The following is a 144,179-nucleotide window of genomic DNA, read 5'->3' on the forward strand; positions in this document are numbered from 1 at the left end:
GCCTGGTGGTGGTGAACATCTTTTCATGTATCTGTTGGCCATTTACGGATCTTCTTTGGAAAAACATCTATTCAGTTCCTCTGCTCATTTTTTTTCTGTTTTTTTATTTTTTTAATTTATTTTTGGGGTTTTTTTGGGGTCTTGTTTTTGTTTTTATTATGTTCAGTTAGCCAACATATAGTACATCATTGGTTTTTCATTTAGTGTTCAATGAGTCGTTAGTTGTGTATAATACCCAGTGCTCATCACCCCACATGCCCTCCTTAATACTCATCACCTAGTTACCCATCCCCCAACTCCCCTCCAGCAACCCTACTGGTTTCCTAGAGTTAAGAGTTTCTTATGGTTTATCTCCCTCTCTGATTTCGTCTTATTTCTCCTTCCCTTCCCCCATGTTCATCTGTTTTGTTTTTTAAATTCCACATATGAGTGAAATCATGTGAAACTTGTCTTTTTCTGACTGCCTTATTTCATGAATGCTTTCTTCTAAGATTTTTATAATATCAAGTCTTAAGTTTAAATCCTTGACCCACTTAGTTAAATTTTTGTGAGGGCTGTAAGGTAAGTGTCCAATTTCATTTTTCTGCATGTGGTATTCAGTTCTTCACCATCTGTTGAAAAGACTGCCTTTCCCCATGGAGTATTCTTGGTTTTCTTGTCAAATATTAGTTTACTGTAACTGTGAGGATTTATTTCTGGGCTCTTTATTCTGTTCTCCTGGTCTATGTATCTATTTTTATGCCAGTAGCCTACAGTTTTAATTACTATAACTTTGTAGTATAGTTTGCAGTCAGGAAGCTTGATGCCTCCAACTTTGTTTTTCTTTTTTATGATTGCTTGGCTATTCAGGGTCTTTTGTGGTTCCACACAAATTTTGGGATTGTTTCTTGTATTTCTGTGATAAGTGTCATTGGAGTGACGATAGTGATTTCATTAAATCTATAGATGGCCTTCGGTAGTGTGGACATTTTATTAACATTAATTCTTCTGATCCACGCGCACAGAATACAAATTTCCATTTGTTTCTTCCCCGGTTTCTTTTATGAAAGTTTTGTAGTTTTTTTGCATATCTCTTTCATTTCTTTGGTTAAATTTACTTTTAAATATTTTCTTGCTTTTGATGCTATTGTGAATGGGTTTATTTCTTTTTCAGATGTTTCACGGTTCATATAAATATCACTGATTTCTGTCTGTTGATTTTTGTATCTTGCAACTGTATTAAATCCATTGATTAGTTTTAACTAGTTAGTTTTTGGTTGAGTCTTTAGGATTTCCTGTATAGAAGATTATATCATCTGCAAACAATGACAGTTTTACTTCTTCCTCTCTGATTTGGTTGTGTCTTATTTCTTTGCAAGCCTAATTACTCTAGTTTGGACTTCTCATACTGTATTGAATAAGAGAGCTGAGAGAGGGAACTCTTGTTCCTGATCTTAGAGTAAAAGCTTTCCATTTTTGATGTTGAGAGTATTAGCTGTGGGTTCATTGTAACGGCCTTGATTATGTTGAGATATGTTCTTTTGTACCCAGTTTGTTGAGGGTTTTAATGATGAAGGAATGTTGTATTTTGTCAAATGCCTTTTTGGCATCTATTGAGACGATCACATGATTTTTATCTTTCATTCTATTAATGTGGTGTATTACATTTATTGATTTTTTTAAAGATTTTTTAAATTTATTTGACAGAAAGAGACAGCCAGCGAGAGAGGGAATACAAGCAGGGCGAGTGGGAGAGGAAGAAGCAGGCTCCCAGTGGAGCAGGGAGCCTGATGCAGGGCTTGATCCCAGGGTCCTGGGATCACACCCTGAGCTGAAGGCAGACGCTTAACGACTGAGCCACCCAGGCGCCCCTACATTTACTGATTTGCATATGATGAATCATCTTCATGTATCCCAGAAATAAATTTCCCTTAGTCCTGATGTATAATCCTTTTAGTGTGTATTTGAATTAGTTTGTTAATATTTTGTTGAGAATTTTTGCATCTATGTTCATCATGGTTATTGGCCTATAGTCTTGTAGTGTCCTTATCTGGCTTTGGTATCAGAGTAATGCTGGCCTCCTAATATGAATTGAGAAGACTTGAGAAGAATTGGCATTAATTCTTCTTTAAATGTTTGCTACAGTTAGCCAGGAAAGCTGTCTGGTCCTGGGGTTTTATTTGTTGCAGGGGGGGCGTTGATTAGTGATCCAATCTTTCTTGGTATTGTCTGTCTAGATTTCCTATTTCTTCATGATTCAGGTTGTATGTTTCTAGGAATTTATCCATTTCTTCTAGGTTATCCAGTTTTTTGAGACATAATTGTTCATAGTACACTTTTATGATCCTGTTGATTTCTGTAGTATCAGTTTTAATGTGTCTTCTTTAATTTCTTATTTTATTTTTGAACAAAGTTAAACAGGAGTGATGAGAGTGGACATCTTTCTCTTCTTTCCAGTCTTAGGAGAAGTGTCTAGTTTCTCATCATTAAATGTGTTGTGGCTATAGGTTTATGTAGACATTCTTTATCACATTGAAGAGGTTCCCCTCTATTCTTAGCTTGTTGATTTTAATCATGAATAAGTGTTGGATTTTTTAAATGATTTTTATGCATTTATATACATGCTTTGTGTGATTTTCCTTCTTTAGCCTGTCGATGGGATGAATTACAGTAGTTGATTTTCAAATGTTGTACCAGCCATGCATGCCTGGAATAAACCCCACATGTTCATGGTGTATAATTTTTAATACATTTTTGATTCATTTGCTAACATTTTGTTGAGGATTTTTACAACTATGTTCATGAAAGATGGTCTGTAGTTTACTTGTAAAGTCTTCATCTAGTTTTTGTATTAGGGTAATTCTGGCCTTGTAGAATAGTTAGCAAGAGTTCTCTCTGCTTCTATCTTCTGGAAGATATTGTAGAGAATTGGTATTATTTCATTCTCAGTTTTGTGGTAGAATATGCTGGTGAAAACATCTGTGCTTGGTGCTCTCTTTTTAGAAGGTTATTAATTATTATCTTAGTTTCTTTGATAGATAAGCCCTATTCAGATTATGGATTTCTCATTGTGTAAGTTTTGTGTCTTTCAGAGAATTTTATTGAATCTATTAAATTTGGGGGCATAGAATTGTTTGTAATATCTCTTTTTAATGTCTGTGGGATCAATCATGGTGATCCCTCTTTCATTTCTGATATTTGTGTATTTGTAATTTGTGATTTCTCTCTTTTTTTTTTCTTTGGTTAGCCCTGATAGAGTTATGTTAAAAAGCCAACGTTGGGTGTTCATTGATTTTTTTCTCTAGTGATTTTCTGTTTTCAAATTCATTCATTTCTGTTCTAATTTTTATTATTTCTTTTCTTCCATTTGCTTTGAGTTTATAGTGCTCATTTGTCCTGGTTTCCTAGGGTGGAAGCTTAGATTATTGATTTTAGAAACTTCTAATTTTCTAATATATGTATTAATTGCTATAAAATTCCCTATAAGCATTCTTTTACTGCATCCTACATATTTTAATATGTTGTATTTTCATTTTCATTTAATTAAAAATATTTTAAACCTCTCTTTTGGTTTCCTCTTTGAACCAAGTATTATTTAGAAGTGTGTTCTTTAGGGGCGCCTGGGTGGCTCACTGGTTAAGTGTCTGCTTTCAGCTCAGGGCATGATCCTGGCGTTCTGGGATCAAGCCCCACATCGGGCTCCTCTGCTGGGAGCCTGCTTCTTCCTCTCCCACTTCCCCTGCTTGTGCTCCCTCTCTCACTGGATGTCTCTCTCTCTCTCTGACAAATAAATAAATAAAATCTTTAAAAAAAAGTGTGTTCTTTAATCTCTAAATGTTTTGGTATTTTCCAGCTGTCTTTAGGTTATTGAGTTCCAGTTTAATTCTATTGTGATCTGAGAGTACACTTTGTATGATTTTCATTAAAAGAAAATTGTTGGTTCACCTGGGTGGCTCAGTGGGTTGGGTGTCTGACTCTTAATTTTGTCTCAGGTCATGATCTTAGAGTTGTGAGATCAAGCCCCACATCGGGCTCTGCACTGGGCATGGAGCCTGCTTAAGATTCTCTCTCTCCCTCTCCCTCTGCCCCTCCCCACTACCTCCACCCCACTAACGTGTGCACACTCTAAAAAAAAAATTGTTAAGTTGTTTTTATGACCCAGGATGTGGAATATCTTGATGAATGTTCCATGTGAGCTTGAGAAAAATGTGTATTCTGCTGTGGTTGGATTAAATATTCTATAGATGTCAATTCGATCCAATTGATTGATGGTGTTATCTAGTTAAACTCTATCCTTCCTGATTTTCTGCCAACTGGATGGGTCAGTTACTGATAAAGACATATTTTAAAGTTTCCAAACATAATAGTGAATTCGTCTATTTCTTTTTGCAGTTCTATCAGTTTTTGTCTCACATATTTTTTTTTAAGATTTTGTATTATTTATTTGACAGAGACAGCCAGCGAGAGAGGGAACACAGGCAAGGGGAGTGGGAGAGGAAGAAGCAGGCTCCTAGCACAGAAGCCTGATGTGGGGCTCGATCCCAGAACGCTGGGATCACGCCCTGAGCCGAAGGCAGACGCTTAACAACTGCACCACCCAGGCGCCCCTGTCTCACATATTTTGATGCCCTGTTGTTAAGTGCATACATATTAAGGATTATCATGTCTTCTTGGAGAATTGATTACTTTATCATGATGTAATATCTCTTTTTGTCTTATAACTTTTGTTTTGAAATTAGCTTTGTCTGAAATTAATATAGCTTCTCCATCTTTCTTTGATTAGAGTTAGCATGGTATATCTTTCTCCATCCCTTTACTATTAACCTATATGTGTCTTTGTATTTAAAGTGGGTTTCTTGTATACAGTATATAGTGAGTCTTTTCCTGTTTTAATCTACTCAGATGGTCTCTGTCTTTTAATTGGTGTATTTAGGCCACTCACAGTTAAGGTGATTGATTTAGTTGGATTAATATTTACCATGGTTATAAGTGTTTTTTATTGATTATATCTGTTCTTTAAAACAAAACACCTTCCTCTCTTTTTCTGCTTTCTCTGGTTTCAATTGAGCATTTTATATGATTCTGTTTTTTCACCTTTCTCAACATATTATACTTCTTTAAAATTTTTAATGGTTGCCCTAAAGTTTGCAACATACATTTTCAACTAATCTCCATCTACTTTCATCTAATACTAGACTACTTCACAGGTAGTGCAGCTACCTTATAAGAATATTCCCAATTCCATATCCTGTTCTTATGACATTTGTCATTCCTTTAACTTATCTATATATTATAATCTTATAATACATTATTACTTTCATTACTTTGAACAAACAGTAGTCCACCAGATTTTTTCAGTTAAGTTTTTTTAATCGAAATATAGTTGATATACAATGTTATTTTAGTTTCAGGTGTACAACATAGTGATTTGGCAGTTCTATACATTACACAATACTCACCACTCTAAATGTAGTTACAGTGTGTCACCATGCAGTATTACAATATTATTGACTATCTTCTCTATACTGTAATTTTCATCCCTGTGACTTATTTATTTAATAACTGGAAGTTTGTACTGCTTAATCTCCTTTACCTCTTTTGCTCATGTTCCACCCCCCTCTTCTCTGGGGGTTTTGCATTTATGGTTTATTTGGTTTTTAGATTCCAGATATATGTGAAATTATATGGTGTTTGTCTTTCTGATTTATTTCACTTAGCATAATACCCTCTAGGTCCACCCATGTTGTCATTAATCTCAAGGTCTCATTTTTTTATGGCTAAGTAATATTTGATTGTGTGTGTGTATATTCTACATATTGTATCCACTTATCTATCAGTGAACATTTAGGTTGGTTCCATATCTTGGCTATTTTAAGTAATGCTTCAATGTACATAGACATAGGTATATATTTTTGAACTACCGTTTTGTTTCTTTGGGGGTAAATACCCAGTAATGGAATTACTAGATTGTATGGCATTTCTATTTTTAATTTTTTGAGGAACCTTCATACTGTTTACCACAGTGGTTGCACCAATTTATATTCCCACTACAGTGCACAAAGGTTCCCTTTTCTCAACATCCTTGCCAGCACTTGTTATTTCTTCTCTTTTTGATACTTGCCATTCTGACAGGTGTAAGATGATACCTCATTGTGGTTTAGATTTGCATTTTCCTGATGGTTAATGATGCTGAACATCTTTTCATGTGTTAGTTGGCCATCTGTATGTCTTCTTTGGAAAAATGTCCATTCAGATTCTCTGCTCATTCTTTAATCTGATTATTTGTGGGCTTTTTTGGTGTTGTATAAATTCTTTATATATTTTGGGTATTAATCTCCTGTTTATATCATTGACAAATGTCTTCTCCCATTCAGTAAGTTGCCTTGTCATTTTATTTACAGTTTACTTCACTGTGCAAACATTTTTTTAGTTTGGTGTAGTCTCAATAGTTTAGTTTTGCTTTTGTTTCCCTTGCCTAAGAGACGTATCCAGAAAAATGTCGCCAAGGCTAATGTCAAAGAAATTATTTCTCTGTGTTTTCTTTTAGAACTTTTATGGTTTCAGGTCTCACATTTAGGTCTTTAATCCATTTTGAGTTTCATTGTTTGTATGGTATAAGAAAGTGGTCCAATTTCATTCTTTTGAATGTAGCTGTCCAGTTTTCCCAACACCATTTATTGAAGAGACTGTCTTCCCATTGTATATTCTTACCTCTTTCATCATAAATTAATTGACCATATAAGTATGGGTTTATTTCTGGGCTCTCTATTCTGTTCTGTTGATCTGTGTGTCTATATTTGTGCCAAGACCATACTGTTTTGATTACTATAGTTTTGTAGTGTAGTTTGAAATCTGAGGCTGTTGATACCTCCAGCTTTGTTCTTTCTCAAGACTGCTTTGGCTATTCAGGGTTCTTTGTGGGGCATTTTAGAATTATTTGTTCTAGTTACATGAAAAATATAATTGGAATTTTGATAGGGGTTGCATTGAATCCTCAGGTTGTTTGGGGATAGTGTGGACATTTTAACAATATTAATTCTTCCACGTGCATGGTATACCTTTGCATTTGTGCTGACTTCACTTTTTTCATTGATGCCTTATAGTTTTCAGAATATATGTCTTTTACCTTGGTTAAATTTATTCCTAGGTATTTTGTTCTTTTTGGTGCAGTCATAAATGGAATTGTTTTATTTCTCGTTCTGCTACTTCATTATTAGTGTACAGAAGTGCAACAGATTTCTGTATATTAATTTTGTATCTTCAGTGTTACTGAATTCATTTTTTGCTTCTAAGAGCTTTTTTGGTGCGGTATTTATGGTTTTCTATATATAGTATCAGCTGCAAATAGTGATAGTTTGACTTCTTCTTTACCAATTTGCATGCCTTTTATTTCTTCTTCTTGTCTGATTGCCATGGCTAGAACTTCCAGTCCTACACTGAATAAAAGTGGCACGAGTGGAATCCTTGTTCCTGATTTTAAAGAAAAAGCTTTCAGGTTTTCACCATTGAGTATGATGGTAGCTGTGAGTTTGTCATATATGACCCTTATTATGTTGAGGTATGTTCCCTCTACGCTCACTTTGTTGAGCATTTATATCATGAAAAGATGTTGAATTTCATCAAATGCTTTTTCTGGATTTATTTGATCACATGATTTTTATCCTTCCTTTTGTTAATTGGATATATCACATTGATTGATTTGCAGATATTGCAATCCATGAAATAATCTTTTCATGTATATTTGAATTCAGTTCACTAATATTTCCCTGATGACAAGTGATGTTGAGCATCTTTTCACATACCTGTTGGCCACCTGGATGTCTTCTCTGGAGAAATGTCTATTCTTATCTTCTGCCCACTTTTTAATTGGATTATTTGGTTTTTTGTGTGTGTTAAGTTTTTTATATATTTTGGATACTAACCCTTTATCTGATATGTCACTTGCAAATATCTTCTCCCATCTCACAGGTTGCCTTTTAGTTTGTTGATTGTTTCCTTCACTGTGCAGAAGATTTATTTTAATGGAGTCCCAATAGTTTATTTTTGCTTTTGCTTCCCTTGCTGTAGGAGACATACCCCGAAAAGTGTTGCTAGCACCAATATCAGAGAAATTACAGCCTGTGCTCTCTTCTAGGTTTTTTATGTTTCAGTTCTCACATTTAGAGCTTCAATTAATTTTGAGTTTATTTTTGTGTATGGTGTAAGAAAGTTACATTCTCTTGCGTATAGCTGTCCAGTTTCCCGACGCTATTTATTGGAGAGAATGTCTTTTTCCCATTGGATATTCTTTCCTCCTTTGTCAAAGATTAATTGACCACATAATTATGGGTTTATTTCTGGATTTTCTAGTCTGTTCCATTGATCTATGTATTATTTTTGTGACAAGAGGAGTTCTAACATAGGTAAAGACCAAGGATAAAATCTGTTCTGAGTGTCAGAGGAGAAACCTATCAATGAGGTTACAAAGAACACCTTTTCGTGGAGGTGCCTTATTAATTCTTTTTTGGCAAGAGTCTTCCTCTTCTCCATGAAAGCCATACTGGAACCACAGTAAAAGTCAAGAAAAAGAAGGCTTGAAATAGATACTTAGGCCTATATTTGGTCCAAGTCTTAAACTAGATCAGCAAGCAGTGGTTGGTATCTCATAAAAGCATATGTGAAAATATTTGGGGGAGGTTTGGTTGCCACATGGACCAACACAGAGGATGATATTGTTATCTCTTGCCAAGGAGTCAGAAATGCTAAATGTGTTTTCATGCACGGGATTGCCCTATGCAATGAAAAATAATTCATAATGAAGAAAAAAACATGCAGGAAAATGTTGAAGTTCACTAACTATCAAAAGCACTTAAAGGGAATTCATGAAGTACTATTTTGTAATTTTTTGTAGCAAAATTTATTTTTAGTTTGCAAAATAGATTTTAATGACAATATGCAGTATGCACAGTGATGCTCTGAAACTGTTATATTCCTGCCTGTATTGGTGATAATGTTGATAACACAATTCTTTTGAAAAGTCACTTGGCTGTATGTACCAATGGTCATAAATATTCATGTTCTTTCATGGAGTAATTACACTTCAAGGATTCTATCATAAGGGGAAGAATGCAAGTCAAGTAACAACAACAAAAAAGTTTGAATCTTCATTGAGGATTCTTTTTTTGCTTACATTTATTTCTCACAGTTTTTTAAAAGATTTTTACTTATCTGAGAGAGAGAGCACGAGAGTGGGGAGGGTCAAGAGAGAAGCAGACACCCTGCCGAGCAGGGAGCCCGACGCAGGACTCAATCCCGGGACTCCAGGATCATGACCTGTGCCAAAGGCAGTCACTCAACCAACTGAGACACCCAGATGCCCCATGTCTCGCAGGAGAGGCCAGGAAGTCCAAGATCATGGAACCAGACTATTTTGATCTGTGAAGGCCTACTTCCCTATAGATGACTGATTTTTTCACGGTGTCCTCACATGACCTCTCAGGGTGTTCTTTTGTAAGGCACTACTCTCATTCATGAGAACTTCCCCCTCATGACTTCATCACCTCCCAAAGGCCCCATGAAGATTTGATGTAATTCACTAAAAATTGAAAGTTTCAAGGGAATGGTTAATTAACTATAATTGGATTTGAATTCGTGTACATTTATGCAAACATGGCACAGGAGATGAATAAGTTCTAGGGATCTAATATTTAGTGGGGTGACCTTACTTAATAATACTGTATTGTATACTTGGAACTTGTTAAGAAATTAGATCCTAAGAGATCTCACCACACACACACACACACACACACACACGCACACGCACACACACACACAATGGTAACTATCTGAGTAATGGATGTGTTATTTAACTTGACTGTAGTAATCTTTCCAGTGTGTACATATATTAAATCATCATGTTGTGCACCCCAAATATATAGTTTTTTAAATTTCTCAATTATGCCTCAGTAAACCTGGAAAGAAAAAAAAAAAAAAAGAAAATGAATCTTAAACAGTATACTCATAATTACACAGAAATACCCACTTAAAGGGCACCTGGGTGGCTCAGTCAGTTAAGCCTCCGACTCTTGGTTTCAGCTCAGGTCATGATCCCATGGGTGGTGGGATTGAGCCCCATGTTGGGGAGTCTGCTGGAGATGCTCACTCTCCCTCTCCCACTGCCCGTCCACCCCCCACTCACGTACTCACACTCTCTCCAAAACAAATCCTTTTTTAAAAAAAGAAATACCCACTTAAAGTGACAACTTTTTTTTTATTATGTTCAGTTAGCCAACATATAGTACATCATAAGTTTTTGATGCAGTGTTCAAGGATTCATTAGTTGTATGTAACACCCAGTGCTCATCACAGCACTTGCCCTCCTTAATACCTATCACCCGGCTATGCCATCCCCTCACCCCCCTCCCTTCTGTAACCCTCAGTTTGTTTCCCAGAGTCCAGAGATTCTCATGGTTTGTCTCCCTCTCTGATTTCTTCCCATTCAGTTTTCCCTCCTTCCCCTGTGGTCTTCTGTGTGATTCCTTATGTTCCATATATAAGTGAAACCATATGATAATTGTCTTTCTCTGCTGGACTTACTTCACTTAGCATAACCCCCTCCAGTTCAATCTATGTGGATGCAAATGGTGGGTATTCATCCTTTCTGATGGCTGAGTAGTATTCCATCGTATATATGGACCACAGCTTCTTAATCCATTCGTCTGTTGAAGAGCATCTCAGCTCCTTCCACAATTTGGCTATTGCGAACAGTGCTACTATGAACATTGGGGTACCTGTGCCCCTTCTTTTCACTACATCTGTATCTTTAGGGCAAATACCTAGTAGTGCAATTGCTGGGTCATAGGGTAGCTCTATTTCTGACATCTTGAGGAACCTCCATACCGTTTTCCAGAGTGGCTGTACCAGCTTGCATTCCCAACAACAATGTAAGAGGGTTCCCCTTTCTCCACAACCTTGCCAACACTTGTTGTTTCCTGTCTTGTTAATTTTGGCCATTCTAACTGGTGTAAGGTGGCATCTCATTGTGGTTTTGATTTATATTTCCCTGATGGCTAGTGATGTTGAACATTTTTTCATGTATCTGTTAGCCATTTGTATGTCTTCTTAGGAAAAGTGTCTATTCATGTCTTCTGCCCATTTCTTAACTGGAATGATTTTTGAGTGTTGAGTTTGAGAAATTCTTTATAGATCTTGGATACCAGCCTTTTATCCAAATGTCATTTGCAAATATCTTCTCCCATTCTGTGGATTGCCTCTTAGTTTTGTTGACTGTTTCTTTGCTGTGCAAAAGCTTTTTATTTTGATGAAGTCCCAATAGTTTATTTTTGCTTTGGTTTCCCTTGCCTTTAGAGACATATCTTGAAAGAAGTTGCTGTGGCCAATGTCAAAGATGTTCTCCTCTAGGATTTTGATGGATTCCTGGCTCACATTGAGGTCTTTCATCCATTTTGAGTTTATCTTTGTGTATGGTGTAAGAGAATGATCTAGTTTCATTCTTCTGCATATGGTTGACCAGTTTACCAAGCACCATTAATTAAAGAGACTGTCTTTTTTCCATTGGATGTTCTTTCCCACTTTGTCAAAGATTGGTTGACCATGGAGTTGAGGGTCTGTTTTTGGGTTCTCTATTCTGTTCCATTGATTGATGTGTCTATTTTTGTGCCATACCATACTGTCTTGATGATTAGAGCTTTGTAATAGAGCTTGAAATGAGGCATTGTGATGCCTCCAGCTTTGATTTTCTATTTCAACATTCCCCTGGCAATTTGGGGTCTTTTCTGGTTCCATACAAATTTTAGGATTGTTTGTTCCAGCTCTGTAAAAAATGTCAATGGTATTTTGATAGGGATTGCATTGAAAGGGTAAATTTCTCTGGGCAGCATAGACATTTTAACAATGTTTATTCTTCCAGTCCATTAGGATGGAATGTTTTTCCATCTCTTTGTGTCTTCCTCAGTTTCTTTCATAAGTGTTCTGTAGTTTCTAGAGTATATAGATCCTTTACCTCTTTGGTTAGGTTCACTCCTAGGTATCTTTTGGTTTTTGGAGCTATTGTAAATGGAATTGATTCCTTAATTTCTCTTTCTTCAGTTACATTGTTAGTGTATAGAAATGCAACTGATTTCTGTGCATTGATTTTGTATCCTGCCACGTTGTTGAATTGCTGTATGAGTTCTAATAACTTGGGAGTGGAGTCTTTAGGGTTTTCCACATAAAGTATCATGTCATCTGTGAAGAGAGAGTTTGACTTCTTTTCCACTTTGGATGCCTTTTATTTCTTTTTGTTGTCTGATTGCTAAGGGTAGGACCTCTAGTACTATGTTGAACAATAATGGTGAGAGTGGGCATCCTTGTCATGTTCCTGACCTTAAGGGAAAAGCTCTCAGTTTTTCCCCATTGAGAATGATATTTGCTGTGGGCTTTTCATAGATGGCTTTTAGGATATTGAGGTATGTACCCTCTATCCCTGTACTTTGAAGAGTTTCAATCAGGAAGGGATGCTATATTTTGTCAAATGCTTTTTCTGCATCAATTGAGAGGATCGTATGGTTCTTGTCTTTTCCTTTATTCATTTGCTCTATCAACATTGATTGATTTGCAAATGTTGAACCACCCTTGCATCCCAGGAAGAAATCCCACCTGGTCATGGTGAATAATCCTTTTGAGTACTGTTGGATCCTATTGGCTAGAATCTTGTTGAGTATTTTGGCATCCATGTTCATCAGGGATATTGGTCTGTAATTCTCTTTTATGATGGGGACTTTGTCTGGTTTTGGGATCAGGGTAATGCTGGCCTCATAGAACCAGTTTGGACGTTTTCCTTCTATGTCTATTTTTTGATATAGCTACAGTAGAATAGGTATTATTTGTTCTTCAAATGTTTTGTGGAATTCCCCTGGGAAGCCATCTGGCCCTGGACTCTTGTTTTTTGGGAGGTTTTTCGTGACTGCTTCAATTTCCTTACTGATTATTGGTTTGTTCAGATTGTCTATTTCTTACTGTTTCGGTCTTGGTAGTTTATAAGTTTCCAGGAATGCATCCATTTCTTCTAGACTGCTTAATTTGTTGGCTTATAGTTGCTGGTAGTAATTTTTAATAATTGTTTCTATTTCCTTGGTGTTAGTCGTGATCTCTCCCCTTTCATTCATGATTTTAATAATTTGGGTCCTTTCCCTTTTCTTTTGGATAAGTCTGGCCAGAGGTTTATTGATCTTATTAATTCTTTCAGAGAACCAGCTTCTAGTTTTGTTGATCTGTTCTGTTTTTCTGGTTTCTATTTCATTGATTTCTGCTCTAATCTTAATTATTTATCTTCTCCTGCTTGGTTTAGGCCTTATTTGCTATTCTTTCTCCAGGTCCTTTAAGTATAACGTTAGCTTGTGCATTTGGGATTTTTCTAATTTTTTGAAAGAAGTTTGGATGGCTATGTAGTTCCCTCTTAGGACTGCCTTTGCAGTATCCTGTAAGTTTTGGACTGATGTATTTTCATTCTCATTAGTTTCCATGAATTAAGTTCTTCTTTAATTTCCTGGTTGACCCAATCATTCTTTAGCAAGATGCTCTTTAACTTCCAGGTGTTTGAGCTCCTTCTGAATTTCTTCTTGTTCCAGTTTCAAGGCATTGTGGTATGAAAATATGCAAGGAATAATCTCAGTCTTTTGGTATCTGTTGAGACCTGATTTGTGACCCACTATGTGGTCTATTCTGGAGGAAGTTCCATGTGCACTCAAGAAGAATGAGTATTCTGTTGTTTTAGGATGGGATGTTCTGTATATATCTATGAAGTCCATCTGGTCCAATGTGTCATTCAAAGCTCTTATTTCTTTGTTGATATTCTGCTTAGATGATCTGTCCATTGCTGTGAGTGGAGTGTTTAGGTCTCCTACTATTAATATATTGCTACCCATATGTTTCTTTATCTTGTTTATTAATTGGTTTATATAATTGGCTGCTCCCATGTTGGGGGTATAGATGTGTACAATTGTTAGATCTTCTTGTTGGATAGACCCTTTAAGTATGATATAGTGTCCCTTTATATCTCTTACTACAGACTTTGGCTTAAAATCTAATTTGTCTGATATGAGAATTGCTACCCCAGCTTTCTTTTGAGGTCCGTTGGTGTGGTAAATGGTTCTCTATCCCCTTTCCTTCAATTTGGAGGTGTCTTTAGGTTCAAAATGAGTCTCTTGTAGATAGCATATGGATGGGTCCTGCTTTTTTATCCAGTCTGAAATCCTGTGTCTCTTGATGGGAGCATTCAGCCCGTTCACATTGAAAGTAACTATTGAAAGATATGAATTTTGTGCCATTGTATTGCCTATAAGGTCTCTGTTTCTGTAGGTTTTCTGTTTCTTTCTGGTCTATATGACTTTTGGGGTTTCTCTTCGTTTACAGAATCCCCCCTAATATTTCTTGCAGGACTGGCTTGGTGGTCACATATTCTTTCAGTTTCTTCCTCTTCTGAAAGCTCTTTCTCTCTCCACCCATTCTGAATGACAGTCTTCCTGGGTTAATTATTCTTGGCTGCACGTTCTTTTCATTTAGTACCTTGAGTATGTCCTGCCAGCCCTTTCTGGCTTGCTAGGTCTCTGTGGACAGGTCTGATGTTATTCTGATGTTCCTCCCTTTGTAAGAAATCTCTTCCCCCTAGCTGCTCTCAGGATAGCTTCCTTGGCTCTAAGATTTGCAAGCTTTCCTATTACATGTTGGGATGTGGATCTATTTTTATTGATTTTGGAAGGGGTCTTCTCTGCTTCTTGGACTGGAATGCTTATTTCCTTCTCCAGATTAGGGAAGTTCTCAGCTATGATTTGTTCAAACATACCTTCAGGTCCTCTCCATCTCTCCACCCCCTCAGGTCCCATTAATTCTGACACTGGAGTGTTCCATGGCATCATCGATCTCTTTAATTCTAATCTCATGTGCCACTAGCTGCCTACGCCTATCTTCTTCAGCTTCCTTCCTTTCCATCAGCTTATCTTCTAGGTCATTATTTCATTCTTCAGCCTCATTTATCCTGGCTGTTAGAGTATCCAGTTTAGACTGCATCTCATTCATAGCATTTTAAAGTTCGGCCTGATTAGATCTCATTTCAGCCCTTAGAGATTCTATATTGTCACTAATGCTTTTTTCAAGCCTAGCTATTGATTTCGTGATTGATATCTGGAAGTCTGTCTCTGACATCTTGTTTATATCCATATGCATTTGTTCTGTGGCAGAAGACATTGTCTCTGGTTCTTTTCTTTGTTGGGAGTTCCTCCTTCTAGTCATTCTATTGATAGATGGTTAAACGAATGGACAGAGTCCAAAGTATCAAACATGACCCAAGCTAGAGGCACCATAGCAAAATCCAGAGTGGTCAGACACCACCACTTGCCAAAAGCAACTGCTTTTCTGCTTGTAGAGATCCAGATATATATTCTTACGTCTCAGGTTGATTTTGTGGGTGTTCAAAATGGTTTGATCGATATCCAACTAAATTCAGGGTACTGGTTTAAATGGGTCCCCTACTCCTCCACAATCTTGCCTTCCTCCTCCAAGAGACATATTTTAATTCAAAGTTAAAAACATGGTGAAGCTGGGTCGGTGGTGGTAGCAGCAGTGGCATCTCAGGGGTCCCAGGTGGGCACTGGGAGTTTCCTGGCTGAGTCTCATTGACAACTTTTAAATTGATGGCTGATAATTTTTATAATATTTCTATAATTTTTGTTTTTGGTAAAAAGAGTGTTTCAGAAGCTACTCATAGCTGGTAGTATAATGGCTGCACCTAACACTCCATGATCATTTCTCATTTGTATGCCCCCCCCCATTTTTCCCACTGAGACCCTATCCTCACTTCCTTTTCCTCTGTCATGGAAGCACCAACAAGGATGGGAGTGAACCACTCTATATATCCTCCTGAAAAATTCTCTGTTCCTGACCACCTCTCGACTTCCCTGTCATTGAGTATGGGGCAATGAAAGAGCTCTGGACTAAAATTCAAAATGCCTGGGTTCTAAGCAGAGCTTGGGGAGTTAGGAGCTGTGTGAGTAACCTTACATTTCTCATCCTCAGCAATCTCACCATCAAAGCTAAGAATAACTATATATTGCCTGGGTGCCTTTAAAGAAATTATCTTCTGATGAATATCAAGTGAGTGACAAGAATATAAAGAGGGTAGGGAGTAATACAAAATGAAATAAGGAGGATCCCTGCCCCTAACAATAATAGCAGCATTTTATTGAGCAAGAGTTTGTCTATGCCATATGCTTTTTTAAATTTTAAGTTCAATTAATTAATGTATAGTGTATTAGATTCAGAGGTAGAGTTCAGTGATTCATCACAAACACCACCCAGTGCTCATCCATCCAGTGCCCTCCTTAATGCCCATCACCCAGTTACCCCATCCCCCACCCCTCTCCCCTCCAGCAACCCTCAGTTTGTTTCCTATAGTTAAGAGTCTCTTATGGTTTGTCTCCCTCTCTGATTTCATCTTATTTTATTTTTCCCTCCTTTCCCCTATGATCCTCTGTTTTGTTTCTTAAATTACACATATGAGTGAAACCATATGATAATTGTCTTTCTAATTGACTTGTTTTGCTTAGCATAATACTTTCTAGTTCCATCCACATCGTTGCAAATGGTAACATTTCATTCTTTTTGATGACTGAGTAATATTCCATTCCAGATGTGGTATATATACCACATTCATCTGTTGATGGACATCTGGGCTCTTTCCACAGTTTGGCTATTGTGGACATTGCTGCTATAAACATTGGGGTGCAGGTGCCCCTTCAGATCACAGTGTTTGTATCCTTCAGGAAAATAACCAGTAGTAGAATTGCTGGGTCACAGGGTAGCTCTATTTTTAACTTTTTGAGGAACCTCCATACTGTTCTCCAGATTGGCTGCACCAGTTTGCATTCCTACCAACAGTGTAGGAGGGTTCCCCTTTCTCCACATCCTTGCCAACACTTGTTGTTTCCTGTCTTGTTAATTTTAGCCATTCAGTGTCTCATTGTGGTTTTGATCTGTATTTCCCTGATGCCCAGTGATGCTGAGCATTTTTTTCATGTGCCTGTTGACGATTTATATGTCTTCTTTGGAGAAGTGTCTGTTTATGTGTTCTGCCAATTTCTTGATTGGATTATTTGTCTTTTGGGTATTGAGTTTGACAAATTCTTTATAGATTTTGGATAGTAGCCCTTTATCCGATAAGTCAGTTGCAAATATCTTCTCCCATTCTGTAGGTTGTCTTTTAGTTTTGTCGACTGTTTCCTTTGCTGTGCCAAAGCTTTTTATCTTGATGAAGTCCCAGTAGTTCATTTTTGCTTTTGTTTCCCTTGCCTTTGGAGACATGTCTAGCAAGAAGTTGCTGCAGCCAAAGTCGAAGAGATTGCTGCCTGTGTTCTCTAGGATTTTGATGGATTCCTTTCTCACATTTAGGTCTTTCATCCATTTTGAATTTATTTTTTGTGTATGGTTTAAGAAAATGGTCCAGTTTCATTCTCCTACATGTGGCTGTCCAGTTTTCCCAATACCATTTTTTGAAGAGACTGTCCTTTTTCCATTGGATATTCTTTCCTGCTTTGTCAAAAATTGGTTGACCATGTAGTTGTGGGTCCATTTCTGGGGTCTCTATTCTGTTCCATTGTTCTATGTGTCTATTTTTGTGCTAGTACCATACTGTCTTGATGACTGCAACTTTGTAATAGAGCTTGAAGTCTGGAATCATGATACTTAGCTTTGCTTTCCTTTTTCAACATTACTTGGGCTATTCAGGGTCTTTTGTGGTTCCATATAAATTTTAGGATTGTTTAAGCTCTGTGAAAAATGCTGGCATGATTTTGATAGAGATTGCATTGAATGTGTAGATTGCTTTGCGTAGTATCAGCATTTTAACAATATTTATTCTTCCTACCCATGAGCATGAAATGTTTTTCCATTTCTTTGTGTATTCTTAAACTTCTTTCAGAAGCATTCTATAGTTTCCAGAGTACAGATCCTTTGGTTAGGTTTATTCCGAGGTATCTTATGGTTTTTGTGCAATTGTAAATGGGATCAATTCCTTGATTTCTCTTTCTTCTGCTTCATTGTTAGTGTATAGAAATGCAACTAACTTCTGTGCATTGATTTTTGTATCCTGCCACTTGCTGAATTCCTGTATCAGTTCTAGCAATTTTTAAAAATCTTTCAGGTTTTCTACAGAGTATCATGTTGTCTGCAAAAAGTGAAAGTTTGAGTTCTTTTCCAATTTGGACGCCTTTTATTTATTTTTGTTGTTTGATTTCTGAGGCTAGGCCTTCCAGTACTATGTTGTCCAACAGTGGTGAGAGTGTACATTCCTGCTGTGTTCCTGATCTTAGGGGAAAATTTCTGTTTTTCCCCATTGAGGATGGTATTCGGTGTGGGTCTTTCATATATGGCTTTTACAATATTGAGGTATATTCCTGTATCCCTACATGGTGGAGAGTTTTTATCAAGAAAGGATACTGTACTTTGTCAAATGCTTTTTCTGCATCTTTTGAGAGGAGCTTGTGGTTCTTGTCCTTTGTTTTATTAATGTAGTGTATTACACTGATTGATTTGTGAATGCTGAACCACCCTTGCAGCCCAGGAATAAATCCCACTTGATCGTGAGTAATTCTTTTAATGTACTATTGGATTTGATTTGCTAGTATCTTGTTGAGAATTTTTGCATCCATGTTCATCAGGGATATTTGTAATTCTCCTTTTTAGTGGAGTCTTTGTCTGGTTTTGGGATCAAAGTAATGCTGGTCTCATGGAATGAGTTTGGAAGTTTTCCTTCCTTTTCTGTTTTTTGCAACAATTTCAGAAGGATTGGTATTTTAACTCTTCTTTATATGTTTGGTAGAATTCCACTGGGAAGCCATCTGGCCCTGGACTCTTGTTTGTTGGGAGATTTTTGATTACTGATTCAGTTTCCTTGTTGTTATGGGTTTGTTCAAATTGTCTATTTCTTCCTGTTTGTTTTGGTAGTTGATACATTTCTAGGAATCTGTTTCTTCTAGATTGCCCAATTTGTTGGCATATAATTGGTTATAATATTCTCTTATGATTGTATTTCTTCACTGTTGGTTGTGATCTCTCCTCTTTCGTTTGTGATTTCATTTATTTGGGTCCTTTATGTTTTTTCTTTGATAAGTCTGGCTAGGGTCTTACCAATTTTGTTAATTCTTTCAAAGAACCAGCTCCTACTTTTGTCGATCTGTTTTTTTTTTTAATTTTTGTATCATTTATTTAGGCTCTTATCTTTATTTCCCTTCTTCTGCTAGCTTTGGACTTTATTGCTGTTCTTTTTCCATCTCCTTTAGGTGTAAGGGTAGGTTGTGTATTTGTGACTTTTCTAGCTTCTTGAGAAAGGCCTGTATTATTATATATTTGTTTTGTGACTGCCTTTGCTGCATCCCAAAGGTTTTGGACTGTTGTGTTTTCATTTTCATTTGCTTCCATGTATTTTTTTTCCTTCTTTAATTTCCTGGTTGACCCATTCATTCTTCAGTAGGATGTTCTTTAACCTCCATGTATTTGTGGTTTTTCCAAATTTTTTCTTGTGGTTGACTTCAAGTGTCATAGCATTGTGGTCTGAAAATATGCATGGTATGATCTGTCTTTTTGTACTGGTTGAGACCAGATCTGTGACCCAGTATGTGATCTAGTCTAAAGAATGTTCTATATGCACTTGAAAAGAATGCATATTCTGCTGCTCCCAGATGAAATGCTCTGAATATCTGTTAAGTCCATCTGGTCCAGTATGTCATTCAAAGCCATTGTTCCCTTGTTGATTTTCTGCTTAGATGATCTGTCCATTGCTGTGAGTGTGGTGTTAAAGTCCCCTACTATTACTATTAAGTTTGTCATTAATTGACATATATTCAGCTGTTCCCAAGTTGGAGGCATAAATATTTACAATTGTTAGATTTTCTTGTTGCATAGACCCCTTTATTATGATATAGTGTCCTCCGTCATCTCTTATGACAGTCTTCTTTTAAAATCTAGTTTGTCTGGTATAAATATGTCTATGGCTATTCCAGCTTTCTTTTGATGTCCATTAACATGATAAATGGTTCTTCTTCTCCTTTCAATCTGGATGGGTCTAAAATATGTCTCTTGTAAGCAGCATATTGATTGATCTTTTTTCTTTTAATCTATTTTGATACTCTGTCTTTTGATTGGAACATTTAGTCCATTTATATTTGGAGTAATTATTGATAAATGTGAATTTAGTGCCATTGTACTACCTATAAAGTTGCTGTTTCTGTAGATTGTCTCTGTTCCTTTTGGTCTCTTTCCCCCTCAAAGGATCCCCTTTAGTATTTCTTGCAGAGCTGGTTTAGTGGTCACAAACTCCTTTAGTTTTTGCTTATTTTGGAAACTCTTTATCTCTCCTTCTATCCTGAATGACACAGCCTTGCTGGATAGTGTTCTTGGCTGCATATTTTTCCCATTTAGCACATTAACATATCCTGCCACTTTCTTCTGGCCTGCCAAGTCTCTATGGACAGGTCTGCTGCTAACCTTATGTGTCTTCCCTTGTAGGTTAAGGACCTTTTGTCCCTAGCTGCTTTCAGAATTCTCTCTTTATCTTTGTATTGGACGTTTCACTATGATATGTCTTGGTGTTGACCTGTTTTTGTTGATTTTTGAAGGGAGTTCTCTGTGCTGCTTGGATTTGAACACCTGTTTCCTTCCCCAGATTGTGGAAGTTCTCATATATTTGTTCAAATAAATCCCCTTTTTCCTGATCATCTTTTTCTGGGACTTCTATGATACAGATGTTATTGCACTTTCTGGAATTGTTGAGTTCCCTAAGTCTATTTTTGTGATCTAATAGTTTTCTTTCCTTCTTTTCAACTTCATTATCTTACATAATTTTATCTTTGCTACCACCTATTCATTCCTCTGCTTCTTCCATCCTCATTGTGATTACATACAGTTGGTTTTGCATCTCAGTTACAGCATTTTTTATTTCGACTTGACTAGTTTTAGGTCTTTCGTCTCTGCAGCAAGGGTTTCTCTGGTGTCTTCTATGTTTCTTTCAAGCCCAGTTTGTATTCTTATGATTGTTGTTCAGAAATCTTGTCTGGGGGCACCTGGGTGGCTCAGTCAGTTTAGTGTCCAACTCTTGATTTCAGCTCAAGGTCATGAGATCGAGCCACACATCAGGCTCTGTGCTCAGCTCAGAGTCTGCTTGTCCCTCTCCTTCCCTCCATGTCTCTTCTGACTCATGCTTGCATCCCCTTTCTCTCTCAAAAAAAAATCTTTTAAAAATATAAAATAAATTATTGTTCAGATGTATTGTTTTCATATGTTTTGAGTAAATCCTTCACTGTCATTTATTCTTGATCTTTCTCTTGGGGGGAATTCCTCTGTCTTGTCATTTTGTATGTTTCTTGCTCCTGAGAGTAATGCTATATTAAGGGGCTGTACACCACCCAGGGTCTGGTGCTTCAGGAAGTGTTTCTGGTGCTTGCTGTGTGCACTCTGCTGGTGTCTTTTGACTGCTTTTTCCCACAGGTCAGTCCTCTGCAGAGTTCCTCCTTGCTTGCTGTGGAGAGTGTCTGAACCTTTAGGTGTGCTTTGATTTGTTAAATAAGCTTGCTTAAAAAAAAAAAAGCGTGATTCCAAAAAGAGAGAGAAAAGGAAAGGAAACAACAATAACAAAAACAAAGAGACAAACAACTATAATCCTGATTCCATAGAAAAAGAAAGGAAAAAAAGAAAAAGAAGCTGCCTGATTCAAAGAGAGAGAGAGAAGAAAACAAACAAAAAACTATAAGCCTGATTAAAAAGAAAAAAAGGAAAGGAGGGGGGGAAGAGAGAGAAAGCCTGGTGTTCTTTCCACGAGAACTGAAGCTGATGCTTTGGAGCCCTCCGTGATCAGTAGACTTTGTGCATGCAGGGTGCCTGTGCTGGTCTTCTGGGGCAGAGGCTCTCTGCACTGGCTCACAGACCTCCCCTAGTAAAGATGCACCTGCAAGGCACAGGGGGGTAGGGTTTGGTGTAAGCAGCTCCAGCCTCCACTGGGGTGCTGTATTGCTCACTGAACTCCACCCATGTTGGTGGCCAGGGAAAATAGTGCCTCCCCACTTTCTCGTCTCCAGACAGGGGATGTCATGCCTACTTCTCTTCAGGAAGCCCTTATAGAAAAGCAAACAATCTCTGCTCATGTGTCCCAGGCCTCTGTCAGGTTCTTGCCCTCACCCTGTCTGTACGCAGGGCCGTCAGCACCCCTGGTACCACAGCTCTCCTGCATTTTATCTCTGGCAATGCAGCTGGGATTCAGAACTCCCAAATCTTAAAGGACCTGGTATGTTGCAGACCCATTCCCCTCCTCTGGAGAAGAGCCTGGCCGTGCTGTGTCTGGTACTGTTTTGTCCCAGAAAAACAGTCACATGCTTGCACAGGTGCCCAGAGTCTATGGTGAAGCACAGTGAAAAGCAGCAACTGGGTTATCTGCCCTATGCGTGTGCCTCTGTCCCCTATTGATGAACGCCACTCAGTGTTGCCTGCCAGGTCTTTTGTCCTTGGAGAGGCAATATACCCTCTTCCAAATGTACTCCAGGAAGGGGAATGTTCTCTCCCACTGTGACCCAGGGGGTCCCTACACCACCCTGTCAGCTTCTGGGCCTCTGCCTGCCTTCTCCCCAGGAGCACATGCTTTCCCTCTAACCATGCAGATAATTCTCCCAATCTTCAGATAGATTTCCTAGGTGTTCCAAATGATTTGACATTAATCTAGCTGTTTGAGGGATGAGGCAAGCCCAGGGTCCCCCTACTACTCTACCATTTAACCCCAATTTTATATTAATAGAAACCCATAAGCCATTCTTTTGAATTTGGTGAAAATTTTAAAAGCAATTATGTGTTTTTTAAAAAGCTTTACGATGGGGACACCTGAGTGGTTCAGTCAGTTAAGCATCTGACTCTTGATTTTGGCTCAGGTCGTGATCTCAGGGTTGTGAGATCAGGCTGCATTGGGCTCCATGCTGGGCACAGAGCCTGCTGGGGACGGAGCCTACTTAAGAGTCTCTCTCTCTCTCCCACCCTCTCTGCCCCTCCCCCCTGTCACTTGCTCATTCTTTCTCTCTCTCTCTCAAAAAAAAAAGCTTTAAGATATAATTCATATACCATAAAATGAATTCATTTAAAATGTTAACTTCAGTGGCATTTTATATTTTCAGAGTTATTTGACTATGACCACAATCATCTTTAAAAATATTTTCACCACAGAAAGAAGCCCTAAACCAATTAGCAGAAACTCTCATCCCACTCACCATTCCCTGCCAGCCCTAGGTAGTCACTAATCTATTTCCTGTTTCTATAAATTTGTCTATTGGCATTTCATATAAATGGAATTATATAACACATGGTCTTTTTTCTTTTTTTCTCTTATTGTCTTTGCCAAGAATTTAACATGGGTTCACTGCAGGAATTATAATTTGTAATAGTAACATCTTACAAGCCAATAGGATATAAGAGAATGTCTCTTAATTAGCCTAATAATTAAAGAAATAACCTACTACAAACCAGTGATAAAGTATACTGTTGTCCAGGCAAAGGGTAGATGAAAGGAATAAAGTCCAAATTTAGTTGAGGTGTCCCTTTCTACAAGTTGGTTCTCTGTGGAGTCAGTCCTTCCAAGTAAAAGCTGGTTATCAGCTGCCACCTTGGGTCCTTGATGCTGGGGCGCGTAGCTAGCAGATGACGGCATGAGCGTTGACAGGAAAGGTGGGCTGCTCTGAAAGTTAGTGCTCCAGAGACCCTTACACGGCTTGCACCACTGCCCCTAAGGATAAGCCTTGCCATAGCAGGAACAGGTGCCCTTCTCCCCCTGAGACTGCTGTATGGCTTAACACCACTGCCCACTGGGAATGGCCTGGCCAACACAGCAACAAGTGTCTCAAGATCTCTTGAGAGCTATTTAGGTCAGCAAAGAGCAGCCTTTCCCAGATCAAACACTCTCAGTGAGTCCTCACAACTCTTGGTATTTATTTTTATTTTGTTTTATTTCAATCATTTTATTCATCATGATAAGTGTATTCTTTAACCCCCTCTCCTGTTTCACCCATCCTCCACCCACCTCCCCTCTGGTAACCATCAGTTTGTTCTCTATAGTTGAGTCTGTTGGTTTCTCTCTCTCTTTCATTGCTCATTTGTTTCTTAAATTCCACATATAGGTGAGATTATATGGTATTTGTCTTTCTCTGGCTACTTTATTTCTGCTAAATATGTCTGTTCCAGTGTGTCATTCAAAGCCGCTATTTGTGTTTTGTGTTTGGATGAATTGTTCATCAATGTAAATAAGGTGTTAAAGTCCCCTACTATTATTGTATTACTATCAATTAGTTTCTTTACATTTAACTTTTTACGTATTCGGGTGCTCCCATGTTGGGTGCATATATATTTACAATTGTTATATCCTCTTGTTGGATTTTGCCCTTTATTATTATGTAATGTTCTTTGTCTCTGGTTTCGTTCTTTTTTTAAAAAGTATTTTGTCTAAGTATTGCTTCCATGGATTTCTTTTGGCACCCATTTGCATGATAAATATTTCTCCATCCCCTCATTTGCAGTCTGCTGGTGTCTTTAGGTCTGAAATGAGTCTCTAATAGGCAGCATATAGATGGGTCTTGTTTTTTAATCCACTCTGTCACTGTGTCTTTTGATTAGAGTGTTGAGGCCATTTACATTCAATAGATATGTATTTATTACCATTTTGTTACTTGTTTTTGGTTGTTTCTATAGATTTTCTATGAGTCTTCTCTTGCTGTTTTTCATGGTTTATTGGCTTTCTTTAGATATACTTGGATCCTTTTCTCTTTATTCTTTGCATATCTGTTACTGGTTTTTTATTTATGGTTACGAGTTTGTATGTAACATCTTCTGCATAGAGAAGTCTATATTAAGTTGTTGGTCACTTAACTGTAAACACATTCTTCTCTCTCCCTCACATTCTAAGTATATGGTGTCATATTTTACATCCTTTTATTTTATAATCCCTTGACTGATTTTTATAGAAATATTTATTTTTACTGCCTTTGTGTTTTTTACTTTTCATACTGTCACTTATGGTCTTTCCTTTCCACTCAGAGTCCCCTTTAATATTTCTTGTAGGACTGATTTAGTGATCATGAACTCCTTTAACTTTTGTCTGAGAAACTCTGTAGCTCTCCTTCTATCCTGAATGATAACCTTGCTGGATAGAGTTTTCTTGGCTGCATATTTTTTCCTTTTAGCACTTTGAATATATCATGCCACTTTCTTCTGGCGTATAAAGTTTCTGCTGAAAAATCCAGTGATAGCCTTATGGGAGTTTCCCTTGTATGTAACAGTCTTTTGCTGCTTTTAAAATTCTTTATCACTACCTTTTGCCATTTTAATAACTTTGTGCCTTGGTGTAGACCTCCTGGGGTTGAGTTATTGGAGAGGGGGTTGATGTGGATCTCTGTGCCTCCTTGAACTGGATATCTGTTTCATTCCCCAAATTAGGAAACCTTTCAGCTATTATTTCTTCAAGTTTTCTGCCCCCTTTTCTTTTTTCAGAGATTCCTCTAATGTGAATGTTATTATGCTTGATGGAGTCACTGAGTTCCCTAAGACTATTTTCAATTTGCATATTTTTCCCCTCTCATTTGCTCAGCTTGATTACTTTCCATTGCTCTGTCTTCCAGGTCATTAATTCATTTATCTGCTTCTTCTAGCCTGCATTTATTCCATCCAGTGTCTTTTTAATTTCATTAATTGTGTTCATCTCACATTGGTTTTTAAAAATCTCTTTGCTAAGGGTCTCACTGATGTTCTCCACCCTTTTCTCAAGTCCAGTGAGTATGTTTATGATTATTATTTTAAATTCTCCATCAGGCATATTACTCACATGTTTCACTTTGGTCTCTTGCTGTGGTTTGGTCCTGTTCTTTCATTTGGGAGATGTTTCTCTGTCTCCTCATTTTGTCTGACTTTCTGTGTCTCTCTCTGGTAGGCAAGTCAGCTACTTCTCTTGCTCTTAATGGTAATAGCCTTACGAAGAAAGGTTCTGTAGTGTCCTAAAGTATAGTGTGCCCTGTTCTGCAGGGCCTGGTCTTCAGAGCGTCTCCTATGTGTGTTGCATGGGCTCTGCTATTGAGTCGTCTCTTTTTTGTTCAGTCCAGTTGTATTCAGAGGCTCTCTTTGCCTATTTGGGCAGAGAAGTGTGAGGTGGTCTGCTTGGAAAACAAGACGTGCCCCCACCACTGCCAGAACCAAAGTCCTGCCAAACAGTCGTTTCAAGAGATGTGTTGGCAGGGCTTGCACTGAGTTCTGGGGGAGGGGCTCACAGTGCCAGGACTGAGGTGAATGTGACTGGGAAGAATGGATCCACTGAATCATGGAGGGCGCAGGGCTTGGTGCAAGCAACTTAAGTAGTGAGCGTCCAGCACCCCACTGGTTTCTGCAGGTGGCCCTTTTGTATGCCAGGGGTGAGAAATGGTGCATGCGAGCTGGGGTGTTTGTGTGTGTGTGTGTGTGTGTGTGTGTGTGTGTGTGTGTTTTCCTAGAGGGGTCTACCCATGATCTCTGTCTCTCCAGGCTGCACTCGGAGTTGAGCAAATCACTCTCCCTCTTGTCTTCCCCTAGCATTTTTCAAACTGTTATTTCTAAGCTGTATCTGCAGGGGCTGTTTGTTGTGCTCTCTCTTTAAGAGTGGGGGCTCCACTTCCTAATGCGATCAGGGTTTCCCAGGGCTGAGAATTGGTTTTTAAAATTCCAGGCTTTAAGTCCTGCTGATTTTAAGAACTCACTTTCCAAGCAAATACTGTAGAGATTTGGTCCTCCTTATTTGTGGGCTCCCCAGTGAGTCTGTTTTCCTCCCATCTCTGGGCCACTGGCTCCCTCTGCACCTCGGATGGCCATGGTCCATTTAGCTCCCAGAATGAATCTTTGCCCTTCCTACCTTCTTCAGTGCAGCCTCTTCCCTGCCTTTAGTAATGGAGTTTGTTCTTCCAGTCTTCGGGTCATTTTCTGGGTTATTTACACTAATATATGTGTTATCTAATTGTATCTGTAGCATGAAGTAAGCTTAGGGTCCTCCTACTCCACCATCTTCCCAATTCTTTTTTTTTTTTAAGATTTTATTTATTTATTTGACAGACAGCCAGCAAGAGAGGGAACACAAGCAGGCAGAATGGGAGAGGAAGAAGCGGGCTCAATCCCCACGTGCTGAGCCACCCAGGTGCCCCAGCCATCTTCCAAATTCAAATACAGGGTTGTTTTTTTTTTCTGGCTTCTTAGTGTAATGTTTTCAAAGTTCATCTGTGGTTATGCAATGTATCAGCACTCCACTTCTTTTTATTACTAAATAATATTCTATATATGGATATATTAGATTTTGTTTATCAATTCTTCCCCCCCATTTCTCTTTTTGCTTGATTGGTGTCATGTCTAAGAAACCATTAACTATTAACTAAGGATGCAAAGATTTACTCCTATGTTTCCTTTTAAGAATTTGAGAGCTTTAGGGGTGCCTGGGTGGCACAGCGGTTGGGCGTCTGCCTTCGGCTCAGGGCGTGATCCCGGCGTTGTGGGGTCGAGCCCCACGTCGGGCTCCTCTGCTGTGGGCCTGCTTCTTCCTCTCCCGCTCCCCCTGCTTGTGGTTCCCTCTCTCGCTGGCTGTCTCTATCTCTGTCAAATAAATAAATAAAATCTTTAAAAAAAAAAAAAAGAATTTGAGAGCTTTAGCTTTTACATATAAGTCTATGACATACTGTTTTTTGAGTTTAAGTAATCTCTATACCCAACATGGGGCTTGAACTCACAACCCCAAGATCAAGAGTTGCATATTCTTTCAACTGAGCCAGCCAGGTGCCCCTAGTCTATAACCTATTTTGAGTTCATTTTCACCAGTGGTAGGAAGTAGGGGCCTAACTTCGTTCTTTGCATGTGGATATCTGGTTATTTTAGAACCATTTGTGGAAAAGACTATTCTTTCCCCCATTGAATTATCATGGCACCAAAATTAAGTGACCACAATGGTAAGAGTCTTTTTGGAGGCTTTCAGTGACTGTCTCCATACCAGTACCACACTATCTTGATTATTATAGCTTTGTAGTAAGTTTGAAATCAGGAAGCATGAGTCCTCCAACTTTAATTTTGTGCCTTTAATTTCATCATTTTGTAGCTCACAATATACAAGTTTTATACCTTTTGTTAAATTTATTCCTAAGTATTTTATTCTTTTCAGTGCTGCTGTAAATAGAATGTTTTCTTAATTTCATTTGCAAATTGCTTAATGGTAAAGAAATACACTGATTTTTATATACAATCTTGTATCTTCCAACCTTGCTGAAATGATCTCTTCCCCTAGTCTTTCAGTAATTTTCTCTGGATTTACTATATACAAGATTATGCCATCTCCAAATAGAGATATTTTTACTTCTTTCTAACCTGAATGCCTTGTATTTTTTGTTTTCTCTTTCTTTTTCTCTCCCCCATGCTACACTCTCCCTCTCTTTATCTCCCCCCACACTTTTTTCTGGCCAGAAACTCAAGTATAATGTTAATGAGAAGGAGTAAGGGGATACTCTTATCTTTTCTTGTTCCTGCTCTTAATGGTAAAAGACTGAATGTTTTCCCCCTAAGTATGTCGTTAACCTTGCAGATTATTCTTGTTAATTCATATCTATGTTTTGCATTAGCACTGATACTAATTCTACCATTTAGCTATATTCTACTTTATCATTTCTAAAAATATTATTTAATGAACTTAAAATTATAAAACCCAAATATATTATTATCTTAAATAATTTTTTAAAACATTGGAAAAAGCAAGTAGTGGATGACAAGTGGGAGGGAGCTCATTCTCACAAAGTTCCTTAGGATGAGGCCACTGTGAAGCATCAGAAAGACTGGCCCCAAATTCTCAAAGAGGGAGCTGGAGAAAGGACTGAGATTCCTGCATGGCTTTGCATGTGGGGACTTCAGGCGGTCACAAAACCTAAACCAAGTTATAGTGCCTCATACCAGGGAAAACATTTCATCAACTTTCTCCTCATACCTTCCACTGAACTCTTGTCTAATAAGTATTAAAATGCTTAAAATGACTGCACATTTTGTTTTCAAAGGCCATTGAATGAGACAAACATTTTGAATATTTTATGTACCTCTCAGTTTCCCGTAAGAACAGGCTTATAGTCTCTGGAGTGTCGTCTTGAACTTCTCCCAAGTTGCAGAGCTGTGGCTAGGCAGAAGTGACTGACAGACTTCTTCGTGGTGGTCCAGAAGGACTGAGGCTCCAGATGGCGCTACATGATCACCTGAGGAAACTGTACAGTTGATGGAAGAAAAGAATGCTAGCCTGAGAGAGACACATTAAGACTGGGAAAAACAACTTGTGTTCTCTTTTGCTAACTCAGCTGGGTCTCAGGAGAAAAATCTTCAGGAAGAGAAAGGGTTCCTGTAAAGGTTTAGCCTCCAAAGGCAGGACTTTGGTTCACCATGTTCTGGGGTCCCACTGGGGCAGATTAGGCCACCCTAAAATCTCTGATTTTGTCACCCCCACACAGGTGTTTCTTATAACCTCTCAAGTCATTGAAGCTGAAGAAGAGAAGGGTCAGGGTGTTCCACCTTTGGGTAGGGTGGGGAACATAGGGAGCACAGAGCATCCTGCCTGTGTCTCCAGGCTCACCAATGAGGGCAGAAAGACTAGAGAAAGGAGATTCCCAGGAAACTACTGAGCATGTGTCACCAGCTTCCGGGGCGGGGGGGGCAGGGGCGCTTTCACCTCTTGCCCGTGACTGAGCGGAAGTCCATGGCCAGTGCGCTGGTGCACTTCCGGTCCCTGCTGTCCCTGCCAGAGTCTGACTGTGGGAGTGGCAGGAGCAGCAGGGCCTGGCCAGCAGCCTCCTCCTATGCCTGGGTTTTAGTAATTTCATGGAGTGGTGCGACCCAAACTCACAGTTCTAGAACATTTCCATGCCATAGTAAGATCCCTCATGACCATTTTTGGTCCACATTTTTACTTTAAGTATGTTTGTGTGTTGCGGGGAAAGGGCTTAATTATTGAATTTCTAAAAATTTGTCAGAAAAATTTAATCTGAATAGACCTATCACAAGAAATTGAATTTTGTTTCTTCTTGAGTCAGTCTTGGTAATTTGTGACTTTCTAGGAATTTGTCCATGTTATCTACATTGTCAAATGTGTATTTATAATATTCTTTGCTAGTTAGTTCCTTTTTTGACCCATGGATTATTTATAAATGTGTTTAGTTTCCAAATATTTGTGGATTCCAACAATTGGAGTTTTAAGGACGAGTACATGGTCACTATGCAGGTGTCTAAAAGACATAAAACAAGGTATAGATAGGAAATACGTGTGGGTTTCAGCAATATGTAGTTCTTACAGTTGTACTTATAGAACATAATAAAATGCCAGGTGTCAAACATAATATCAAAATACTCCAGGAATTATACTACAGGAGAAGAGAAGTGATCCAGAAAGATGGCATGGCTTAAATGAAGGTAAGATAAATGAATAAATGTCCTAAATAGTAACATAGTGTTTGTCTAATGAAGCTAAAAAACAAGTATTTGAAATATTGAACCACAGTAGTATGTAGGTATGAGACTTTAAAGCTAAAGTTTTATTGTTGCTTTTTTAAGTTTTTCTTTGTTAATTACCTCTACGGGGTAAAATATCAAGGTTAACCACTAATAGAGTATATAAATTCCACATCATCAGAGAAAAAAATCAGAAGCAGGAAAATATTGTGAACTGAATATAAAAAAGGAAAAAATATGCAAAAAATGTTACATAGAAATGAAAGATAAAAATAAGTCCAAATATGAAAATCATAATTCATTAAATATAAAAGGTAAAATACTTATATCGTCAGATGGAGCAGTAATCTTGATAGCAATAATAACTCCAGCTAAATGCATTTAAAAAGATTTCAATGTGAGGGCACAGAAAGTTTCAAAGTATATGTAAAGATCAGGCAGATGCTAACCAAATAAAATCTGGTATACCTATACTGATATCAAATGAAATAGACTTTTAAGACTTAAAAATGTGGGGCGCCTGGGTGGCACAGCGGTTAAGTGTCTGCCTTCGGCTCAGGGCGTGATCCCGGCGTTCTGGGATCGAGCCACATCAGGCTTCTCCGCTGGGAGCCTGCTTCTTCCTCTCCCACTTCCCCCTGCTGTGTTCCCTCTCTCGCTGGCTGTCTCTCTCTCTCTCTGTCAAATAAATAAAATCTTTAAAAAAAAAGACTTAAAAATGTACAATCATGAAAGATAAAAATTCTATACCTCTATGCATCTAATAACAGATTATATTTGTTCAAACTTTATTAAATCATATCACATGCATTTTATAAATCTGGCTTCTTTGGTTCAGTATTAGGTTTTGCTATTCACACAGGTCATCTTGTTCATCAATTTTTGTGACTACGCATTAGTATATGAAAACCTCTATTTTAACCATCCTACTGTTCATGGACTTTACGAAGCAGAAGTTGATAAAGCTTTGGCAAGAAAGTGACAAATCATCCATCATATTGTGATCTTTGGCCAAACACACAATTATTATCAGCAAAGATACTGAACATTTAAACAGCACAGTTAATAAATTTGAGCAAATGAACACAGATTTCTGCAATCAACAATTAAAGAATACACAGTCTTTAGAAGGCCATTTGGGACATATATAAAAATTAGCCAAAAAGCAAGTCTCAACAAACTTTGAAGAAGTCATACAGACCATGTTCTCTGACCACACCATACTTAGAATAAGACAGAAAATAGAAGTAAAACAATTATAAAAATTTTGATTTACTTTGAAGACCTTGGGCATGCAAATTATCTTCCCTGGGCCTCAGTTTATCCACCCAGAGGAATGAGAGCAGAGTGCTTGCTTATCCATGGAAATGTTATGTGACTTAGTGAAGCAATGCCTGTGTAATGATTCGCTGATGTAAATGGCCTGAACGGTGCATTACATTAGCTGTAATGTGTTTGCAGAGTAGCCGGCCCCTCCAATAAAAATGAGCTTTGGAAATGACAGGCTATGAATATTGTTAAAAGAAAAAAGCTAAAGCTAGAATTGGGACTCAGTCATTTTTCTATCTTGAAGTCACCCAAGACAAAGATGGAATTTATGGAAAGATTGGAAGCAAGAGAGAAGACAGAGCACCAACACCTCTTGGTCTAAGACATAAACCACAAGAAGTTTTAAAGGATTAAAAAAACCATAATGGTACGCCCTTCACACCCATTAGGATGGGTATAATTAAAAAGACATAATAATGAGTGTTGAAGATGTGGAGAAATTGGAACCCTCAGACGTTTCTGCTGGGAGTGTGAAATGGTACAGCTGCCTTGGTAAACAGTCCTGCAGTTCCTAAAAACAAAGGTTAAATAATATATGTGTGTGAAACGAAATATAAATAACACATGGGTACAAGATGTTAATGGAAATAAAAAGCATTTAGAAATACATTGAAGATATTTAAATAATTGAAGAGTTGAACATTAGTGAGTTAAGTGTCCAAACTAAGAACTTAATTCAAAATAGAAATGAGGAAATAAAGGTAACAGACACAACAGAGAGGATCAACAAAGCCAAAAGTTTGTGCCTTGCTTGATGAAGTGGAACCCCCAGCCCCGCCCCCCCCTTTTTTTAACAGAGATTGTCTAGCAAATAGCCAAGTCTCATTTCAAATTTCAAAAGGAGTCGAAATTTCACCATTTGGTATGATGTTTGTAGTAGGATTTTGCAGATACTCCTACTCGAATTAGAGCAATTTCCTTCAATTTAAGTTGTATTATAAAAGTTTCAAAATAGAATGGAGATTCCTCAAAAAGTTAAAAATAGAGCTACCCTACAGCCCAGCAATTGCACTACTTGGTATTTACCCAAAGGATACGAACATAGTGATTTGAAGGGGCACCTGCAGCCCAATGTTTAGAGCAGCAATGTCCACAATAGCCAAACTGTGGAAGGAGCTGAGATGTCCATAGACGGATGAATGGATAAAGAAGAGGTAGTGTATATATACACTACATATATATGTAGATAGTATACACACACACACACAATAAATATCAGCCATCAAAAAGAATGAAATCTTGCTATTTGCATCGACATGGATGGAACTCGAGGGTATTATGCTAAGTGAAATAAGTCAAACCATAAGATTTCCTTCATGTGGAATTTAAGAAACAAAACAGATGAACATAGGGGAAGGAAAGGAAAAATAAGAGGAAAACAGGAGGCAAACCATAAGAGACTCAACTACAGTAAACAAGGGGAGGGTTGCTGGAGGGGAGGTGGATGGGGAAGGGGTAACTGGGTGATGGCGATTAAAGAGGGCACTTGATGTAATGAGCCCTGGGTTTTATATACAACTGATGAATTACTAAATTCTACCTCTGAAACTAACAAAAGTTTTCAAACAAGAAAATGAGGATTTGATGTCCCCTATATGTCATAATTCATTGGCCTATCACATAGTTTAACAACATTTTGCTGCCGTTATCTCTGCCTATCTCTTCTGTTTGCTGATGTATTTTTTTATTTTTTTATTTTTTCAAATTTGAGAGAGAGAGGAGGGAGAGGAATAGAGGGAGAAGAAGAGGGCAGACTCCCTGCTGAGTGGGGAGCTAGACTCAGGGCTCTATCTCATGACCTAGGCCAAAAATCAAGAGTCGGATGCTTAACAGACTAAGCCACCCTGGAGCCCCATTGCTGATGATTTTAAAGTAAATTTGCTGATATTACACCAGTTTAGCCCCAAGAACTTTAGTATGACCTTTCCTTGTACGTGTGCTGCCCCACGCTTAGATTGTTTTTCTCCAAGGACCCTTGGCTCTTTTTAGCAGAATATTTAGAGGACATAATCTAGGTGCTAAGGGTCCTCATTGGTATTGGATTATCATTGTCTCCATGTCTTTTCAGAGAGGTAGGTTATATCTTTTTTTAAATAAGAAAAAAATCATAGAGTTCACACTGTGATTTTAAAGTCAGTTCTGACATTAAGATTTATTCACTCTGTCTTATAATCAAATGTTTCTCTTACAATAAAAACACTATTCCTAACACTCAAAATATTTACCTTAAGAAGTATTACAATTGGGGGCACCTGGGTGGTTCAGTTAAGCATCTCTTGATTTTTTTTTTAATTTTTTAAAGATTTTTTTAAAATTTATTTATTTGATAGAGACAGCCAGTGAGACAGGGAACACAAGCAGGGGGAGTGGGAGAGGAAGAAGCAGGCTCCCAGCAGAGGAGCCCGATGTGGGGCTCAATCCCAGAACACCGGGATCACGCCCTGAGCCAAAGGCAGACACTTAACGACTAAGCCACTCAGGCACCCCCTGACTCTTGATTTCAGCTCAGGTCGTGATCTTGGAGTCATGGGATGCAGCCCCACATTGGGCTGAGAAGCCTGCTTGGGATTCTATCTCTCCTTCTCCCTCTCCCAACCCTGGCCCCCCAACCCTGTGCACACACGTGCAAGCTCTCTCTTGAACAAACAAAACCTTACCATTGGGTAGGAACTTGGGAAGATGGCAGAGCAGGAGGACCCCGACCTCACCCCCTTCCTCCTTACAACTAGAGATCATCCGCGTGCAAGTCAAACCGAGAGCAACACAAAGACTGGGGGAACAGACTCCACAACTAAATATAGAGAAGAAGCTGCAGCTGACAGGTTAAGAAGGCCGGTAAGGTAGAGGGAGGCTGCTAGAGGAGGGAGGGAGCTGTGCACGCAGAGGGCAGGGAAATGGGCCCTTGCACCAGGGAGCTCACACAGGGAAGACCAATTCTCGTGTTTGGCTTTGAAAACCAAACAGGCTGAAATCTATGAGTTTGTATAACCAGTGGGACTTGGAGCCTGGAGCTTTAAAAGTCAGCTGACTCAGCCCTGGGCGAGCTGGGAGGGTGAGTGACAGCTGGGTCACTGCCCTTGAAGAGACAGCAGCCTGTGAGGAGAGGCAACATATAAACAGCAGTTTAAACACTAGGGGCAAATGGGAGACATCGTTCACACTGATTTCGAAGGGTGTTGGAATACTACCTGGAAAACAAGGGAGCTGGCAGGCACTATTTTCCTCTCCTGCCTCCCAGCATAAATAGAGCCCCCTGTGGGAGGCGGGGCTGCACAGATACTTGGTACTTAATCTCCTAGCAGTGTGCCACACCCATCAAAATCAATAGAAGCAGACCCATACCAAGACATTCTGTAATTAAACTGGCAAAATACAGTGATGATGAATTTTAAAAACAAGACAAGAGCCTAAATTTTTTCAACAGGAAAGCGTGGAAAGCCAGAAGGGAGGGGCATGATATAGTGAAAGTGATGAATGGGAAAAATCTACAGCCAAGAATACTGCATCCAGCAAGGCTATCATTCAGAATAGAAGGAGAGAGAAGGAATTTCCCAACAAAAACTAAAGAAGAGGGTGACTACTAAACCAGCCCCGCAAGAAATATTAAAGGGGACTCTGAGTAGAAAGGAGAGACCAAAAGTGGCAGTATGATAGGAAACACAGAAGCGGTAAAAATGAATTATTTCTGTAGAAAATCAGTTAAGGAACTCACAAAATAAAAGGATATAGAATATAACATATCAAAAATGTGGGGAGGAGAAGAGCAAAGAATGGGTTCAAACTTAAATGACCATCAAGTTAATATAGACTGCTATATGCAGAAGAGGTTATATACAAACCTAATGGTACCCATATGTGTCAAAAACCACTCATTTGCATCAACATGGATGGACTGGAGGAGATTATGCTAAGCGACATAAGTCACACAGAGAAAGACAATTATCACATGGTTTCACTCATTTGTGGAACATAAGGAATAGCAGGAAGATCAGTAGGAGAAGGAAGGGGAAAATGAAGGGAAGGGTAAATAGAGGGGGAAATGAACCACGAGAAACTATGGATTCCAGGAAACAAACTGAGGGCTTCAGAGGGGAGGGGGTGGGGAGGATGGGCTAGGCCAGTGATCGGTAGTAAGGAGGGCACATATTGCATGGTGCACTGGGTGTTATACGCAAACAACGAATCATGAAACACTACATCAAAAACGAATGATGTACTGTATGGTAATTAACATAAAAAATTTAAAAAAGAGAGCACTATATAATCATAAAGGGGATTTTTCCAACAAGAAAATCTAACAACTATATTTATGCACCCAAATACATAAAACAGTTAATAACAGACATAAAAGAACTAAGTGATAATAATAGTAGGGGACTTTACCCACTTACATCAATGGACAGAGCATCTAAACAAAATCAACAAGGAAACAATGGCTTTCAATGGCACACTGGAACACATGGACTTAACAGATATATTTAGAACATTTCATCCTAACAGAATACACATTCTTTTCAAGTGTACATAGGACATTCTCCAGAACAGATCACATATTAGGCCATAAAACAAGTCTAAACAAATTGAAGAAGATCCAAGTCATACCATGCATCTTTTCTGACCACAATGCTATGAAACTACAAGTCAACCACAAGAAAACAATCTGAAAATACCACAAATACATGGAGGTTAAATAAAATGCTACTAAATAATGAATAGGTCAACCAGGAGATAAGAAAAGAAAGAGTACATGGAAACAAATGAAAATGAGACCACAATGGTCCAAAACCTTTGGGATGCAGCAAAAGCGGTTCTAAGAGGGAAGTTTGTAGAAAGACAGGCCTTCCTCAAGAAGCAAGAAAAATCTCAAACAACCTACCCTTACACCTAAAGGAGCTAGAAAAAGAACAAAACCTAAAAGCAGCAGATGGAAGGAAATAATAGAACTCAGACCAGAAATAAAGGATATAGAGCTCTACAAATGAACATCTCCAGCGCTGAGTATCGAGGTACGAAGCGGGGAGCCGTGAAACCGCGCACAGATATCGGACTAAACAGAAGGGGGAGGGAGCCGCCGTGTCAGGGCGCCGGGAAGCGGTAGCCACCTGCAAGGGGGAGTGGACAGACCGCGGACCCGCACGCTTGAGACAGCAGGCTGAGAAGGGAGCTCCGGGAGCGTACGCGAGAAGGCTGGCGGTTGGCGGGCCACCTGCACGGGGGAGCAGGCAGACTCGCGGACGGCACCCGCGAGACAACAGACTTAGAACGCGAACTCCAGGAGCGCGCGCAGGGCGGCTGGCGGGCCACCTGCACCGGGGAGCGGGCGGACCGCGGACCCGCACTCTGGAAACGGCAGACTGAGTCCGTGAGCCGGGAGCGTGCACCACCAAGCATCTCACGGAGCTCCGGAGCTCCGGTGTGCTCACTGGATCGAGGCTGAGACCGGGAGCTCCGGGAGCGTCCGCGGGGCGGCTGGCGGCTGGAGGGCCACCTGCACGGGGGAGCAGGCGGACTCGCGGTCAGCACCCGTGAGACACCAGACTGAGACGGGGAGCTCCGGGAGCCCGCGCGGGGCGGCTGGCGGCGGGCGGGGTTGGAAACACAAAGGACAGAGACGTGCCGGCCCTGGAAGTGAGGGCTGGGACGCCGGGTGTGGGGCGCACAGCCCGGGATGCTGCAGGGTTGAGCAGCACCAACAGAAACAGAGTTAAAGTGGCCAGAACATCAGTGGAGAACGATCCGCGATCCCTCTGTTCTGAGACAGAGGCTGAATTTCAGCCGCTGCTGCTCTCTCAGAAGAGGCATAGCAAACCGCCAGGGAAAGCCGCCAGAGAACAAAAGCCCGGAAATACCGGCTCACAGGGTGCCCATCCCCATCCCCCCTCGCAAGGGACACAGAGACTCTACCCAAACAGGGTTTTCTGAGTACCTGCAGGCAGGCCCCTCCCCCAGAAGGCAGGCTGAAAAATCAAGAAGCCCACAACCCGGAGCGCCTGAGTGGCGCAGTCACCAAGCACCTGTCTTCGGATTAGGGTGTGATCACAACGCTCCGTAAGGAGTCCTTCATCGGGCTTCTCCACCGGGAACCTGCTTCTTCCTCTCCCACTCCTCTGCTTGGGTTCCCTTTCTTGCTGACTGTCTCTCTCTCTCTCAAATAAATAAATAAACTCTTTAAGGAAGAAGCCCACATCCCTAAGATCTCTATAAAACAAGGGCGCACGGCCTGGGTCCCAGTCAACACTTGGGCTCTGGACAACCCTGCAATCTCTCTTCATCAGAATGACGAGAAGGAGAAGTCCCCCCCAGCAAAGAAAAGATAATGAGTCTGTGGCCTCTGCCACAGAATTGGCCTCGGCCACAGAATTAATACATATGGATGTATCCCAATTATCAGAAATGGAATTCAGAGCAACAATGGTCAAGATGATGAGTAAACTTGAAAAAAGCATCAGAGAAAGCGTTGCTGAGAATATAGAATCCCTAAGGGCAGAAATGAGAGCGAATCTGACAGAAATTAAAAATTCTATGAGCCAAATGCAGTCAAAACTAGAGGCTCTGACGGCCAGGGTCACCGAGGCAGAGGAACGCGTTAGCGAATTGGAGGATGGGTTAGTAGAAGAAAAAACGAAAATAGAAGCTGGTCTTAAAAAAATCCACGCCCACGAATGTAGATTACGGGAGATTACTGACTCTATGAAACGATCCAATGTCAGAATCATCGGCATCCCTGAAGGGGTGGAGAAAAACAGAGGTCTAGAAGAGATATTTGAACAAATTGTAGCTGAAAACTTCCCTAATCTAGCAAGGGAAACAAGCATTCGTGTCCAAGAGGCAGAGAGGACCCCATCCAAGCTCAACCAGGACAAACCTACGCCACGGCATGTCATAGTGCAATTCGCAAATATTAGATCCAAGGATACAGTATTGAAAGCGGCCAGGGCAAAGAAATTTCTCACGTACCAAGGCAAAGGTATCAGGATTACGTCAGACCTGTCTACAGAGACCTGGAATGAGAGAAAGGCTTGGGGGGGCATTTTTAAAGCTCTTTCAGAGAAAAACATGCAGCCAAGGATCCTTTATCCAGCAAAGCTGTCATTCAGAATTGATGGAGAAATAAAGACGTTCCAAAATCGCCAATCATTAACCAATTTCGTAACCACGAAACCAGCCCTACAGGAGATATTAAGGGGGGCTCTATAAAGGTAAAAAGGCCCCAAGAGTGATACAGAGCAGCAAGTCACAACCGATACAAAGACTTTAAAGAGAAATGGCATCATTAAAATCATATCTGTCAATAATCTCTATCAATCTAAATGGCTTAAACTCTCCCATAAAACGCCACAGGGTTGCAGATTGGATAAAAAGACATGACCCATCCATTTGCTGTCTACAAGAGACTCATTTTGAACCCAAAGATGCATTCAGACTTAGAGTAAGGGGATGGAGTACCATCTTCCACGCAAATGGACCTCAAAAGAAAGCTGGAGTAGCAATTCTCATATCAGATAGACTGGATTTTAAACTAGAGGCCATAGAGAGAGATACAGAAGGGCACTATATTATTCTTAAAGGAAGTATTCAACAAGTGGATATGACAATTATTAATATATATGCCCCCAACAGGGGAGCAGCAAGATACACAAGCCAACTCTTAACCAAAATAAAGAGACATATAGATAAGAACACAGTAATAGTAGGGGACCTCAACACCCCACTATCAGAAATAGACAGAACACCCTGGCAAAAACTAAGCAAAGAATCAAAGGCTTTGAATGCCATACTCGACGAGTTGGACCTCATAGATATATATAGAACACTACACCCCAGAACCAAAGAATACTCATTCTATTCAAATGCCCATGGAACATTCTCAAGAATAGATCATGCTCTGGGACACAAAACAGGTCTCAGCCAATACCAAAAGATTGAAATTATCCCCTGCATATTCTCAGACCACAACGCTCTGAAATTGGAACTCAACCACAAGGAAAAACCTGGAAGAAACTCAAACACTTGGAGGCTAAGAACCATCCTGCTCAAGAATGACTCGATAAACCAGGAAATCAAAAAACAAATTAAACAATTTATGGAGACCAACGAGAATGAATACACAACGGTCCAAAACCTATGGGATACTGCAAAGGCAGTCCTAAGGGGGAAATACATAGCCATCCAAGCCTCACTCAAAAGAATAGAAAAATCTAAAATGCAGTTTCTATATTCTCACCTCAAGAAACTGGAACAGCAACAGAGGGACAGGCCTAACCCACTGACAAGGAAGGAGTTGACCAAGATTAGAGCAGAAATCAATGAATTAGAAACCAGAAGCACAGTAGAGCAGATCAACAGGACTAGAAGCTGGTTCTTTGAGAGAATCCATAAAATTGATAGACCACTGGCAAAACTTGTCCAAAAACAAAGAGAAAGGACTGAGATTATTAAAATTATGACTGAAAAGGGAGAGGTCACGACCAGCACCATTGAAATTGCAAGGATTATTAGAAACTTTTATCAACAGCTATATGCCAAAAAACTAAACAATCTGGAAGAGATGGAGGCCTTCCTGGAAACCTATAAACTACCAAGACTGAAACAGGAAGAAATAGATTTCTTAAATAGGCCAATTAACTATGAAGAAATTGAGTCAGTGATAAACAACCTTCCAAATAATAAAACTCCAGGCCCAGACGGTTTTCCTGGGGAATTCTACCAAACATTCAAAGAAGAAATAATACCTATTCTCCTAAAGCTATTTCAAAAAATAGAAACAGAAGGAAAGCTACCAAACTCATTCTATGAGGCTAATATTACCTTGATCCCCAAACCAGGCAAAGACCCCCTCAAAAAGGAGAATTACAGACCGATTTCTCTAATGAATATGGATGCCAAAATCCTCAACAAGATCCTTGCTAATAGAATCCAACAGTACATTAAAAGGATTATCCATCATGACCAAGTGGGATTCATACCTGGGATGCAAGCATGGTTCAACACTCGCAAATCAATCAATGTGATACATCATATCAACAAGAAAAGACTCAAGAACCATATGATCCTCTCAATTGATGCAGAAAAAGCATTTGACAAAATACAGCATCCTTTCCTGATTAAAACCCTTCAGAGTGTAGGAATAGAGGGTACATTTCTCAATCTCATAAAAGCCATCTATGAAAAGCCTACTGCAAGCATTATTCTCAATGGGGAAAAGCTGGAAGCCTTTCCCTTAAGATCAGGAACACGACAAGGATGCCCACTCTCGCCACTATTATTCAACATAGTACTAGAAGTCCTTGCAACAGCAATCAGAAGACAAAAAGGGATCAAAGGTATCCAAATCGGCAAAGAAGAAGTCAAACTGTCTCTCTTTGCAGATGACATGATACTCTATATGGAAAACCCAAAGGAATCCACTCCCAAACTATTAGAAGTTATAGAACAATTCAGTAAGGTGGCAGGATACAAAATCAATGCCCAGAAATCAGTTGCATTTCTATACACGAATAACGAGACTGAAGAAAGAGAAATTAGGGAATCCATCCCATTTACAATAACACCAAAAACCATACGTTACCTTGGAATTAACTTAACCAGAGACGTAAAGGACCTATATCCTAGAAACTATAGATCACTTTTGAAAGATATTGAGGAAGACATAAAAAGATGGAAAAATATTCCATGCTCATGGATTGGAAGAATTAACATAGTTAAAATGTCCATACTACCCAGAGCAATCTACACTTTCAATGCTATCCCGATCAAAATACCGAGGACATTTTTCAAAGAACTGGAACAAATAGTCCTTAAATTTGTATGGAACCAGAAAAGGCCCCGAATCTCCAAGGAACTGTTGAAAAGGAAAAACAAAGCTGGGGGCATCACAATGCCGGATTTCGAGCTGTACTACAAAGCTGTGATCACAAAGACAGCATGGTACTGGCACAAAAACAGACACATCGACCAATGGAACAGAATAGAGAACCCAGAAATGGACCCTCGGCTCTTTGGGCAACTAATCTTTGATAAAGCAGGAAAAAACATCCGGTGGAAAAAAGACAGTCTCTTCAATAAATGGTGCTGGGAAAATTGGACAGCTACATGCAAAAGAATGAAACTTGACCACTCTCTCACACCATACACAAAAATAAACTCCAAATGGATGAAAGACCTCAATGTGAGACAGGAATCCATCAAAATTCTAGAGGAGAACATAGGCAACAACTTCTATGACATCGGCCAGAGCAACCTTTTTCACGACACATCGCCAAAGGCAAGAGAAATAAAAGATAAAATGAACTTATGGGACTTTATCAGGATAAAGAGCTTCTGCACAGCCAAGGAAACAGTCAAAAAAACTAAGAGACAGCCCACGGAATGGGAGAATATATTTGCAAAGGACACCACAGATAAAGGACTGGTATCCAAGATCTACAAAGAACTTCTCAAACTCAATACACGAGAAACAAATAAACAAATCATAAAATGGGCAGAAGATATGAACAGACACTTTTCCAATGAAGACATACAAATGGCTAACAGACACATGAAAAAATGTTCAAAATCATTAGCCATCAGGGAAATTCAAATCAAAACCACACTGAGATACCACCTTACGCCAGTTAGAATGGCAAAGATAGACAAGGCAAGAAACAACAATTGTTGGAGAGGATGTGGAGAAAGGGGATCCCTCCTACATTGTTGGTGGGAATGCAAGTTGGTACAGCCACTCTGGAAAACAGTGTGGAGGTCCCTTAAAAAGTTAAAAATTGAACTACCCTATGACCCAGCCATTGCACTACTGGGTGTTTACCCCAAAGATACAGACGTAGTAAAGAGAAGGGCCATATGCACCCCAATGTTCATAGCTGCATTGTCCACAATAGCCAAATCATGGAAGGAGCCGAGATGCCCTTCAACAGATGACTGGATTAAGAAGCTGTGGTCCATATATACAATGGAATATTACTCAGCTATCAGAAAGAACGAATTCTCAACATTTGCTGCAACATGGACGGCACTGGAGGAGATAATGCTAAGTGAAATAAGTCAAGCAGAGAAAGACAATTATCATATGATTTCTCTCATCTATGGAACATAAGAACTAGGATGATCGGTAGGGGAAGAAAGGGATAAAGAAAAGGGGGGTAATCAGAAGGGGGAATGAAACATGAGAGACTATGGACTATGAGAAACAAACTGAAGACTTCAGAGGGGAGGGGGTGGGGGAATGGGATAGACTGGTGATGGGTAGTAAGGAGGGCACGTATTGCATGGTGCACTGGGTGTTATACGCAACTAATGAAGCATCAAACTTTACATCGGAATCTGGGGATGTACTCTATGGTGATTAACACAATATAATAAAATAAAATTAAAAAAAAAAAGAAATAAAGGATATAGAAACTAAAAACAAAAAACACGCAATAGAACAGATCAATGAAACCAGGAGCTGGGTCTTTGAAGAAAAAAAAAATTGATAAATTTTTGGCCAGACTTATCAAGAAAAAAAGGGAAAGGACTCAAATAAAACTGTAAAAGAGAAAAGAGAAATAACAACCAACACCATAGAAATACAATTATAACAGAATATTATGGAAAACTATCTGCCAACAAATTGGACAACCTAGAAAAACGGATAAATTCATAGAAATATATAAACTGCCGAAACTGAAACAGGAAGAAATGGAATCAGTAATCAAAAACTCCCAACAAACAAAAATCCAGGGCCAGATGGCTTCACAGGGGAATTCCACCAAACACTTACAGAAAAGTTAATACCTATTCTTCTCAGAGTATTTCAAAAAATAGAAAAAGGAGAACTTTCAAATTCATTCTGTAAGGCCAGCATTATCTGGATTCCAAAACCAGATAAAGACACCATTGAAACACAGCACTACAGGCCAATATCCCTGATGAACAGAGATGCAAAAATTCTCAACTAAATACCAGCAGATCTATTCCAACAATACATTAAAACAATCAAGTGGGGTTTATTCCTGGGCTGCAAGAGTGGTTCAATATTTGCAAATCAATCAACATGATACACCACATTGATAAAAGAAAGGATAAAAACCATATGATCCTTTCAGTAGATGCAGGAAAAGCATTTGACAAAGTACAACATCCATTCGTGATAAAAACCTTCCGCAAAGTAGGTTTAGAGGGAACATACCTCAACATAAAGGTCATCTATGAAAAACCTACAGTGATCATCATCCTTAAAGGGAAAACAGCTTTTCCCCCAAGGTCACAAACAAGACAGCGATGTCCACTCTCACCACTCTTATTCAACAAAGTACTGGAAGTCCTAGCCACAGCAACCAGACGACAAAAAGAAAAGGCATCCAAATTGGTAAGGAAAAAGTAAAAGTTTCCTAATTTACAGATGACATTCTATATAGAAAACCCAAAAGACTCCACCAAAAAACTGCTACAACTGATAAATTCAGTAAAGTTGCAGGATCCAAAAAAAAAAAAAAATCGATGTACAGAAATCTGTTGCATTTCTATACACCAACAATGAAGGAGCAGAAAGAGAAATAAAACAATCCCATTTACAGTTGTACCCAAAATAAGAAACCTAGGTATAAACCTATCCAAAGAGGTGAAAGACCTGTACCCTGAAAATTACAAAACACTGATGAAACAGAAGACAACACAAAGAAATGGAAAGGCATTCTATGCTCATGGATTGGAAGAATATTATTCAAATGTCCATACTACCCAAAGCATTCTACACATTTAATGCATTCCCTATCAAAATACCAACACAGCATTTTTCACAGAGCTGGAACAAACAATTCTAAAAGTTGTACGCAACCACAAATAGCCAAAGCTAAGAAAAGCAAACCTGGAGGTATCACAATTCCAGATCTGTAGTAGTCAGATTGTACTGGCGTGTAAATAGACACATAGATCAATGGAACAGAATGGAAAACCACAAACCCACAACTATATGGTTAATTAATCTTTGACAAAGCAGGAAAGACTACCAAATGGAAAAAGGACAATCTCTTCAACAAATGGTGTTGGGAAAACTGGAGAGCAGCATGCAGAAGAATGCAACTGCACCACGTTCTCACATGATACACAGAAAAATTCAGAAAGGATTAAGGACCTTAATGTGAGACCTGAAACCATAAAAATCCTAGAAGAGAACAGAGGCAGTAACTTCTTTGACATGGGCCATAGCAACTCTTTCTAGAAGTCTCCAGGCAAAGGAAACAAAAGCAAAAATAAACTAGTGGGACTTGATCAAAGCAAAATCTTCTATACAACAATAGAAACAATCGAGAAAACTAAAAGGCACTCTACTGAATGGGAGAAGATATTTGCAAATGACCTGTCTGATAAAGGGTTAGTATCAAAATCTGTAAGAATTTATCAAACTCAACACCCAAAAACCAAATAATCCAATTTAAAAATGGGCAGAAGAGAGGTCCCTGTGATGTAGTTTTTGGAATGTTTTTGGTGAGGTCGGTGGGGTTCAGAGCTGACGGCCGAGAAAGAATTCTTGAGTTGTCTTTGGTGCAAAATGGTGGTTTTATTAAAGCATGGGGACAGGACCCAGGGGCAGAAAGAGCTGCTGCAGCTGCCCCAGGATTGTGAGGAACCTCTGATTATATACTTTGGGGTTGAGGGAAATAAAGAGAAGGGAAGTTTCTAAAGGATTTTCATATGCTAAAGAAGACTCACAGGATACCAGCGGCTTTGCTACTGTCAAATTAAGGTTGTTTTTTTCCTCTAGCAAGGCATTAACATTAAGACAGTTGGGAGCTTCCTGGAGGAACATTACACTCTGCCTGCCTCAAGTATTTGTCCCTGGGCTGCAGATTATAAGGAAATTTTATCTACATTTCCTTCTGCCTTTGTTTCCCATACCACCTGGGTGGCTCAGTTGGTTAAGCATCTGACTCTTGATTTTGGCTCAGGTCACGATCTCAAGGTCGTGGGATCAAACCCCGCATCTGGCTTAGCACAGAGATGCTCTCCCCCCCTTTTCCTCTGCCCCCTACCTGTTTGCACTCTCTAATAAATAGACAAAATCTTTTAAAAAACAGGCAGAAGGGGCGCCTGGGTAGCGCAGTCATTAAGCGTCTGCCTTCAGCTCAGGGCGTGATCCCGGTGTTCTGGGATCGAGCCCCACATCGGGCTCCTCTGCTGGGAGCCTGCTTCTTCCTCTCCCACTCCCCCTGCTCGTGTTCCCTCTCTCACTGGCTGTCTCTCTGTCACATAAATAAATAAAATCTTAAAAAAAAAAAAACAGGCAGAAGACACGAACAGCCATTTCTCTAAAGAAAACATAGATGGCCAACTGACACACGAACAGATGTTCATCATTACCATCAGGGAAATACAAATTAAACTACAATGAGCTGTCACCTCATACCTGTCAGAATGGCTAAAAACAACACAAACAAGCTGTGTTGGGAAAGGATGTGGAGAAAGGGACTCATGCACTGTTGGTGGGAATGCAAACTGGTGCAGCAACTATGGAAAACAATGGAAGTTACTAAAAAAATTAAAAACAGAACCACCCCTTAATCTGTCGATTGTACTACTGGGTATTTACTCCCAAAATACAAAAAACAAACAAACAAAAAAACTAATTCAAAGGGATACATGCATGCCTGTGTTTATATCAGCATTATTTACAATAGCCAAGTTATAAAAGCAACCCAAGTGTCCACCAATTGATGAATGGATAAAGAGGATAGTGTGTGTGTGTATGTAAATATATATATATATATATGGCCATAAAAAAGAATGAAATCTTGCCATTTGCCAAGGACATCAAAGAAGCTAGAGAATATTCTGCTAAGTGAAATAAGTGAGAAAGATACCATATGATTTCACTCATGTGGAATTTAAGAAACAAAAAGGAGCAAAGAAAAAAAACAAGAAACAGACTCTTAACTATAGAGAACTGATGGTTACCAGAGGGGAGGTGGGGGGGGTGAAACAGGTGATGGGGTTTTAGGAGCACACATAAGAGAAACCATAGGAGGTGATTTAGAAACAATATAGAAAGGAGAGTAAGAAGAACAGGGTAGAGTCATGTTCTGCCACTCGCTAGGAGATTTTTGGTTCTCTTATCTGTAAAATGGGAATAATGCTCAGCTCAATCAGGCCTGTTTTGAAGATATGACTGGAAAGCAGTTTTATAAACTCTAAAGCAATATAGAGGCATTAGCCATTACAGTTGTTTGGAATTGTGGCATTTTACGCCCACTTGTGAGCACTTGATTTCAAAGATGGTTTAATTATGCACCTCAAAAAAGTTAATAAAAACAACCACCCTGATTTAAAAAAAAAAAATAGAAACAACCAGAGGGGCACCTGGGTGGTTTATTTGGCTAAGCATCTGCCTTTGGCTCTGCTCATGACACCAGGGTCCTGAGATCGAGCCCCACATCAGGCTTCCTGCTCAGCAGGAATCTGCTTCTCCCTCTCCCTCTGCCTCTGCCCCTCCAGCTTGGGCGTGCATGAGCGCACTCTCTCTCTCAAATAAAGTCTAAAAAAATAAAAACCAGAAAACACATTGGCAATAAGTACCTATCAATAATTACTTTAAATGTAAGTGGTCTAAATACTCCAATCAAAAGACATAGGGTAGCTGAATGGGTAAACAAAACACACCTGAAACTATTACACCGTATGTTAACTGGAATTTAAATAAAAACTTAAAAAAAACCAAGATTCACCTGTACATACCCTACAGGACTCACTTCAGATCTAAAGACACTGCATGCAAACAGGAGCAAAAAGAAAGCTGGGTCAGCAATATTTATAGGCAAAATGGAGCTTAAAAACAAGTGACCAAAAGGGGCATTACATAATGATAAAAGGATCGATCCTACAAGAGGATTTAACAAGTGTAAATATGCACCCATTATAAAGCTTTAGAAATATATAAAACAAATACTAACAGACATGAAGGGAGAAATTGACAGTAATACAGTAACAGGGGACTTTAACACCCCATTACATCAATGGATAGATTGTCCAAGCAGAAAAATCAGTAAAGAAACAGTGGCTTGAATGACACATTAGACCAGATGGACCTAACAGAACATTCCATCTAAAACCAGAATATTCTTTTCTAGTGCACATGGGACATTGTCCAGGATAGATCACGTGTGTATGGATGGAGGTTTCTGTGATTTGTCCTGCATCACCGACCCGCCTGACCTGTAGGCACGTAGGCAAGCTAAAGCATGTCATTAGTGAGACTTGGGCTGCATAAGGACCTCAGGAGCCTGTTTCGTTGACATTATCTGGCCTCCAAATCAGAACTGGCCCTTCTGGTCTGGATGCCAAGGGCAAATCTTGCCTCGCATCCCCTCCTGCTCCAGGCTGGGCTAACTCCCAGAATGGAATCCAGGAGGGGAGGCAAACACACCTAGCCCAGGGATCTTAAAGATGTAAAAACATAACAGGAATGCAGCTCGCTCCAAACTGCATGTAGGCAAACAAACGTTTAACTTCAGACCCCATCATTTGCCCTACAAATATGGCCCTTATGGGGATGGTCAGTTGGACGTCTCACCTGAAGTGAGGACACTCCGCCCGGGCCTCTCAATCGGGATTCCAGCCTGGCTGTCTCCACCGGGCTTCCCTAGCTGGTGAGGCTGGATGTTGTAAGTACCTGATTTGACGTAATCCTGTCTTATTCTCCTTTACTGCTTACTATTGCCCTCCTCTATGTGCTAATTTCCCGTTGCTTCTGTTTCTGTTCGATTTTTAGAATATCAATAAAGTGTTTTTCCCCCTTAAAAACTGAGAGTGCTGCTGCCATGATTCTTTCGTTTAGAACACATGTTAGGCCACAAAACAAGTCTCAGTAAATTTAAGAAGATGGAAGTCATATCAAGCATCTTTTCCCACCATAAAATCTTTGGGACACAGAAAAGGCTGTTCTACGAGAGAAGTTTATAGCAATACAGGAAACAAAATCTCCAATGTACAATGTCACCTTAAATGTAAAGGAAGTAGAAAAATAAGAACAAGGCCCAAGGTTAGTAGAAAGAAGGAAATAAAGATCTGAGGAGAAATAAAATAGAATTTTAAAAAACCAGGAAGATCAATGAAAGTAAGAGCTGAAAAGATAAATAAAACTTTGAAAAGATCATTAAGACTGATAAATCTTGGGGCACCTGCATGGCTCAGTTCGTTAAGCATCTGCCTTTGGCTCAGGTCATGATCTCAGCGTCCTGGGATCGAACCCCACATCGGGCTCCCTGCTTAGCGGGGAGTCGCTTCTCCCTCTCCCTCTGCTCCTCCCCCTGCTCATGCAATCTCCCTCTCTCAAATAAATAAAAATCTTTTTAAAAACCATAAATCTTGGGGTGCCTGGGTGGCACAGCGGTTAAGCATTTGCCTTCGGCTCAGGGCACGATCCCGGCATTATGGGATCAAGCCCTGCATCGGGCTCTTCTGCTATGAGCCTGCTTCTTCCTCTCCCACTCCCCCTGCTTGTGTTCCCTCTCTCGCTGGCTGTCTCTATCTCTGTCAAATAAATAAATAAAATCTTTAAAAAAAAACCATAAATCTTAGCCAGATTCACGAAGGGAAAAAAGACATACAGTTCTTGCCGTACAATTGTTAGATTTTCACGTGAAGATATTTATACACCTACACAGGAGCTAAGTTTATTAACTGTGCGGAATGATGATTATTTACTAGTCATTTTATGGAACTGGATTATCATGAAGGTCATCATTGCCTCCATGTTGAGGAAGCTGAGAAGAGGAAGAGGAGGGGTTGGTCTTGCCGCCTTCGGCTATAAGGGCAGAAGAGGTAGAAAGAGGGGAAACAGGCAGACACAGTCAGTGTAACTTTATGGAAATACATTACAATTTCTGTCTGATTTTCCTTTTTTGTTTATCTAAAAATGTTTCTGTACAGTACCAATCCTTCCTTACAGTTTGCCTTCATTTCAGTACCTATATCCTAGAAGGATCCATGTCTTCAGAGGAGTCAAAAGCAGCTGTGAATAAATGGAACCCTTCTGCCAGGCTAATGTCAGTTTACTTTCTGGTACCACTTCATTTATGTCTTCTCATCTGGCACTGATCCAGAGGCACTCAACTCCAAGTCATCGTAATTCTTCTGATATGGTGTCCATTAGCTCTTGAATTTCTCCAACAGCCATATCTTGAAATCCTTCACTCCTTGCCTTTTTTTTGCTATATTCACCATCTCTTTAATCATTTCTTTGATCAGCTCTGTGGTAAATCTTGTGAAGTCATGCACAACATCTGGACAGTTTTCTCCAGCAGGAATTTGTTTCTGGCTTGATGGAAAGTTCACAGCCTTTTCTGTAAAAATGAGGGCATCTTCAATGGTGTACTCCTTCCAGATTTTTATGATGTTCTCTCAACTGGGATTCTCTTCTATAGCATTGACAATCCTTTCCATAGAGAACCATGTGTAACGAGCCTTAAAGGTCCTTATCCCGGGGCACCTGGGTGGCTCAGTCGGTTAAGCGTCTGCCTTCAGCTCAGGTCATGATCTCAGGGTCCTGGTATCAAGCCCTGCGTTGGGCTCCCTGCTCAGCAAGGTACCTGCTTCTCCCTCTCCCTCTGCCTGCCACTCCCCCTGCTTGTGTGTGCTCCTCTCTCTCTCTCTCTGCCAAATAAATAATCTTTAAAAAAAAAAAAGGTCCTTATCCCCCCCAAATCTAGAGGCTGAATTGGGGGTGCTAGTTTGGGGGCAAGGAGACATCTGTGATGTTGAACTTATGGGGTTCTGGGCGGCCAGGGGCATTGTCTAATACTGAAGGAACTTTAAAAGGCCATCTCTTACTGTCAAGGTACTTCCGGACTTCAAGGATAAAACATCAATAGAATCAATCCAAGAAAAGGATGTTCATTATCCAGGCCTTTTTGTTATCCAACCAAAAAGACTGGAGGCTGGGGTTTATCTTTTCCCTTCAAGGCTTGGGGGTCAGCAGCTTTATAGATAAGAGTAGTCCTGATCATAAACCCAACTGTATTTGCACCAAACAATAGAGTTAGCCTGTCCTTTCCTAAATTAAATCCTGGTGCTTGCTCCTCTTCCTTACTAATGTCCACTGTGGCATTTTTTCCCCAGCATAGGGCACCTTAATCTACATTAAAAACCTGTTCAGGTAAGAGATCCTTTCTACTCAAAACAAACAAAAAATCTTTTCTTTTTTCTTAAATAATCTCTACACCCCACATGGGGCTTGAACTTACAACTCTGAGATCAATAGTCACGTGCTCCAACTGAGCCAGCCAGGCACCCCTACTCAAGGATTTTAATGGCATCTGGAAACTTTTCTGCTGCCACTTGGTTGGCATGAAATTCTACAGCTTAGGTCCTTCGCCTTCCTTTTGCTTTAAGTTGTCGTAACTTTGCTTTTTCTGTAATCAGAGAATATAGGTATGCCCTTCTTACAGCAGTCCTGCACCCACATAAAAACTGCACCCTCCATAGGAGACCAGAGATATTTTACAAAAAGTGCAAGGTTTTTGTGTCTGCTGGGGTAGCTGCCGTGGCAGCTTCATGAATTTCCACTTATTACAATGGTCTTTTCAACGGATTCATTCCCCTTGAAATAGTGGGCAACTGCAGTTGCAAACCTCAATCTGTCATACTTACCAAGCATTTCAACTTTTTCTTGTAATGTTATGACTCTTCCCTGCTTCTTGGGAGCATCCAGCATCACTAGTAGCACTTCATGTGGGTCCCGTGGTGTTGAGATTTATGGTATTGTGCTAAACATAATGAAAAATATGCAAGGACCACAAGAGATCACTTTTTACTGCAACACACGATATTGGAGAGTTACGTACTACATCTTTGTTTATATTTCTCCCAATTGCAAATGGCACCATGTGCTGTTTGTGTATATAAGTTGATAGGTTTTAACCTCTTCTAGTAGATTTTTATATTTTATGGTAGATGATGAAATAGACTACTGCCTACATATCTTGTTCATTCATGATGTACCTTTTTTCAATATCTCTAAGGTATGTAGTTCATCTGCGAGCTTTGGCAAATTGTAACTAATCTCCAGAAAGTTTTCTAATAAATTTATTGAAAAAAATCAATAAATTGATTTTTATTTCAATCAAATAAATTGATGCCCTTCAACAGATGACTGGATTAAGAAGCTGTGGTCCATATATACAGTGGAATATACTCAGATATCAAAAAGAACAATTTCTCAACATTTGTTGCAACACGGACGGCACTGGAGGAGATAATGCTAAGTGAAATAAGTCAAGCAGAGAAAGACAATTATCATATGGTTTCTCTCATCTATGGTGATGACTGTTAACAAGACTTATTGTAGCAGTCATTTCACAATATATACAAATATCAAATCATGTTCTACGCCTGAAACTTATCTGTCAATAGATCAAGAAAAATTTTAAAAAAGAAAACCCTATTCATACAACATAGGTATATCCTTTTAATACAGGTGAAAAATATTTTATTGTCTAAGAATGCATTTATATACCTTAAAACCACAAAAGACAGGAGGGAAACATCAATGCAAAACTGATAATGGTTACTTTTACAGGCAGTGAGGGTAGGAGCGGAGGTACAGATAATGAGAAAAGCATATATGTGGATGTAACTTAGTAATAAAGTCCAGGTTGAAAGATCACATAGTAGGTCTACTTTTTTAAAAAATTTAATAGAGTTTAAGGTAATAGAAGATGATAGTATATCACAGAATAAAGGTTAGAATTAATCTACGTGTACACACCAAAGTCCTTTTTTAAAAAATTATGTTCAGTTAGCCAACATATAGTACCAAAGTGCCTTTTAAAAAAGGAACAAGAGTGGAGCACCTGGGTGGCTCAATCAGTTAAACATCTGCTCAGGTCATGAGCTCAGGGTCCTGGGATCAAGCCCCATTAGTTGTCTGGCTCCCTGCTCAGTGGGGATTCTGCTTCTCCCTTTTTCTCTGCCCCTCCCTCCCACATGCACTCACACTCACTCTCAAAATCTTTGGGGGGAGGGAGGAAGAAGACTAACTCCAGTCAGGCTCAGGGGGCAAAACTCATGTTAATTAGCTGGAGAAAAGATAAGGAATGGACAGAGTGACAGGTAAAGGAAACCATTCTTTCAAGAAATTTGGGTACCTAAGATAATAATGTTGATAAGGATAAGGGGCAATCGTGGGAAGAAGTTATTGCAAGACAGAGAAAATTATAATCAATGGAGCCAGTTTCCTGGACACTGGAAACTTTCGAAATGGAATCCAAGACCCACTAGAAGGACTGCTTTGCACCTGAGTTAATGGGATGACTTCCATTCCTGAGAAAAGGATGCACCTATAGAAACACAGATGTTGGCTAAGAAGATAGGAAGGAGTACTTGTCTGGTGGCTCATACCTGTTCATTGATATTGGGTTAATTGACGTGTGGGAGTGACAGAAACAAGGATACAGCAATGCGAAGGGTAATGAATGTTTAGAGAAGTTAATAAGGAGAGTGGGAGAAAGCACTGATAAGAATTAGAAGACAGTCCTGAGGGCCAGACTGATGTTAGTGCACTTGCATTTTGAGTCGCATCATGCAGTGCTGTTCTCCATGATGTAATAGTGTTATTACCTATTACTATGAGCAAGGCACTAATTATTCTGAGCACATTACAAGTATTAAGCCATTAAATTCTCATATCCCAGGGTACCTGGGTGGCTCAGTCATTTAAACGTCGCCTTCGGCTCAGGTCATGATCTCAGGGTCCTGGGATTGAGCCCTGGGTCAGGCTCCCTGCTCCCTGGCGAGCCTGCTTCTCCCTCTTCTCCCTGCTCGTGCTCTCTCTCGCTATCTCTATTGCTATCTCTGTCTCTCTCAAATAAGTAAAATCTTTAAAAAAAATAAAATTCTGACATCCCATAAAACAGACTTATTTTCATCTTTTTTTTAAAAAAAATGGGGAAACAGACTCAGAGGTTAGATAACTTGCTTTGATTCACATATCGAGCACTTGTTAGAGAAGGAATCTGAACTAATGACCATGGGTGCTAGTTTCAGATGCCATCCTCTGAACTCTATACGATTATGCTCTGCTGTTTGCCTTCTTCTGTAATACCCTATATTATCATCTCACAGAATCTCTGGGGAAGTCATGATTGTACATTTAGTCAACCTTTATCACTAAAAAATCCTTATTGAATTAAAGAACACTTAAGTTTTCCATTTCAATTAATGCATAATTTATATCCTAATGCTCACATCTCAAATATCAAGGAAATAAAAAGCTACCCCATCAAGGTCCTGAAGGATTGATAGCTATATACTTGAATGAATCATCTAAGCTATAGTTCCTAAGATTGGCCCTTTAAAAAAAGATAACAGTCCTGAAACTCATTCATGATAAGAACTTAAACTAGGAATAGAGGGGAACTTCAACTTGGTAAAGAAAACCTATAGAAAAAGTACAGCTCACATCATACTAACAGTGATAAACTAGAGGTGTTCCTGTTAACATCAGGAACAAGACAAGGATGCCTCTTCTCATCACTCTCTCCCCACATCATCCTGGAAGTCCTCGATAATTCAATAGAAGCAAAGGAAGTGAAAGATATACACATTGGGAAGGAATAAAACAGGCTTTGTTCAGATGACATGACTGTGTGAAGAAAATTCACCCCCAAACCAAAATCTCCTGGAACTAAATAAGCAATTATAGCAAGGTTACAGGATATAAGGTTAATACACAAAACAGTCAATCACTTCCTTATGTACCAGCAACAAACAAGTGGATTCTAAAATTAGAAACAATACCATTTACATTAGCACCCCCCAGAATGAAAAACTTAGGTAAAAAACAAAATATGTGTGAAGATCTACATGAGGAAAACTATAAAACTCTGGTGAAAGAAGTCAGTGAAATAAATAAATGGAGAGATAAACCTTGTTCATGGATAGGAAGATTCAGTAGTGTCAAAAGGTCAGCTCTTCCCAACTTGACCTAGAGATTCAGCGCAACCCCAATAAAGTTTTCAGCAAACTATTTTGTGGAAATCAACAAACTTATTTGAAAGGTTTATACAGAGGGGCAACAGACCTAGAATAGCCAACACAATATTAGAAAAGTTGAACTGTCAGTACCTGATTTCAAGACTTACTATAAAGTTATCAAGACACTGTGGTATTAGGAAAAGAATAGACAGGGGTGCCTGGGTGGCTCAGTCGTTAAGCATCTGCCTTCGGCTCAAGGTATGATCCCAGAGTCCTGGGATCGAGCCCCACATCGGGCTCCCTGCTCTGCTGGGAGACTGCTGCTTCCCCTCCCCGCTCCCCCTGCTTGTGTTCCCTCTCTCGCTGGCTGTCTCTCTCTCTGTCAAAAAAATAAATAAATAAAATCTTTTAAAAAAAGGAAAAGAATAGACAAATAGATCAATAAAATAGAATAGCCCAGAAATAGACCTATATTAATATAGTCAACTGGTATTTGAGAAGGGAGCAAAAATACAAAAAAAAAAAAAAAAAAANAAAAAAAAAAAAAAAAAACAAAAGAAAAGAAAAGAAAAAGAAATGAGATACCACCTCACACCAGTCAGAATGGCCAAAATTAACAAGTCAGGAGACAACAAATGTTGGCAAGGATGCAGAGAAAGGGGAACCCTCTTACACTGCTGGTGGGAATGCAAACTTGTGCAGCTGCTCTGGAAAACAGTATAGAGGTTCCTCAAGAAGTTAAAAATAGAGGTACCCTACAACCCAGCAATTGCACTACTAGGTATTTACCCAAAGGATACAAACGTTGTGATCTGAAGGGGCACCTGCACCCCAGCGTTTATAGCAGCAATGTCCACAATAGCCAAACTATGGAAAGAGCCCAGATGTCCATTGACAGATGAATGGATAAAGAAGATGTTGTGTATATATACAATGGGTTATTACTCAGCCATCAAAAAGGATGAAATCTTGCCATTTGCAATGACATGGATGGATCTGGAGAGTATTATGCTAAGCAAAATAAACCAGAGAAAAAATTATATGGTTTCACTCATATATGGGATTTAAGAAACAAAACAGAGGGGGTGCCCGGGTGGCGCAGTCATTAAGCATCTGCCTTCAGCTCAGGGCGTGATCCCGGGGTCCTGGGATCGAGCCCCACATCAGGCTCCTCCTCTGGGAGCCTGCTTCTTCCTCTCCCACTCCCCCTGCTTGTGTTCCCTCTCTCATTGGCTGTCTCTGTCTCTGTCAAATAAAGTCTTAAAAAAAAATCTTGTTTAAAAAAAGAAAAGAAAAGAAACAGAGGATCATAGGGAAGGGAGGGAAAAATAAAACAAGACAAAATCAGAGAGGGAGACAAACCCTAAGAGACTCTTAACTATAGGAAAGAGACTGAGGGTTGCTGGAGACAAGGTAGGTGGGGGGATGGGGTACCTGGGTGATGGGCATTAAAGAGGACACATGATATAATGAGCACTGAGTGTTATATACAGTTGATGAATAACTCAACTCTACATCTGAAACTAACAATGAATTTAAATAAAATAATAAAAGAAAAAAGATGGTCTTGGGGCACCTGGGTGGCTCAGTCAGTTAAGTGTCTGTTTCTGCTCAGGTCATCAACCCAAGATCCTGGGATCAAGCCCCATGTTGGGCTCCCTGCTCAGTGGGGAGTCTGCTTCTCTCTCTCCCTCTGCCTCTCCTTCCCCACCACCCCCACCCCCAGCTCATGCTCGTGGGCTCTTCTCCATCTCAAATAAATAAAATCTTAAAAAAAAAAAAAAGATGGCCTTTCCAACAAACTGTGCTAGAACTGGACACGCACATGTGAAAAATGAATCTAGATACAGACTGTATACCCTTAACAAAAATTAACTCAAATGGACCATAGACCAAATGTAAAATGCCAAACTAACACTCCTAAAAAATAACCAGAGAAAATTTAGATGACCTTGGGTTTGGTCTTAACTTTTTAAAATAACACCAGAGCACAATCCATGAAGGGAATAACTGATACCCTGGGCTGCATTTAAATTAAAAACTTATGCTTACAAAATACATTGTCAAGATAATAGAAGACAGCCACAGGCTAGGAGAAAATATTTTCAAAATATATACCCGATAAAGGACTGTTTAATATATGAAGGACTCTTAAAACTCAACAATGCCCCAGAAAATAAAACAACCCAATTCAAAAATTGGCAGATCTGAACAGACCTCTCACCAAATAAGATACACAGATGGCAAATGGGCATATGAAAAGGTGCTCCACACAGCTTTAGGGAATTGCAAATTAGAACAATGAGATATTACTACACACCTATTAGAATGACCAAAATCCAGACCACTGACACCAAATTCTGGCAAGGATGTGCAGCAACAGGAACTTTTTTTTTAAAAGATTTCATTTATTTATTTGAGAGCAAGAGAGTATGACAGAGAGAGAGAGAGCGCGCGCGAGCAAAAGCACCAGCCAGAGGAGGGGCAGAGAAGCAGACTCCTGCTGAGAAGGGAGCCCCTAGGACTCTTGGATCATGACCGAGCTGAATGCAGATGCTCAACCGACTGAGCCACCCAGGCACCCAGGAACTTTCATTCACTGTTCGTGGGAATGCAAAATGGTATAACCACCTTGGAAGACAGTTTGGCAGTTTCTTATAAAACTAAACATAATTACCATATGATCCAGCAATTGGGCACCTTGGTATTTACCCAAGTGAGTTTCAAGCTGGTGATGGGTAGGAAGGAGGGCAAGTATTGCATGGTGCACTGGGTGTTATACACAAGTAATGAATCACGGAACTTTACATCAAAAACTAGGGATGTACTGTATGGTGACTAACATAATAAAAAATATTATTAAAAAACTTATGTCCACATAAACACTTGCACATGGGCGTTTATAGGAACTTTGTAATTGCCAAAATATGGAAGCATAACAGAGGTCCTTCAGCAGGTGAATGGATAAACTGGTATATGCAGACAATGGAATATTCTTCAGTGCTAAGAAGAAATGAGCTATCAAGCCACGAATAGAGATGGAGAAAACTCGAGTACATATTACTAAGTTGAAGCCAACCTGAAAAGTTTACATATTGTATTTTTCCAATGACAGGACATTCTCAAGAAGGTAAAACTATGGAGAGAGTAAAAAGATCAGTGGTTGGGAGGAGGGGAGATGAATAGGTAGAGCATGGAGGATTTTTAAGGTGTGTAACTATTCTCTAGGATACTATAATGATGGATACATGTCATTATACATTTGTTAAAACCCAGCAAATGTGTAACACCAAGAGTGACCACCTAATGTACACTCTGGACTTCGGGTGATAAAGGCATATCAATGGAGGCTCATTTATTATAACAAATGTCCCACTCTGATATGGGATGTTGGTAGCAGGGGAAGCTCTGCATGTGTGGGGGCAGAGGGCATATGGGAACTCTATACTTGCCACTCAATTTTGCTGTGAACCTTAAACAGCTCTGAAAAAAAAAAAAGCCTAAAACAAACAAAAGCAACAGTTCCATGAAAGTCTGGAGTGGATTGATGACTCCCTTCCTTCCCCTGCAGGTAGATTTGCAAATGAACCAGAATGCTAGTAACTAGAATTTGCTGTGGAAAACATCAACAGAGACGCTGATATTTTGCCCAACATCTCTCAGATTCCGTATTTTACGATGCCTACCGCAGTGATGGTAAGACCTTGGAGAGCTCCCTAGGTGGCTTCCTGGAGGAGAATCCAACCACCCCCAATTATAGCTGACAAAGGCAGGCAAAACTAGCAGCTGTCATGAGAGGGAAAACATTGCCTTTATTGTCCAGATGGGGGCACAATTTAAGCTCTACAAGTTCCACAGTTGAGAGCCTTCAGCATAGGTAAGAAATAGATTGAATTGATACATTCCCCCATTCAATGGCATAGTTAAGACGTGACCATAATCATAGGTCTCTCTCTTTGATGGGTGTGGAGAAGGTTAAAAGTAAAAATACATGGAGGAAACCAACATAGTAAGTCAACCTGGCCTATTTTCACATGAACTTAGCAAATACTAGTAATATCAGGGCATTCTGTCAGCACTTGAGTTCCATAAAGCACCTTAAAAGATTTTTTGAAGTTCACTGGTCAAAATGAACTTCATATTTTGATATGCATTATAAAATGTGTGACTTCATACACACACACACACAAATACATGTCTTCCTTCATTTCCTGTTTCTCCATACCCTTCACTCTCCATTAATGTTTACAGTGATTTTGTTGTTGTTACAAGCAACAGAAACAAGGGAATTTGTTATCACAACAATCAAGGGGACCACACTGATGGTCCCAGAGGCCTGCCATGGAGCAACAGGAAGAGGTGAACCACCAGGGAAGGAGAAGGGGACAGGGCCACTCCAGGCTGCATTGCAGAGGTCCCTGATCCAGCAGAGACTCCACTCCAGGGGGTGGCCTCCCATCCCGGGCACTGGGCTTTGGCTACTGCACGAGGAGGGGAAGGCTTCTGCCACTAAGGTCTTGGGCTCCCTCTAGCACAAGGATACCCACTTCCTGTGGGAGGAAATCGTTAAAAACAAGACCTCCTGCCACCCCAGATAATCTCTCCACAAAGGTAGAATGATAACAGGTTTTAATTAAATATGTTTTAAACCAGATTGTGATACCCATCACAGACAGTCCACAACAAGATTGCAAAGACAGAAGGAATCTCACCCTCTCATAGCCAGGCAATGAAAACCCAGTGTATCACATGTTTTCAAGGTAAACCACAATTGGTCCTCAAGAGTTGATAGCATCATTTGTCACACATAGTTCATCTTAAGTTCACCTGGTAATTTGAATCACCACTTATGTTTCCTAATTGCCTTTACCCAAAGGAAGAAAGTCATTTTTATAAATAAAACCAGTTTTTAACAACAACAACAACAAATAGAATTGGCATTTTAATTACATTAAAAGACTCAAAAACCAAACTGAGAAATGGAAAATACAGATACCACAGAAATACATAATGTGATAACAGATAATTTTATACTAACAAAGATTAAGTTAGAAAAAAATTCCTACGTAAACACAGAAGTTACCAAGATTGAATCATGAATCTTGAATCCAAGAAATTGGAAATCTTAGACCAACAGCAAGAATAAAAGTTGAATTAGGAATCAAAAATCTGGGGCGTTTGGGTGGCTTAGTTGGTTGAGTGTCTGGCTTTGGCTCGGGTCATGATCTTGGAGTCCTGGGATTGAGCCCCACATCAGGCTCTCTGCTCAATGGGGAGTCTGCTTCTCCCTCTCCCCCTCTCTTCTTGCACTTAATAAACTTTTATAAAAATAAAAATAAAATCTCCCAGCACAGAAAAGCCCAAGACCATATGGTTTTATTGGTGAATCCTACGATTTAATAACTAATGACAGTATTTATCAAAATTTTACAAATAATGGAAAAGAGGGAACACATTAAAAATGACTTCATGAAGGGGCGCCTGGGTGGCACAGCGGTTAAGCGTCTGCCTTCGGCTCAGGGCGTGATCCCGGCGTTATGGGATCGAGCCCCACATCAGGCTCCTCTGCTATGAGCCTGCTTCTTTCTCTCCCACTCCCCCTGCTTGTGTTCCCTCTCTCACTGGCTTTCTCTATCTCTGTCAAATAAATAAAATAAAATCTTTAAAAAAAAATGACTTCATGAGGCTAGTACTACTCTGATACCAAAGCAGGATAAAAACACAAGAACAAAAAAGTCTAGTTTGTCTGACTCCAGCTTTCTTTTGATGTCCATTTGCATGATTAATGTTTCTCCATTTCCTCACTCTCAGTCTGCAGGTGTCTTTAGGTCTAAAATCAATCTCTTGCAGACAGCCTATAGGTGGGGCTTTTTTTTTTAATCCATTCTGACACCCTCTAGTTTTTCATTGGAACATTTAGTACATTTATGTTCACAGTAATAATTGAATAGGTAAGTAATAAAATGGCAATAAATACATGATTTGTGATTGTTTCTGGAGATTTTCTCTGATCATTTATTGTCTTTCTCACTTTGGGCCTCTCCTTTGCCCTCAGAGTCCCCTTTAATATTTCTTGCCAGACCGGTTTAGTAGTCATAAACTCCTTCAGTTTGTTTTTCCGGGATACCCTAGCTCTCCTTCTATCCTGAAGGATAGCCTTACTGGATAGCTTCAGATTTTTCCCACTCAGTACTTTGTCTCTATCATGCCACACTCTTCTGGCTTGCCAAATTTCTATGGGAAGAGCTGCAGCTAGCCTCAGGGCTAGCTTACCCAGTTTCCTTACCTCAGGGATACCCTCACTCTGCCTGGATCCCCTTCTTACTGCATCCTGGAAGCTCTGCAGGCTCTGAGCCAGGGCAGTTGTGGGGACCCCAACTTGCTTCTTGCCTCCAGACGCTGTCCTTCATCCTTTTGCCCTGTGTCTGAGACATTGAGATGATGTCATTCATCTGGCTTTTTACTTGGTGTTGGAGGGAATTTGGATCTTGTTATTCCATAATGGGCAGAAGGGGAAGCTCTGAAAGAGTTTTGAGGTAAATTATTGATCCCTAACTTGACTTAGATTCTTCATTACTTTAAAAAGACATTTCTCACTTAGTTCTTAGCATTCATAAGGTAGATTATTCTCAATACTATACTTTCACAGATCCATAGGCAAAGCATTATAGATTATTTTGTATAAAATTATGTTTGAATTAGAATTTTTATATTTCTGTCAAGAGTCACCTAACAGAAGGGAAGAAAAAGAAACAAGTTCATCCTTCTGGTCACAGCAAACTAACAGCTACTTTTTTTTTTCTCAATATTTCTGGCCCCAGCCTCAGGGCCTTCACCAGCCCCAAGTTCCCCTCCCAGCCCACAGGGCAGCTCTGAGGATAACAGGTGTGTGACTTTGTACACCTGGAGCTCTGACTTTGCCCACAAAGTCCTTATGACCTAAAGGTGAGCAAGGCCCCTCATAAGGACAGTTAGTATTTCCTGAAACAAAGAAAGAGACCCTCCAGACCAGTAATTACTTAAAGTCGTTTTAACTGCTCTGAAGGTTTTCAGATTCTATCATTCATTACTGAACAAACAATATCCAGGCACAGAGATGCTTCCCAATATACCTGTGAGTAGAGGCATTGGATGTTACTTCTCCTAGTGATGCTGGTTCCTGACCTTCCCATTTAAGGATTTCTCATCACCAACAGACATAAAGGCATGTGTGGGCCTTATCAGTGTAGAAGAGTCTCTGAAAACCACTCACTTATCAGGAGTGAGTCATGCCAGGGTTCGTCAACATTTCTCTGTCCCTTTGAAGCCAGTCCTTGGAGAGAACAGGGAATCCAGAGTTTCCTACAAGAACGGGGAATCCTTGGAAAGGAGTTTCATCTTGAGTCAAGGAAGAAGAATCACATCCTGAGAAAGACAATTGCTTTGTGCCCAAGTCCGGGGCCATAAAGAAGAGCTGGCAACAATGTCCCCAGATGCTGATGAGTTTGCAGGACTGCCATTGGATTATACACACAGCCAACAAGTAAACCCTAGCCCATCCCTATGGAGAAGCCCTGCAGCAGACCCTGGGCCTCAGGTAGGTCTCTCCTGTATTCAACTTTAAGTGACCAACATGGGCTGGCGCAACCACCACACTGTGCCCTAAGCAGCGTGGAGAACTATGAGACCAGTATCTGCCTATGGTCCCCTTTTCAGGAGACTGGACAGCACTTAACACACTAAGTTAACCTTTACAACTGGGGCCCAAAGCAATAGTGCTGAGGAGCTTTGCTGCCAACCTATTCAGAGTGGCCATGACCCCCATGGAAGGCAAGCCCAGAGGCAGTGATCCAGGGAGAGGGTTTAGGCTACTTAAGCCAGCCCTGAAAGGGTCTGTTCCACTCAATTCCCTGTGCACAAGGCCACCTCCCACTTCCCAGAACCAGCTCCAGGCCTGGCCCATCCATGTTCCCAAGGATCAAGCTCTGGGTCCCCCCACAAGTGAACTGTATTGAAGATACCCAAGTACTAAGAAGGGTCTCATGAACTTTGAGTCCTGCCTGGTCATCTCTGCAACCATTTCCCGTACTTCTGCTGGCAAACCTCAGGCCCCAGAAGATGTGAACCCCTGCTGACTCTGAATCAGGTCTTGAACTGAGAGACCATTTAAGTATGATCCCCTCTGCACTCAAGACACTGGAAAATCACAGCTCCATATACACAGGATTCCCTCCCTTCCATAACCAAATGTCATGGGGAAAACGGATGAAATTGACAATGGTCCTCCATCCCTTTCATCCTGGTGACAGGGGCTTGAATGGTACCCAGAATTATATTGAGGGGAAAAAAATGACACAGGCCAAGGGACACAGAGGGAGCACAGATTCTGGGTGCCTTGAGATTTACCATTCTTCGCTCCCTGCTATCTTGTTTGAAGCATATCAAAATGAAGGTCTTTTTCCCTCTATATAAATCTCAACCTACCTAGTCTTTCTCTTGAAAAACTTTTATTACATACAATCCATCACACTTCTGTTGCCAATAAGAAAATCAGTGAAGATAATTAGAATTACAGTCCTTTGATGAATGTACTTTTCCATGAAGATTATAAGTTTTGAAAGAGTTGCTAGAGGATACCCATGAATGGCAACATTTCAAAAGAACATTCTTGGGGACAAGACTCTCTGTCTAGTGTATCTAAGGCCAGGCAGAGAGACTGCTAGGAAGTGATGAGGTGGGTAGTTCACCCATAGATTAGTCAGTGACTGGCATAAGCACAGACATATCTGCTGGGACTTGATAGCAGCCACCTGTCTGAGCCCCTCCTCCTGGTGGGTCAGTTCATTCTCAATCTCACGAGTTTCTAGGTCAAGCCCTAGTCCTCTGTCCCAAGTTGCATAGATTCTCATAAAGCACTCTTCAATTTCTCAACAGAAAAAAAAAACTGAAAACCTGACCACTGAACCCTTTTAAAACTGAGCTTTCTCCACCCTGATTGTGGGTTAGAAGCACTTGGGACCTTCAGATCCCACCTGCATCATCACATCAGAATCACTTAAGAAGGGATTGTGAAAGCGTCTCCAGACAGTTCTAGTCTCCAGCCTGCATGGGACTCCATTACTAGATTCCCTGGCCCCTGCAGCACAGGGAGGTGGGAAGGACCAAGAAGACCCCTGCATCAGATGCAGCTCATGACATGGTATGCGATGTTCCTCTAAAGAAGTAGCTCTCTACCCAGACTGTGTTGCATCACCCAGACACTTTTTACAAACACAAATTCCTGGGCCTCAGGCCCAAAATAATTAAGTCTGAATCACTGGAATGAACTTTTAAAACAGAGGAGTCCACTCTAGCATCAGGGCTGGGGAGCTGTTCTACAGCTGGTTTCACTTCCATGATCCATGATCTCACCGAGCTTGGAAACCAGTGCGAGAAGTGGACGTGACCAAGGGGATAACACTGGAATTTACTAAGAGTTAGCTGAGGTCAAGGACTAAAGGCCCAGTGCCTAAGAGGATGTCCTCATCTGAGAAGGCCTCTACGCACAGGGAGCCTGAGACCTGAGCCAGGAGCAGCAGCCAGCTCAATGACCGGCATTGGGAGAACAGCCAACATAGAAGGAACAAAGCTTCTGAGGCAATGCCTTCCGGAATACATTGAGCACGCTTTTGCCTCAGGAACATTTGCAGTTTGGCATGTGGGGCCCAGTGATGCTCTGTAATCACTGTCTTCACTGTGGTCCTGCATGGCACACCCTCTCCCAGTTATCCAATCAAATGCTAGTTTATGGGCTCCTGTAAGTGATTTAGGAGATGTAACCCAAGTCAGGATTCATGAGTTGGCCTGACTCAATCAGGTGGGTGAGACAGAAGTTCTCCTCCTTTGCAGTGCAAGATGCCAGGACTCAGGGAAACACCAGATGGGCCCAGATCAGGGCACAAGGAAGTGCTGAGGCTCATCGCAGACCTTCTCACTGGAACAGAGGTCTTGATGCCCAGGGCTCACTCCCCGGGCAGGACACAGGTTCTGAAAGGGATTGTGCAACTATGGGCTGACCAGCCACTCTGCCTGCATGTGGGATGGGTGAAGCTCAATCCATCCAAGCCCTTCATTAGCAGTGGGGGCTCCCCGTGTAACAGAGACAGTCATACATTGAGGGCAGCACACATTTTTACACTTGGGAATTCTTGACTACCCAAATTCCAGAAAATCAGAGCAAGTGCCAGCTATAAGGGCCCTAAATGCAGCCCCGTTGCTGCCTAGAGATGCATCATGGGGAAAACTAAAAAATGGAAGTCAGCCCAGGGAGGCAGTGTTCTTCGGTTTTATGGGAAGATAGCTAGATTGTCTCATTACACAAGCATTTTTACATCTACGACATACGAGCTATGCACAGTTATGTATTTTACAAATATGGAAATTTTCAATCCTCAAGACATGTCTGCTGGACGGTGCTATTACTACCCTCATCGCCAGAGCAGGGTGGTGGCCTCCTTCATCCAGCTGCTCTTCTCGGAGCTGGAAATAAACTCCAACTCAGGCTCCAGTGCACGGGGCTGCTACATGCTGCTCCTGACAGCCTTCTTGGGCTGGTCCTGTGACATTCCTGATGTTAAGGGGGCTGTGTGTCTGCCCTCACTCTGTTGTGCATCTCCAATGTTCAGTTTAGGTCCTGATTATGTTCTTGTATTATGTCCTCTACTCATGCTCTCCCTTCATGCTTGACCACAGCACTCTGTCACAGATGCTCTCAAATCCCTCTGATTCCCTTCCCACCCCGTCATTTCCCATTGTCTGCTTGTCGTGGGTTTTGTGCCTGCTGATTTTAGATATAAGTTAGCATCAGACATTTTACTTGCTGGGACTTGGATAATTTGGTGCCCTTAAATAATATTGGTTTTGTCCTGTGGTGAAGTTAAGTACTGTGAATGAGACTGATTTCACAATTTAAAAACTGTATTTTGCTTTGCTTCAGATGGTCTGAGCTATGATTTCCAGTGAAAGAGCAGGAAGAACTGATGGAAAATCTACAGAAGTAGATGCAGCAAGATGAGGATCCTGAGTAGAAGGTGGAATTTAAGTTTAAAGCTCTCCAGTGTCTACCACATACTCTTTAGGAACCACACTCAAGACAGGCATGAACTGGTCCCACTGGGCCACAAGATCCGCAGAGGACAGTGCTCACACAGACACCCCCCCACCTCCTCCACAGCAAGACAGACTGACCCACCATGGATGCCCAGTCCACACAACACAGGTGACACTCGTCAGCAAGCTCGGAGATCCCTTACTACCCGAGACAGGATCCTAGCACTAAGAAAAAAAAATCAAGATGAAGAGTAAAGAAGAGCTGGAAAAGAAACCTCTAGAAACGGACAGATTTTCAAAATCCTTGAAGATGATGTGTACTCTGTGACCAACAGGCCTTGGGACTGGAGCGGGGCAGAGGTGAGGAAAGGGAGCTAGACCTAGACCCAGCGCTGGACCAAGACAGAAAAGAGGAAATAGGTGGCACAGCTCCTTCGAGAAGCACAAAGTGGACAAGGAGCCCATGGACAAGGGTCCATGGTCTGCCAGAGAGTTGAACAATTCCATCTAAAAAAAAGTTGGCTGGGCCTCCTGGCTGGGAAGGAGTTGAAGATAATCTAGAGTGGCGGCCCCCTGATGAACTTGCCCCTCCACCAGCACCCAGGCAGTCAGAGCCTCCTTACCTCCTCCCCTGTCCTAGAATGTATACCCTGACTAGTGTCCCCACTGTGGGGGCTGCTCTAAGGACATACTTTTAGAGAGTATAAGGTGTTGAGAACACTTAAAGGGCATGTATGCCTGACCCAAGTTAAGACCACTCCATAAGCTTTCAAGATTTGGCAGGTGGGTGTGGAGATCGGTTTGTCTTGTGGCCACCTAAACAAGGGAACATATATATGAGACTTGTCTTATTAAACTGGCCACCTACTCTCTGGAGTGGTCTGATTCTTTTCCTCGGTCTCTCCCTGCCCTCAGTGTATGAGGGCTGCTTCCGATTACACCCAAAAAGTTCCAAGTAGGTTGAGACCAACAGAAGGCACTAATTCTCTGAGGAAGCAAGAGGAATGAGAAGCAGCTGGGAGATTTCTTTGGTCTTCCCAACAGTTGTGCAACATGCTGCCTGAAACCATGGGTCACATGGCTGTGGACAGTGACAAGGAGGAGTATTATAGCAGAGTGGATCAGGAAACACCCCATCGGCTGCTGAGTTAGATACCCGAGACTACAGGCTGTATATGAACAACAAGGGGTATTTGCCCAAGGCTGCATGCCATTTGCCATCCAGATGTCTGGAGGGCTAAGAACCAGGCACTTCAAGGAAAAGGTCATGTTTGATCACTGGTGGAAGACTAATAAAGCAATCAAGTCGAGACAAAGGAAACTGATGGAATTGAAGTCAAAAGCCCAAATAGCTCATTTTGAGTTCCAAATCCAAAAATAGTCTACACAAGGAAATGTTCCCACTTCTGTCTCTGCAATTCCTAGAAGGTTGCTACGGTTGTTGTGTAAATGTGCATAAATATTTTGTTTTACAATATTTTAGTTCCATTAAAATGGGTTAAGGGGCCAATAAATCATTGACCTTGAAGCACTTTCCCCCTGGACTTGTTCAGAGTGGATACAGCCCTGGGCTTCAGGCAAAGATTAAGCAAGAAGTTATGTGATGTCCTCATGAGCTTTCTATATGCCTCTGGATCATCTCTGGTCCTCCCATGAAGATGCCACCAGCCAACATCTCACAAGTTCCCAGCTCCAGGACCGGACCAACGATCTTCCATTTGGGGAGCATTGTGGGCTCCACACAAGTGTTCTGTGTGCAGAGTCCTCAGGTCCCTCAGGAAAGGCCTGATGCTGGAGCCCTGCATGGTTCTTGCCATGCCTCTTTCCTGCCTTTCTCCCAACAGCCGCCAAGCCCCAGCAGCATGGTCCACCTCCCTGTCCATCGTCCAGATCCTGGACTTAAAATTAGAACCTGGATTCCAATTCCATTTGAGAGGAGATTTCCATGAACCCTTTCTTCCTCAAAACCAGTAAAATGACAAGAAGTGAAATGTAACTAGACCATCCTCTAGTTCTGGATTGTAGCAGAAGCTTAGTTGGGATCCGAAAAATAGAGAAGGCAAGAGACACGGAGGGACCTTGGTTTCCTAGGGGACTTAGCACCTATCGCCTTGTCATTATCTCTCCATCATTCTTCCTGCACAGACCCTCCTTTACAATCATCAGCAACCTTCACTACCCTGAACCTGATCAAGCATTTATCACTGGAAACAGGACTTTGATACAGCTTGAGAGAGAAACAAATATCAGGGTTATGTACTCACCACTCCTCCCCAAACCCAGTGAGGGAAAAACAAAATTTGAACTTGAATAAAATGAACGTCCTCTCTACTTGGACCCTGGGGTTGAAGGGATCCCAGAAAAGACAAAGGTCAAGGTAAAACTTGGAACTCAGGCTCTTGGCAAACTTGGGGTCTGTCATACTCCTCACATTCCTGTCCCCATCATTACTGCTCCTTGAAGGATAAGTTACCAAAGGGGACCACATAGATAAGGTGACCTACTGGTGAGTGACAGATAGAAAAAAGTGCTCAGCATATCTCACCTTGATTGGTGAGACCAGACCTCGACTTAGTGGCTGCTCCCTGGGGAGTCAGGTTCTAGGATAGCTGGCACTCTGGGGGTTGAAGAAGATGCCCACAGACTCCAGCTACCCAAACATGGGCAGCTGTCTGAAACTGTCCTGCAGATGTGTGCAGAAGCAGCAGCCCCAGGCACCAGTAGGGGTTCCAGGCACTGCATCCCCAAAAAGGTGCCCCCGTGCAGGTTGGGGCATCCTGGGGTGGCATTTATGATCCAGATGGTCACTGAACCACTTTCCCCTCCACCTGCCACTGGACCCCAGGGACAATTCTGTACCATGTAATAGCATGGAACATGCCCACAGTATCACAGGCTCACCATGGTGCTGCGTTCCATGATGACCTAGAGTCAATGACACCCTCTCACCCCACCTTCTTCTAGAAGCCAGCCAGGATGTGAGAGATATCCCAGGGCAGTGGACCTGGCAAACAAGCCTTCACTGGGGCTGAGCTAATGCCAGCTGGGCTCTGCCCAACTATATGCAGAGTGGTACCCTACTTCTCCAATCAGGTGGTGCCTACTGAACACCGGAGGACCTTCTGGAAGGGGCAATGCCCAAGAAGGTCATGAAGCCCACAGGACCTGTCCTTATAAACAACCACAGATGTCTCACTGGGATCACCCATGCTAGACCAGTCATGGGTGAGTTTCCTATCCACATTAGAAAAAATAGGATGCTCCTTTGGCCAAAGAAGAGGCTATAAACAAGCTTTGAGAACACTTTCCAAATGTGTGCTTATTTCATCCACTATATAGACATGGAGTTTCAAATCAGGGTTGTGAATGGTTTCATTGAAAGTAAATTGAACATGTGAACCTGGATTCCCCATCTTCCTTTTGGTTCACCCACACCCACTCCCAGTATTCCAGTCAAAGCCTTGTTCAGGTACAGGTAGGCAAGGACTGGCAGAGCAGAACAAAGGCCCACATCCTGGAGTGAATCAAGAGGGACAGTGGCTCGGTGGGGCTGGACTCAATCCATAGGCAGCCATGGAAATCCACCAGGACACATCCCTGGGGTCCAGAGATAGCTCTCAGCAGAGGGGAAGGGAGGCTGAAAGCCATGGCTGCATTCCAGGACCTCTGAGTTCGGCCCCATGCAAGCAGCCTCCCTGTGAAAAGTGAGAAGCAGCCTAGAAACTACCAACCCTCTACCCACATGGTTGGGGGCTGATGAGCGGACACTGGGTGACTTGAGTCTGAAGAGACAAGTGGATCCAGAACCTCAGTAAGGTAAGAGACAAGTGGAATCTCTCTGGCCCATGTTCAAGGTCCATCATCAGAAATCCCACTACATCCCAGAGTTCTGTCACACCCAGAAGGCGATTAGCAGACAACTCCATGAACACTGCCTGAAAAAAGGTTGGGCAGGTAACACCTGACTACCAAATGGGGGGGGGAGCATTATTAGAGTGTCACCTGCAGTGTATTCAGATTCCAGACTCCAACTTGGAAACCAGCTGCCTTTTCCAAGTTCCCCGACTGAGTGGGATGGGTCACATTCCTGGACTGCAGGCCCTGAGGCTGCAGGGCCTGCTCTGGCAGAGGCTACTCTGGCCCTGACTCATACCTTGCTCTGGGCTGTGAACTTCAGACATGACTAGGGCACCTCAGAGGCTCAGGGGGACCTGGTAACTGATGTGTGGTGAGGACCTCCAGGCCCCAGCCAGGCACCCAGGGCCTGAGTCTTCCCCAGTCATCAATGTGTCCATATCCCAAGTTTTCTCCTCTCAGAAGCAGGAGCCAAATTCTCCCATGAACCAGATCTAGAGGCTTTGAGAATCTGGGAATACTGACTCTAATTCCACCAGGGAGACAAGGTCTTAGCACAGTCCATTGTAATAATGAATCCTTCCCTCCCCAAGCCAGTGTCATAAGATAGACTTTGGAATGGAAGCAGACCACTTTCATCTCTTTCTTGGTGGCCATGATTGGAGGAGAGGGTTAGGGAAGCCAAGGAGTGGAGTGAGGAGGGGCCTCAACTTCCTGGGGCCTTGAGATCAGCCACCTTCTCCCCCTGCTTTGGGACTCATTCTTAGCGCTCAGAGGCTCATTGACCTTCAAGGAACAATTTGTAAATCAGAGAGGGCAGCTCTTCAATCCTGCTCTCAGAATTTTCCAACAGGCCAGCACCACACATTTACTAGTACTACGCTTCACGTGCTCATTAACACTGAGCTGAAGTTTCTTAAATAATCTCTAATTAGAACGTTTCTGTGTCATGTGTGTAAACCTGTAATTTGGATATGCCAGGGTCATGTGTCTTGCATCAGTTTCTCCAATTTCTGGCAAGAAGTGAATGAGTTTTTCCCATTTTAGATCCCAACTTACCCCAATCTTTCTCTTGAAAAGCTGCCCTTGTTATTAAACAATTCATCACTCCTTTATTAAGAGGATTAGTCAAAGTCATTACGATTCAATTTGTGTTTTTTTTTTAAAGATTTTTATTTATTTATTTGACAGAGATAGAGACAGCCAGCGAGAGAGGGAACACAAGCAGGGGGAGTGGGAGAGGAAGAAGCAGGCTCATAGCAGAGGAGCCTGATGTGGGGCTCGAACCCATAACGCCGGGATCACGCCCTGAGCTGAAGGCAGACGCCCAACCACTGTGCCACCCAGGCGCCCCAGGATTCAATTTGTTGACAGACATTGCCTTCCCTCACAAAATATAAACTTCATGAGAACGGAGCTGGCTTTGTGGTTGCTACAGGGCACATTTGAAGGCCAGGATCCAAAAACAAACATCCTCATGGACTTGGGCTCTCAGTCTTGTGTGTCAAACCCCGAGAGGGCCTCTGCTAGGACCCATGGAGTGGGCAGCCCACCCACAGATTAGTCAGCAATCAGCATGGGCTCAGACACATGCAAGCATCTCTGTGCAGGTAGAGGCATTGGTGGCTGAACCCGACTAGTTCTGGGCTCCAGGTCTTTGCTCTGCCAAGCTGCCCAAAGACTTTCCTCCAGGGCATAGAAAGGAACCATCAGCCCCAGGTATATTAGGACCCAGATTCCTCTATCTTGGCTGATAGGTGGGTCTTGTACCTATAGAGGCTCTCGGCTGGTCCATCTCCCGAACCACCACCCACCCAGAGGCTTCCAGGGACAACTGGTAGCCCTTAGATATCGGGAAGTATCCAAGACTCAAGATGGAACATGATACAGCTTGGACCCAGGCTCATACCTGGATGACCCAGATGTCACACTGGTCTTCCTTACCCTTCTCCCAGAGACCTGTGGGAGGCGCCAGCCACCAGCAGGGGGCAGTAGGGACACCACCAGGCTGGAGGGCCTACAGTGAAGGAGGCAGAGCTGTCTCTAGTGGGAGGATCAGTGTGGGGACTCACCCTGTGCCCCCTCTCCCCAGCCCCATCCCACCTATACTCAGCCTCTCATTACACACTGAGGCAATGATTGAAGCCATTTTAACCCACACCAGTTTTATTCTCTCTGCCCTAATCACATTTCCCCTAAACTTCAGTTTCTGTTGATACAGAGTTTTCCTTATGCCATCCAGAAATCTGAGGGGACTATCTCTCCAAACACTTCCAGTCACTTCCAGGGACTTCAGAAACTGTCCTTGCCTCACCCAGGAACCTCCAGTTGTCACCCATGAAGACCTTCCCTCAGGAAAACCTGGTATGTTCGTTCACTTCAAGTACTTTGCCTGTAAGATATTACCAGTGCCCCTGTATTCAAGTATTCAGTCAAGAGTTTAGATGTATTTGCACAGAAATACTTTAACTGAAATGGTTATGTTTTTACTGAAAATGTAGGTCTCTTCAATGTAAAACAATTTCCCTTACAGTGAGGATTTGCCATAAGTCTTAAAGGTGAACACAAGCAATTTCCTCACATGTCCTCAAGCAGACAGACAGCCCTAAAAACATTTGAAAAATCACTTCATCAAATGCCATATCCCTCCAGAGTCAATCTCAGGAAGAGTTCTAGGTCAGGCCCTTGTCCTCTTCCCCAAGCTGCTCTGATATTTTATAAAGCGCCCTTCGGTCTCCCAGGGGAAAAAGAAATAGAAAGATCTGGCTGTTTGGACCCTCTTCTCTACCCAGAGTGCGCATTACAATCATCCCANGACCCTCTTCTCTACCCAGAGTGCGCATTACAATCATCCCAGGACCTTCAGAACTGCTGCTATTCGGGCCCCAACTGGACTACGTCCTCAGACTCACTGAAGAAGGGTTTCCCAATGCAGAGAAGGGTCCATCTCCAAGCAGTTCTAATCTACAACATCGGTGTGAAGCACTAAAATCCCAGCCCCCTGGAGCAAGGTGAGATGGGGAAGGACCAATAAGGTCACTGCTCTCAGGTGCACTCATGGTAGGATGCACGATATGATTCTAGGGAGTAAATCTCCACCCAGGCTGCATGTTGAGATCACCCAGAGACTTCTAAATACAAATCCCTGGACGTCGGTCCAATATTTTTAAGTCTGAAGCACTGGGGACGGACCTTGGAAAGAAGAGTCCACTGTACATCAGGGCTAGGAAGCTATTCTTCCAAATGAATTCGCTTAGTGTACATGATTCATGAGCTCACAGAGCTTAGACAGCAGTGGGAGAGGGGGCTTTGGGATTTACTAAATGTTAGTGGAGGTCAAGGGCAGACTAAGGGAGCAACACCTACAAGGGGCACCATCTGGAAGGTCTTCATGCACAAGGTGACTGGCACCTCTGTCGGGTAGGAGCTGGCTGGAGGAACAGCACTGGAGTGTGACATGCAACTAGCAGAAGGAGCAGAGCTCCCGAGGTAGGAAGGTGCTCGATGTACTCAGGATGTGTGTACTCAAGATTTCTGCTGAAGCGGAAGCTGTAGGGAAGGATAAAAGGAATTCAGGAACTGTTCCCTAGGAGAAGACACTGTGTGTCCACCCCCATGTCATCTACATGAACATCCTGAGGTCCCAAATGGGACCCCTGCACCCCCAGCCCTCCATGGTACCTCTACACGCACTTCCTGTCTCTTCCTCAGAGACCCCACCCCAGAGGCACTGAGCCACCTCTGCTGAAGAGGCGGAAGCCTGAACTTTAAGGCAATTGGAATGTCGACGCCTACTGCACCTGACCCAAGAGATGTCCCGGCCACCTCTTGTCCCCAAACCCAATGAAATGAAAATAGGCTGTGTAATTGAGTGAGAGGACATCTAGTTCTGTCTGGTGCCTAAGACCCAGGCAGAACAAAGACAGAGACCAAGGGGCAGGGAGAAAACTCAGCTTCTTGGTACCTCGGGAAACATCTTTTTTCCTCCCCTCCTCATCGCTCTTCCCGCACAGAGACTCCTCACCCATCATGGCGGCTTTCAGATCCTAGAGGAGGGAATTGGAATCCTGCCTTCTGCCTTTCCTGCCTGCAGGATCAGACTGCTGTTCCGTCCTGTTCCTGGACCAAATTCCCTCCGTTTACTGCAGCTGCTGCTTCTCAGGTCAGTAGACATTTTCTGTATTATGATATAAAACTATGCTATGGACTTCTAAGTCTTCATGTTAACCTGTGTTTATTTATACTGTATCTTTTAGAGCAGTTTCTCCACATTTCCTTGGAGAAGTTCAAATGAACACACATCCCCTTGAGTATACTCAACTTATACCATAAACAAAATCTCAGCTATAAACATACAGCTAGGTACACATCACCTTTTCTCTTTCCTAATAATGCCTAAAATAAGAAAACCACCCAGATTACAGTATTTGCAAAAAATTCCTTTCCCACGGAGGATAGAAGCTCAGTGAGGACTCAGTTGCTGATGGGTCATAGAGGGCATCCATCTTCTCACCCCTGGGGCAGGAATGAACATCTGCACCTGGGGAAAAGCCTGGTTGAGAACCTCTGACCCGCGTGTTAAACCCCAGGCTGAAGGTCACACTGGGATCTCTGCCCTGGGCAATGCGCCATAAGTCAGGCATTGACAGCCTTGGGAACAGGCACATCTGACCCAGGCTAGAACACCACCACCCTGCTCAGAGGCCTCCCCCCACCAGACACAAGCTCCTGTGTCCAGTTACCCACAGAAGGAGCATTGGTCTCAACACCAAGGACAAGACACACAGGGTTGCCACTGAGGACGCTACTGCTCACATCCATGGGAAAAGCCCCTCATACCAGAACTAATTCCAGAGTGAAGAACCATCAGCTAATCTCATAGTTCTATACGGACTGGTGTTCCTGCACTTCCCACTCACCTGGAAACTCTCAGCAAGGAAAGAAGGATTCTGAAGTCAGGGGTGTCCATGTGTGACAACGCCCCCTCCTTTCACTCTGCAGTCGGGGGGCATGGAGCCCAAGGACGCTCTGCAACCTCTGTCGACCTTGTCATCAGGCACACCTTCTCCCAAGGTCCATGTCAAACCCTCATTTAGGGGCCCTGTGGTTAAGGACATGTACCCCCCAAGTCCTAAGCCCTTGAGTTAACCACAGGATTTGTGGATTGGGCTGACTCAGGCAGCTGGGGGAGTTAGAAGTTCTCTGGTAGTTTTAAAAACCACATTGGAGATCTCACTGGGTTCATACATGTCAACCCATCATGGGTAAGGTTTCTATCCCCATTAGAGACAATTCTGGCCAAAGGAAGAGGCTAGAAACAAACTTTCAGACTTGCAGATTATGTGCGTGTTTGGTCACATATACAGACATGGAATTCAACCTCGTTTGTGAATTGCTTCAAAGATGATTGAACCCGTGACTCTGGAAACTCCCATCTTCCCTCTAGACCACAGCAAACCCACCGCCCTCCCAGGATTCCACTCAGAGCCCTGCTCAGGTGCAGGTGTGGGAGGATGCCAGAAGAGAACAACAGCCCAAAAGCTAGAGTGAACCAACTGGGACAGTGGCCTGGTTGGGCTTGACTCAATCCACAGGCAGCCCTTGGAATCTGCCCACCAGGACACTTCCATGATCTCCAGAGACAGCTCTCAGCAGAGGGGCAGGGAAGCTGAGTCACCGCTACATCCTGGGACCTCAGAGCTCAGCCCCACACAGGTAGCCTCCCTGCGGCAAGTGAGGAGAAGCCTGGACACTCCCCTCCCTCACCATGGCTGGGGTCTGATGCCCTGGCACTAGGAGACTTGGGTATGAGGAGATGGGAAGTGGATCCAGAACGTAAGGCAGGAGACAGATAGAAATTCTCTGGCCCATGTTCAAGTTCCATCATCAGAATCCCCACTATATCCCACAGTTGTGTCATAACTAGCAGGCTGTCAGCACATAACCGAAGGAGCGCTGCCTGAGATAAGGCTGGGCAGATCCATACCCCTTTGCACGTTAAGGAAGAAAACAAGGTCATGGAAGGTCTGAAGCCTGTCATCTATTCAGGGTGTGTTTCCATCTTTGGAACAAGCTGCCTTGCCAAGTTCCTAAAGCCATTGGGTTAGGTCGCATCCGTGGACTGCAGGCTCTAGTGGATCCAGGGGCTGCTCTGGCTCTGACACAGACACTGCTCTAGAGGGTCAACATCAAACATGACCAGGGCCCCTCAGAGTTCAGGGGGCCCAGTCAGTGATGTGTGATGAGAACCTCCAGGCACCCAGAGCCTGAGTCTTCCCCAGTCACCTTGCAGCCCATCTCCTGAACTTTAGCCAGAAGAAGCTACCAGTTCCCCTCAGGAGAAAGACCCAAACTCCCCTCACTCTGAACCTGATTGGGAGGCTTGGAGATTCTCTGGAGCATTGATCCTGACTCCAGTGGGATGACATGACACTAACACAACCCCATGTACCCATGAACCCTTCCCTGCCCAAAGCCAAGGTCATGAACAAACTTCAGAATGGACAGGCAACCTTCATCCCTTTCTCCCTGTAGCCAGGATTGGAGGAGAGACACAAGGCAGCCACGGAGCTGAGAGCGGCTCATCTTCCTGGGGCCTTAAGATCAGCCTTCTCCCCCTGCTTTCTAGTGCATTTTTGGTGCTCAGAGGCTCATTGACCTTCAAGGAACAACTTGAAACTCAGGGGACAGCTCTTTAATCCTGCCTTCAGCGTTTTCCAGCAGGCCGGCATTGTCCTTTCATTTGTTAGTTCTGGATCTCATCATCCTAATTAATGCTGACTATGGAAGTAACTGAAGCTCAGTATTCGTGTTGTGTGTACGTGTATTTCGAGGTCACGTGGTATTAAATGTTTCTCCACACTCCTCGCAGGAAGTGTCAGTGAACTTTTCCCCGGATATAGAACCCAGCTTAGTCTAGGCTTTCTCTTGAAAGCCATCCTTACGCTCAACAATCCACTCTCCTATTATGAAGAAGGTTAGACAAGAACATTAAGATTCAGTCCTTTGGCAAATACTGCTCTCCTGCTCAGAATGGAAACTTGCGAGAACGGAGCTGACTTTACGGTCACCAGGGGGCGCCGGTGAGCGGCCACGGATCCGAAACTGAACCTTCCAGGGAAGCCAGTCCCTCTGTCTTGGTCTATCAAAGCCCAGACAGAAGGGCTCTGCTAGGACCGGGGTGGGCAGTGCACCCACAGATCAGACAGTCACGGCTGCAGGCATATCTGCAGGGTTTTAGTGCTGTCACCCCATCTGGGAGCCCTTCCCCCTGGGGATCTCTGTGGAGGTAGACACTGGTGCCTAATAAGCGTCCTTACACCTGGACCCTATGTGCTCACCTCAAAGACTCTCCCCGTCAGAGCGCCGTGGGGGTGGGGTAGAGCAGCTGTCCCGGGTGCATCCGTTCAAGTTCCCCGTCCGGTCTCATGGAGCCGGGAGGTTAGTGTTCTTGCACAGACCGCAGGCTGGATACCCCGTCTATCTACCCATCTACCCTAGTCCCCTGGAAACAACTCACTGCCCTGAGATTTCTGATTGCATCCAGGGAATCAAGACTCAACACGTTGTTGTCAAGACTCAGGGAGGACCTGGATGACGCAATAGTCAAACCACCTGATCCCCATCCTTTCCAGAATCCTATGGGAGGTGCCAGGCGCCACCAGGGAGCGGCAGGGACACCACGGGGCTGGAAGGCTCAGAGCAGACTCTGGTGAGAGGAGCAAGGTGGGTCTCCCCCTGAGCCCCGTGTTGTCAAAGTATATGGGTGTCTGAGCCCCTGTCCCCAGCTTCAGTCAGACTTACCACACCCAAGAGCTTAAATGGCCTCAAACATTCCCTCAGTTTTTCCCCTCTCTGCTCCCTTCTGTTTTCGCCTGACAGTCTAAAAATTCTATTTCCCTTTTGTCATTCAGGAATCTGTAATGACGATCTCAAAATCTTAAATAAAAAAAAAAGTAATTCGTCAGAGAGCAAGCGAGAGCACAAGCAGGGGGAGCAGCAGGCAGAGGGGGAAGCAGGCTCCCCACTGAGCAAGGAGCCCCATGCGGGACTCGATCCCAGGACTCTGGGATCATGACCTGAGCAGAAGGCAGATGCTTAACAGACTGAGCCACCCAGGGGCCCCTGTAAATACTTTCAAGTAACTTCCGTGGCACATCAGAAACGGTCCTAGACTCACTTGGCTCCCCCAGGCACCCATTACTTTGACATCTAAATACCTTCCAGGAAGACCTAGTACTTTGACCTGTAAGATACTAACACAGTGTCCCTTGTATTCAAATCCTCAGCAAAGAACTGCAACACATTTACACAGTACGTTGTTTAAGAGCATGCGAACGGGGGGCGGGGAGGGGGGGAGAGACTCTCAAGCAGACTCCCAGCTGAGCTGGGCGCCCACCTCGGGGCTCAATCCCAGGACGCTGAGCTCTTGACCTGAGCCGAAACCAGGAGTCGGACACTTAACTGACCGAGCCACCCAGGTGCCCCTACACAGGGAGCATTTTTAATTAAAATGCTTTTACTGAAAAACTGTTTTACACTGAAAGATAAACAGTTTTGTCTTACAGCACTGGATTTTCATGAGCTTTCAAGCTGAGTACAGCGTTTCCTCACATAACCTCAAGCAGACAAACAGCTAGAAAATATTTGACAAACCTGTTAACCGGCCCCTCTCCAGAGGCAACCTCAGGAAGAGTCCTAGGTCAGGCTACAGTCCTCTGCCTCAAGCTGCAGCGTCCTCTTAAAGCTCATTTCTCAAGGGCTAAAAGGCAAGCAAAACCAGAAAAACCTGGCCAGTCGGACCCTCTCAAAGCTGAGCTTCTCTATCCTGATGGTGCGTCAGAACCACCTAAGACCTTCAGAACCGCAGACACTTCAGATGCCCCCTGGATCACTGAAGGGCACTCTGAAACCTTGGAATTCTAATCCACAGCCAGGGAGTGACTCCGTTACTGAAGTCCCCACCTCCCTGGAACACAGTGAGGTGAGAAAGCCCAAGGAGGCTCCTACCATCAGGTGCAGCTCGTGGCAAAAATCCAAGAAATCCCTCCAGGGGAACGGAGCTTTACCCAGGCTGCTTGTTGCAATCAACTGAAGAACTTTCTACACAGTCGCAGACCTCAACCCAAAATCATTAAGTCCGAATCCCTAGCATTGGCCTCTGATCAAGGCCTCACCTGATTCCACTGTGACATCAGTCCTGGGAAGCTACTCTACAGCCTGGTTTGCTTCCAGACACGAAGCTGGAGGGCTGGACCTGACCGTGGAGTTATGTGGGGTCTATGAAGCAGGAGTCCATTTCCAGGACTGAAGAACAAGAGGAGTGTCCCCACCTTCTCAGGCCTCTGTGCACAGGTGGTCACAGACCTGAGAAGCAGGAACCAGCTTGATTCACAGCCCTGAGGGTGGGGGATGATGGGAAATGAGCACTTCACACAGAGGGACCGAGTCCCCGAGAGAGTTGTACCCGCTGTAGTCAGGCAATGGGAGAAGGTAGGTGTGGCTGGAGCCTGGATATCGAGAGGAAAGTCCTCTTGATCTGAAGTGGTCGAGATTTCCGGATTAAAGATGGCGGAGGAGTAGGGGACCCCTTTTTCAGCCGGTCCCCTGAGTTGAGCTGGATAGGTACCAGACCAGCAGGAATATCCACGGAATCAGCCTGAGACGCAGGAAGATACATCTGGATCTCTACAAATGAACATCTCCAGCGCTGAGTATCGAGGTACGAAGCGGGGAGCCGTGAAACCGCGCACAGATATCGGAAGCTAAACAGAAGGGGGAGGGAGCCGCCGTGTCAGGGCGCCGGGAAGCGGTAGCCACCTGCAAGGGGGAGCGGACAGACCGCGGACCCGCACGCTTGAGACAGCAGGCTGAGAAGGGAGCTCCGGGAGCGCACGCGGGACGGCTGGCGGTTGGCGGGCCACCTGCACGGGGGAGCAGGCGGACTCGCGGACGGCACCCGCGAGACAACAGACTTAGAACGCGAGCTCCAGGAGCGCGCGCGCAGGGCGGCTGGCGGGCCACCTGCACCGGGGAGCGGGCGGACCGCGGACCCGCACTCTGGAAACGGCAGACTGAGTCCGTGAGCCGGGAGCGTGCACCACCAAGCATCTCACGGAGCTCCGGAGCTCCGGTGTGCTCACTGGATCGAGGCTGAGACCGGGAGCTCCGGGAGCGTCCGCGGGGCGGCTGGCGGCTGGAGGGCCACCTGCACGGGGGAGCAGGCGGACTCGCGGTCAGCACCCGTGAGACACCAGACTGAGACGGGGAGCTCCGGGAGCCCGCGCGGGGCGGCTGGCGGCGGGCGGGGTTGGAAACACAAAGGACAGAGACGTGCCGGCCCTGGAAGTGAGGGCTGGGACGCCGGGTGTGGGGCGCACAGCCCGGGATGCTGCAGGGTTGAGCAGCACCAACAGAAACAGAGTTAAAGTGGCCAGAACATCAGTGGAGAACGATCCGCGATCCCTCTGTTCTGAGACAGAGGCTGAATTTCAGCCGCTGCTGCTCTCTCAGAAGAGGCATAGCAAACCGCCAGGGAAAGCCGCCAGAGAACAAAAGCCCGGAAATACCGGCTCACAGGGTGCCCATCCCCATCCCCCCTCGCAAGGGACACAGAGACTCTACCCAAACAGGGTTTTCTGAGTACCTGCAGGCAGGCCCCTCCCCCAGAAGGCAGGCTGAAAAATCAAGAAGCCCACAACCCGGAGCGCCTGAGTGGCGCAGTCACCAAGCACCTGTCTTCGGATTAGGGTGTGATCACAACGCTCCGTAAGGAGTCCTTCATCGGGCTTCTCCACCGGGAACCTGCTTCTTCCTCTCCCACTCCTCTGCTTGGGTTCCCTTTCTTGCTGACTGTCTCTCTCTCTCTCAAATAAATAAATAAACTCTTTAAGGAAGAAGCCCACATCCCTAAGATCTCTATAAAACAAGGGCGCACGGCCTGGGTCCCAGTCAACACTTGGGCTCTGGACAACCCTGCAATCTCTCTTCATCAGAATGACGAGAAGGAGAAGTCCCCCCCAGCAAAGAAAAGATAATGAGTCTGTGGCCTCTGCCACAGAATTGGCCTCGGCCACAGAATTAATACATATGGATGTATCCCAATTATCAGAAATGGAATTCAGAGCAACAATGGTCAAGATGATGAGTAAACTTGAAAAAAGCATCAGAGAAAGCGTTGCTGAGAATATAGAATCCCTAAGGGCAGAAATGAGAGCGAATCTGACAGAAATTAAAAATTCTATGAGCCAAATGCAGTCAAAACTAGAGGCTCTGACGGCCAGGGTCACCGAGGCAGAGGAACGCGTTAGCGAATTGGAGGATGGGTTAGTAGAAGAAAAAACGAAAATAGAAGCTGGTCTTAAAAAAATCCACGCCCACGAATGTAGATTACGGGAGATTACTGACTCTATGAAACGATCCAATGTCAGAATCATCGGCATCCCTGAAGGGGTGGAGAAAAACAGAGGTCTAGAAGAGATATTTGAACAAATTGTAGCTGAAAACTTCCCTAATCTAGCAAGGGAAACAAGCATTCGTGTCCAAGAGGCAGAGAGGACCCCATCCAAGCTCAACCAGGACAAACCTACGCCACGGCATGTCATAGTGCAATTCGCAAATATTAGATCCAAGGATACAGTATTGAAAGCGGCCAGGGCAAAGAAATTTCTCACGTACCAAGGCAAAGGTATCAGGATTACGTCAGACCTGTCTACAGAGACCTGGAATGAGAGAAAGGCTTGGGGGGGCATTTTTAAAGCTCTTTCAGAGAAAAACATGCAGCCAAGGATCCTTTATCCAGCAAAGCTGTCATTCAGAATTGATGGAGAAATAAAGACGTTCCAAAATCGCCAATCATTAACCAATTTCGTAACCACGAAACCAGCCCTACAGGAGATATTAAGGGGGGCTCTATAAAGGTAAAAAGGCCCCAAGAGTGATACAGAGCAGCAAGTCACAACCGATACAAAGACTTTAAAGAGAAATGGCATCATTAAAATCATATCTGTCAATAATCTCTATCAATCTAAATGGCTTAAACTCTCCCATAAAACGCCACAGGGTTGCAGATTGGATAAAAAGACATGACCCATCCATTTGCTGTCTACAAGAGACTCATTTTGAACCCAAAGATGCATTCAGACTTAGAGTAAGGGGATGGAGTACCATCTTCCACGCAAATGGACCTCAAAAGAAAGCTGGAGTAGCAATTCTCATATCAGATAGACTGGATTTTAAACTAGAGGCCATAGAGAGAGATACAGAAGGGCACTATATTATTCTTAAAGGAAGTATTCAACAAGTGGATATGACAATTATTAATATATATGCCCCCAACAGGGGAGCAGCAAGATACACAAGCCAACTCTTAACCAAAATAAAGAGACATATAGATAAGAACACAGTAATAGTAGGGGACCTCAACACCCCACTATCAGAAATAGACAGAACACCCTGGCAAAAACTAAGCAAAGAATCAAAGGCTTTGAATGCCATACTCGACGAGTTGGACCTCATAGATATATATAGAACACTACACCCCAGAACCAAAGAATACTCATTCTATTCAAATGCCCATGGAACATTCTCAAGAATAGATCATGCTCTGGGACACAAAACAGGTCTCAGCCAATACCAAAAGATTGAAATTATCCCCTGCATATTCTCAGACCACAACGCTCTGAAATTGGAACTCAACCACAAGGAAAAACCTGGAAGAAACTCAAACACTTGGAGGCTAAGAACCATCCTGCTCAAGAATGACTCGATAAACCAGGAAATCAAAAAACAAATTAAACAATTTATGGAGACCAACGAGAATGAATACACAACGGTCCAAAACCTATGGGATACTGCAAAGGCAGTCCTAAGGGGGAAATACATAGCCATCCAAGCCTCACTCAAAAGAATAGAAAAATCTAAAATGCAGTTTCTATATTCTCACCTCAAGAAACTGGAACAGCAACAGAGGGACAGGCCTAACCCACTGACAAGGAAGGAGTTGACCAAGATTAGAGCAGAAATCAATGAATTAGAAACCAGGAGCACAGTACAGCAGATCAACAGGACTAGAAGCTGGTTCTTTGAGAGAATCCATAAAATTGACAGACCACTGGCAAAACTTGTCCAAAAACAAAGAGAAAGGACTGAGATTATTAAAATTATGACTGAAAAGGGAGAGGTCACGACCAGCACCATTGAAATTGCAAGGATTATTAGAAACTTTTATCAACAGCTATATGCCAAAAAACTAAACAATCTGGAAGAGATGGAGGCCTTCCTGGAAACCTATAAACTACCAAGACTGAAACAGGAAGAAATAGATTTCTTAAATAGGCCAATTAACTATGAAGAAATTGAGTCAGTGATAAACAACCTTCCAAATAATAAAACTCCAGGCCCAGACGGTTTTCCTGGGGAATTCTACCAAACATTCAAAGAAGAAATAATACCTATTCTCCTAAAGCTATTTCAAAAAATAGAAACAGAAGGAAAGCTACCAAACTCATTCTATGAGGCTAATATTACCTTGATCCCCAAACCAGGCAAAGACCCCCTCAAAAAGGAGAATTACAGACCGATTTCTCTAATGAATATGGATGCCAAAATCCTCAACAAGATCCTTGCTAATAGAATCCAACAGTACATTAAAAGGATTATCCATCATGACCAAGTGGGATTCATACCTGGGATGCAAGCATGGTTCAACACTCGCAAATCAATCAATGTGATACATCATATCAACAAGAAAAGACTCAAGAACCATATGATCCTCTCAATTGATGCAGAAAAAGCATTTGACAAAATACAGCATCCTTTCCTGATTAAAACCCTTCAGAGTGTAGGAATAGAGGGTACATTTCTCAATCTCATAAAAGCCATCTATGAAAAGCCTACTGCAAGCATTATTCTCAATGGGGAAAAGCTGGAAGCCTTTCCCTTAAGATCAGGAACACGACAAGGATGCCCACTCTCGCCACTATTATTCAACATAGTACTAGAAGTCCTTGCAACAGCAATCAGAAGACAAAAAGGGATCAAAGGTATCCAAATCGGCAAAGAAGAAGTCAAACTGTCTCTCTTTGCAGATGACATGATACTCTATATGGAAAACCCAAAGGAATCCACTCCCAAACTATTAGAAGTTATAGAACAATTCAGTAAGGTGGCAGGATACAAAATCAATGCCCAGAAATCAGTTGCATTTCTATACACGAATAACGAGACTGAAGAAAGAGAAATTAGGGAATCCATCCCATTTACAATAACACCAAAAACCATACGTTACCTTGGAATTAACTTAACCAGAGACGTAAAGGACCTATATCCTAGAAACTATAGATCACTTTTGAAAGATATTGAGGAAGACATAAAAAGATGGAAAAATATTCCATGCTCATGGATTGGAAGAATTAACATAGTTAAAATGTCCATACTACCCAGAGCAATCTACACTTTCAATGCTATCCCGATCAAAATACCGAGGACATTTTTCAAAGAACTGGAACAAATAGTCCTTAAATTTGTATGGAACCAGAAAAGGCCCCGAATCTCCAAGGAACTGTTGAAAAGGAAAAACAAAGCTGGGGGCATCACAATGCCGGATTTCGAGCTGTACTACAAAGCTGTGATCACAAAGACAGCATGGTACTGGCACAAAAACAGACACATCGACCAATGGAACAGAATAGAGAACCCAGAAATGGACCCTCGGCTCTTTGGGCAACTAATCTTTGATAAAGCAGGAAAAAACATCCGGTGGAAAAAAGACAGTCTCTTCAATAAATGGTGCTGGGAAAATTGGACAGCTACATGCAAAAGAATGAAACTTGACCACTCTCTCACACCATACACAAAAATAAACTCCAAATGGATGAAAGACCTCAATGTGAGACAGGAATCCATCAAAATTCTAGAGGAGAACATAGGCAACAACTTCTATGACATCGGCCAGAGCAACCTTTTTCACGACACATCGCCAAAGGCAAGAGAAATAAAAGATAAAATGAACTTATGGGACTTTATCAGGATAAAGAGCTTCTGCACAGCCAAGGAAACAGTCAAAAAAACTAAGAGACAGCCCACGGAATGGGAGAATATATTTGCAAAGGACACCACAGATAAAGGACTGGTATCCAAGATCTACAAAGAACTTCTCAAACTCAATACACGAGAAACAAATAAACAAATCATAAAATGGGCAGAAGATATGAACAGACACTTTTCCAATGAAGACATACAAATGGCTAACAGACACATGAAAAAATGTTCAAAATCATTAGCCATCAGGGAAATTCAAATCAAAACCACACTGAGATACCACCTTACGCCAGTTAGAATGGCAAAGATAGACAAGGCAAGAAACAACAATTGTTGGAGAGGATGTGGAGAAAGGGGATCCCTCCTACATTGTTGGTGGGAATGCAAGTTGGTACAGCCACTCTGGAAAACAGTGTGGAGGTCCCTTAAAAAGTTAAAAATTGAACTACCCTATGACCCAGCCATTGCACTACTGGGTGTTTACCCCAAAGATACAGACGTAGTAAAGAGAAGGGCCATATGCACCCCAATGTTCATAGCTGCATTGTCCACAATAGCCAAATCATGGAAGGAGCCGAGATGCCCTTCAACAGATGACTGGATTAAGAAGCTGTGGTCCATATATACAATGGAATATTACTCAGCTATCAGAAAGAACGAATTCTCAACATTTGCTGCAACATGGACGGCACTGGAGGAGATAATGCTAAGTGAAATAAGTCAAGCAGAGAAAGACAATTATCATATGATTTCTCTCATCTATGGAACATAAGAACTAGGATGATCGGTAGGGGAAGAAAGGGATAAAGAAAAGGGGGGTAATCAGAAGGGGGAATGAAACATGAGAGACTATGGACTATGAGAAACAAACTGAAGACTTCAGAGGGGAGGGGGTGGGGGAATGGGATAGACTGGTGATGGGTAGTAAGGAGGGCACGTATTGCATGGTGCACTGGGTGTTATACGCAACTAATGAAGCATCAAACTTTACATCGGAATCTGGGGATGTACTGTATGGTGATTAACATAATATAATAAAATAAAATTAATTATAAAAAAAAAAAAAAAATGAAGTGGTCGAGTCGATGCGGGATGAAGGATGTCTGCCCTGAACATAGGAAGAGATTTGATCTGTACACTGGACAGGGCAGCAGGGACCCCCATTTAGCTCTCATGGCTGCTGTCCATGGGAGGGACCTTGAATGCGTGGGCCATTTGAGATCCAGCATGCAGGAGAGAATTCCCTAGAATCCATTTAGCTGTTAGAATATCAAGATGTTCTACTGAAGTGGATGCTGTCAGTAAGAGGCGGGTAAAGAACCCGGGACGAAGCCCCCTTCCATCTGAGCCTTTTAAAGAGGAGCTTCCTCACCCCCTTGTGCATTAGAAGCACCTGAGACTTTACTGGAGTCTCTGCCCCCTGGAACACAGGGAGGTGGGAAGGACCATGGACTCAGGTGCAGCTCATGGCCAAGGGCACGATGTTCCTCTAGGGGGCAGCAGATCTCAGCCTAGGCTGCCGGTGAGACTCCCCCAGGCATCTCCCCAGAAACACCAAGGCCTGGGACCCAGCCCAGGATCATTAACTTTTTTTTTTAAAGATTGTATTTATTTTTTTAATAATAATTTTTTATTATATTATGTTCGTCACCATACATTACATCCCTAGTTTTTGATGCAATGTTCCATGATTCATTAGTTGTGTATAACACCCAGTGCACCATGCAATACGTGCCCTCCTTACTACCCATCACCAGTCTATCCCATTCCCCCACCCCCTCCCCTCTGAAGTCTTCAGTTTGTTTCTCATAGTCCATAGTCTCTCATGTTTCATTCCCCCTTCTGATTACCCCCCTTTTCTTTATCCCTTTCTTCCCCTACCGATCATCCTAGTTCTTATGTTCCATAGATGAGAGAAATCATATGATAATTGTCTTTCTCTGCTTGACTTATTTCACTTAGCATTATCTCCTCCAGTGCCGTCCATGTTGCAGCAAATGTTGAGAATTCGTTCTTTCTGATAGCTGAGTAATATTCCATTGTATATATGGACCACAGCTTCTTAATCCAGTCATCTGTTGAAGGGCATCTCGGCTCCTTCCATGATTTGGCTATTGTGGACAATGCAGCTATGAACATTGGGGTGCATATGGCCCTTCTCTTTACTACGTCTGTATCTTTGGGGTAAACACCCAGTAGTGCAATGGCTGGGTCATAGGGTAGTTCAATTTTTAACTTTTTAAGGGACCTCCACACTGTTTTCCAGAGGTGGCTGTACCAACTTGCATTCCCACCAACAATGTAGGAGGGATCCCCTTTCTCCACATCCTCTCCAACATTTGTTGCTTCCTGCCTTGTCAATTTTTGCCATTCTAACGGCATAAGGTGGTATCTCAATGTGGTTTTGATTTGAATTTCCCTGATGGCTAATGATTTTCAACATTTTTTCATGTGTCTGTTAGCCATTTGTATGTCTTCATTGGAAAAGTGTCTGTTCATATCTTCTGCCCATTTTTTGATTTGTTTGTTTCTTGTGTATTGAGTTTGAGAAGTTCTTTGTAGATCTTGGATACCAGTCTTTTATCTGTAGTGTCATTTGCAAATATCTTCTCCCATTCCGTGGGCTGCCTCTTAGTTTTTTTGACTGTTTGCTTGGCTGTGCAGGATCATTAACTTTTAACCACATGGATCGACCTTTGAAATGCCTTCCAGTTGATTCCATGGTTAAGTCAGGCCTGGGCAGCTGTTCTACAGCTGAATTCACTTACAGCCAGGATGTATGATTTTGCTGAGTTTATAGACCAGGGCCAGCGCTAGAGTTGACCAGGAAGTTAAGGTGAACTGTCCCCAGCTACCCAGGACGTACATGTGAGGGTTGTCACCGTTGGAGAAGGCATCGGGTGATGTGCCCAGGGACAGTAAGAAGCTTGATAAAAGTTGGATGATGGGCCATGATCCCCCCACCCAGAAGGAACAAAGATCTCACAGCAAAATGGTGCTCACAAAATCCAGGAATTGAGAGAAGATAAGTGTGGCTTACGCCTCGATATTAGGAGGACAGTCAACCTGACCTGCAGCTGTCGAGTGGACCAGGAATGAAGAAGGTCCTGAAAAGTCACAGAACACGTGGGCTGCACACTGAGGCAAATATAAGCAGGATCCCCCATGAGATGTAATGCCTGCTGTTCGTGGAAACCCCCTCAGTGCCTATTTCCATTCCCATGTTGGAAAACAAAACCGTTAATGGCACATTAGTTAGAGGACAGGATGTCAATCATTTCAGCTTGAGAAGAGTGGTCTGTATGGTGATCAAAAGAATCTAGGAATCGATTCTGCATTTCTGCTCTGGAAACAGCCAGGAAGGTCCCCATTGACCCAAAGGGAGGGGCCCTGAGCAGGGTTCTGTCGAGGGTGATGCTGAGTGAGGGTACTCTGCATGGGGTCCTGCTGAGCACGGGGGCCAAGGGCAATCCTGCAGCTTAGATTTCCTGCTGTGTAACAAGAGCCCTAAGCTGGAGACGGAAACCTGGTTGTTAATAGCATCTGGGGAGGGGATGGGGGTAACATGGCCAGGATTGTGTCTAACGTTGTCCCTTAAGCAGTCGGGGTGGGGTGGGTAGGACAGGCCTGGAGTGGGAAGCTCGGTGTCTCAGTAGGGGATTCCCTGGTCGTCTGGGCATCAGGAAAGGGAGGCCCCAAATCTGCCTACGGAAATGAAGGGAATGTGATGTTCTCAGGAGTCCTCCTGAGCTAGGAGACAAAGAGGCTGAGTTGACTTAAGAAGTTGCCACTCCCTATAAAGTCCCCCTCCCTGCCTCCTCAGGCACCGTTCTGAGACAGATGCCATAAATCTGAAGGACAGGGTAGAAATGGGGTGGGTGGGGGCACCTGGGTGGCTCAGTCCTTAAGCGTCTGCCTTCGGCTCAGGGCGTGACCCCGGCGTTCTGGGATCGAGCCCCACATCGGACTCCTCCGCTGGGAGCCTGCTTCTTCCTCTCCCACTCCCCCTGCTTGTGTTCCCTCTCTCGCTGGCTGTGTCTCTCTCTGTCAAATAAACAAATAAAATCTTTAAAAAAAAAAGTGCTTTTTTAAAAACTTTTTTAAAATTTATTTGAGAGAGAGAGGGAGAAAGCACGAGTAGAGGGGAGAAGCAAAGGCAGAAGCAGAAGCCGACTCACTAAACAGGGAGCCCGACTCAGGGCTTGATCCCAAGACCCCCGGATCATGACCTGAGCCAGAGGCAGATGCTTAACCAAATGAGCTTCCCAGGGGGCCCCCCCCATAAGTGCTTTTTTGGGCAAGCTCCCCATGACTTGTCCTGTGGCAGGTGACATGGATCGTGGAAAAAGGTTTGTAACACATGCCTTCCCTTCCTCCTGTAAATCCTAATTATCTTGGTACCCAAGATTTCTAACCTAAAACTAGATTAGAGACACGGAGCTCTGAGAGTGCTCAGGAAAGGTAATTAGTTCATGCTGTAATCCACCACCCCGCACAGTGCCTGGCACACAGTAGGGCCTCCATAAGCATTTGTTAAATTAACTGAAGAGTGGAACCTGACTGAGTCTGTGGCAGGGACCTGAACCTTCAAATCCCAACATCTGCATGCAGCCCTAGCCTTCACTTTCTTTCCTAAAAACTCAAAGTACTCTGCAAATATTTTGTAAAAATGATTTGACCTGGACAATTTTCCTGATTTTGTTTAGCTGTTTATCTGTGCTCTCTTTTCATTCACTGAACACCCTTAGGACAGTTATTTTGAATTCTCTGTTTCAGGATTTATATATTTCCATTTGTTTGGGGCTGGTTTCTGGAGACTTAATTTGTTCCTTTGGATAGGCTATGTTTCCCCGTCTTGGAGGCATGGGAAGGCAGACTCAGCATTTGAAAAATCAGACCTCTCTCCCAGTCTTTCTGGTATGGCTCCATGCTGTGAGTGCTTTCTCCAACCAGCCCAGCTAGAGATTCTAGAGGCCTCTAAAGCCTTTCTCGGTTGGCATCCTCTCTGGGCTCCTAGGGGTCAGCTACCAAAGAGGTTTGCCAGCTTCTGCTCAGGAGCTCCCCCTGGTGTCGATCTACGATACTGCGGCCTCCCTGTTACTGCCGTAAGACTTGGGACTGGCGCTCCACCCAGTGTCCTTCCCTGGTACTGCACACTCTGGTGCTCGACCAAACCAATGTGATCACCCCCAAACTGGAATCCCAATTCTGTTCGCACTTAGATCCAGGAGAAATAGAAACCAGTCCCTCTGGCTGCACCCAAAATACTCGGGAACGTTGGACATACATTCCACTCCTTTCTCTCTCCAGGGAGAAGGCAGGAGTTGGGAGCTTCCTCCCTATCATACCACACTGTGCAATGGGGATGGGACTCTGCCTAGGACGCCATGAATTTCCCTACCCGGTTTCAGGCTGGCCTGGGGGTGCAGGAACCTCTCAGCTGGCTTCTGGGTCTCTCACAAAAGTACCTGGTTCGTGTGTTAAATCTGCCTCTGTGGCAGGAGGGGGGGTGTTCCTATTCTGCCATCTTGTTGACATCAGTGTAAGGACATCCATCTCAGAGACCACGGAACCCCACAGAAGGTGTCGCTATAGACGCAAACTCCTGTGTTGTTGCTTGTTTTGCTGTGTCACAATCCATTCCCCAACCCAGTCGGATAAAAGGCGTTCCATTCCTGGAGTCCAGCGGCTCCGTGTTTAATGGAGAAGGAGAAAGGAAACTATTGGTTTATGGCTTCCCCCTAAACCCCCAAAGAGGTCATCCAATCATGAAAGACTGTTAAACATCGAATTGCTCTGCATGGGCTCTCAATTTGGGCTGTATTAGGACACCAAGGGCACACTCTCTTGCCTTCCTGGGATATATCCCACTTGGTAACGGTGTGTAATTCTTTCTGTGTATGCTGCTGGGTTTGGTTTGCCAGTGTGTGGTTGAGGGTGTTGCATCCACATTCTTTAGAGATGCTGTTCTCTAGTTTTCCTTTCTTACAATGTCTTTGGGTTTGGTATTGAGAATATCGGCCTCAGAAAATGAGTCGGTGAGTGTTCCCCCTCTTCTTTTTCTTGTTAGTGTTTGAAAAGATTTGGTATTAATTCTTCTTTGAACGCTGGTTAGAATTCAGCAGTGAAGCCATCCGTACCTGCCTTTTCACCCCTTCACATGGGTTTCTGCAGAAGGACATTTTTAATTTTTTTAAAGTTTTTAAAGTTTTTATTTAAGTAATCTCTACACCCAACGTGGAGCTTGAACTCAGACCACGAGATCATGCGTCCCACGATCTTCCGACCGAGCCAGCCAGGTGCCCCCAGATGGACATTTTTAATTTTGATGAGGTCCAATGTATCTGTGTTTTATGGCCTGCACTTTTGGTGCCAAATCTAGAACTATTCCCATAGCACCAGGTACTAACAGTTTTATCCTAAGTTTTTTCTTAACAATTTTATGTTTTGCGTGGTTATATTAAGTCTGTGATCTATTTCAAGTTCACTTCTGTGTAAGGTGTGACGTTTATATGGAGGTTCATTTTCTTCCCCCAGGAACGTCCAGTTACTCAAATGTCATCTGTTGAAAAGGCTATCCTTTCTCAGGTGAATTGCTTTTGCACCTCTATGCAACGTCAGGCGGGCATATTTGCATTCCATTGATCCATATGTCCGTCCCTTTGTGCACACTACTCTGTCTTGATTACTGCAGCTATTCAGTGGGCCTTAATCTATGGAGTGTGACCCCACCCCCACCACTGTATTCCTTTTAAGGACAAACTACAGACTCAGAGAAAATATTTGCAAAATATCTGACAACTTGGGGCACCTGGGTGGCCAGGCTGTTTGAGCGGCCAACTCTTGATTTCGGCTCAGGTCATGGTCTTGGTTGGCAACCTGGGATTGAGCCCTACGTTGGGTTCTGCACTTGGTAGGGAGTCTGCTTGAGGATTCTCTCTCTACCTCTGCCCCTCCCCCCTGCCACATGCTTTCTCTCTCTCTCAAATAAATAAATAAATCTATAAAAAAAATACCTGACAACAGACCACTATCTAGAATATCTAAAGACTCAACAGTAAAAATAATAATAATAAAATAAAAAAGGTAAACAATTCAATTTAGAAAATGGGCAACTATCTGAAGAGACATGTCACCAGATGTATTCTGTCGAACATAGTAGCAAGAAGTAAACTTTTACAAGCTACTTCAGTGAATAAAGGAAGGAATATCTCCCAATTTGTTTTACAAGGATGGTACAGCTCCAAAACCCAAACCTGATGAAAATGATAGAAAAATAAGTCCTCTGCACACGGATGCAAAGCACTTAATAAAATATTAACGAACTGATTCCAACAATATATTAAAAAGACTAATACTTTCATGACCAAGGAGGGCTTACAAGATTGCTGAACATGAAAAATTCAGTGGAATTCACAATTTTGACAGAATGAAGAATACAAGCCAACCTTTGTGCCAATAGATCCAAGAAAAGCATGTGGCAATATTCACACCTGCTTGTAATAACTCTCGGGGACCAAGGATTAGAAGGGAATTTTCTCAACCTGATGCAGGGCACCTTCTGAAAAACTTATTTCTTTTCAACACCACACTCGATGTCCTAGTCATTGAAATAAGGAGAAAAAATAAATAAGACCCACGAAGACCAGAAAGAAAGAAGTAAAATTGTCTATAATTGATCAGAAGACATGATCACCTATGTAGAAAATCCAAAAAACATGCTAGCACTAAAAATTGAACTGAACAAGCTCACAGAAAACAAGGTAAAACTACAAAAGTCAGTGAGGAACTCCTCTGTACTGTTGGTGGGAATGCAAATTGGTGAAGCCACAGTGGAAAGCAGTTTGGAGGTTCCTCAAAGAATTAAAAATAGCATTACTATATGATCCAGTAATTCCACTACTGGGTATTTATCCAAAGAAAACAAAAACAATAAATTAAAAAATATATATATGCACCCCTATATTTACTGCAGCATTGTTTACAATAGCCAAGATAATGAAGCATTCCAAGTGACCATCAATAGACGAATGTATAAAGAAGATGGGAGGGGCGCCTGGGTGGCTCAGTCGTTAAGCGTCTGCCTTCGGCTCAGGTCACGATCCTGAGATCAAGCCCCACATCAGGCTCCCTGCTCGGTGAGGAGCCTGCTTCTCCCTCTCCAACTCCCCGTGCTTGTGTTCCCTCTCTCACTGTCTCTTGCTGTCAAACAAATAAATAAAATCTTAAAGAAAAAGAAGAAAGAAAAAGAAGAAAGAAAGAAAGAAAGAAAGAAAGAAAGAAAGAAGAAAGAAAAGAAAAAGAAAAAGAAATTAAGAAAGGATATATATATATATATATATATATATACACACACAATGAAATATTACTCAGCCATAAAAAAGAATGAGATCTTGTCTTGCAGTAAATTGGATGGGCCTAAGGAATATTATGCTAAGTGAAATAAATCAGTCACAGAAAGAAAAATACCATATGATTTCACTCATATGTGGATTTTAAGAAACAAATGAATAAAATCAACTGACGAATCATTGAACATTATATCAAAAACTAATGATGTACTTTACCTTGGCTAATTGAATTTAAATAAAAAAATTTTTAAAAACCAGATTTTCATATACTCTCACAATACAATTGAAAAAAAGTGAGATTTAAAAGGTTGAACTTATAATAGCATCAAATATTTATTTAGTAATAGATCTAACAAATGACATGCAAGATCTCTTCACTGAGAATTACAAAATAATGCTGACAAAAAATTGGAAATATCTCAATTTTCCAAAACTTGATCTGTAACATGAGCTCTATGGACCCTGAAATGGTTTCCTATTTCATAAATAAAGGTTATCGTCACACAGTCACACCCATTTGTTGACTTATTTTCAGCAGCTGACTTTGCACTGTAATATCAGAATCATTGATTTGTTGAAGCAGAGCCTGCGGGACCCGCAAGCCTAAAACACATGTGCTCACAACTAACTCTCTTTGTGTCCTTTTGTCCAAAATTGTATTTTTCTCACCTTCATTGATGGCAGGTATTTTTTTTAAAGATTTTATTTAATTTATTTGATAGAGAGAAAGAGAGCACAAGCAGGGCGAGCAGCAGGCAGAGGGAGAGGGAGAAGCAGACTTCCCGCTGAGCAGGGAGCCCGATGCGGGACTCGATCCCAGGACCCTGGGATCATGACCTGAGCGGAAGGCAGGTGCTTAACTGACTGAGTCACGCAGGCGCCCTCCATGGCAGGTATTTTCACTGGATGTAGAATTGTATTGACAGTCTAGATTGTTTGCTTTCTGTCTTTTGGACACTATGGTTTCTTTTTTTAAAATATTTTAAAATACTACTCCCAAAAGCTAAGTGGGTGGAGACAGGCATTGGGATAAGAGCCTGCTAAGATTTTGATTCCCTGGTGACCAAATCAAAATAAAAACAACATAGGAAATAATTTTAAGCCCGTAAAAGGGAGTAGTAGAAAGTAGTGGAAAGGGCTATGGGAGGCTTCCAGCTACCATGATGCTTTCTTCCTGCTCAGCTCAGAGATTGCCTGCCCCATTCCTCATCTGCATTTGGGACTGTCATGAATATCTAGGCTGGTCCTGAAGAGTGCTAAATTCCTCAAGCCAGCTTGCACACTGCAGTTCCTGAGTAACCTTCTTCTCTCTAACCTTGTCATAACTGACTTCCCCCTTCATTCTGTTGACTGACAGTGGCCATGGCTTAGGTAAGTACAGAATCGATACAGGATAGGACAGTAAAATTATCTCTAAAAATATAAGGATTACACAAATGTATGGTATTATCATTTTGCTGTTACTGAGGCTTCATGTAGGAATGATCTTAGTTTGGTCATTTGATTCTGTCCAGTATTATTCATATCCAGGGACATGGATTTCTTCATGTCCATTTGGGTAGTACCAGGTGAACATAATTTAGGCATCGTTCGATTTTATCTCACATCCTTCATAGTGAGGTCTAAATGAGTTTAGCAAAAATTTAAGGTCTTTTAGGTAGGGGGCAGATCACTCCCTTTCTAACTTTCAAGTCTGACCTTATTTTACAGCACTCTAGTGTTTCCAGTATGATGGGGGCCAGTAGGGAATGCAGAATTGGTAAGAAAAATGGGTCCACGCTGTACCAAGCAGTGATACGTGGTGACGTCGCAGAAGCAGAGAAGTGATAATGATGGTCAGTAACAGAATGACCTCTAAAGGATAAACAGAATAGACCCAAGAGAAAACAGCCACAGAAAGGCAAGGAAATGGGCAGATTCCACACATAAGGAGGCAGAAAAGGTGATGGCTTGAACATTGTTGAAAACCAAGACCAGAACTACTCCATGAAGCAAGCAGCCTGAGGACAGTGGTGCCCTCAACCATTATATCAGGAAGTTCACCCCACTGACATAGTTAAATATTTAAAATAAAGAAGACATACAATTCTAGCTCTGCTTTCTTTTCTCTAAGAAGCTCACTTTAAGGCAAAGTTTCAGAATTAATTCTCTTCCTCATGTCACCTTTTCTCTACCTGTGGCCAGGTGTTCTTGTCTGGTCTTGGCAGGATTACGTAGCACTGTGGGGCAAATACGCATCCCGGGAACCCCAGGATGGAGGCCAAGATGGAGACCTCCACAGGTGTGGTAGGCGGGCAGGAAGGACACCCAGATACTGCCGAACACCAGGGTGCTGCACGTGAGGACTTGGCCTCCCTGCAGGTGTCAGGGAGGTTCCTGGCTACAAAAGCAATAGAGAAGCTGTCGGAGGCCAGGATGCTCATGGAGCTCGGGGACCCAGTAGAAGGTGGTGGCTGAGCCCCCTCTGTACTTTATGCTGATGAGTCCAGGCTCGGGGTGTGGGTCTGTGTCTAGGAAGTGAGGAGAGTCCACCAGCCACACTCCACAGAGCGTCCCTGGGACCAGGGAGCAGAGGAGAATAAACGAGTCAGAGGCTCGAGGCCCCATGCACTGCCCGGCCCTGCTCCCTGGCCCCATAGCCGTGAAAGCCAGAACCACAGTGATGGTCTTTGCCAAAATGGTGGCAACTGTGAACACAATTCCAAAGGTCATTTGTCGGAGGAGGCTGGTCACTGTGGAAGGACAACCAGTGAAGAGTAAGGAGCAAGAAGAGGAAGCAGAGGGTCAGTGAGATGAGGAGAATAAAGCCGAGAGACTGATGGTTGCCTCTCACCAGGGGAGCATCCCCATGCTTCACAAAGGCCCCAGAACCAGAGCTGTGAGGAGAGAGAAGGAAAGAACTGCGCAGGCCCAGGTCATTCCCAGGGGTTCTCCAATGGTCAGGGAGGTGGTGGCCCAGGGGAGGCAGCCATCTCTCCCCGTTTGGGTACTGGTCCTCCAGGCACCTCTCACACTGCTCCAAGTCTGAAAGCGACAGGAGAGTATACGGCAGGGATGGGCTCAGGGTGCCTGGGTGACTCAGTCAGTTAAGTGTCTGCCTTCAGCTCAGGTCATGCATGATCTTAGGGTCCTGGGATAGAGCCCCACAGGGGGCTCCCTGCCCAGCGGGGAGCCTGCTTCTCCCTCTCCCTCTGCCCCTCCCCCGACTTGTGCACTCTAAATAAATAAATAGATGAATAAAATATTTTTTAAAAAAGAAAAAGGTTTGTTCTTACGGCTTTCCATAGGGATATGAATCCATCAATTCTACAACATGGATGAATCTCAAAGACATTACGTTAAGTGAAACAAGCCAGTCACAAAAGGAAAAATACTATATTATTCCACTCATATGAGGTACTAGAGTAGTTCATAGAGCCGAAAAGTACAGTGGTGGTTGACAGGGGCTGGAAGAAGAGAGAGCAATGGAGAGTTATTGTTTCAGCTGGGGAAGATGAAAAGTTCTGGAGACGGTTGGTGGTGATGTTTTGTACAACAGTATAAATGCACTTAGACCACTGAGCCATGCTACCTGCGTAACAAGATAAATGTACTTAATGTTACTGAACTGTACACTTAAAAATGGTTCAAATGGTCAATGTAGGCCATGTGTATTTTATCACAAGACAAATCATGAACTACAAAGAAACCATACAGTTCTAAGCCAAACAGGTCTGGTGCCTGGCCCACCATTTCAGAGGAAATCTTACCTTCCAGGGATTAGATCCCACACTGGCTATGTCTTCTATTGATCCTACTTCCGATCAGATCAGGAACATGCCAGGCAGGCCACGGCATGCAGAGCGCTGTAGACAATGTAACTACACGCAGACATGGTCGCTTCAAAATACTGTAGGGGAATGATGTCCAAAGCAGCATTTGGGGAACATTCATATTCCTCCATTGGGACCGCCACCTCTGAACACTCAAGAGCTGTGTACCAGAAACACTTCTGAAAAAAATGTTCTCTGGGTATTTAGAAGAATGGACTGTCCTGAGGAATGCCCCAAATTCAGGCATAGCTCCTTTCTGATGAGAAAATAACAAGAGTCCCATGAAAACCATAACCATTCTGAAATGTGGGTGTCAGAGCAACATCCCAGGGAGGGCAAATGATTCACACCTTCTCTATTCTTGCATAAGGGGCTGTGAAGATCTCACAATCACCAGGGAATCTGTACGTCCCTGAATGACAACCACTGTAGCTGTAGGTTCTGGTGCTCCCAACGATAGATGGTCAAATGATCAAATGTCTCTTCACGGCATCTCACACTCACAAAGATAGTCTCTGAAAAGGCAACACCGATCCCTTTCTTGACCTTTCTTCTCTCCAAGCTGAGAGAAACTGTTCACCTCTCATGTCATCTGAGGCAGTAAGTCCCATCTAGATCCATCCAAAATAGAGTATCATCTGGCCCATGGCCTGGGGCAAGGAGTCATCTTTGGGGGCCATATGATAAAGGGATGTTACTCAGCATGGGATCAAAGGGGCCATATATGATCTGAAAGGGAAAGAAAGAAAAGCCATGTTGGGTTTCAAATAAGTAGAAATTAATTGCAATGGAATAATTATTGCAATGAAATTAAAACATCCCTTCTTGGCTTTTCCTATAAATAGATTTAAAATATTGTGATACGTGCCCTCCTTACCACCCATCACCAGCCTATCCCATTCCCCCACTCCCCTCCCCTCTGAAGCCCTCAGTTTGTTTCTCAGAGTCCATTGTCTCCCATGCTTGGTGCCTTGGGTGTTATACGCAACTAATGAATCATGGAACTTTACATCAAAAACCAGGGATGTACTGTATGGTGACTAACATAATATAATAAAAAAATACTATTATTAAAAAAAATAAAATAAAATACTGTGAAATTCATTTTAAATTTGGTATTACTGGGTTCAAAAGAGGAGAGCAAATAATAATCAGCCTAAGGGTCATGTACCCACCCTTCCTTTCTTCCTGAAAGTCACGTGCTGAGGTAGAGAATTTTCTGGCCTCCCGGGTATCTCTACCACAACACACGCCAAAGGAGTCAGTGAACTCCGCGTCACCTGGGGAAACCTGCGGAGCTCAAAAAGCACCCAATCTGGACAGATGGAGTGAGATGGTGCCTCCAATAACAGATGCTGACTCATGGTCTCCTCTGACGCTGTTATTTGACATAGTCCCCTTCCTTCCAAACAGAGAGCTTTCCAGAGTCTACTTATCCCTGTGGTAGGCGTTGTTGGGCAAAGGTCAGGGTCCCACTTGATCTCTAGAGCAAATTCTAGAGCCACAACCTGCTGGAAGTGTTCGTGGAACTACCAGCAGGAAGAGGAGAGAATCATGAATCTGCTCTGAACTTTCAAGGGACTGTAACTTCTAGTTGGACCAAATCTAATGGCCATCGTTTAGGGGGTCTCTAATCCGAGCAACAGCCTCCCCAGGACCCTTATGTGCATATGGGTCCACTTAATTCTCTTGATATTGCAACCTCCCTTCCATGTGTTCATATGTCCTTGATAAGCAGCCAGACCACAATGAAACTTGGTAAGATCCTTCATGATTTCAGTGGCTGCTAGGACAAAGGAGATAACCTACACAGTGATTCAAATGGAGGATTAAAATTTCCATTTATTAGAATGCTTGAGTGCTCTTGGGAATGCAGAATGGTGCAGCCCCTATGGAAACAGCATAGTGATGCCTTAAAAATTAAATGTAAAATTGCTGTATGATTCACCCATTCCAGTTCTGAGTATATATTCAAAAGAATTGGAAGCAGGGTCTCAAAGAGATATTTGTACACCCATGTTCATAGCAGCATTGTTCACAGTGGCCAAAGGTGGATGAAGGGATCAACAAAACGTGTATATACTTACAAGGGAGCATTATTGACCCTAAAAAGAAGGACATTCTGGGGCACCTGGGATGGAGCCCCGCATCAGGCTCCCTACTCAGCAGGGAGTCTGCTTTTCCCTCTTCCTCCCCCTACTCATGCTTGTGCGTGCTCTTTCTCCCTCTCTCTGAAATAAATAAATAAAATCTTTTTTTTATTTTTTTTAAAGATTTTATTTTTTATTTCGACAGAGATAGAGACAGCCAGCGAGAGAGGGAACACAGGCAGGGGGAGTGGGAGAGGGAGAAGCAGGGTCGCAGCGGAGGAGCCCAATATGGGGCTCGATCCCAGGACCCTGGGATCAGGCCCTGAGCCGAAGGCAGACGCTTAACAACTGAGCCACCCAGGCGCCTCTAAAACATTTCCCTCTTAAACAGATACATGTAATGATGTTTCTCACAAGAGCTACCTTCATGCACTCAGCTGGAACCATAATCCCCTCTACAGAGAGTCTGAGAGATGCTGGTACGTTGTAAGGCGGCAGAAGACAGAGGAGCAGGACAGTGTGGTGGCTAAGCACGTGGGTTTGAAGCCTTCTGCTGGTGTGTGGATCACATCTCTGCCCTTATCAAGTCTCCTAAGTTCAGTGTGCCTCTGTTTCCCCATCTGTAAAATGGGAATAGTAATAGTACTTGGTGAGACTGAAATTAGTTAATATTCGTAAGACTCTCAAAAGAGTTACTGCCTAGTTCATGGGGATACGTAACACCAGTTATTCCCTCTGTTGCCCATCTGTTGATCCTTGCAGGGTAGTGAAGAATCTTGACTTTTAAGTGTATGCTTGATGGAATCTTATTGTCTGAACTGGGACCCATCCTTCAGATGTGCTTCTGACGTTGTGCTCGGTGATATAACTGCCCTCAGACATTAACAGATGTGCCCTCAGAGGCATCCACCTGGGGTTCATCCGCAAGCAGATCCTCACTCAGCTCCCTGATCACCCCGATCCAGGAACACGTGTTATCTCACCTGTGAACCCCGAATGTGGGAGGCACACGTGAGCAGGGAACGTGCTTCCTCCGCCCATCGTTGTGTGTCTGCCATGCGGTGAGAAACAACATGTCATTCGTGCTTAGTAAATAAGTTTGAATGAATTAAAGAAGGAATGTTTTAAATGGAAACAGCCTTCAATAGGTGGTTGTGTAGAGCCTCACAAAAGAGTTTCTGAGAAAAGACTGTGGAGTGAAGAAGAGAGAAGTTCAAGGTCTAGATCACATGCGAGGGACATGCAATGACAAAGGGAAGAAAAATAACGTTTTATCACTAGGGAGATTTGGGATTCCAACTACAATGAAGAAACTCTGGTTTCTACTGGGGTAGAGGATATGACTTAGGTCTAAAGTCCGCTCCTTTCCCTTACACCCCCAAACATACCATAGGATGGTTCCAAGAGATGGAAGCAGCCAAGAGCGAGGACGCTCGAGTGAAAAGAGAAACGTGCAGCCGCTGACGAATGCACAGTGTAATTCAATCATGGAGCTGTAGTCGATCGCCGGGGAGGACAGATTAGAGGAATACTGACAAAAAGAAAAGCCATCGATCTATTTCTTGCTCCCTGTTTATATTGGTAATCTCTCCAAGAAGAAAACTGAAGGATTACCCACTAACTTCCAAGAACATCTCGACATCGCTGCAGAATCCTGCCCGGATTCTAGATGACATCCTCATTTCTTCTCCATTCATGTTGAGATGCTCATTGCTGTTGGGGCAGTTCACTGCCAGTCAAAATGCAAGTTCCCTAGCATCAGTCCAGCCCTCGGAACTGCCTTCTACAGACAACACCGTGAGCTTTGCTTCCTTTATTAGTTGTTTTGAAACCTTCATTACTTCCTCAGACCCTCTACCTTCCGCCTCCCCACCTCCTTGGCACATCACTTTACCCTCACTTCATTAAGAACATGGAGGCTGGCAGAGAAAACTCCCTCCATGTCCTCTTACCCACACAGATTTCCCTGGCTGTGCTCTCAAATAATCTCTCTCCTGTTTAAGGAGAGAAGCATTGCTCTTCCTCTCTGGACACTTTGCATCTCATTTCATCCTGATGTCCCACTGCTCTGGCTAAACCAGCCATAAACTTCCCTCTCCCACCTCACTGCCCTCCTCCCTTCAGTATTATTTCACTATTGTTTTTTTTTTAATTTTATTTATTTATTTGACAGAGATAGAGACAGCCAGCGAGAGAGGGAACACAAGCAGGGGGAGTGGGAGAGGAAGAAGCAGGCTCACAGCAGAGGAGCCTGATGTGGGGCTCAATCCCATAACGCCGGGATCACGCCCTGAGCCGAAGGCAGACGCTTAACCGCTGTGCCACCCAGGCGCCCCTATTTCACTATTGTAAATGTGGACATCTCTCCCACCTTGAAAATAAGATTCTATTTGCTGTCATATTTGCTCTCATTCTCCTAAGACCCAAGTGTTTAGAAATCATCATTTCCGCTATCTCTTTCTATAATCTGATCTCTCACTGTTTTCTCAACCCTACTGAAATAGGACTTTTAATCCAACTCAACCCAATTGAAAATACCACCCCCACCTTTTCTTTCTTTTTGGAAATCTGGAAGCACATCATTGGATTGATCACAGTCTTAGATCTGTTCATAACACTGAGAAAAAAAATGGAAACAAATTTTTTTGCTGAATGACTGAGTCCTCATTGAAATAAGGATTCCAGAAATAAATAAAATCTTTTTAAAAAGAAGGGGGGGACGCCTGGGTGGTTCAGTCAGTTAAGTGTCTGCCTTCAGCTCAGGTCATGATCCCAGGGTCCTGGGATCGAGTCCCACACGGGGCTCCCTACTCTGAGGGGAGCCTGCTTCTCCCTCTCCCCTCTGCCTGCTGCTCGACCTACTTGTGTGATAAATAAATATAATAAATAATTTGATAATTAAATAAATAAATAAATAAAAATAATTAAATAAATAAATAAATAAAATATTTAAGCTATGGATTCCAGGAACCTAATAATAGATACATGGAAGATGGGAATGGAGAAATAGGATGTTGACAAAGAGAGAGGAGTAGAATGGGAGTCGGGGAAAGGAACACAGGCATGTAGATTCCTCTATTTGCCCTGGTTTTCTATTTGTGCTATCAAATCAAGGTTGTTGGGGAGGAAAAGCTTCCTCTAGCTTTCAAAAGGTTCTTGCAGCTGTCCTAAGAATTAAATTGGCATGAGACAGGAGCAAGAGTGTGGAAGAGTAGGGGACCTTGTATCATCTGGTCCCCTGAATTTAGCTAATAACTATCAAATCATTCTGAAGACCTATGAATTCAACCTGAGACGTAAGAAAAGAATTGCTGAATCTCGGCCACAACATCTTGCTAGGCACATCTCCAAAGGCAAGGGAAACAAAAGCAAAAATGAACTATTGGGACATCATCAAGATAAAAAGCTTCTGCACAGCAGAGGAGATAGCTGACAAAACTAAAAGGCAACCTACAGAATAGGAGAAGATATTTGCAAATGACATATCAGATAAAGGGCTAGTATCCAAGATCTATAAAGAACTTATCAAACTCAATACCCAAAGACCAAATAATCCAGTCAAAAAATGGGCAGAAGACATGAACAGACATTTCTCCAAAGAAGACATCCACACGGTCAACAGACACATGAAAAAATGTTTCACATCCTTCAGCATCAGGGAAATACAAATCAAAACTACAATGAGATACCACCTCACACCAGTCAGAATGGCTAAAATTAATAAGACAAGAAACAACAAATGTTGGTGAGGATGTGGAGAAAGGGGAACCCTCTTACACTGTTGGTGAGAATGCAAGCTGGTACAGTCACTCTGGAAAATAGTATGAAGGTTCCTCAAGAAGTTAAAAATAGAGCTACCCTATGACCCAGCAATTGCACTAGTAGGTATTTACCCCAAAGGTACAAATGTAGTGATCCAAAAGGGCATCTGCACCCCAATGTTCATAGCAGCAATGTCCACAATACCCAAACTGTGGAAAGAGCCCAGATGTCCATCGACTGATGAATGGATAAAGAAGATGTGGTTCATATATACAATGGAATATTACTTAGCCATCAGAAAGGATGAATACTTACCATTTGCACTGACGTGCATGGAACTGGGCAATATTGTGCTGAGTGAAATAAGTCATTCAGAGAAAGACAACTGTCATATGGTTTCACTCATATGTGGAATATAGGAAACAGCACAGAGGATCATAGGGGAAGGAAGGGAAACTGAATGGAAGTCATCAGAGAGGGAGAAAAACCATGAAAGACTCCTAACTATAGGAAACAAACTGAGGGTTGCTGGAGGGGAGGAGGGTGGGAGGATGGGGTAACTGGGGAATGGGCATTAAGGAGGGCATGTGATGTAATAAGCACCAGGTGTTATACACAACTGATAAATTGTTGAACGCTACATCTAAGACAAAAGACATACTATGTATTGGCTAACTGAATTTAGATTAAAAATTAAAAAATAAATTAACATGAGACAGATTAACAGGAGAAAATCGAATTTAATGTCCTATGTAGGGGAACCCCACATACATGAGAGGTTCCAAAGCAGAAAGGCAAAATGAGGTATATATGGCATCCTGAGCTAAGAATAGGACAGGGGCGCGGGCCTTCAAAGGGGAGGAGAGCAACTCACAGGGTAATAAGAAGAACAGATGTTTGGTAATAAGATATTTGCCCTGTCATATAGACAGTTCATTCAGATAAAATTTATCTCCTCTAATAGCTCTAATTCTGGGAAAGACCCCATTTAGATTCTTCTAAGTAGTTAAAGAGGGAGGAAAGTTTCTCTTAAGCGCACAGGGTCTCAATTGTCTTCAACTCAAAATAGTCCATATGCCAAAGTGGCACATTTTGGGGAGACTTGCTCTGGAACTCCTTCAGGGTCAATCATGAAAGCTCCCTCTGCCTTTTCCATACCTCAGAAATGGCATGTGGACCAGAAATGAGTAATCAATCTACCAGAAGTTTTGAACGATCTTTTACAGAGAGCTGAACACATGGTCTAATTATGATCCAAAATTCTTACCATGTTGGTTAGACTCGGAAGCCTCTCTTAGCGCTAGGTGCCAGATTTGTTTTCCCTTGTTTCTCCCCCACCTTCCTGTTCAGAGACTGGGAGCCTGCAGTAACACATTTCCCCCTCCCCTCTGTTATTCTGCAACCCCAACTGCCATTTTAGGGCACGTCCTTTTCATTAAGATGCAGAAAATAGTGACAATACTAAAAATTCTAACAACATAGATTGTACCTAGAGATGGGACGCTGTACATGTCAAGAAAACAACAAACACTTGCAGAGACTTGCATGCCAGACATAGTTCTAAGTTCCTGTGCGTACATTAAAACCCTTAATCCTTGCAACTACTCCTAGTGGGCAGTATTTACTCTGAGTAAACTGAGTAAACTGAGGCACAGGGGAGTTCAGTAATTAAGAGGTACACAGTGTAATATACATGATAACTGCAAATGACAGGAGTTGAACCCAGGCAGGTGGGCTTAGAATGCACAGTCTTCACCATTCAGCCATGTTCCTTTCCAATAAATATCAAGGGAACTAATTAATTAGATATATATAATTAATATTTATTTTATGTATGTATTTATTATAACATTTTAATAATAAATAAGTTATGTATTTATATGTTATATAACATGTTATATAATAATTATAATTACATTAAAATATAAACTTTGAAGATTGTATCTAAGTATGTATAAATACAGAAATACTAAAATAATTATTACATATAACAAATTATATAAGTAATAAAATATTGATTTTATTGAATAATATATTTAAATAATAATTAAATATGTTAAACGTTAGAGGAATATATGTATTAAAAATATACATTTAATATGTATATTAAATCAACAGGTACACATATCAAATTAAAACTATAATTAAAGATAGAAAATTGAGGAGGGGTGCCTGGGTGGCTCAGTTTGTTGAGTGTACGACTTTTGATTTCAGCTCAGGTCATGACCTTGGGGTCTTGGGATCAAGCCCCATGTCAGGAATCTATGCTCAGTGGAGAATCGGCTTGAGATTCACTCCTTCTCCCTCTGCCCCTCCCCCTGCTCGTACACACGTGCATGTTCTCTCTCTCTCTCAAATAAATAAATCTTTGAAAAAAGGAAAGAGAGAAAAGAAAATTGAGGAAACACAGTGCGATGGTAACAAATATGCAGGGAGAGAGGGTCTAAGGGAGATACAGAATCATCTGCAGGTAACAAGGTTCTCTCTCTTTCCATCACTGCCATGACCACCTCTTCCCTGGCCTCCCCAAATCAGACGCCAATCCATTGTCTTCACCAGGTTTACACAGTGTTCACACGTAACATGTCAAAATTGCTCAGGAAATCACTGGCAAGTCTCTTACTTCAACAGTGGTGATTAGCAACTCGGCCGAGGCACAGCTGAATGGACCTGCTCCTTTCCCACTCTCGACCCAACGCCAATGTGAGGGTTTAATCCAACGCTGGCTGGATGTTTCTACGATTCAACTCAATTCTGACACTTTCTACCCAGAGGCAGCATCGGATCCCACAGGGTAAGGGCCCCGTCCTACAAGACTGTCCCTACTAGAGACGTCAGTGATAAATTCAGGTTGTTACTTATGCTTCGGACAAGCCGGCTTTAAATAAGAGGTCCTGAGGACCCTCTTCTCAGGTTCTGTTCACTTACCAGAGTGGCTCACAGAAGTCAGAGAAACATTTTATTTAGTAGATCACCAGTTGATAGAATTCAGGCACTGCCAATTGGAAGAGAGGTGTGAAAGGATTTCAATCTAAAAGAAAACAAGAGATATTGATGAGGGAACAGAAGGCAAGCTGAGGACAAAGCAGAAACTGACACCCTGCAAACCGCCCCCCCCTCCCCCCCGCACGCCATGGGATGTACGTGACATTCCTCAGGCACTCCTGGCTGCCCTAAAGCTAAGGAAAGGAAAAACAAATAGTTACCTAACAGAGATCACAATCCTGCAAGACCTGAGTCTCCCTCAGTTTGCGCATGTCCTAGTGATGTACAAGGAAGAAGCTTTCTTATCAATAGCCTAACTTCCAGAGGCCCATAATTCGGTTTCCTGAAGCCCTAACATTACCATCCCCTCCATAAAATTGAGGGAGGCTGAGGTAGAAGGAAATGTAAATAAAATGGAATTTCTTTTAAACCTGCAGCCCATTGACAAGGACACGTGATAGGAGGAAAGTCACATTCTCCCAGGAAGCTCCCGACTACCTTACTGTTAACACCTTCTAGAAGGGTCAACAACCTTAACTTGACAATGGCAAGGCCTCTGGTATCCTGTGAGTCTTCTTTAACATATGAAAGTATTTTCTCAACCTCCCTTTTTCCTTACTTCCCCCAACCCCATAGTATATAATCAGCCACCCCTCACAACCCGGGGCAGCAGCTCTTTCTGCCCACGGGTCCTGTCCCCGTGCTGTAATAAACCACCATTTTGCACCAAAGACATCTCAAGAATTCTTTCTTGGTGGTCGGCTCCAGACTCAACCCCACACTGAACCTCACCTATATCCCACAACTTCATCAACAGGAAATGGAGACTCTCATACAAGTGCCCTTAGCATAACAAAACTTAACTGAGACACTGATTTCCTGTAGATGCCTGATTTACAGAAGACTGAAACTCACCTCCTTGACTGATGACTACCTGCCAAGAATCTCTCCCCATCCGCAACCAGTGGACTCACTGGTTGGACTCTGACTGGACTCCCCTTCTTTGTGCTCCTTGCCCATAAAGACAGCCCACCCCGAACCCTCAGCTGACTCACCTGCGGCTTGCATTTCCTGAATTGCAATCCCTCTGCTATTCTTGAATAATCTCAGTTTCTGGAGCTTGTCTCAGTTTACCTCTTTATTTGGGTTGACAGATGCAGGGGGCAAGGTATGGGGGAAAGGTGTGGACCTTCCCTGCACTCTCCCTGTACCTCCACATGTTCAATAGCCTGGAAGCTCTTCAAACCCTGTCCTTTTGGGGTTTTAGGGAGTCTTCATGACATAGACATATTTGATTAAATCACTGGCCAGTGGTGACTGCACTCAATCTCCAGCACTCTGCGCACCTGAGGTCAATTACAGGGAGGGGGTGAGGCTGAAAGTTCGAACCCTTTAATCACTTGGTTGGCTCCAATGGTACCCACCACCCCATTCGTAGGTGCTTTCCCAAAGTCATCTCATTAACATAGCAAAAGGCATCTTTATAACTCCCTCCTTACAGGAAATTCCAAGGATTTTTTAAAATTTAAATTCAATTAATTAACATATAATGTATTATTTGTTTCAGGGGTACAGGTCTGTGAGTCATCAATCTTATATAACACCCAGTGCATCACATACCCTCCTTAATGTCCATCACCCAGTTACCCCATCCCCCCACCCACCTCCCCTCCAGCAACTCTGTTTCCTAAGATTGAGTCTCCTATGTTTTGTCTCCCTCTCTGGTTTCCTCTTGCTTAGTTTTTCCTCTCTTCCCCTATGATCTTTTGCCTTGTTTCTTACATTCCACATATCAGTGAGAACATTATGATAATTGTCTTTCTCTGAATGACTTATTTCTCTTGGCATAATACCCTCTACTTCCATCCATGTCACTGCAAATGGCAAGATTTCATTTTTTTGATGGCTGAGTAATAGTCCATTGCATATATCTACCACCTCATCTTTATCCATTCATCTGCTGATGGACATCTGGGCTCTTTCTACAGTTTGGCTATTGTGGACATTGCTGCTATAAACACTGGGGTGCAGGTGCCCCTTCGGATCGCTACATTTGTATCTTTGGGGTAATACCCAGTACTGCAATTGCTGGGTCATAGGGTAGCTCTATTTTCAACTTTTTGAGGAACCTCCACACTGTTTTCCAGAGGGGCTCTACCAGCTTGCATTCCCAGCAACAGTGTAGGACGGTTCCGCTTTCTCCACATCCTTGCCAACATCTGTTGTTTCCTGACTTGTTAATTTTAGCCATTCTGACAGGTGTGAGGTGATATCTCATTGTGGTTTGGATTTGTATTTCCCTGATGCCGAGGGATGTGGAGCACTTTTTCATGTGTCTGTTGGCCATTTGGATGTCTGTCTTCTTTGCAGAAATGTCTGTTCATAGCTCCCTCCTCACAGGAAATTCCAAGGATTTTAAGAGCTCTTTGCCAGGAACTGGGATGAAGACCAAATATATATTTCTCACTCTACATCACAACGCCACACCTTTATCAACAGAAGCTGGGCTAGCAACACAGACGGATCCCAGCCTACTCCATGCAAATCACTAAACGCCATTGTAATCAGATCCTTTCACCACCTGGAAGGCGTGAGGTAGGCCATCTGCATGTGACTTTACATATGGCTGCCCACAACAGAAATCACCCAGCAGCTGGCTCCCCTCCTGCCGCCCAGCACCCTAGCATGGAGCCCAGAGACTTAGAGGGGGATATGGGGGTAACTCCAGGGAGTGCTGCCCTAGAACCTCATGGTCGGCTTCACAGGCTATTCTAACCCTGGTCATAGACGAGGAAACAGAGCCGCTATGTGAAAGGGCCAGGAGGAGAATGGGACAGTTTGAATTCCTGTGAGGTACAAAGAATTGAGGACTGACTCTGAGGCGCCACAGGGTAGGGGAGAACCACAGACCCTGCTGGCTGTCCCTCTGCAAGCCCTGGGAGAAAACCAGCCCAAACAATCCCATTCAAAAATGGGCAAAAGACCTGAATAGATGTTGCTCCAAAAGGCACACACAAATGGCTAACAAGCGCATGAAAAGAGGTTCAAAATCCCTAATCATTAGGGAAAGAAAAACTATAAGGTACCACTTTACACCTGTAAGGATGGCTATTGTCCAAAACGAAACAAAAACAAAAACACAACAGAAAACAATAAGCGTTGGCAAGAATATGGAGAAATTGGAACACTTGAGCACTGTTGGTGGGAAGGTAAAACGGTGCAGCCACTTTAGAGAACAGTGTGGTGGTTCCTCAAAAAATTAAAAACAGAACTACCATATGATTCAGCAATTCCACTTCTGGGTGTTCACCCAAAAGATTTGAGAACAAAGACTCAGAGAGATATTCGTACACCTATGTTCACAGCAGCGTTATTCAGAACAGCTAAATCAGGGAAGCAATGCAAGTGTCCATTAAAGGATGAATGGATATGCAAAAATTATGTGTGTGTGTATATATATATATGCACAATGGAATATTATTCAGACTTACAGAAGAAAATTCTGCAGCCAACTACAACATGGGTGAACCTTGAGGACATTATGCCAAGAAGCCAGTCACAAAAAGACAAATAGTGTATGATTTCACTTTTAAGAAAGACTTAGAGAAATCAAAATCATAGACACAGAAAATAGAATGGGCTGCGAGAGGGAAAACGGGAAGTTAGTGTTTAATGGGTGGCGTTTCAGTTTTACAAGATGAAGAGCATTACGGAGATGATGGTGGGGATAGCTGCACAATGTAATGAATGTATTTAATTCCACTGAACTGTATACTTCAAAATGGTTAAGATGGTAAATTTCAGGTCATGTGTATTTTACCACATTAAAAAAAAATGGGGGAAAAAGAAAAAGAAAAAAAAAGTGGAGGTATCCTGAACTGAGCACAGGAGTGGATACAAAAAAGGAGGTTCAGGCCTATGGATAATGATAACTTATAATGAGCTGAACCGAAGAAACAAACATGCGCATTGAGATTTGCTGCAGGCCCAGTGGTGAGAACTAGTGAGTCATTTCTGGTTGTGGTTTCCGGCACATGAAGCACTCACAGGACACGAACAGATCATAAATTAAAGCTCAGCATCATTGGGGGCCTCTGGTGCCCTCTCCCCAATGGAAGCAGACACAGGGCCAGGCTGGCAGAGTCCTCCCTGGGAGCAGCCAGGAAATCAGGGCTGTGTCTGGGAATTCACCCTCCAGGGTCTGCTCTCCGCAGCTGGGGCCCCAACAGACACCATCCCCCTTCCTCGTAGGCAACTTCCACCTCCCACTAATGAGCCACTCGGGGCCAGCTCTTTGCAGGCAACTGAAACAACTTGCAGAGAATATCGAAAGAGAGGCTCATCCCACTTCCCAGCACATTTCCCCGGACTCTGCTCTCCTCAGGGGATCAGGGACTACTCCATGTCATGGCCATTGCAATGAGATGTCTTCCAGTTTCATGGAATCATCTCCCTCCAACTCGTGCTTCAAGAGTCTTCTCCAAGGATAGCCTGGTACCATCTCTTAGGAGCTGAAGCCTTTCCCTGATTATTGCAAATCACTGTCCTGCCTATAGTATCTTGTCTCCATGTGCTTGAGGGTAGAAGCTAAACTTCACATGGACTTTTGTCTTCACAGTGTCAGCTGGCCTTCAGCAAATGCCTTTGTTCCAGCCACTGACCTTCTGTCGTATTTACCTTTTGTCAATGAAAGCCGGTGTTGTCTAACTGATGAACTCTGAACCCTAATAAATCCAGTTATCTCGACTGACTTTTCATGTGTGAGCCACACAGAGGTCATCAAGGTCTTGCCAAACACGTTTTCAGAACAGGCCATCTTTTATTTGCTCGAAACTTCTGGCATATCATGTTGAGAGTCAAAAACTACTGGGTCAGGCTCGTTGTAATTTTTAAATGTGAGATACAAGTGATATTTCGGTACAACCCTGCCTTTGTTTTTTGATATATTTGCCAAGAAAGATGCAGACCATTTGTTTTCTTTCATAGGGCTTTGTATATAGACAAATAAATCACTTTTGAGCCAAGTTACGGGAGTGCAATCCAGACTTCCCATAACCAATGCTCATATACAACCTGCCATTTAATACCTTTCAGAATTAGGTGGAAAGAGCAGTTTCCGGAAATTGTAGGCAGAGACATAACATGAGGCCAGGGTTGATTTTATGTGGCATTCCAACCATTTACATATGGGAAGCTATGCTCTCTTCCCAACAAGGACGAAAGCAGTGTGAATGCAGGCCTATCCCCTTCCACTTCTCTCTCCTGTAGAACCTGGAACAGTCCCTATCATACACCAGTGGTCCAATAAATACAGAGAAGGAATGTTGGCAATTAAACCAAGAACATCAATTTACAACTGGCACGGGTGAGGCTGGAAAGATGTGGGACACGGAGTCCCGGGCTCTGCTCTGGTATGGACCCTGGTACCTCCCTCAGCATAATCACAGATATCATCAGGATGACTGCCAAGATCATATCCAGCACCCAACCATCCCACCACCCCAAAGACAACATGGAGATTAGGAACCTTAATCCCCAAACACTCAGAAGCACCATGACACAGGCTACTGTCTGAACTCTGTTTTCTGGCATTTTCCACCCCATCACATCACGGATGGTTCTCCAACATCTTGTGCCAGTCTAACCAACCTCTCAAATATATAGTCAGAATAATCAATGGATAAGATGGGTCTGCTCCAGATTAGGACCTAGATCTGTCAACTCTCTTTCAGTCCTTTGATGAAGGCAAAATAGGGCAGAGAGTACTGAGGAAGGACGTGGCCAGCCCTCTTCAGGGAATGTGCATCTATGGAGGCCCACACTCCAGCTGGGGCTTGAGCTAACCTGGAAGATTCCCAACAGGAAATGCTCTTACGTCCCTGACCTACAATATGAATGCAATCCTCTTTCTTTCCATTTTAGCCCCTGGGATAGGTGATTTGTTTGTGATCTGCAGAACATGGACAAATTCCCTGTGGATTGCCTGTAATCAGGAGCTTTGGGCGTTCGCTTTGGTGGGAACCATAAAATCCCTACACATCTATAGAAGGGACAGTGTTCCAGCCCAGAGGGTAAGAGAACAGACCATGCTGCTCCGGACCCCAGGTATTGTCCCCACGCCCCAGAGCAGTGAGATTTGGGTAGGTTGCTACCCGTAAATCCACAAGCATACTTCCCAGCCTTGCTCATCTTTGGCTCTAATTATCCATGGGGTGATCACACTTGCCGTCTGACCCACTTACTTCAGAGGGCTACAGAAAGGTAAGTCAGGTCATGTAGAGGGCAAGTCTTCATACACTTGAATGAACATAACTTTTTTTTTAAAGATTTTATTTATTTATTTGAAAGAGAGAGAGCAAGCAGGGGGAGGAGCAGAGGGAGAGAAACAAGCAGACTCCCTGCTGAGTGTGAAGCCCAACATGGGGCTCGATCCTACAACTCCGAGACCATGATCTGAGCTGAAATTAAGAGGGGGATACTTAACCGACTGAGCCACCCAGGCACCCCTGAATCAACATAACTCTTTTAGATATTGTCGAATCATGGCCTGAGAATGCTATCAATTAACCCCATTAGAAACTACAAAGTGCAAAATTTAGTCACACCAGTAAGTCACACGGTGGCTTTATGTCCAAACTCGCTCAGGCAACTGCGGGTCCCACATTCCCAAACCAGGACCTCACCTTCTGCACAATGGCATGATCGTCACGCCCCACAGTCCCACAAATAAGACCTCGGGATCACCCTAAATTCCTAATTTATAGAAATTTTTAACTTAAGGAGGGCACGTATTGCATGGTGCACTGGGTGTTATACACAACTAATGAATCATCGAACTTTACATCGGAAACCAGGGATGTACTGTATGGTGACTAACATAATATAATAAAAAAATTAAAATAAAAAAAAAGAAATTTTTAACCGAAGGGTTCAAAGAGAAGCTGGCTGCTCTGGGAAGGAGCAGGTGCCCACCGAGGGGGAGCACATAGTGGGAGCGCTATCACTTCCAGAGGGGCTCCAGGCAAGTTTCTCCTGTAGGTGGGAAGCTGCATCAATCCATCCACCTGCCACAGCCCTGCTGCCCTTGCTCTGCTCCAGGTGGGGCTGTCATGGAGTCTGCCGCCAGTCCTGGAGGAGACAAGTGAAGGCCAGAGCTGCAATCTAGGGAAGGAATTAAGATGAGCACAGGCAGCCAGGTGAGACCAGCAGAAGCTGGAACGGAGGAGAAGCTCAGACACAGACACCCTGGATGTGAGGTTAGCATATTCATATGTGGTGCACACGACCTTTCATCTAACAGCTCCTCTAAGTGCGGGGAGGGTCTGGCTTCCGGGTTTCCATCTGTCAGCATTCTGCAGGACATCTGATCTGGTTCTGAGGAAAGGGTGTAGCAGCTCTATTGAGAGCTGCCACCCACTGACTTCCACATGACATGGAAGGACTGTGCCAGGCACTTTCATTCACCCTCTCCCTCATCCTCACAGGTCATCCCCGTTGTGCAGAGGAGGAAACTGAGAAAAAGCAATTAAATCCACTTCAAAACGAAAGGTGACCCAAAGCATCAGTGTCACCTGTCTTGCCCAGTGAGAGCAGAGAATTCTAAAGAATGGGACATGGGTCCACATGGTGCAAAGTCCTACACGAACAGAACGGATTTTTGATGTTTCCATTTAAGGCTCCTGAACCAAACACTAGGCAATGTGGAATTTAAAAGAAAAATTTTGAAAAGGCCATCTTTATTGTCTTACATTTCCCAGTGTTCTCCCCCAAAGACCAGGCACCATTTTCCCATTGCACCATGAGTTCCCAACACATCTCAATGCTACTCCCCGTTGGCTTTCAACATATCAATTTTAGAGTTTAGTAAGTGCTTTCTGGATGGCAGTAGTGTTCCCAGAATACAGGGTCTGTTCCCTTCTCTGGTGGCCCCACAGGGACGCGATGAGTGTTCCACAGGCACCTGACTGATGATGGCGTGAGCAGATGGATGAAAGTCTCCTCATTTCATCCCTTTCTGCCATTTTGCTTTATTTCAAGTTATATGAAAGTAGCTGCAGATGTCCCATAAGACTCCATGGTACAGATCAAATCCCACAATACAAAGCATGATTACAACACAAATTCCCTATAGAACATGATGGGACCAAGGAACTACCGGATGATCCAGTCGTTGCCAGAAATTTCTATTACAAAAAAATTCAGCCACATCCTTAAAATTGGTCATAATGAGGCCAAAATTAGTCTTGAGAAATTGTATCTAATGTTAAAATTTTGGTAAAGAAATCATTCAAAGCCAACGGGTAGATAAATTACTCTGACTTATCTGCTACATGAAGCGTGAAGTAGCGACCAAGAGGACAAGGACAAGGACGGGGTAAAAAGCGGACAATGATAGGTTAAGGTCCTGAATAAGTACTTCATTTGGTTTTCTGTTTAAAATGTTGTAGACACGAACAACTCTGCACCTAAAATCAAAGTAAGATTTCCATAACCAACTGAGCTTTGCACAAATTCTTCATCCCAGCTTTCAAAAATCCTTCAGAATTTAGACTGCCTGGGGGTAAGGCAATCTTGAGAAATGATGGCTTCTAGAAGATTCTAGAGAGAATGGCATATGGAAAGTGAGTAGACTTTTCCCAAGTGATTCCAGGGGTTAGAACAGGGGACAACCGTGGTGGTAAAAAGCAGCTAACACAGGGAAGCCTGGAGAGGAAGACCACTAGCTCTGCCACTCCAGGGATGTCACTTAGCTCTGCTGTGCATCCCCTGCCTCACGTGGAACAGGGACACTTATAAAATGACTGCAGAGGAGGGCTCTGAGGGATACCAGAGGCATCTGTGTACAGCCCTAAGCACAAGCAGTGCTCAGTGAGTTGTTAGCTGGTCGCCTTCCCCAGCTGACTGCTGCCGGCCAAGAATGAGAATCCAATGTCTCCAGGTTGGCTGATTTTTCAAGAAGAGGCAGAATCCAGATTTTATACGAAATCCTTGATTTTTTCAAAGATTGATTGATTGATTGATTGATTGATTTGAGAAAGAGGGAGAAGCAGGCTCCCCACTGAGCAGGGAGCCCGATGCAGGACTCGATCCCAGGACCCTGGGATCATGACCTGAGCCGAAGGCAGATGCTTAACCAACTGAGCCACCCAGGCTCAGTAATCCTTGATTTTTAAAATGTCAGCAAATAGGAAATTTCTTGTAGACCACTAAGGGTCTAAACCAAGTAAATATAGCTGCAGGCAGTGTCTGGTTTGTTCCTCTGGTCTACAGTGGTCATAAGTCCTGGATCACATGGACCAGATACACAATTCCTCCTCATTCATATAGTTGAGGAAATTCCTGTTGGCATGGGACCTTGGGCTTGCCTATGACTTGACCCTGCCTGCCTTTCACTCTGCTCACTTAGAAACACCTGTGGGGATGCCTGCGTGGCTCAGTCGGTTAAGCATCTACCTTTAGCTCAAGTCATGATCCCAGGGTCCTGGGTTCAAGCCCAGTGTTGGGCTCCCTGCTCCACTGGGGAGTCTGCTTCTTCCTTGCCTGCTCTCTCTCTAAATAAATATAAGCTTTAAAAAAAAGAATGAAAGAAAGAAACACCTGCAATTTATGCTATAAGCCACAATTTTCTTTGCTAAATGCATTCATTAATCACAACAAAACATTTCTCATTCAGCATGGTGTCCACATATTTTCTACAGTCGATTTTGGTGTAAACTACATTTGTGAGAGTTCATTCTCCTATTTGACAACTGTGCTGAGGACTGACCATGTGCTGTGGATTGTCCCGGGCACTGGGTACACGACAGAGAATGGCGTGGACACAGCCCTGTTCTCAGGGAGGCACTGCCTCATGGGGAAAACCCACCATAAACTAGTTAACAAATGACACAACTTCAATCAGCCATGTGAAGGTCCGGGTGGAGAGCAATGCCAGGCTGAGAACAGCATGTACAAAGGCTCCATTCCGAGGCAGGAAGGGCATGCAGTCCCATGCGGCTGGCAGGACGTGCAGTCAGAGAAGTAGGCAAGAACCAGGGCAGGAATTGAGGTCAAAGATTCAATGTCACTGCCCTCAGTATGCAGCACCAGAGGAACGAGGAGGGTCCTCTGTATTGGGATGGGTGAGGCACAGGCTCCGGGTTCAGACTGAGGGTTCACAGTCGCCTATGCCACTTCCAACCCACGTGGTCTTGAGCAAACTACATACTCGGAGTCTCAGCTATTTCATCTGAAAAGTAGGAATCATAAAAGCGCCTATTTTGTGGGTATTAAGAGAGATCGTGCACATAAAGTCCTTAGCACGCAATATGCACTTGATTAAAAAGCAGCAATTACTCTCCGTACAAAACTGTTTGTGTATCTGATCACAAATGACCTTTGATCTGATTTTTCACATACAGCAAGACCAGGCTCTGCTGGGATTGTGTTGTCCCCCTCGTGTGTGCAGCCTGTCACCACCCCGAGCCACAGTGGGATGTCCAGGGGGAAGGAGAACGGGACAGGAGTCAGCGAGTTCCTCCTGCTTGGCATCACCAGTGACCCAGAGCAGCGGCAAGTCCTCTTTTGGCTCTTCCTGTGTACATACCTGGTCACCGTGGCTGGGAACACACTCATCATCCTGGTCATTGGCTCCAATCCCTGCCTGCACACCCCCATGTACTTCTTCCTTACCAATCTCTCCTTTGTGGACATCTGCTTCACCACCAACCTGATCCCCAAGCTGTTGGTCAGCCACGTAGCAGGAACGTGGACTATCTCTTACCCCCACTGCTTGACCCAGATGTACTTCCTCATCTCCTTTGCCAACCTGGACACCTTGCTGCTGGCGGCCATGGCACTGGACCGTTACGTGGCCATCTGCAAGCCCCTACAGTACCACACCATCATCACCCCCCAGCTCTGTAGGGGACTGACTGCACTCATGTGGACGAGCGCGGGCCTCATCTCCCTACTCCACACACTCCTCATGAACAGACTGACCTTCTGCTCCTCCGCCCGGGGGATCTCACACTTCTACTGCGACGCCTACCTGCTGATGAAGATTGCCTGCTCAGACACGCACATCAATCAGCGCGTGTTCCTGGGCGCCGTGGTCCTGTTTGTGGCCCCCTGTGTGCTCATTGTGGTCTCCTACGTCCGCATAGCTGCAGCCATCCTCCGGATCGCCTCCACCCCAGGAAGGCGCAAGGCATTTTCCACATGCAGTTCCCATCTGTCTGTGGTCACCCTGTTCTATGGAACTGTCCTGGGGGTATACATACGACCCCCCAACTCCTTCTCGGCCCAGGACACAGTAGCAACCATCATGTACACAGTGGTGACCCCCGTGCTAAACCCATTCATCTACAGCCTGAGGAACCAGGACATGAAGAAGGCTGTAAGAAGACTCTTCAGCAGGGGCTCCAAATCCTCTTAGCAGTGATGAGCACCAGGCTGATATCCGGAGAGGTCCAGGATGTCAGGAAATGAAACACAATTCCACCATCGCCTCACCCACCCCCACTTCCACACCCTGACAGATTATTTTCTGAGAAGAAGCCTGAAATTAGAGGACTTTTAAATGTATTCTATCTCTGAGAAACTTGGGCTCCTTCCAGCTCTCCCCTCCATCATCTCTAGAGTGGTGCTATCATCCTCATGCTTCTAAGATGGCTGCTGGGGCTCCATTCATCTCTTCCTGTCCCAGGCAGGCAGGAGGAAGACAGCAGAGCCAAAAGACTTGCCACTTGCAAGGGCTCTCTCAGAAGCCCCACACAGCTGCTTCTGTTCATTTCTCAAAGGTCTCCCCCTAATTGCAAGGCAGGCTGGGAAATGTAGCTGTTATTTTTTGCTGTTGCTGTTGTTTTGGTTAAGCTTAAACATGCCACCACCTCCACTAAATAGTTCTCTTAGAAAGGAAAAGGGGATGAATAATGGACAGACAATGGGCAGGTGTGCAATGACACTCAAAACTTATTTTGCCACATCTTATAGATATGAAGCGACATAGTTATTTCAGGAAAATAAACCTGTGTTTTATACATTGATCCCCTCTGGACTGGGACTGTGTGTCGGGAGAAACGCCTGATATGCTCCCACACTGCGGAGGCTATGATATTAGCAGAAGGATCTCACAATTCTCCTACACATCAGGGTGAGGTCCTCCTGTGCGGTGCACAGCAGTATGAGTAAAAAGAGAGTTTGTGGTATTCACTTATTGTGAGACTTTAGTTTTTCCCAAGGACTTGGTTCATATTTCATCTTGAATGTTTTTTGCATTGTGGAAAATTAATATTGGAAGTATATAAATTTATAAAAGAAAACCTCATTTAAAATGGAGTGGGGGTGGTGCGTCTAAGTGGCTCAGTCGGTTAAGTGTCAGACTCTTGATCTCAGCTCAGATCCTAATTTTGGTGTTGTGAGTTCAAGCTCCACACTGGGCTGCGCTCTGGGCATGGAGCCCACTTTAAAAAAAATGGGAGTCAGGAGGCCAGCAGGGGGAGCTCTCACACCCTACACTCGTGGTCAATTGCAGCCCCTACTACTTTAGCTACTACTTTACAGGCAGCAGGAGGAAGAAAGGTTTTCCTCCTCCCCTAGCAACAGCCCAGCCAATGAGAGACTGTCACAGCTCAGCCAAGGAGAAGCCACCATATTTCCAACTCCCAGTTTAACCCAACGGACTTTTTGTTTACAACAGTCCCTTCCAACTCCCTCTTTTCTCTATAAAATAACATTCCTCTCCTTTGTTCCCCGGACTCGCCTATGGTTTTGCCATAGCTTGCTTGTCCCAAATTGCAATTCTCTACTCTGTTATACCCATTTTTGCTGGGAAACTAACCACCAGTTTTATTTTTAAATAGGAGAAAGTTCATATTGTTCAAACTTTGCACAATATTATATTGATATACATGTATGTTAAAATAAAGCATGAAGTATTTTAAATAAATAGGCCAATAAAGCTTTTAGAATCCAGTGTTAACAGATAGGTTTTTTTTTTTAAGATTATATTTATTTACTTGAGAGAGCGAGACATTGAGAGGGAGAGAGAGTGTGTGTGTAAGCGCGGTGAGGGTGAGGGACAAGCAGACTCAACACGGAGCAGGGAGCCCTACTGCTGGATCCCAGACCAGGAGATCATGACCTGAGCCAAAATCAAGAGTCTGTTGCTTAACCGGCTGAGCCACCCAGGTGCCTCCACAACAGATAGGTTATAAAAGGCCAAGACCTAGAACATGCTTCTAGGCTCAACATACAAATTATTGGTGACCTGACTGCATAAGACTTCTTTACAGAAAAATTAATAGAATGAAAGCCCACCACAGAAGTGAAAAGATGAATGACAAGAAAGAACATGTGCAAGTTCCATGACAGAAGGTTATCTCTCTCTCACACACACACACACACACACACACACACACACAAAATGGCAGAGGACAGCAACAGTAATAAGAAAACACAGTCATCTTCCATAGTCTTGGCCTCTGTTGAGAGAGCTGATCCATACTTCTTTCAAAACTCCTTTCAAAACTTGGCCACACCTAGTGTTCTCGAACGGAACAGGCCTTCTCATCTGTTTCAATATAGATAGGCTGAGAGTCTTCCAAACCTTTACATTCCCTTTCTTTTTGCTTAACGATAACATCTTCACAAGATACAACTATCCTGCTTACAAAGCAAAATGCCACCAATCCCTTCCCCAGAAAATGAGGTAAACTCCCCCAGTGGTGTTTCCTCTCGATATCCCACAGCTTAAATACGATGATGTAAAATTAATCAATATTGACACAAAGTCAGTAATCCTATGTTACGTGATAAGAGAATAAGGGAATTAAGAGAACACAGATATTTCCTTAATATATGTGTGTATATACAAACATATTAGTAACAAAATAAGAAGGAAATACTCATGACGAGTATAGAAGTTCTGCTCACTGGAAAGATTTCTTTTCACCACTGTCCTTCAGGGACATCCCAGAGAGAGGCGGTAGTCTGCAGCTGTCCACCTACAGGTGGTGCATGCTTATGGTGCAGAATCATCTGGAAAGCAGGCCAGAATGTAAAAATTTACTATATGACAAAGATGACAATTCTAATTAGCGAAGGAAAAAGAGATTATTTAACAAAGATTCTTAGGAAAACTGGCAATCTAAATTTAAGTAAAAAGCATTTATTTTTATCTCATAACAAAATTCTGGATGGACTGAAAAGTGACGAGTAAGAAGTAAAACCAAAGAAGTCCTAGAATACGATATATGTGAACATCTTCAGGGAAGGCCATTTTAAGCATGTCACCAAATCTGAAAGCACAAAAGAAAGGAATTGATCTAATGACATAAACATTTAAAAATGAAATGTTTGCAAAATGTTACAAACTGAAACTGTGCTCATTAAAAGATAATCCTGGGGCGCCTGGGGGGCTCAGTCAGTTGAGTGTTGGACTTTTGATTTCAGCTCAGGTCATGATCTCAGGGTTGTGAGATCAAGTCCTGCATCTGCTTGTCCCTCTCCCTCTTCTCCTTCCCCCATTCGTTCTCTCTCTCTTTAAAATAAATGTGGTTTAAAAAAAAAAAGCTTTAAAAAAATAATTCTGTTGGCCCCTTAGCCCTGCGCCTAGTAATCACAATTCTACTTTGTCCCTATCATTTGATTATTCTAGGAACCTCATATAAGGGGAATCATACAACATTTGTCCTTTTGTTTCTGGTTTATTTCACAGAGCATGACGTCTTCGGGTTCATCCACATTATGGCATGTATCAAAATTCCATTCTTTTCAAGGCAGAATCATATTCCGTTGTACGTGTATCCCATATTTTGTCTATCCATTCATCTATGGATGGATGTCTGAATTGTCTCTACCTTTTGGCTATTGTGAATAATGCTGCTATGAACTCCGGTATCTTTTCTAGCCCCTACTTTCAATTCTTTGGAGTACATACCAAGAAGTGAAATTTCTGGACCATCTGATAATTCTGCTTAATTTTGGGGGGAACCCCTAGACTTTTCCACAGTGGCTGCGCCATTTTATACTCCCACCAGCAGCACACACAGGCTCCAATTTCTCCCCATACTGGTGAACACTTGCTGTGTCCTTTTCTTTTTGTGGCAGTCATTGGAAAGGCTGTGAAGTAGTAAAAGAGGTCTTCCACCACCTCCATTTCAACCTCAAACTTTCCAAGTGATTAAGTTCTTCTCTCCATCTTATCTCTGGCCAAAGACCCTGCAGCCGAGGCATTCCCCTGATGGGAGCAAGACGACCCCCTCAAGCAATAAGGACTGCCCTGAGCCAGCAAGACCCCGAGACAAAGTTCAATGTGACCTTTACTGCCCACCTGCCTGTACCCACTGACCTTTGTCCCACATTTTCCTTGTATAAACCTAAAAATATTTTCAGCATTCTGTAGACCACCTTTGAGACACTAGTCGGCTCTCTTCCAGTTTCAGCCTCACTGCAATAAATTCCTTCCCTGTTTCACTACCACTTGTCCCTCTGCCATTGGACTTTGTCAGGGGCCAGTGGCTGAACCTGTCTGTCTGGGACCCCCCAGAGCCAGATGCTCTTGCATTCCTGCCCTCTGGTTACAGTAGTATCTCACTATGGTTTTGGGTTATTGTTGTTGTTGTTTTAGCGTTTTGGGTTTTTGTTTTGTTTTGCTTTTGCCCAAAAGAATGTCATATATTTTTCCTTTTAAGGTTAAGTGATGAATACAGCTTACCACATCTGACCAAATTCAGACTATAAAAAGAGGTAGTTCTGGTCATCCTTAAGTAAGAATTGGAGCAGTGACAATAATCCCTAGAAACTGGCTTGGCATCAAGCTAAAACCAATGCCAAATTAATTCATGTGTATATTCAATATTCATTCAACAAATGTTAACTGAGCACTGACCATGTGCCAGGCACTGTGCTGGACACTGAAACTACTTTTTTTTTTCCTTCTCTGAGAATTTTGTTTATTGCCAGAAATTCTCAACAATGAACTTAAAATGGGAAGCACTGATGACTAAGTGGTGATTGCAAAAAGAATCAGAATTTTTTTTTTTCTTTCTGGGGTAGAATTCAGTGATTCTTCACTTACGTACAACACCCAGTGCTCATCTCACTGTAGTTTTGATTGAAATTTGCCTAAGGATTGGTGACGTTGATCATCTTTTCATGTGCTCATTAGCCATTTGTACACCTTCTCTGGAGAAATGTCTTCTCAAGTCCTCTGGAATTTCTGAAGTGGGATGTTCATTTGTTGCTGTTCGGTTGTAGAGTTTTTATATATTCTGGATATTAATCCCTTATCAGATATGTCACTTTAAATATTTTCTCCCATTTTGTGAACCCACAGAATGATTGAATAAAACTTTTTTGTTCTCTCAACAGTATCCTTGGAAGCACAAAAGCTTAATTTTGAATAAGTCCAATTTATTTTTTCCCCACTACCTGTGCTTTGGTGTCACATCCAGGAAATCACTGCCTAGTCCAATGTTGTGAAGTTTTCCTCTTTATTTTACACTAATAGCTTTATAATTCTAGCTCTTATGTTTAGATCTTTGATCCATTTTGAGTTAACTTTTATATATGGTGTGAGGTAAGGGTCCCATCTCATTCTTTTGCATGTGGCTATCTAGAGTCTCAGCACCATCTGATGAAAACATTGTCCTTTCTCCATTGATCTTGACACAGCTGCAGAAAATCATTTGTCCATCTATGTGAGGGTTTATGTCTGGACTCTCTATTCCATTGTACTACACCACTGTCTTTATGCCACTAACACACCATTTGGATTACAGTAGCTTTGCAGTAAGTTTTTAAATCAGAAAGTATGAGCCTGCCAATTGTGTTCTTTTTGAAGACATTTTGGCTATTTCAGGTCCCTTCATATGAATTTTAGGATGGACCCTTCTATTTCTGAGGAAAAAAAAGAAAAAGCAGTCATTGGATGTTGATTGGATTGCACTGAATCTGTAGATCACTTTGGGTAGTGTTGATATCTTAACTATATTAAGTCTTCTGTCCACACATTAGATGCCTTTACATTTATTCATATCTTGTCTAGTTACCTTCACCAATGTTTTACACTTTTCCATGTACAATTCTTCCACCTTCCTGGATAAGTTTGTTTCTAAGTATTTTATTTTTTCGATGATATCGTTAACTTGAGCTCTTAATTTTGTTTTTGGATTGTTCATTGTTAGTATATAGAAACTCAATTGATCTTTACATGCTGACTTTCTATCCTGCAACATTGCTGAATTTTTATTAGTTTTAACAGTTTTAATGGAATCCTTACAGCTTTCTATATAGAAGATTGTCTCATCCACGGACAAAGAAAATTTTACTTCTTCCTTTTCAATTTGGATGTTTTTTATTTCTTTTTCTTCCTTAATTGCTCTGGCTAGGACTTCCAGTACTATATTGAATAAAAGTGGCAAAAATGGGCATCTTTGTCTTGTTCCTGATCATAGGAGAAAAGCTTTCAGTTTTCCACCATTGAGCATGATATTATCTATGGGTTTTTTCATAGATGTCATTTCATTAATAACATTTTCTATTCCTACTTTGTTCACTTTTTTTCCCTATTATGAAAGGGTGTTGAACTTTGTCCAATGCATTTTCTTTATCAACTGTGATAATCATGTGGTTTTTTACATTTGTTGATTTTCATATGATGAACCATCCTGAAATTAATACTGTTTGGCTATGGTGTCTAATCCTTTCAATATGCTGCTGAATTTGGTCCATTATTTTACTGAGGTTTTGCATCTATTCTCCTAAGGAATATTGGTCTATAGTTTTCTTATACTATTTTTGGTTTTGCTATCAAGGCAGTGCTAGCCTTATAAAATGAGCTTGGAAGTACTCCATCCTTTTCATTTTTTTAAAAAAGATTTTATTTATTTATTTGAGAGAGAGAGAGACAGCCAGCGAGAGAGGGAACACAAGCAGGGGGAGTGGGAGAGGAAGAAGCAGGCTCCCAACAGAGCAGGGAGCCTGATGCGGGGCTTGATCCCAGGACCCTGGGATCCCGCCCTGAGCCGAAGGCAGATGCTTAACAACTGAGTCACCCAGGTGCCCCTGGGGATGACTTTTTAGATACAATATCAAAAGCATGATTGAGGAAAAAAATAATTGATAAGCTGGACTTGATTAAAACTTAAAATTTCTGCTCTGTAACACACACTGTCAAGAAAGTGAGAAGACCAGCCACAGACTGGAACAAAATATTTGCAAAAGAATATATCTGAAAATATAAAATATATAAAATATTCGAAGAACTCTGCAAAGTCAATAGTAAAAAAACAACTGGATTAAAAAGAGAGCCAAAGACCTTAATAGACACCTCATTAAGGAAGATCTACAGATGGCAAAAAAACACATACAAAGATCCTTCACATTATATGTCCTCAAAGAAATACACAAATTAAAACAATGAGATGCCTGTGTCCCTAGTAGAATGTCCAAAATCCAGAAGGCCGACAGCAGCAAATGCTGGCGAGGACATGGAGGAACAGAAACACTCATCGGTTGCTGACGGGAATGCAAAATGGTACAGTGCTTTGGAAGACAGTTTGGCAGTTTCTGACAAAAGTAAACATCCCCTTAGCATACATTCCAGCAACCATGCTCAAAAGAGTTTAAGACTTACGTCCACACAAAAACCTGCACATGGAACGTTTGTTGAAGCTTTATTCATAATTGCCAAAGGTTGGAAGCCACCTAGATGTCCTTCAGTAAGTTAATGGATAAACTGTGGTCCATCCAATGAGCATTATTCAGCACTAAAAAGAAATGAGCTATCAAGGCATGAAAGGACAGGAAGGAAACTTAAATGCATATTACTAAGTGAAGGCAGTCAGTCTGAAAATCTCCATGCTGTATGATTTCACCTGCATGCCATTCTGAAAAAGGCCAAACTATGGAGGCAGTAAAGACACGTATGGTTGTCAGGGCTTAGGGGACAGGCCGAGCACGGGAGAGTCTAGGGCAGTGAAACTGTCCTGTACTGGCCAACACGTTACTCATTATATATTTGTCCAAACCTATAGAATACATAACACCAAGAGTGATCCCTCAAGTAAACTATGGAATGTGGGTAATTGTGATGCATCAATGTAGGTTCAACCTTTGTAACAAATATACCACGCTGATGAGTGATATTGATCATTGGGGAGGCTATGCGTGTGTTGGGGCAGCAGGTATATAGGAAATATCAATTCTGTACTTTCTTCAATTTTGCTGTGAACCTAAAATGGCTCCAAAAACATAGTCTTTAAAAAAAAGAAAAGAAAAAAACTAAAACTAGTCATCTCTCCCAGTCTTTGCAGACTAGTTCTGAGCTGTAACAGTTCTTCACTAATTAGCGTGCTTGCTTTCAGCCCAGGGATCAGATAGAGGTGAAAACTTAAAATCTCTTTGTTCTTTTCTGAACATGTATCTCGGTTGGGCCTCATGTTGCTTTTTCAACTGCTTTTAAATGTCCTGATTTCTCCAGGAGTCTCACCCCAAGCCTCTCCTGGGGGCCTTCGATGATACAATTTTCATGAGCAATGCCGGCTGCTTCTCCCTACTTGAGATCTGAGTGAGGCAAGACGAAGCCCAGTACTTCTGGCAGCCCCCAAACAGGCTACAACTTTACAAATAAAGGCTGCTCTGTTCTCTTCCTGATGGAGAAAAGGAATTGGGAACTCCACTGCCTCTTCTCCAGACCAGAACGTGCCCTGGGGAAAGGGAAGGGGTGAGCACAAAGTTACAAATGCCACAAAACTTCCCATAATTTCAAATGCGGTTTTTACTTTGAGTGTTTAGTTACTGTAGATCTTTTTACTGTTTTCCAGAGCTTTTCTAAGCTTATTTTGGGTAGTTCCTAGTAGGTTTTCTGTTTTTGTTTTGTTTTGTTTGACTGTTTTGTTTTGTTGATGTTTCCAAAGAGGATTGAAGGCTTGGAGTTTTTACCCTGTCATTTTGCTGACCTCCTTCCACTTTGCCTAGAAATCATAGACCACTCAATATGGTGATTATAGAAAAGAAGAAATATTTTTTAAAAAAGAAGCAAAATTGTCATTCATATGTTATATATATATGTATTTAAAGATTTTATTTATTTATTTGAGAGACAAAGATAGTGACTGAGACAGCAAGAGAAGGGGGGGTTGAGGGGGGCAGAGAGAGAAGCAGACTGCCCCCCTCCCCAGCAGGACTCTGGGGCAAAGGCAGACCCTTAAGCAACTGCCACCCAGGCAGCCCTCATGTGTTATATAAAAAATCCAAAGCAACAAATTCATTACTGGAATTTGTAAGAGACTTAGGCAGCCAGCTATATACAAAACCAATACTTTACAAATAAAAATTTTTTAAAGATACCATTTACAATAGCTTTAAAATATGAAATATCTAAAATTAAACTCAAAAATATGCAATAATGCTATGGAGAAAATATGTGAAGAGTTATTAGACCTAAATAAACAGAGATACACTTTTAGGTAGGGCACCATGGAGTTACTCAGATCAGAAGGCTGAAAGCTATCTGCAGAAGGGAAGTGGGGAAGGGACAAAAGCAGGGAAAGTATGTGTCTGTTTTGCAGAACAAGCAGCTCCCACCAAGGAGACACATGGCCAGGTGTTCCAACCAATACGCCATTGCATGAGCTAGTTCAGAGATGAGGACCAGTGCAGAAGCCCTGAGTTGCCCTAAAGTTACCTTTAGCTTATTATAATACTGAGATCTTCTGCGGGCAGGGCTTGGGGCCTTTTTTTTAACATACAATGTATGCACTAGCGTGTTGACAACCTACTGATTTCGACTCATTAGATTATGAATAATACCATAATTATTAAATGTCTATAGTCTTTAAGTTAGATATTTGCAGTTGAACCAAAGTGCCTAACAAAATATGTGTAAGTTCCCTGATGTATCCAGCTCCCTGCCCCCTAGCACACTGAATAAGAGCTTCCGGCACTAACCACAAGGGAAGACAATGATTTGACAATTACCTCCCCGTCTCCTCACTTGAAGCAAGTAATAAAAACTTTTTGCTCCAACCAAGAGACTTGGTTAATTGCCTGATGCCCCGCAAGGGGTAGACCCTTTGTGTTCGGTGACAATACCATGGTAATGGATGAGAATCAGTATGGTGAAGCTATCAGTTTTCCCAATTTGCAGATTCAGTGAAACCAATCAAAATCTCGGCATTTGTATTTACAAGTTGGCATGATGATGATTATTCATGTGAGCTCATTATACCCAAAATACTTGAACAAAAATTCGTGGAAGGATACTTACTCTATCTTACCAAGAGTTCGTTTCCTGCTATATTAACACGGGGGTGGGGTATCCGTGACCCCATTCCTTGCTACAAACTGCCTCCGTAATCTACCCTAAATACTTCCGAAACTGCTCGTTCACTTTTTCCCATAACTTACCTTCTAAATTCTGTATGATTATATTCATGGCTTATTGTCTGCTCTCTACCGCCCCATGACCGAAAAAAAAAAAGGGTTAACCGAAAGTAATTAACTTTGTTTTGTTGACTGACATACTTCCAACCACTTACAACGGCGTTCGGAACACAGCAGGTGCTCGGTACACTTTGATTGAATCACTGAAGGGGAAGTAGGTTTGTTCTTGACGGTTGTCTACTTGCCTTCGTATTATTTATGCAGATGCACAGCTACAAGACACACGGCCCTCAGCAAACCTCCATTTCCTTCCTGAGGAACCTGGAGCCACGCGCCTAGTAGCCCAAGGGGTGCGACCGCGACCCCGGAAGTGGGCGCCGGGCACTTGACAGGCGAGCCCGGGACCCGCCTCTTAGGCTGGCGCGGGGAACTACAGTTCCCAGAATGCTTGGTTCTCGCGTGGACTACATTCACCAGAGGCATTGCGGCCGTCCTCCCCCGCCTCCCGTCCCGCCTCTCCGGACCTGCGCGGGACGCGGGTGGTTTGCTGCCTGAGCGGGCGGCTCAGGGACTTGAAGTCGGCCCAGGCATCGCCCGGGAAGGAGTCGCGACCCCAGGCTGCTGTCCGCCGGGGCAGTGCCGGAGCGTCGGCCTGTGGAGCACGGCCGGGGAGGCGCAGCCCCCGGAACCCCGAGGCCTGGGCGAGGTGAGCGACGGAGGGTCGGCAGAATGCGGGACGGAGGGAGGACCGGGGCCTCGGGAGGATGCGGCGCCGGGGCACGGGGCACAGGCCCGAGAGGCGCGAGCGGGGCCTTTGTGGGCGGGCGGGGGCCGAGGTCCGGCACCCCCGATGTGCCCGCCTGCCCCGCACCGGCGGTCCCGCGGACGTGCGCATGACCGCGGCTGGTCGGGCACTTGTCCCCACTGGCCCAGGCCCCGGTCACCCTCCTGCTCCCTCCGGACCCGTGCCCAGCGCGCTACCTGCGGGGCCCTGCCGGCGTTTGGATTTGCTACCGGCTGTCAGTGAATGTGAGGAACTGTGTTTCCGCCCCTCCCCGGCGCCGCTCCCCTCCCGGGCTGCAGGCGCAGAGATGTGTTTTCGGATAGAAGTGAGTTGCCGGCTTCCCTCCAGGACAGAACCTGGACTGGAACCCAGGTTTTCGGATTCTGTGCCTGCTCCTCCAGACGGCAGTCCTCTGGCCGCCGTGGGAAAACTGCTGTCATCCCTTTCCGAAGCACTTTTCTCTGAAAACCTGGAACAAGATTCCTTGACAGAAGGGGGAGGAGTCGGGCGGGGGGCAGCTTGAGGTGGAGAAAAGTTGTCCCCTGCGGGCAGTGAGGTTAGAGCAGGTGCTCTGGAGCGCGCGGTATGGATCCCGGTGCGCCCTCGCTGGCTGTGTGCACTGGGGCAGGTGGCTCCCGCTCTGCCCTCAGTTTCCTGATCTGTAAAACAGGCGTGGACAATGCCAGCTGTGCTGCGGGACTGAGCCATGTGGGCGGTGCCTGGCCCGCGGGGAGGTTCAGTGATTGATTGCTGCTGCTACTGCAGCTGGAGTCCTAGGGCCTTTTTCTCTGAGCCACACGGGGAAGGGTTGGGGCCCGAACCCTTGTGGGCTGGCCCTTGTCTCTGGGGCTGTCTACCCCCAGCTCCTTCTGACTTCCCTCTCCCAGGGCACGTGGTGTCATTCTCAGGTGGTGTAAGGATTTCAGAGCTGGTGATTCTCAGGGCTGGAAAGCAGAAGGGGCTTCTCTCTCGTGGCTCCCTTTTTCCTCTTCCAGATCTGCCTTCTGGAGACTGAATCCATCCTCCGGGAAGAGCCCAGAAAGAAGATATGGCTATGGGACCGAGGGAAGCAAGGTCACGAGTGAGTTCATTGCCATCTTAAGTCTTAGAAACAGATTTTTTTTTTTTTTAATTCTCAAACTGAAGTTCTCTACTCCGTACAGTCTTCTACAGGACCTGGAGCCCAAGCTCTTTTCTCCTTGAAGAGTGGATCCACGCAGGTGGAGGGTGGATTCTGTAGGGAATGTGTTTGCCTTCTCCCTGCCAATCTGTGTCTAGTGTTTCTCTTTTCTTTTCCTAACAGACACTTCTTATTCATTAATCTCAATTCATCGTATGATTACTAACTTGACAGGTCAGATGCCACGTAGGGACAGAACTAACATGCCCATTTGGAGTTCCTTTCTGGCCCTGCTTCCTTGGCTCACCCTGGTCTCCCTCCCTACCCTTGGCTTTTCTTTAGGATACCTTCCCTAGGCTTCTCCAACCCACCATTGTTAGTTTTTTCTCCCTCTTTACTTTGTGGATCAGGTGCCTTGCTTCTACACTCTCTTGAAAACGGTTCTAGACCTGCCATTTTCATCCTTCTGTTGTTGGAAAAGGGGGAGGGACCCGGTGCGGGTGAGCCAGTGCATGAACAAGGAATAAGCGTGTTGGAGGCAACACAGTTGGAGAGATCTCTGGACTGCAAGGGGCAGAGAAGACTCCCCAGGGGAGGGTTTTGCGGGATATCAGGAGTGGAGAGCAGGGTCTCCAGTGGGTAAGAAGCGGGGCTTGAAGCCAGACTGCCGGGCTTGAACCCATCTCCTTGGCTGTTTGTGGGCCTTGGACAAATAGCTCCATCTCTCCATGTGTTTCCTCGCCTGGACAACGGGAATAGCAAGCAGGGCCGACCTCACGGGGTAGGTGGGCGGATCATGGGAGTTAGTGCATGGAAAGTGTTTAGATCGGGGCTGGGCACTAGCAGATGCCCAACATGGGGTGGTCGTGGGAGCCGGATGATGTTACTGTGGTGATAATACCGCTCATGCCGACAGGTGGGAACTGCTGTACCGTGTCGCTAGGACTTGTCCTTTCATCGCTGGTCTTCATCTAACCCCAACAGTTAATGTTGCTGGGGGTCGGCCTGAGGGCTTTGCCTTTGTTCTCACTCTCAGACCAACGCAGCAATGATCATTCCTGTTTTACACATGAGCAAACTGAGGCTCAGAGACGTCCAGTAACCTGAATTCTCACCCCAGTGTGTCTGGCCTCTGGGTCGAGGCTCGTCACTGCGCACCATTCCCCTGGTCTCTTTCAGAACCCCGGGCGGACCCAGCCCCTGTGTTCCCAGAGCTCTTCTCCTCTGTCCTGTTGTATTTGGGCCCATGAAACACGGTGGTGGTTGATCTTCGGGCTCGGGCCGGCCAGTGCACATCTGGGCTGCCTTTTTCTAAAGCCTTTCCTCTCCCTTTCCCACAGAGCCATGTTGCTCTCTTGCCCAGAATCTTCTCCATCCCTGCAAGGGAGCAAATGCATGTGGCATTCTCCCTAACCTCACCTGCTCCCATATGTCCGTACTGCACGGGCTTGTGTGTAAAACTCCGTGACAGGGCATTTAAGACCAGAGGGAGAATATACGTAGTGGGTCAACAGAAAACTTTAATTATTGTCCTGCCTCTGCCCCTGATAAAGTATGTGGCCTGGGGTCCTGACTGTCCTGGACCTTCTGGTCCTCATCTCTAAAATGAGGATTGAGGGCCTCCTGGGTGGCTCAGTTAGTGAAGCATCTGCCTTCGGCTCAGGTCATGATTCCAGGGTCCAGGGATCGAGCCCCATGTTGGGCTCTCTGCTGAGTGGGGAGCCTGCTTCTCCCTCTCCCTGCTGCTCCCCTTCCTTGTACTCTCTCTGTCAAATAAATAAATAAAAGTCTTTAAAATAAAAAAAGGATTGAGCAGGGAGATGGTGTATGGTCCTGTCCAGCTACACATTTTTCTTTTATTGATCAAATTATTTCATGCGTTTATCTTATCTGCCAGTTGAATTGTAAGTTCTTTTGAGGGCTACAATTATTTCTTGCATTCCCCCCACGTGCCAATAAATTACCTTATACATGTATTGTCTGTTCATGTTTAAAATTTCAGAGCATAAAAAATATATACACAAAGAAGAAAGTGAAATCTCTCTTACCCCAGTATCTAGAGATAGTCACTGTCACCTTTTGGTATATGTCCATCAGACTCTTTTTCTATTCACCTTTGTTTTTTATTTATGTGTGTATTTATATGTACATATGTACACATTTATTTTACCATTTTAACTTTTTTCGCATGGTAAAATATGCATGATGTAACATTTACCACTTTAACCCATTTTGGACATGTAGCTCCGTGGCATTAAGTACATTCACATCGTTCTTCCTGTCTCCATTGTATAGATTATCTCATTTATTTCTTAACACCATGAGGTAGACACTGAGACAGGCAGTTTTGCAGAGAGGAATGGAGGCTTGGACCTCCTCCAGCCTGAAATTCTACCTCTAACCGCTGACGAGCTGCGCCACTGTGATTTATAATAGCAAATACATATTTGGTCTTCAGCCCTGTTCCCAGCACATAGGAAATTATAAGGGTTTTGGAAGCTAAGTGATTAGTAATATTTGGGGTTTGTTCTTGAAAAAACTTCAGGGCAATAAAGATGAAATGGGTGTGTGTTATTATTCATAACAAGCCATTTCGACCAAGCCAGAGTTGATATGAATGAGGTGACTTTTGGTAAGCCCCTAAGGATCCGAGCAGGTTGGCAAGAGAACCAACCTTGATTAGAGGGTTGGAAGTTTCAGGCCCCCCCCCAACCCAGGGGCAGTCATGCCTACATAATGGTCAGTGATTTAATCCATTGTGCCTGTGTGATGAAGCCTGTGTAAAAACCCATGAGGACAGGGTTCCAAGAGCTTCTCGGTTGCTGAACACTTGTAGATGGGGAAGCTGGCACATCCAGAGAGGACATAGAAGCCCCATACCCTTTCCCACTTACCCTGCCCTGGGCATCGCTCCCATCTGGCTGTCCCTGAGTCCTGTCCTTCTATAATAAACCAGTGACCTAGTAAGTAAATGCTTTCGTGCACTGTGGCACTTCTCCTGCATTTGCCACTTTAGCAAGTTAATTAAACCCAAGGAGGGGGTCGTAGAACCCTCTGATTCATAGCCCGTCGGCTGGAAGCGTAGGTGACAGTCTGGACTCACGATTGGTATCTGAAGTGGGGGCAGTCTTGTGGGACTGAGCCCTTAACCTGTGGGATCTGCCCGTCTCTCCCGGTCGATGGCATGAGAATTGAGGTAAATTGTAGGACGCCTCGCTGGTGTCACCCAACTGCTTGGTGTGTGGAAAAGCCACACGTCTGGGGTCAGAAGTAAAGTAGTATTGTAGTAGTGACAGGAGACGCGGAGGAGGAGTGAGGTTTCCTGTATACCAGCTGTTTGACTTGGACAAATTTCTCTTTGTTTTTTCTTGTGTAAAATGGGGGCAGTAATAGTACCTGGTTTACAGGATTGTTGTAAAGATACATATTTATAGTAACGGTTAATATAAATCTCTAGGAAGCGTAGTCGGTCCGAAGAAAGCATTCAATAAACGGTAGCTATTTTAATTTCCATTATTATGTCCTCTGGCTTCAGTAAGCACACGGATCGCGCCTGAAGCTAGTTAACCTAGCCTGCATCAGTGAGTATTTGGGTTGTTTACATTTTTTTTGCAATCACTAACTCCGTGATGAATACCCTTGGCTGTGCATTTTTGCGCACTATTTATTATGATACCAGTATAGTAACTGATAAGGTAAAGGATATGCACATTTTAAAGCTTTAAATACGTAATGTCAAATTGTCATCAGAAAGATTATTCTAATTAACACACCTACCAATGGTCTTAATTCCTCCCCACTTATGGTAGTTGACACAGGGCCTGGTTAATACTTCATGCTGTTTAGTTGTCACTGGCCGATGTTCATTAAACAAATGACCTGAGACCTTCAGAAACCAGAATGACACAGAAGCATTTCATGGGGGCGCCATAGTTAACCATCTGCCTTTGGCTCCAGTCATGATCTCAGTGTCCTGGAATCAAGCCCCAGGTCAGTCTCCCTGCTCAGTGGGGAGTTTGCTTCTCCCTCTGCCCCTCCCTCTCGTGCTTTCTCTCTCTCTGTCTCTCAAATAAATAAATAAAATCTTAAAAAAGAAGAAGAAGGCTTTCATGGCAGTCCATCTACCCCGCACTGCTGCCTTCTTCACTCTGTGTGATGGGAGGTCCTGGGTGAGCTGGGATGGCTTGTCATTACAGGTGTCGGTGACCTTTGAGGATGTGGCTGTGCTCTTTACGCGGGATGAGTGGAGGAAGCTGGGTCCTTCTCAGAGAAATGTGTACCAGGAAGTGATGCTGGAGAACTACACTAACCTGGTCTCACTGGGTAAGGGAATTGTCCCTGTAGATGAGAAAGTCAGACATTAGCATAAGTCAGCACCTGCTTCCGTGCATAAAAGGCATGGGTCAACAGGAACTTTTAGCTGAATTTTGCCTTAGGATTGTACACATTGTGAATAAATAAATATTAAAACTTCTTTCCCCTTATAGGCATGGATTTGTCTCACACGTGGGATGGTTAACATACTTGCATGTTAGAAATTCCCTCATAGTTCAGGCAACATTCTCCTGCTATGATTTTCTGTTTGCTTAGCTTACAGCAGAGAGCATCCCTCAACTGTCTTCATTAACCTGCCGCCAGCCTTTCCCGATTCTCCCTTCCAGACACACGAACGTTATACGATCCCTCTTTGAAAGGGAGTCAGGTAGTGCGTTCTCATTGTAAACAGGGCGCTTGGTGCACAGTATCTTGCTGTGGGTACCTGTTTACAAATATTTTGTCTGTACATCTAACGTATTCCCTCTTCTGTAGAAAGCCATCCATACTCTAGTCATCAAAGCGGCACCAGTACCCTATTTCCTAACCTACAACTACTTAATACGTAGCCACGCCCTACACATCCCTTGCCTTTCCCCCCACACATGCCCTTAGGTCACAGGGGCACAGCTCGAGCACCCCACCGAAGCTTTTTGTGCCATCCCCTGAGTTTTCCACTCAGATCCGTGATGCCTCTTTGAGTCAAAACAAAACCAAGTCTTGTCTCTCTTTTTTTTTTTTTGTCTACTACAGGACTCCTGTTTTCCAAACCAAAAGTGATCTCCCTGTTGCAGCAAGGAGAAGATCCCTGGAAGGTAGAGAAAGAAAGTCCTGGAGGCCCCTCTCTAGGTGAGTGGGTGGGACTGAGGGGCCGGGGACGGGCACGGGCAGCAGTCTGGGTGGTAAGTGGACGGTGCAGCTTGGAGATGTCAGTCGGGAAAGTTTCTCCTGGGCCTCTGTCCTGGAGAGGTGGCGGAGAGGTGGCAGAGAGGTGACGCTCAGGCCCCAGATGCGAGCTTCCTCTTATTTTCTGGTAATCACTTCCCGAGTGAATCTCTCAGGATCTCTTCTTATTCCTTCCCGTTCTCAGAGGACGGCTGCACATCGGGTATTCAGTCAGCAAACAGTGTATTTAAGGAATGGCAGAGAATCATTCTGACTGAGGCTCATGGTCTGTGAGAGAAGGAGCCAAGGAAGGAAAGGGTGTCAGAAAGCTAGCAGGGCTGCGTCACAACAGGCTTTGACAAGACTCAGAGATGAGACCATCCCATGGAAATGAGGGATTTTAAGCGGAAGACTGAAGTTCTTGGTATTTTAGAAAAATTGGCTGAAATCTGAAACAATATAAATGTCCTCTGGTAAGGATGTGGCTGGAGAAGCTGGGGCGAGTCCCCACTCCGGCATTGAGTGCCACTGTCAGAAACAAGAGCAGCTGGTGTGGACAGAGCTGGGGGCAGGCGGGGGAGCGCCGTGCTGATGTGTCCCCGCTGATGCTGAAGGGAGATGACATGGCTGTGTGTGTATAATGTGTGTGGAAGTGCAGACACAAAGGCGAGGGGACACACCTGAGCTGTGCCAGGAGCTCCACTGGGAATGGGACCGAGAAGGGGCGGGATGAAAGGGCTTCAGTTATATGTAATCTGAACATTTCATAGAGAATAGAGTCATGAAGTCCTTGTATAATTTGAGTTTAATAAGCATGGTCACGTTGGAGCATTGTGGGGGATAGATTTAAAGTGAGGGGGAACCCGACGTGGAACCTTCCTGGAGACACTTGCAATAAGGTAGGTGAGATGTTTCTAGGGTCTGGACAAAGGCATGGGCACTGGCATCCAGGAAGGAAGAAGAGGGGCCCCATTGTTAAGGCTGCAGGCTGACTTCGCTGTGGGATGGGTCTCTCTGGAGATGCGAATGGAATGTTCGGGGAGAGATGCTGGTGGACAATCGTATGAGGTCTGTGGGAACTCGGAAGGGAGGTCAGGTAGCAGTCGGTACAAAGGAGGCATGTGATGCCTTGAGCTGACCAGGTGAGGACACAGAGCAGAGGACAGAATCCCAGGAAACCTCGCCATTTGCAAGGTGGCTTAGGCAAGAAGACAGGCTGAGCCTGAGAAGAAGTCATCAGAGGAGAGGAACCGGAGAGTCGACCAACAGGGAAGTTGGGGTCGAGAGCTGAAGAATGGGGGAGGGACCAGGTTCAAACCCCCAGCCACTGCTTTCCTGTCCAGTAATGAACGGTGCGTGAGCTCCACGCTGGGCACTGGCGATGCGACATGGGGCAGAAAGACGCAGGTCCTGCCGGCTGGAGGTCACAGTCGAGAAGGGAGAGAAGTGATTGTGCACTGAGCGCACATGGTGTGGAATGACCCCGCAGGAAAGATGCAGGGTGTTGTGAGAGCGAGCAGCGGGAGGGGCGGTGCGGGCAGAGGCTTCCGGGAGGAGCTGGGATCCGAGGATGTGGAACCCTAGTCCAGCCACAGGAAAGGGCTGTGTGAGTCCAGAGACAGGAAGCCAGCGTGTGCTGCCAGGAGACAGCAGCAGGGACCTGATCCCACTGAGCAGGGAGCTGGACACAGGATTTGGTCAGCGTCTGAGAGTGAGGCAGGGAACCTGGGAGGCTGGAAGTAGCCTGACCACGGCCCCGGTGTGAACTCTGCTGACAGCGGCCTGCAGACCACGGGGGGGCCTGTTGGCATGGAAGTGGGGGCTCGTCTCGGCTGTTGTCGGTCCAGACGTGTCCCTGAGGGCCCCTCATGCTGTGGGCGCGGCAGAGGAGCTGCGGGCCAGGCTGTCCCCTTCCTCAAGCCCCCGGGCCAGGGGAGCTTTCTTCCCGCCGTGCGCTGAGGTTTCTGCTGCGGGAACCACCCTTGTCTGGATGTCTTTGTAACTCTGGTTTGGGAGAAAGACAGGAAGGCTGGGAAGCTGACAGAGGCCGCCCACAAGTGCACGCAGCCAGCGGACATCGCGCACCTGCCGAGGGTCCGCAGGGCCTTACATCCCGTCGGGGGGTAGGGGCCGAGCCTGGCACGAAGGATCCAAGGAGAGAAGGATCTTTCCCTTTCCCCTCGCCTCGGGAGCCTCGTATCCATGAGTGACTCTGAGTGAAGCGAGTATTTGGGGGTTACGGGGAGTAGGATGTGTGGCTGGAGTCCCGAGCTGTGCAGAGAGGCGCCAGGGCCACTGGGGGACGGGGCTGGAGTCCTCAGCCAGCCTCCTCCTCGGGTTCCGGGAGAAGTCCCTGAGGGCGACAGCGCGGCTGAGCGGTACGTGCGTGTCTCCGGACAGGACGGACCGTCCTCCCCTCCTTCCTCAGAGCTGCGGGTCACCCGGGCCCCGGCAGTGCTGGCGTGTGGTCGTCTGTCCCGCAGCCCTGGCGCGTCTCCATCTGCCGGGACCAACGTGGCCTCAGAAGAGCTTCCGCCCCAGGGGCAGCTCTCTTCCCTGTGAGCAGGGGTGCAGGACCGCGGGTTCTGGAAGGATCTCAGGCGGTTAACCCTAGACCAGAACCGAAACCTGCCCCTGCACAGCCAGTGACGGAGAAGCCCGTGCTCCCAGGGTAGGACTCCTGCAACCCCTAGTGGCCTCCACATGTCCTTTTCTAAGAGAGAATTAATTTGTATTTCAAAACTATTCACAAATAGGAAAAACAAAGCAGAGAAAAACAAAGGGTCACCCCCCGGGTGCGTATGTTTAAATTGAGAGATGGAAGGAGATGGCGGGGAGGTTGTGTGTCTCCCCTGAGTCCCTCGCTTAAGAAATGAGCACAGCTGGGGGCGCCTGGGTGGCACAGCGGTTAAGCGTCTGCCTTCGGCTCAGGGCGTGATCCCGGCGTTATGGGATCAAGCCCCACATCAGGCTCCTCTGCTACGAGCCTGCTTCTTCCTCTCCTACTCCCCCTGCTTGTGTTCCCTCTCTCGCTGGCTGTCTCTATCTCTGTCGAATAAATACATAAAATATTAAAAAAAAAAAAAAGAAATGAGCACAGCTGAGGTGGGGCTTTTCCAGAAGAGCTGTCATGAGGTGATTAAACCAGCCTGTGCAGCATGAGTTAGCTTTACACGGAATGTGGAAATAGTCCTGAAATCTAAAATTTAAAAATGCGGGGATGATCTGGATAAACAGCTTCCAATGAAGATGTGTTTTCCCCCCCGTCATTTTCTCTTCCTTTGTCATCTCAGTGTAAGAAGCCTGGTGGGGGGACTGAAGCCATGCCACTGCGTGGTCAGCTGAGGGGTCACCTGGGCACTGCCCCCCTCACAGAGCGTGGGGTGTCTTTTTCTAACCTGCACAAAGGTGCTGCCCTTAGCAACCCAGGGACCCAGCGGGCGGTGGATTTAAAGAGTGACTCTCTTAGGAGTGAAAGCTGATCCCAGGTGCCCTGTAGGTATCTCCAGCATGTTTGGTCAGTCTTGTCCTTGTCGCCTGCCTACCCCCCTCCCCAAGAAGACTCCTGCTGGCCCTGTGCCTCCCTCCTGCCACCAACTCTGTTCCTGTAGCTGCCAGAATACTCTATTAAAAGGTAAATCGGGATGCCCAGGTGGTGGCTAAGTCAGTTAAGCATCTGCCTTCAGCTCAGGTCATGATCCCAGGGTCCTGGGATCGAGTCCCGCATTGGGCTCCCTGCTCAGCGGGGAGTCTGCTTCTCCCTGTGCCCCTCCCCCTGCTTGTGCTCACACTCTCTCTTTCTCTGAGAAATAAATAAAATCTTAAAAAAAAAAAAAAGTGGTTAATCAGGTCATCACACTCCCCTGCACAAAATGTCTCGTGGCTTCCATCCCAGGGAGCACAATCCAGAGTCCCCAGTGTGGCCTCCAGAACCTACAGGGCCCGGCCCTGTCTCCCTCTTCATCTTCTTCCGCTCTGCCCTTCATTTGAGGACTCTAAGCAGTGTGGCCCCCCTGTACGTTCAGGCAGGCCAGGCCAGGCTGACTCCCACCTCAGGGCCCCTGCACCTGCTTTTCCTTGCCCTAACCATTTTTCCTGATGGCCACGAGCCCACGTGACACTTCCTTGAGTTGCCCAGGTTTCTGCTCAGACGGTACTTTCTCGAAGAGATTCAACCCATCCAAAACATGGCCCTCCATCCTCCACATTCCCTGTCCCCTCACCAGGCTTTATTTTCCTCAGGGTGCTCGTCACTGCTGATTGTATATATTCACATATCCTCTCCCTCTTCTCTGGGTTGTAAACTCCCTTGTACCGGGTTGTCTGGCTTGGTCGCATTTCCCCAGTGCCTGAAACCGTGCCTGGTCAGAGTAGGCTTCCAATTAATGAAGGCATGAATGACTCGGCTAGGTTGGTGGTGTTGGGGACAGAAAGAAGCGAACCAGTCTCAGAGACACTTGGGAGGTAAGAGAAGCTTGCTTGGAGATGGATTTAGTGTGAAGATAAAGGAGGTGTGTTACCAAAGGTGCTTGGTTTGTGGCTTGTTCTGGATCAGACAGTGATCTCATTCACTGAGATGGTGACACCACAAGGACATCAGATTTGGGGGAGATAGAAATTGGGTTTTAGATGAATTAAGTTGTCTTTGGTTGACCCAGTTATCCCAGGGGAGAGGTCAAGCCTCCTGTTAGATTCAGAGTCCCTCCCCTCAAATACAGACTGGGTGTGAAATGTAAATTTGGGAGACCCTGGTCAGTACAGGGTAATTGAAACAGTGGGTGAGTTTGAGTCAGCCTGTAGATTGGGTTCAGAGTACCGTAAGAGCAAGAAAGAGCCCAGGGCTCAGTCTCGAGGAACTCTGGCATCTCGTGGCCAGGTGGAGAGAAATGGGCCCACGGGGAAGAGAGGTGTGGGTATCCTGCAGAAGGAAAAATAGGACATCATTGAAGTCAAGGCTTGTCACAGGATGGGAGCAGCGGAGGTGGGGAGAAGCGGAGGGGTTTGAGACCCATGTAGGTGGTGGAATAAACACGTCTGAGAAATTGATTTGCTGAGGGCTGAGGGAGAGATGTTAGGACACCTCTTAGGGTTGTGATTCAGAACCAGGGCTGTTTCTAGAGACAAGGGGTTGGTTCTACAGGTTGGAGGGAACAATCGTGAATTCAGTTTCAGGCATGTTGAATTTGAGGAGTCGTTGAGACATCTAAGTTGCTATTTTGAGGGGGCTCGTGTATAACTGGGTGTGGAGAGAAGTCTCCCCTTGCATTTATCGTTTGGAATCGAAGCTGGCTATGGAAAGAGTGCAGAAGAGCAAAGAGAATTGGGGTCCAAGGACTAAACCTGAGGGAGCCCCCAGGATTGAAGATCACGCGGAAGAATCCAAGTGCACAGAGGAGACTGAGGCTGGTGGGAAGGGAGGGAATGTGGAGCAAAGCGGGGGTCACCAGAGCCTCAGAAGAGGGTGCTCGAGGCAAACAAGGGGTCGTGGTGAGCCGCTGCTGACAGGTTGGTTTGCTGGGAGCTGCAGAGAGCATTTTGTCTCAGCACCTGGAGGTCGTGGCTGCCTTAGCGAGAGTGGCTGATGACAGAAGCCAGAACGGAGCCCAAGGGAGTGATGAACAGAAGGAGGGGAACAGGTGTGAGATACCGCACAAGAGCGGATGTGGAGAAGGAGGCGCTCTTCTGTGCACGTGGAAACAGACATTTCTGTACATCCCCTCGTTTCCCTTTGTCCTCTCCGAGTATAGTACACAGCACGCGTTACTTTGATCATCACCTGGTGTCTATTGAAATTCTTCATGGCCTCCAGAGGGGTCTTCCTCTCTCCAGGGAGCAGCTCGGAGTGACTTCGGTTGTATGCAGCTGTGGATAATGTTAGCCCAGCAGGCCTAGTTAGGGCTAGGATTTTATAAATGGTATGGTTGCTGATTCACACGATGGGTATTGATTTAAAGCTGCACCTTTATCATGTACCCGTGTAACGTCCTGGGATGGATCACGGTTTAAATAAGAGCTAACAGAGGAATCTGGTTGAATAAACTGTGGCACACTCACACAGACTTCGGGGAAGACCTCTGTAAATTCCACCACGGGGTGACCTCCACGGTATATTACTAGGTGGGGAAACGTGTACTTTTAGCTAAGGAGGGAGGAAATAATAAAACAAACATCTGTTTGATTAGGTTTTTAAAAAGGAGAGAAAAACCCATCCCACCTCACCACCAAAAAAAAAAAAAAAAAGAGTAAAAGTCGATCAATAAAAATGGTTATCTATAAAGACAGTAATGGAAAAAAAAAAAAGAGAACAGGGATAGGAACTAGAATATTTTAAAGGTATCTTGTTTTCCTAATTTTGTCTTTGGAAACTATAAAAATGTTTCATAAAAGTATAAAACCAGAATTCAAATGAAAAAGTCCATAAATATTGCAAACAAATAAAACAAATGGCCCTGATTGCCTTTCAGGTTGGTGGCTGTGTCACATACAAGGACATTTGAAATAATTCTTTATCGCAGCAGTTTGGATAGACTTCCTTAATGATCTCTTCCTGTGATATTTTGATTTATAATATTATATAATTGGTCTTCACCCATTTCTGGCACAGAGTTCCCAAAACCCTTGAAATTTCCTAAGTTTTGAGAGTCCTAAAGGTCACTTGTAATGTTAGTAGAGTGACTTTTGGACCCCACCCAAGGATGGGCAGTGGTTGCTAGGGGAATCAACCCTGTGGTTACTGTTGGAATTTTCAGTCCCAGCCCCTGAGCTCCTCCTTGAATCAGGTGCAAGGGGCAATCATTTAATCCATCATGCCTGTGTAATGAAAGCCGCATAAAAACCCAAAAGGACAGGGTTCAGAGGGCTACCTGGTTGGCTAATGTGGAGATCTGGGGAGAGTGGTACACCCAGACAAGTCATGGAAGCTTCTTGCCTTTTCCCCTGAACATTGCCCGATGCATCTCTTCCATCTGGCTGTTCCTGAGTTACATCCTTTTATAATAAATGAGTGATTTAGGAAGTAAAAAATTTGAGTTCTGTGAGCCACTCTAGCTAATTAATTGAAGCCAAGGAGGGGGTTGTGTGAACCTCTGATTTATAACCCATTGATCAAAAGCACAGATGATAATTTAGGCTTGCAACTGGTGTCTGAAGGGGACAGGGGACAGTCTTGGAGGACTGAGCCCTTAACCGGTGGGGTCTGATGCTCTCTCGGTAGCTAGCTGAGTTGAATTGAGTTGAATTCTAGGACACCCAGTTGGTGTCCCAAGAACTGCTTGTTGTTAGTGTGGGAACCTGCCTTTCTCCCCCTACGTGGGAATTGGTGCACAACTTTAAGTTACCTTATGGGCAAAAATAACTTCAAGTAGTAGGCAGGCCAGATCTGAAGACCCAAAGGTGGTCCCGCAGGACCAGCCAAGAGGGTCTTTGGCATCTCCCAGGATAGAAGTCAAACTTGAGCAAAGTTCGTTGAAGATCCAAAGAGAGGACAGGTACAGACAGTGTCTGGGAGACTCAGGAAAGAAGAGCAAGTCTCATCTTTGCTTGGGGCCTGAGGTTTTGTTGGGGACAGTGGTCTGCTATAACATGTCCTCTCAGGGACAGGTTGAGATAAGGACGAGTGCTCAGATGTCCTCTGTAAGTCACTTATTCCCTGGAGTGAGGTGTCTTGGGTCCAGGTGTCGGTCGTCAGCAGTCTTGGAAACTACATGACATCATGAGGGCTTGCCTTGCCCGGTCGCTCCTTAAATGTTACCTATTGTGCTGGAAGACTCCAAAGAAATCATTAACTCCTCGACCTTTGCAAGGAGGACACGCATTAAGGCACGCATAAGGTGGGGGCGCAGGTCGTAGCAAGAACAGAGGCAGCCAAAAAAGCAGTCTGGATAGTCTGGGGTTCCTTCCATTTCCCTATCTCAGTAAGATGATTATGTGGTTGTGTTTCCAAGGAGAGTTCTTAGCTTTGGGAAGTGCATTCTGACCTCTGAGGGATGCAGTGACGGAGTATCACGGTTTACCGTACCAGGCTCTGTTGTGTGTAGCCATGTGTTCAGCCTTCTCTGTCAGAGTAGCACAAACCGTGTGGCTTGAAACAACAGAAATTTACTGTCTCACAGTTCTTGAGGCTAGAAATACAAAACCGAGGTATTGACACGGCCGCGCTCCCCCCGGGACTCCTACATTCCTTCCTTGCCTCTTCTAGCTTCCGGGGGTGACCGGCAATCTTCGTTGGCTGTGGCTGTGTCACTCCCATTTCTACCTCGGTGTTCCCGTGTGCCTTCACTCTGCGTGCCTGTGTCCAGACTTCCTTCTCTAAGCACTCCGGTCATACTGGATTAGGACCTGATGACCTCATCTTAACTTGATTAAACCTTCGAAGACACAGTTTCCAAATAAGGTCACACTCTGAGTTACTGGAACTTAGAACATCAGCACAGCATTTTTGGCCCACACAGTTCAACTCGTAACAAGGTAATAGTTGAAACAGCATTAGTGATTGTGGAAGCTGGCTTGGAGATTCACTGTACAATTCACTCTACGTTTTGTACATGTTGACCGTTTTCCATAATAAAAAGCTTTAGAAGTTAGCATTAGCAACAAAATTTCTAAAACAGCATTTGTCTTTTTCACCAACACAGACATTACGGAGGAAGTTTCTAACTGTGTATGCTACCCCGTCACGGAGTTAGGTGTAATTCCCGGCATGTGGCTCCCTGAGTCCTCGGACTTCCCGGAGAGTCTCTGAGAAATGCATATGACATTTTATAGGAGTAACTTTGAATCTGACCAACCACATGATAAGGCGGGGACGGATACATTAGGAACGAGGCCCAGAAGGCTGTCTCAGGTTCAGGGACATTGATGCTGCTTCAGCCCTCACACCATCCAGCCTCCAGCTAATCCTTTAAAATCCCATCTTAGAGATTTCTTCCAAAAGACTCTAACCACCTCCTGGAAGTACCCTTTCCCTGTTTGCACCCTCCACTGAGGGAGTTTGGATGGTGCCTCTAAGCTCACATTCACGTCCATTTCTACCTTGTGATTTTGTTGTGAAAAGTATCACATTGCGATGTGATGACCTGTTCCTTCTTTGTCTCTAACGCCAAGCTGGGAAGTCCTTGCAGACACAAACTGTTTCATTACTGATCTGGAAGGTCTGATGGATCACCGGTGCGTAGGACAGAGGCTGCCCTGTACAGGTGCTTTTTAAAATATTTGACGAATGAATTAAATAAGGAATGGTCGATGCTTTTTGAAGCAATAAGCGGAGGTACATGTAGTAAGAGGGATAAATCCAGTGGAAAATAGTTCCGGATACACGAGAAACTAGAATCAAAGGATCGAACCAAGGATCAGTAGCAGTGTCCCTCTGGAGTAAGGAGATCCTGAATTTGGATGTCCTAATGACGGTTGTTAGAGACACCTTAGGAGATCGGAGAGAATTTGTTGACTGACCACACTTGGAATGCAGGAGAGAGAAGAATCTGAGATGAAACAATTTACAGCAAAGTCACTGAAAACTTAGGATGGAATTCTGCGCTGGGAAGCAGGAAAAAGGTTTGAAAAGGAATGCGCTGGGTTCGGATCTGGACAGCCTAAATTTGAAAAGATAAACAGCAAGTCTGGCAGGCAGTTGGAAATAGCTGTTTAAAGTGTCCTGAGAGGAGTCAGGATGGTCCCTCACGCAGGAGGTGTGGGCGTGGGGCGAGAAGGCCGGGGAGAGGCCCCCTGAGTGTCCTAAGAGTCAAGGGAGTAGAGTAGAGAACTGATGCCAGGCACCGGTCGGGGTCACGGTCAGAGCAAGGTCGCTCTGGTCTCCAGACTTCTGACTCCGTCCTAACCTTGTTTGTGAGGTAGCTCAGGGCCAGGCTGGACTCGGGAACAGAGCAGAAGCCCCACGTCAGGAGACAGATATGTGCGGCTGTGAAACCACTAAGCAGGTCACGAGGAACAGTTAGGGTTTCCACGGGC

At 43.5% G+C, this 144,179-nt stretch overlaps 2 protein-coding genes across 8 annotated transcripts in view; both read left to right on the plus strand.

Annotated features, from left to right (window-relative positions):
- The first annotated feature begins 58,327 nt into the window (after positions 1-58,327).
- Positions 58,328-117,337, plus strand: LOC100467747 (olfactory receptor 1D2). 5 transcript variants are annotated; one of them, XR_002143095.2, is made up of 7 exons: positions 58,328-58,476; positions 65,735-69,663; positions 71,909-72,066; positions 72,537-72,713; positions 73,716-73,864; positions 77,249-77,427; positions 78,270-78,875. XR_002143095.2 is itself a non-coding variant. In XM_034655864.1 (7 exons), exons 6-7 carry the CDS (start codon positions 105,487-105,489, stop codon positions 117,155-117,157), a joined length of 1,080 nt encoding a protein of 359 aa, XP_034511755.1. In that variant the 5' UTR covers positions 58,328-58,476; positions 65,735-69,663; positions 71,909-72,066; positions 72,537-72,713; positions 73,716-73,864; positions 105,388-105,486; the 3' UTR covers positions 117,158-117,337. The 5 variants fall into 5 exon arrangements, 3 of the variants coding, with proteins under 3 accessions (XP_034511755.1, XP_019657274.2, XP_019657281.2); XR_002143094.2 differs by having other exon boundaries at positions 77,337-77,427; XM_034655864.1 differs by lacking the exons at positions 77,249-77,427; positions 78,270-78,875 and adding exons at positions 105,388-105,550; positions 116,142-117,337.
- Positions 117,338-127,595: 10,258 nt separating this feature from the next.
- LOC100468001 (zinc finger protein 354A) overlaps positions 127,596-144,179 on the plus strand; it is a 23,101-nt gene continuing 6,517 nt past the window's right edge. Inside the window, exons 1-5 of one of the 3 annotated variants that reach the window (XM_034655863.1) lie at positions 127,596-127,816; positions 128,890-128,975; positions 132,824-133,004; positions 133,211-133,337; positions 134,082-134,177. In XM_034655863.1, the coding sequence (XP_034511754.1) occupies positions 133,304-133,337; positions 134,082-134,177 (130 nt within the window). In that variant the 5' untranslated portion in view covers positions 127,596-127,816; positions 128,890-128,975; positions 132,824-133,004; positions 133,211-133,303. Of the gene's footprint in view, positions 128,976-132,823; positions 133,005-133,028; positions 133,338-134,081; positions 134,178-144,179 lie in introns of those variants that run through there. The other 2 variants (XM_034655862.1, XM_019801723.2) reach the window with 2 other exon arrangements.

The sequence above is a fragment of the Ailuropoda melanoleuca genome, chromosome 3 (assembly GCF_002007445.2).
Source record: "Ailuropoda melanoleuca isolate Jingjing chromosome 3, ASM200744v2, whole genome shotgun sequence".
In the NCBI taxonomy this organism is placed as follows: domain Eukaryota; kingdom Metazoa; phylum Chordata; class Mammalia; order Carnivora; family Ursidae; genus Ailuropoda; species Ailuropoda melanoleuca.

Bases quoted from the DNA above. Each gene is read 5' to 3' on its own strand.
- LOC100467747 (XM_034655864.1), top strand. From the start codon at position 105,487: ATGTTTCTACGATTCAACTCAATTCTGACACTTTCTACCCAGAGGCAG. The intron at 105,551-116,141 runs GTAAGGGCCCCG...TTTCACATACAG, and splicing joins GCAGCATCGGATCCCACAGG to CAAGACCAGGCTCTGCTGGG.